Genomic DNA, 121,392 nt, shown 5'->3' on the forward strand with positions numbered 1-121,392 from the left:
ACATGCAGAAAGTGCTATAAGACCAAGAAGTGAGCCACTTAGTAGCAGTGAGGCAAAGTGGTCTTGCGGATAAGACTGATCGCTTCACAACGCAATGTATGTATGTACTCGGGTTCGACCCCAGCTTCTTCTTTATACCTCATGTTATTTTTTAATTTTTTTTTCTTTACCCCATGATATTGACGTGTCCATCTCCTTTTTTTAAAGGGGACACCCCCCCCCCCCCACCTCCTCAACAAAGGAGAAAATAACATTTGATACTCTTTCTTTAACAAGCGACTCTCTGAATTAGTTAGAATACGTTTTTGCTACATCTACAAAAATAAGTATCAATATGAAAAAATACATGAAGATTACCAGTGTGACACATTAGTCTAGTGGATAGGCAAACGCCTGGCAACTGGAAGGTATCGGGTTCGACTCCCAGCTAGTGCTTTTTTTTAATTTTTTTTATAAATCTTTGAAAAAGAAAAACTGATGTTAGAACCCATTTTCATCTCACTCATAGTTTGGTGTGATAAAATAATTATTGTTGGTGTTGTTGATGTATGGGAAAGGGTTCCAAACCACAATATGTCAATGGATTCCTCAAAAAAAAACTTGAAAAAGGGCCTATGGTGAGGGGGAGCAGCTGAGTGTAGGAAAAAACTGTAATGGAGCCCCTTGGGGGGGGGGGTCTTTTTTTGGGGGGGGGGGGAGTCTTTTTTTTTTTTTGGGGGGGGGGTCTTTTTTTTTTGGGGGGGGGGTTTTGGGGGGGGGTCTTTTTTTAGCTGGCGGTCGTCAGCTAGCTGGCGGTCGTCAGCTAGCTGGCGGTCGTCAGCTAGCTGGCGGTCGTCAGCGTAGCCGGTGGCCGGTAGCGTTAGCCCCAAAGCCATGTCCAATTTTAAAACTACATTCAAGAGTCCCTTATTGCCAGGTTAAACAAGTTTTTTACATTTTCAGTACTACTTACATCCCTTTATTCAATCTGTACACTCCCATGCTATCCTTTTCCAGTCTGTAAACAACTTTACAACATGAATTCAATGATGGGCAAGGTTTTACTCCTCATATGAAAGCGCCCAAACTTCGCGAGGTGAAACAAAGGGTCTTTCAATTCAAGTCTATTCAAGCCCAATATGGGCTAACAACTGGCCTGCATACCCGAGCAGAATCATTTTGTGCTCGACAAAGACACACAGCCTTGGGTAAAGAGGTCCATTATTATTATTTTTTTTAGTTATATTTTTTCATTGACAGTATACTATTAAATATCAGGAATATTGGATGCTCTGTTTCAAATACAGTCCAGATTGCCGAGCAATGAATTATCTCATGCTTCTTGTCCTTAAACCATATCTAACTGGTTTTTAAAACGGTATCATTTTAATTTCCATTTCCCAGCATTATTTTGAACTGTCCCGAAATCGCTTTCCTTTTTTTAATGAGACTACAGCCCCATTCTATCCTTTTTCTATTGGGATATTTAAAGTGCGTGTCCTCCATGCAGACAAGGAGAAAGACTTTCTCAGTACCTTTATGGACAATACATCAACATAATGCGGTCATTGTTGCAATGTCATGAATGCTATTATTACCTCTTATGTAATCCTCGCAATTGACAAAAATATTCCGTCAATGAAGGGAGGGTCGGGTTTTTTCTTCAATTCATTAATTGATGCTGCAGGTGCAAGCTATTGAACACAGAATCGAATAGCCAAGCTTCCCTATTCATTTGTGCCCTGTTACAGAATTCGTAGCATATCCTAAATTGAATAGATCCGTGTTCTGTTCATTATGCTATGTCAGGGCAGTGGCCTATTGTCATATCACTTGAAGTTTAAGTCAGCAGATTGCAAAATAAATGAAAATAACATAAAACCTCACTATTATATCAGAAATATCAGTAACTGAAAGAAAAAATTTACGGGCAATCTTGACAACATCGGACTGCAAAAATATGAATAATTATGCATCCCGAAATCGTTAAATCAGTAAATCAACATATTAAAGTCGTTAACATGCAGAAAGTGCTATAAGACCAAGAAGTGAGCCACTTAGTAGCAGTGAGGCAAAGTGGTCTTGCGGATAAGACTGATCGCTTCACAACGCAATGTATGTATGTACTCGGGTTCGACCCCAGCTTCTTCTTTATACCTCATGTTATTTTTTAATTTTTTTTCTTTACCCCATGATATTGACGTGTCCATCTCCTTTTTTTTAAAGGGGACACCCCCCCCCCACCTCCTCAACAAAGGAGAAAATAACATTTGATACTCTTTCTTTAACAAGCGACTCTCTGAATTAGTTAGAATACGTTTTTTGCTACATCTACAAAAATAAGTATCAATATGAAAAAATACATGAAGATTACCAGTGTGACACATTAGTCTAGTGGATAGGCAAACGCCTGGCAACTGGAAGGTATCGGGTTCGACTCCCAGCTAGTGCTTTTTTTTTATTTTTTTTTATAAATCTTTGAAAAAGAAAAACTGATGTTAGAACCCATTTTCATCTCACTCATAGTTTGGTGTGATAAAATAATTATTGTTGGTGTTGTTGATGTATGGGAAAGGGTTCCAAACCACAATATGTCAATGGATTCCTCAAAAAAAAACTTGAAAAAGGGCCTATGGTGAGGGGGAGCAGCTGAGTGTAGGAAAAAACTGTAATGGAGCCCCTTGGGGGGGGGGGTCTTTTTTTTGGGGGGGGGAGTCTTTTTTTTTTTTGGGGGGGGGGGTCTTTTTTTTTTGGGGGGGGGGTTTGGGGGGGGGTCTTTTTTTAGCTGGCGGTCGTCAGCTAGCTGGCGGTCGTCAGCTAGCTGGCGGTCGTCAGCTAGCTGGCGGTCGTCAGCGTAGCCGGTGGCCGGTAGCGTTAGCCCCAAAGCCATGTCCAATTTTAAAACTACATTCAAGAGTCCCTTATTGCCAGGTTAAACAAGTTTTTTACATTTTCAGTACTACTTACATCCCTTTATTCAATCTGTACACTCCCATGCTATCCTTTTCCAGTCTGTAAACAACTTTACAACATGAATTCAATGATGGGCAAGGTTTTACTCCTCATATGAAAGCGCCCAAACTTCGCGAGGTGAAACAAAGGGTCTTTCAATTCAAGTCTATTCAAGCCCAATATGGGCTAACAACTGGCCTGCATACCCGAGCAGAATCATTTTGTGCTCGACAAAGACACACAGCCTTGGGTAAAGAGGTCCATTATTATTATTTTTTTAGTTATATTTTTTCATTGACAGTATACTATTAAATATCAGGAATATTGGATGCTCTGTTTCAAATACAGTCCAGATTGCCGAGCAATGAATTATCTCATGCTTCTTGTCCTTAAACCATATCTAACTGGTTTTTAAAACGGTATCATTTTAATTTCCATTTCCCAGCATTATTTTGAACTGTCCCGAAATCGCTTTCCTTTTTTTAATGAGACTACAGCCCCATTCTATCCTTTTTCTATTGGGATATTTAAAGTGCGTGTCCTCCATGCAGACAAGGAGAAAGACTTTCTCAGTACCTTTATGGACAATACATCAACATAATGCGGTCATTGTTGCAATGTCATGAATGCTATTATTACCTCTTATGTAATCCTCGCAATTGACAAAAATATTCCGTCAATGAAGGGAGGGTCGGGTTTTTTTCTTCAATTCATTAATTGATGCTGCAGGTGCAAGCTATTGAACACAGAATCGAATAGCCAAGCTTCCCTATTCATTTGTGCCCTGTTACAGAATTCGTAGCATATCCTAAATTGAATAGATCCGTGTTCTGTTCATTATGCTATGTCAGGGCAGTGGCCTATTGTCATATCACTTGAAGTTTAAGTCAGCAGATTGCAAAATAAATGAAAATAACATAAAACCTCACTATTATATCAGAAATATCAGTAACTGAAAGAAAAAATTTACGGGCAATCTTGACAACATCGGACTGCAAAAATATGAATAATTATGCATCCCGAAATCGTTAAATCAGTAAATCAACATATTAAAGTCGTTAACATGCAGAAAGTGCTATAAGACCAAGAAGTGAGCCACTTAGTAGCAGTGAGGCAAAGTGGTCTTGCGGATAAGACTGATCGCTTCACAACGCAATGTATGTATGTACTCGGGTTCGACCCCCAGCTTCTTCTTTATACCTCATGTTATTTTTTAATTTTTTTTCTTTACCCCATGATATTGACGTGTCCATCTCCTTTTTTTAAAGGGGACACCCCCCCCCACCTCCTCAACAAAGGAGAAAATAACATTTGATACTCTTTCTTTAACAAGCGACTCTCTGAATTAGTTAGAATACGTTTTTTGCTACATCTACAAAAATAAGTATCAATATGAAAAAATACATGAAGATTACCAGTGTGACACATTAGTCTAGTGGATAGGCAAACGCCTGGCAACTGGAAGGTATCGGGTTCGACTCCCAGCTAGTGCTTTTTTTTTTATTTTTTTTATAAATCTTTGAAAAAGAAAAACTGATGTTAGAACCCATTTTCATCTCACTCATAGTTTGGTGTGATAAAATAATTATTGTTGGTGTTGTTGATGTATGGGAAAGGGTTCCAAACCACAATATGTCAATGGATTCCTCAAAAAAAAACTTGAAAAAGGGCCTATGGTGAGGGGGAGCAGCTGAGTGTAGGAAAAAAACTGTAATGGAGCCCCTTGGGGGGGGGGTCTTTTTTTGGGGGGGGGAGTCTTTTTTTTTTTGGGGGGGGGGGGTCTTTTTTTTGGGGGGGGGGGTTTTGGGGGGGGGTCTTTTTTTAGCTGGCGGTCGTCAGCTAGCTGGCGGTCGTCAGCTAGCTGGCGGTCGTCAGCGTAGCCGGTGGCCGGTAGCGTTAGCCCCAAAGCCATGTCCAATTTTAAAACTACATTCAAGAGTCCCTTATTGCCAGGTTAAACAAGTTTTTTACATTTTCAGTACTACTTACATCCCTTTATTCAATCTGTACACTCCCATGCTATCCTTTTCCAGTCTGTAAACAACTTTACAACATGAATTCAATGATGGGCAAGGTTTTACTCCTCATATGAAAGCGCCCAAACTTCGCGAGGTGAAACAAAGGGTCTTTCAATTCAAGTCTATTCAAGCCCAATATGGGCTAACAACTGGCCTGCATACCCGAGCAGAATCATTTTGTGCTCGACAAAGACACACAGCCTTGGGTAAAGAGGTCCATTATTATTATTTTTTTTAGTTATATTTTTTCATTGACAGTATACTATTAAATATCAGGAATATTGGATGCTCTGTTTCAAATACAGTCCAGATTGCCGAGCAATGAATTATCTCATGCTTCTTGTCCTTAAACCATATCTAACTGGTTTTTAAAACGGTATCATTTTAATTTCCATTTCCCAGCATTATTTTGAACTGTCCCGAAATCGCTTTCCTTTTTTTAATGAGACTACAGCCCCATTCTATCCTTTTTCTATTGGGATATTTAAAGTGCGTGTCCTCCATGCAGACAAGGAGAAAGACTTTCTCAGTACCTTTATGGACAATACATCAACATAATGCGGTCATTGTTGCAATGTCATGAATGCTATTATTACCTCTTATGTAATCCTCGCAATTGACAAAAATATTCCGTCAATGAAGGGAGGGTCGGGTTTTTTTCTTCAATTCATTAATTGATGCTGCAGGTGCAAGCTATTGAACACAGAATCGAATAGCCAAGCTTCCCTATTCATTTGTGCCCTGTTACAGAATTCGTAGCATATCCTAAATTGAATAGATCCGTGTTCTGTTCATTATGCTATGTCAGGGCAGTGGCCTATTGTCATATCACTTGAAGTTTAAGTCAGCAGATTGCAAAATAAATGAAAATAACATAAAACCTCACTATTATATCAGAAATATCAGTAACTGAAAGAAAAAATTTACGGGCAATCTTGACAACATCGGACTGCAAAAATATGAATAATTATGCATCCCGAAATCGTTAAATCAGTAAATCAACATATTAAAGTCGTTAACATGCAGAAAGTGCTATAAGACCAAGAAGTGAGCCACTTAGTAGCAGTGAGGCAAAGTGGTCTTGCGGATAAGACTGATCGCTTCACAACGCAATGTATGTATGTACTCGGGTTCGACCCCCAGCTTCTTCTTTATACCTCATGTTATTTTTTAATTTTTTTTTCTTTACCCCATGATATTGACGTGTCCATCTCCTTTTTTTAAAGGGGACACCCCCCCCCCCACCTCCTCAACAAAGGAGAAAATAACATTTGATACTCTTTCTTTAACAAGCGACTCTCTGAATTAGTTAGAATACGTTTTTTGCTACATCTACAAAAATAAGTATCAATATGAAAAAATACATGAAGATTACCAGTGTGACACATTAGTCTAGTGGATAGGCAAACGCCTGGCAACTGGAAGGTATCGGGTTCGACTCCCAGCTAGTGCTTTTTTTTTATTTTTTTTTATAAATCTTTGAAAAAGAAAAACTGATGTTAGAACCCATTTTCATCTCACTCATAGTTTGGTGTGATAAAATAATTATTGTTGGTGTTGTTGATGTATGGGAAAGGGTTCCAAACCACAATATGTCAATGGATTCCTCAAAAAAAAACTTGAAAAAGGGCCTATGGTGAGGGGGAGCAGCTGAGTGTAGGAAAAAACTGTAATGGAGCCCCTTGGGGGGGGGGGGTCTTTTTTTTTGGGGGGGGGAGTCTTTTTTTTTTGGGGGGGGGGGGGTTTTTTTTTTTGGGGGGGGGGTTTTGGGGGGGGGTCTTTTTTTAGCTGGCGGTCGTCAGCTAGCTGGCGGTCGTCAGCGTAGCCGGTGGCCGGTTAGCGTTAGCCCCAAAGCCATGTCCAATTTTAAAACTACATTCAAGAGTCCCTTATTGCCAGGTTAAACAAGTTTTTTACATTTTCAGTACTACTTACATCCCTTTATTCAATCTGTACACTCCCATGCTATCCTTTTCCAGTCTGTAAACAACTTTACAACATGAATTCAATGATGGGCAAGGTTTTACTCCTCATATGAAAGCGCCCAAACTTCGCGAGGTGAAACAAAGGGTCTTTCAATTCAAGTCTATTCAAGCCCAATATGGGCTAACAACTGGCCTGCATACCCGAGCAGAATCATTTTGTGCTCGACAAAGACACACAGCCTTGGGTAAAGAGGTCCATTATTATTATTTTTTTTAGTTATATTTTTTCATTGACAGTATACTATTAAATATCAGGAATATTGGATGCTCTGTTTCAAATACAGTCCAGATTGCCGAGCAATGAATTATCTCATGCTTCTTGTCCTTAAACCATATCTAACTGGTTTTTAAAACGGTATCATTTTAATTTCCATTTCCCAGCATTATTTTGAACTGTCCCGAAATCGCTTTCCTTTTTTTTAATGAGACTACAGCCCCATTCTATCCTTTTTCTATTGGGATATTTAAAGTGCGTGTCCTCCATGCAGACAAGGAGAAAGACTTTCTCAGTACCTTTATGGACAATACATCAACATAATGCGGTCATTGTTGCAATGTCATGAATGCTATTATTACCTCTTATGTAATCCTCGCAATTGACAAAAATATTCCGTCAATGAAGGGAGGGTCGGGTTTTTTCTTCAATTCATTAATTGATGCTGCAGGTGCAAGCTATTGAACACAGAATCGAATAGCCAAGCTTCCCTATTCATTTGTGCCCTGTTACAGAATTCGTAGCATATCCTAAATTGAATAGATCCGTGTTCTGTTCATTATGCTATGTCAGGGCAGTGGCCTATTGTCATATCACTTGAAGTTTAAGTCAGCAGATTGCAAAATAAATGAAAATAACATAAAACCTCACTATTATATCAGAAATATCAGTAACTGAAAGAAAAAATTTACGGGCAATCTTGACAACATCGGACTGCAAAAATATGAATAATTATGCATCCCGAAATCGTTAAATCAGTAAATCAACATATTAAAGTCGTTAACATGCAGAAAGTGCTATAAGACCAAGAAGTGAGCCACTTAGTAGCAGTGAGGCAAAGTGGTCTTGCGGATAAGACTGATCGCTTCACAACGCAATGTATGTATGTACTCGGGTTCGACCCCCAGCTTCTTCTTTATACCTCATGTTATTTTTTAATTTTTTTTTCTTTACCCCATGATATTGACGTGTCCATCTCCTTTTTTTTAAAGGGGACACCCCCCCCCCCACCTCCTCAACAAAGGAGAAAATAACATTTGATACTCTTTCTTTAACAAGCGACTCTCTGAATTAGTTAGAATACGTTTTTTGCTACATCTACAAAAATAAGTATCAATATGAAAAAATACATGAAGATTACCAGTGTGACACATTAGTCTAGTGGATAGGCAAACGCCTGGCAACTGGAAGGTATCGGGTTCGACTCCCAGCTAGTGCTTTTTTTTTTTTTTTTTTTTAAATCTTTGAAAAAGAAAAACTGATGTTAGAACCCATTTTCATCTCACTCATAGTTTGGTGTGATAAAATAATTATTGTTGGTGTTGTTGATGTATGGGAAAGGGTTCCAAACCACAATATGTCAATGGATTCCTCAAAAAAAAACTTGAAAAAGGGCCTATGGTGAGGGGGAGCAGCTGAGTGTAGGAAAAAAACTGTAATGGAGCCCCTTGGGGGGGGGGGTCTTTTTTTTGGGGGGGGGAGTCTTTTTTTTTTTTGGGGGGGGGGGTCTTTTTTTTTTGGGGGGGGGGGTTTGGGGGGGGGTCTTTTTTTAGCTGGCGGTCGTCAGCTAGCTGGCGGTCGTCAGCTAGCTGGCGGTCGTCAGCGTAGCCGGTGGCCGGTAGCGTTAGCCCCAAAGCCATGTCCAATTTTAAAACTACATTCAAGAGTCCCTTATTGCCAGGTTAAACAAGTTTTTTACATTTTCAGTACTACTTACATCCCTTTATTCAATCTGTACACTCCCATGCTATCCTTTTCCAGTCTGTAAACAACTTTACAACATGAATTCAATGATGGGCAAGGTTTTACTCCTCATATGAAAGCGCCCAAACTTCGCGAGGTGAAACAAAGGGTCTTTCAATTCAAGTCTATTCAAGCCCAATATGGGCTAACAACTGGCCTGCATACCCGAGCAGAATCATTTTGTGCTCGACAAAGACACACAGCCTTGGGTAAAGAGGTCCATTATTATTATTTTTTTTAGTTATATTTTTTCATTGACAGTATACTATTAAATATCAGGAATATTGGATGCTCTGTTTCAAATACAGTCCAGATTGCCGAGCAATGAATTATCTCATGCTTCTTGTCCTTAAACCATATCTAACTGGTTTTTAAAACGGTATCATTTTAATTTCCATTTCCCAGCATTATTTTGAACTGTCCCGAAATCGCTTTCCTTTTTTTTAATGAGACTACAGCCCCATTCTATCCTTTTTCTATTGGGATATTTAAAGTGCGTGTCCTCCATGCAGACAAGGAGAAAGACTTTCTCAGTACCTTTATGGACAATACATCAACATAATGCGGTCATTGTTGCAATGTCATGAATGCTATTATTACCTCTTATGTAATCCTCGCAATTGACAAAAATATTCCGTCAATGAAGGGAGGGTCGGGTTTTTTTCTTCAATTCATTAATTGATGCTGCAGGTGCAAGCTATTGAACACAGAATCGAATAGCCAAGCTTCCCTATTCATTTGTGCCCTGTTACAGAATTCGTAGCATATCCTAAATTGAATAGATCCGTGTTCTGTTCATTATGCTATGTCAGGGCAGTGGCCTATTGTCATATCACTTGAAGTTTAAGTCAGCAGATTGCAAAATAAATGAAAATAACATAAAACCTCACTATTATATCAGAAATATCAGTAACTGAAAGAAAAAATTTACGGGCAATCTTGACAACATCGGACTGCAAAAATATGAATAATTATGCATCCCGAAATCGTTAAATCAGTAAATCAACATATTAAAGTCGTTAACATGCAGAAAGTGCTATAAGACCAAGAAGTGAGCCACTTAGTAGCAGTGAGGCAAAGTGGTCTTGCGGATAAGACTGATCGCTTCACAACGCAATGTATGTATGTACTCGGGTTCGACCCCCAGCTTCTTCTTTATACCTCATGTTATTTTTTAATTTTTTTTTCTTTACCCCATGATATTGACGTGTCCATCTCCTTTTTTTAAAGGGGACACCCCCCCCCCCCCACCTCCTCAACAAAGGAGAAAATAACATTTGATACTCTTTCTTTAACAAGCGACTCTCTGAATTAGTTAGAATACGTTTTTTGCTACATCTACAAAAATAAGTATCAATATGAAAAAATACATGAAGATTACCAGTGTGACACATTAGTCTAGTGGATAGGCAAACGCCTGGCAACTGGAAGGTATCGGGTTCGACTCCCAGCTAGTGCTTTTTTTTTATTTTTTTTTTATAAATCTTTGAAAAAGAAAAACTGATGTTAGAACCCATTTTCATCTCACTCATAGTTTGGTGTGATAAAATAATTATTGTTGGTGTTGTTGATGTATGGGAAAGGGTTCCAAACCACAATATGTCAATGGATTCCTCAAAAAAAACTTGAAAAAGGGCCTATGGTGAGGGGGAGCAGCTGAGTGTAGGAAAAAACTGTAATGGAGCCCCTTGGGGGGGGGGGTCTTTTTTTTTGGGGGGGGGAGTCTTTTTTTTTTTTGGGGGGGGGGGTCTTTTTTTTTTGGGGGGGGGTTTTGGGGGGGGGTCTTTTTTTAGCTGGCGGTCGTCAGCTAGCTGGCGGTCGTCAGCGTAGCCGGTGGCCGGTAGCGTTAGCCCCAAAGCCATGTCCAATTTTAAAACTACATTCAAGAGTCCCTTATTGCCAGGTTAAACAAGTTTTTTACATTTTCAGTACTACTTACATCCCTTTATTCAATCTGTACACTCCCATGCTATCCTTTTCCAGTCTGTAAACAACTTTACAACATGAATTCAATGATGGGCAAGGTTTTACTCCTCATATGAAAGCGCCCAAACTTCGCGAGGTGAAACAAAGGGTCTTTCAATTCAAGTCTATTCAAGCCCAATATGGGCTAACAACTGGCCTGCATACCCGAGCAGAATCATTTTGTGCTCGACAAAGACACACAGCCTTGGGTAAAGAGGTCCATTATTATTATTTTTTTAGTTATATTTTTTCATTGACAGTATACTATTAAATATCAGGAATATTGGATGCTCTGTTTCAAATACAGTCCAGATTGCCGAGCAATGAATTATCTCATGCTTCTTGTCCTTAAACCATATCTAACTGGTTTTTAAAACGGTATCATTTTAATTTCCATTTCCCAGCATTATTTTGAACCGTCTTGAACTGAAGTTGTTTTCCTTTCTTATATTTCGATACCATTACGTCATCTTTCATACGCCTTCCCGGCATGCACCTCGAGCATTGTATACGTTTCTGTAGATCAATGTAATGTGCATAGATAGCAATGTACCATACTTGGAACACAAGCCACCTTCAATCTCATATAGTGTAGTTGACGCAAATTAGGCTCCGTCTCATTTCATCTCTCTCGGAGCTTCTGATACCGATCATGTCGAATTATGATGTTTGGTTATTTTGGCACATCTGCTCCTACTTCTATAATATCAAGTTTTCGTTATATACAAGGCTTATGTTTAGGAATGTCACTAGACGTGAAAAACTAAATGGAAGAGAGAGAGAGAGAGGGGAGGGGGCGAGTTAGAGCGCGAGAGAATTATCACAATCTTTATTCCTAGATCGTGTAAGGGATTTCCTGACTACTTGCATATTTTGTAATGTTACTAATTTTTACATAAAGTTTTCACAATCTATACTCATATGGAAACGTTGCATCATCCGCTCAATCTGACTTGCGTGCATAGAACAAATAAGCATTTTTCCATTAAAAAGTGAAGTTTTCTAAAATGTGCTTTTCTTTCCAGGATTGGGGCGCCCGGAAGTCACTCGGGTAACATTTCATAAAGTATAATATAAAAAGACCATATGCAAATTTTCTGTACTTTTGTCGGAAAAAAAGTATTTATCCAGCACAATGTCGTCTCTTTTTGCGTTGGAGAAGAGCAAATATCGAGTTTCAATCACACTTTGGCCTCTCTCGCAAGCTCTCACTCGTTTCACTGTGGTCAAGCGACTTTGGGGCAAGCGGTTAATGAAAATACTAATCGTTAGCTTCCTTCTGGTATTAAACTTGTTTTGATTGATTGTATAATTTTGTCGGAATAAAGGAAACAAAAAGGTTTGACAAAAAACTTATCAGCGTCTGAATTGACCTTTTGACCTTGAATTCCCTGATGCAAGCGCACATAAACAGGTTCTAATGACGTCATCTTTGCTAAATCGGTGTCTTTATCGTAAAATGCTACACTTTAACAATGTTTATGCATCTTTTTTAATTATTAGTAATATATAACATATTTTGTCTGATATCACTGAAGTTTTGGTTTTCATGTTATAGGTAATTTTAAAGTTAGAGCCATTTTACTATTTTGATTTACTGGATCGTACCATTAAAGTCGCAGGGTAGAAAGATGCATTTTCCAACCGCGCCAAATTTAATTTACGTTCCGACATTCTGTTAAATGGGTTCGTGTTGTTAGGAATCCACTGCTTTCTGCTCCACCAAACGTCCACATGCGGAGTCGTTTATCACTAAATTATTCAAATTTATGGATGCTTCCTTCCCAGGTGTTTATGTTGTTGAAGCATTTCATTCACCTGCTATCACTCTTTGTACTCCAATTGCCAGAACGCAAATTACATTTTGGTTTTTATAGTTTCATGCGGAGTCGTTTATCAACTATATGTATTAAATTTATGAATGCTTCCTTCCCAGGTGTTTGGTGTTTATGAATTTCATGGCTGTTATTATTCTTTGTACTCCAATTGTTAGACTACAAAATTGCATTTTGGTTTTATAGTATCATTCAATAAGTGAGTCAAATAAAAGAGTATGTTCTGCACAATAAAAACAATTTGCGTCCCTATTGTACAATGTAATGTGTCCCCTCATTTTATAATAGTTAATTTACCCATTCACATAATTGAACTACCTGCCCGATGAAGGCGGTGGTCCCGTGACCCCTGAGCACTCAACACCGTGTGGGAGTCAGTTTATGACAAACTTCTTTTATGAGACAAACCGAAGCAAACGTTTCCATATGTTTACCAATATATCAGATATAATGTATTATAAAGTACCGAAATGTCATGTCATACTGGCCAAGTTATCAAGGTTGCTGGTTCCAAACAATCTTGTTCTAAACAATCGTGTGATGATCACACAAGCCCCATACCTAGTATGTTTCATTTTGAAGAACTTCAGTTAGTGTTCTCGCTCATTAATTATTAACTCCATAATATCTCCTAGCATGATTTCATTTAAAATTGCCTAGCACCCCCTCCATTGAGCCTTAGAGTTATTAGCTCCATCTATCCCCTAGCATGATTTCATTTAAACTTGCACTAACTACATCCAGCCTAGCACCCTCTCCATCTAGCCTAGCACCCCCTCCATTGAGCCTTAGAAATATTAACTCCATTTCCTAGCTAGTTTGCCATTAATGCTAGTTTTCAAAACTAATTTATGTATAATTCTTGATTGGTTGCTCGCACATTCCTTGAAATTAAATTCAGACAAATGTGAATTCCTTATATTTGGTTCCAAAGTACAGCTTAGTAAAGTTAATATCAATTGCATTTCATTTTCTGGCCACATAATTCACTTGTCACAAACGTGTCGCAATCTCGGTGTTATGTTTGACTCAGATATGACAATGTCTAACCAAGTTCTTAATATTTGTAGATCAGTAAGGTACCACTTGCGTAATATCGGTTTTATTCGTAAACATTTGTCCAAGTCTGCCACCGAAAAATTAGTTCATGCTCTGATTTCCTCCCGTCTTGATTTTGCCAATGCCCTCCTAATCAATCTACCCCAGAATCTACTGTCCAAGCTCCAGAAGCTTCAAAACGCTGCAGCTCGTATTGTTTCTCTGACCACCAAGCGTACCCACATTTCCCCAGTTTTGCAGTCGCTACACTGGCTCCCAGTAAAAGATCGCATTGTTTTCAAAATTGTTGCTTACCTTTCATTGCGTTCACGGCTCTGCTCCTCAATACCTTATCTCTCTAATCCAAAACTACACTCCTGCAAGACCTCTACGCTCATCCACTTCCAATTTTCTTGTGACCCCCAAAATTACCAAAACGTGGGGGGAAAGATCATTTGCATACTCTAGTCCTAAATTATGGAATGGACTTCCTGAAGACATCAAAAAATGTTTATCCTCTGATTCTTTCAAAACTCATCTCAAAACATTTCTTTTCAAGTCTTGATCTTTTTTTTTTCCTGTTTACACGCGCCTTGAGCACTCCACAGAGTGGATTTGGCGCGATATAAGTTACATTATTATTATTATTATTATAATACACCTACGTGTTACTTTCAAGTTGCCTTTGATACCAGGTAAGGAAGTAATGTTCGATAATGTCAAAGTCTTCTGCAATATTTTATCGTAAGTATTGAGATAAGACTGAGTATATGCAGTGCGTCCCATAAAAAAAGAAACTGAGAATTATCAATGTTTTATCATAACTTAATCACAATTATAAACAAAGAAAATGCAATAATTTTTCAATAATTCATTGCATTTCACCCCGGTCCCCAACAGGAAAATTCCTCTGTAGGGCTCTGCATTATGGTTCATGGAATGCCCACATAGAGGATACTTTGATGTTGGGGGTCGGGGCAAAATGCAATGAATTATTGATAATTAAATGCCTGAAACCCCTTAGCTTACTGGGAATCTGCCCTTGACCAGTGGCGGATCCAGGGGGAGCCCGGGCAAAAAAATCATAGAATTAATGATAGATATGATTCTATTGATATATTATAGAGGTAGAAAATCTAATGATAAGCTTGCTCTAAATAATAAAATAAATGTTTTTTTCTACAGCGAGAAAGACATGTACAAAGTTCATTGGTGTATAAACCATTGAAAAGACTGGAGCGACAATGTAAAACACACCGTTACATCAATCTCCAGAAATATTGGCATACTGTATAGAATAAAATGTTTTGTTTTTGATAGAATATTAGTTATGCTATATAATAGTCTAATCTTACCACATATATCCTATTGTAATATTTTGTGGGCAACATCCAAGTGTGTGACTAATAATATTCTTTTGCTGCAAAAGAAATCAGTACGCTATTTTGTACCCGAGTTGGTTATCGTGACCATGCTACCCCACCTGAAATGCTTAAAGGTTGATGATATTTACTTCCTCCAAATTTCCATATTCATGTCCCGGGGGTCTCAGTCATGTAGAAATACTGTAAGCATGCATGACCACAGGTCTTCCAGACACCCCGGAAACGAGGCTCTTTAAAGGTATAGACCAGTTTTGGAAACGCCCCCTCTCGAAAAATGAAATGGAAGCTCTTACTACCAATCATGACTGTGAAAGAATATGTTTTTACTAATACGTGGTCATACAAATTTTGCCAAGAAACCGCCTACTAATTGATATATTTGGTAAATTATTTTATCTATTTGGACCTGATAGATATAACACACGTGTCGCGCACGTGTGCGTAGTCCCATTAACATCTTTCTGTGTACAGTGCTTATAACATTACCAAGACTGGGCCAATATTTCATATCATTTGATGATTCCTGAACCTTGGAGGACACACCAATACTTAGCCTATATGCTTGATGATCAACCTTTTCTGATCGATTCCACCACGCCTCTTTCATAATGCAATCGCATGACCATAACTGGCCTTTATCTTTAAGTGATTCGCACGCTTCGCTTACTCACCACCGCCCCCAAAATAAGAATCTAGCTACGTGCCTGCAGTTAAATATATAGCTCAAGCCCGTACAAGCTTTTAAGGAGGGGGGAGTGGTTCTTATAGGGTTGCCACTTTTGAGCCAGAGGTGAGAGTGAATCATTGCGAGGGGTGTAATGAGCACTTAATTTTTTTTTCGTGAGAAAAAGTTTATCCGCGAATTAGCCGGCGAAAAGGCGGGCGGGGGGGGGGGGGTGGTGGGGGAGGTGGTGGTGAGCACTAATTTGTACGGGTGTAGCTACGATGTTGACTAAGTTAACGAAATAAATCTAAATATATTTATGTTGTCGAGGAAAATGACCTTGTGCCCATATCGCAAGTAGGCCTACTATACAGTGCGTCCCAGAAAAAACGAAACCGAGAATTAATCACAATTATAATTAATAAATGACACATATTTGTAAAGCATAGATCCTCCTCTTTCATTTGATGTAACTCATATGATGCATATTTCACGCGCGAGTGATTAAAAACAAATTGAAGAGAGGGTACCAAAAAGTCATTTGGCGGGCGTTATCTGAATTTCAAAGAGAAAATCACATTTCTAAAAAGTTTATTTTCTGCCCTTTCATACGACACCTCAATCAGAAATAACAAAGTTCTGTTTGTTTAAATTAATGCTTGCATTTCCATAATTTGATGAAACGAATTGGTTTTTACTGGTTACCTGCCATAGCAACGAGCAGACTCGACAAAAGACTTAACTACGTTTCGTTGACAATCAGCCATGCACAAAGAGGTCGAAAGAGCCCCCAGAAGCTTAGGGGTTTTGGGCATTAAATTTCCATCAGATTAGCATCCAGTGGACCGCCTTAGGGCCCTAGATAGGGTCCAGGGGTCTTGTTATGCCGACATGTTTTGATCGAGTTATGAAATAAAATTATTTGAATTTAATTGAATTGAATGACAATACCCATTCGAAGACTCGAATCATATCACTTCCCCAAAACGACAGAACATAACTTTAGAGTCGATTTGATATTCGCAGAGAAATTTATTTTTAATTTTTAAAGATAACCAGATAGAATGATTAAAAAAAAAATATATTGGCTGCCATCAAAGCTGAATCACGAGACACACTGAGCTTAAATGTGCTAAATATTACTTTGATATGTATACAAAAATCATACTTTCCGTGCGCGTCTCAAAATTATGTCTGACGGACAATCTGTGCGGAAGAGGTCTCGCACCAATAGTCCGCCTGCCGCACCGAATGTCCGTACTCTAGTCCACACGTATACATATTCAATACAAGTATAATTATACTTAATGAATGAAACGACTGGATAACCCATATTCAGCTTTGCCAGCTAGCTAGGGATGACACTACAGGTCTTCCCGGCGCGGATCCAGGGGGTGGGGGGGGGGGGGCGAGAGGGCCTTGACCCCCAACAGCCAACAAAAAATGAAGAGAGAGAGAGAGAAGGTAAAGCGGAGAGTAAGGGAAAGGAAGAAGAGAAAGAAGAAAAGAAAAGGGGAAAAGAAGGTGATCGGGGGGCGAAAGGCCTTTGCCTCCCAGGCTGTTGCCCCCCCCCCCCCCCCCCCCAGCAAAAAGAAAGAGAGAAGGAAGAGAAGGTAAAGAAAAAAAGGGAAAAGAGGAGATAAAAGGAAGGAAAGAAAAAAGAGGGATATCAGTTGCAGTTTTCCCGCGAACAAGTTGGGGATCGGGGGGGGGGGGGGCGGCAAATGGCTCTTGCCTCCCCCCTTCTACAGCAAACTTCAAGGGGAGAGAAAGGAAAAGAAGGAAAAGGGAAAGAAAAGAGAGGTACGGGAGATCAATTGTGTTTTTTCCCTCCAACGCGGTGTGGATCGGGGGCAAAAGGCCTTCGCCTACCCTCCCCTGGCCCCTCAGCAAACAAAAAGAGAGAGAAAGAGAGAGAGAAGGAGAGAAAAGAAGGGAAAGGGAAAGAAGAGAGAAGAGGAAAGGAAGAAGAAAGGAAAAAGGGGAAAAGAAGGAGATCGGTGGGGGGGGGGGGTCGAAAGGGCCTTGCCGCCCATGCTGTTGCCTCCCCCCGCAAAACAAGAGAGAAGGAAGGAAAGGGAAAGAACCAAAAGAAGAAAAGAAAAGAAGCGATATCAGTTGCAATTTTCATGCACACAAGATGTGGATCGCGGAGAAAGGCCCTTGCCTCTGCCCCCCCCCCCCGACCACCCCCCCCCCCCCTCCCCGCCAAAAAAAAAAAAAAGAGAGAAAGAAGGGAAAGGGAAAGAGGAGAGCTAAAATGGAACACAAAAGAGGAAGAAGTAAAGAAAAGGGTAAAAAGAAGCAGAGATCAGTTGCAATTAATCCCACCAACATCATATGGATCGGGGGAGGGGGCGAAAGGCCCCTGCCTCCCTCATTAAAGTTAAATGAGAGAGAGAGAGAGAGAAGTAAGGGAAGGGAAAGGGGAAAAAAGAGGAACAAGAAAGGTAGGGGAGATCAGTTGCAATTTTTCCCGATGTGTACCCCTCCCCCCCCCCCCCCCCCCCTCAGCAAAGAGAGAGAGAGAAAGAAAGGGAAAGAGGAGAGAAAGGGACAGAAAACAAAGAGGAAGAAAAGAAAAGGGGGAAAAGAATTAGGGAAGATCAGTTGCGATTTTCATTGGTTCTTCTATCATCATTGTACAACTATCGTACAAATCGTATTGTACAAATGTATTTATATATTCATTTATTTATTCCTGTTTGATAACAAAAAATATGAATATAAACTCATAACAGCAACAAAATTAAATGCAGAAGGAAACTATCACAAAAATGATCATGCGAAGGCTAAATTGTTATGCGCAAATGGTCATTTTCGTCGACGACATAAATATACAAATTATTTCGTCAACTTAGTTAGCATCATAGCTATATATTTAAACGCAGGTGCGTAGCTAGGATCTTATTTTAGGGAGGGGCGGTATTGAGCAAGCGAATCACTTGAATAGCGCGCGTGGGGGGAGGGGATGGGTGAAAGGCCTCCCGCGCAAAGCGCGGTAACTTAGACGTTTCATTAAATTATTATGAAAAGAAGACGATTTGTTGTACCGTTCTCGACTCTTAATCCTTGTCTGAATTCAGTTTCCCCATCCCACGCGCAGCGCGGAAGCTTAGACGTTTCATTAAGTTATTATAGAAAGAAGACGATTTGTTGTGTACCGTTCTCTACTCTTAACCCTAATTGTCTGAATTCAGTTTCTCCCCCTCTCGCGCGAAGTGCGGGAGCTTCAACGTTTCATTAAATTATTAGAAAAAGAAGACTATTCATTGTACTGACTCTAAATCATTGTCTGAATTTTCAAAAATGTTTCTTTGTCCGATAAAAAGTCACAGCTCGAAGGGGAAAAACTTGCTGGCCGACCGACATAACAAAAATCCCACCGACTTCAACCCCACACCCCCCCCCCTTTAGCGACGCCCCTGAATGTAGAGTGGCCTGAGCGGGTAGGCACAGGGCTTGGTTCTAAACCTACAGAGACACTTCGATGAAGACATCCTTATTTCATGATTGCGTGTGTTGAACTGCCCTGGACTTTAAAACTTTAAACCTCCAGGGTTTATTTTGCATATATAGGTATTTATCAAAATTAATATCATAGGTAGCAAATAAAGGATGACTAAAAGAGGAATGAAATCAAACAGATAGGAGAGGATGATCGAGCATAATGATGTGCACCAATCTATAATGATAATGATAACCGAGCCCGGCCAAAATATGGGGGGGGGGGGCTCAATGATATCCGAGCCTCTCACAAAATATCGGGGGGCTCCGTGATGTTATCCGAGCCCCACACAAATATCGGGGGGCTCCGTGATGTTATCCGAGCCCCACAAAAAACAATTGGGTGATATCTGAGCCCCACAAACATATGGGAGGGGGGGGGGGGCTCAAAGATATCTGAGCCCCACCAAAATATGGGGGGGGGGGGGGCGCTCAATGATATCAGAGTCCCGCCAAAATATTTGGGGGTTTCAATGATAATTATCTGAGATCCACTAAATATATTTTTGGGGGTCAATGGTATGCGAGATCCGATGTCTGAGCCCCCCCCCCCCTCCTCCCCAAATAAATATTTATAAAATGTTTATATTTGAATGGTAAGCCTGTAGATTATAGGTATACATGAGTTTCATGCCTAGAATATAATGATTGGGGAGGAGGGGGGGGGGGGTTTAATGATATCCGAGCCCCGCAATAAGTATCGGGGGCGGCTCAATGATATCTGAGCACCGCTTAAATATTGGGGGCTCAATGGTATCTTAGCCCCTAAGGACTCAATGATATCTAAGCCCCACCAACAAATTGGGGGGCTTAATGATATCTATAAGCCCCGCAAAATATTTTGCGGGGCTCAATGATATCTGAGCCCCCAAGCCCCCCCCCCCGGTCCCTAAGCCTTTGTACTTGTCAATGAAGTCTACTTTTTGAAACTTAAAGGGATTGGGTAACTTTGTCTCAGGTTCTGAAACAAAATCCTGGAATGATAGTAAGGGCTAGTTCTGACCGGAAAACGACCCAAATATCGGATTATGGCAAGCTGCCCCAGGGCCTTGTCCTATATACGGATCAGGAAAACAATACTTGTCAGGACCTGTGGAACGGCGGGCTTGGGGGCTCAAGCCCCCCCCCCACACTTTTGAAAAAGTATATTAAAGATAATTAAATAGAAAGAAATAGAAAAGAAAGTATGCTCATGTGACCGTAATTAAATGCCCATACCCCTGAGCTTCCGGGGGCTCCACCCCTTGGACCATACGCCAATTATTGACCTGCTAGTGTCATGAATAAGGTATGAAAATATGCTCATCTGACCGTAATTAAATGCCCCTACACCCTGAGCATCCGCCAATTTGTGCTACGCTCTACCTTATCTTAAATACTCTAGCCTAGCTCCCCCACTCACTTTCAACCACATTTTCAATCACTTTTATTTTCCTGGATCACGAGTATATACTAGTAGTGAGTTGGTTGAAGAACGAAGCCACGTACAAAAGTATAATCGATTACAACAGTTTTGGGGCCGATATTCATAGAATAAAGGTTTTAAATAAAATATTCACTTCTACTTTCAAAAGGACTGGCCCATTTGCTTTAAAAAAATTGTAGAGAGTTATTATTATGTATTATATACCTCACTTAAGAAATCCAGCCATCTGATTGGTCGAATTGCATTCATAAACTTCAACTGTTCCTGTAAAATTCCCGGTAACCATGCATAAAACATTTCAATATTTTTAATAACCATGGTTATTAAAAATATAGGTCAGTCTCCATGGTTACCCCATAGGTTTACATGTTAAAAAATGGTTTGAGCGATGGAGGATACCATACGTGTGCGAAAAATTGGTCGGCAATTTCAATACAATTGAATCTCGATCGATCTTACCGACAATTTTATCTTGCATTGTTGACATGAAGACGAAAATTAACTCTCAAAAACAAAAAAACAACATCTGCCGATAGATCTTGATCTAAGTTCGTGCCAATATGCATTGCAAAAGTAAAAGAAGGGTCCGTTTCATGGAGCTTTTGCGAAGCATCCCTCACGCGGAGCCGTTTTTAATCCATTTTAATGTATATATCGGAAAAAACTGCCAATCATGTTAACGCCGCACGATAGCCGAGTGGTCTAAGCGTTGGTTTTCGATACTCCTCTTGTTGTACGCAAGAGTTTGAATCTCGTCTTCGACAAAAAATGCAAATTATTTTTTATTTTTTATTTTTTAGTCTATTTTTTTTCGGCATATAAAAGTATTAATGACTGCTTTAATATTCGAGAAATAGTTGTTTTCATACGCTCTCGGGAAGGTTAAAATTGGGCTATTCCCCTCGGCAAGCCTCGGGGAATAGCACAATTCTAACCTTCCCTTGAGCGTAATAAAACAACTATTTCTCTCAAAGCAGTCATTAATACTATATTATTAACCGTATCAGACATCTGAGCAGGGCAATTTTTAAATGGTATTGCCCTCAAGGTTTTGATGGATAAGTCAACAAAATTACAATAAGTTAGTCCGCGCAGAAAAGTCAATGGGATTTTGTGTGTAATTTGGCGGGCAATATAGGTTATATAGAAAACCAATGCGCAAATATTTTACCCCGCTCAGAAGAGTCAATGGGATTTGTGTGTAATTTGGCGGGCAATATAGGTTATACAGTAAGTCAATGGACAAATATTTTAGCCCGCTCTGAAAAGTCAATGGCAAAATGCGTGTTAAACTAGTGCGCAATAATGTAGTGCCAGTTGTAATTTACATCGCGCATCGTGTATTAGAAAATGCGCACTTTGCGCGAACTCCATTGTGACGTAACAATCACACCCTAGGCAAACTGTTTGCAGTGTATCGAAAATCTGTCAAACACTGGATGAACAGTGCTGGTTTGACAATGTTTTTGCAACTTCTAATGCTAGGAAACCCTGTGTAGCCTACATAATTTAAGAGTATAAGATAGTAAGAGTTTCTTGTTTGCTCTAGATGTCTGATGTGGTTAATAATAGTAATATTGACTGCCTAATTCAGGGCAATATATACGACTTGTCATATATCACCCTCACCTTCGGTTCGGGCGATATATGTCGTATTGCCCAGAAGGCAGTCAATATTACTTAAATATCTAAAATGTCTACCACATGATTTACCGAGTTGCTTCCTTTTATCAAATATACACGTAAAACAAAATGAGGACAGACTGTGCGGATAGCAAACCGCACGGATCGTCCCTCGGACGATCCGTGCGAGTCACGGACGATCGATGCGAGCAGAAAACCCGCATGTTATGTCCGACGGACAAACGAAACTGGTAGGCCTCGCCAGCCTTGTACTAGTCCGGTCCAGATTCAGTCCGTTCGTTCTTTTTATCCCCCACACACAGCGCGGTCTCTCCACTAATCGCGCAATCCCCAAATTTCGTTGAGGGTGTGTTTTTTTATCAGCTGATTGGGTGCGCTAAACGAAAACGGTACAGAGGCTGGACTAGCCTTGTACTAGACCAGCTTATGGTCGTTTTAATCTTTCGCCCTTTCCCAAATGCGCGCGCGTGTATGATATGCGTACTCCCCACGAATTCACCTTCCTAGCTTCAGGTTGTGTGTCCGTACGTGTATAATTATTATGGTGTACTAGTATGTGAGCGAGCACGGATCATGTAGAGAACAGTCGGGTTGTGTGTCCGTACGTGTATAATTATTATGGTGTACTAGTATGTGAGCGAGCACGGATCATGTAGAGAACAGTCCAGGCAGTGGACTAGCCTTGTACCTGTACCTTCGTAGGCTACCGAAATGGACACGCAATTCTTTTAAAGCGCCATCTGCGTTTATTGGAAGTCACGCGAAAAAATACAGAATAAAAGAAAAGAGGGAGATATATACTTATTGTAGATTATAGATAGATGCATGGATAGATAGTTAGATATATAGATAAAGTGAGAGAGAGAGAGAGAGAGAGAGAAAGACAGACAGACAGAGAGCCGTGGAGAGGGAAGAGAAGAAAAGAAAATAGTTTTAAACGCTAATTAATTATCTGTTTTTTTTTATTAAAAAGAACATACCGAGTCTGGGAAAGTACACAGCACTTAATTGCCCGCTCTGGATCATCATCTTTTCAAAGCAATTGGAAAACATACAATACAAAACAATGTACTTGTACTGCTCGCTCAAAAGAAACTGGAAAGTTGCTAATTTGGCGTTAACTTAGATCACCTCACAAAATGTGCCAGTATGCCTATGCTAATAGTTACTTAACATTAATCTTTATCTGAAAACACTTGTAAAAGATGGGAGACAAAGTTTCTGGAAATTTCATTAAGTTATTTTATTTGATCATAAATTACACAGACAAACGAACAATCACAGAACAATGATTAATTGAAATAAAATTTAGCATAATTCAACCATAAAATGATTGTTGACATAATTTGATTCCATCGCTGAAAACTCAACAACTCTCTAGGTAGTTTCAAGAAACATTAATGGGGGGCTTGGCAAAATGTACAGGCACAAAAATATGCTTCTGAAATGCAAAACACACGCAGAATAATTAGTGATGTTTGTCAATAATTTAAGGTTATTTTTTTGACATATCTGAATGAAAGTTTAGTTAACATCGAGGTGGTATATGCATTTACCAGCTCCTTATCCTTTTAATATAATGTGCTTCTATCACTGTTTGATGAAATTATGATTTTCAACGATTATGAAGTTTGCGTTCCGGATGCCTCATTTCATGCCACCTCATTTTGCTAAGCTACATGTACCTTAAGGCAAAGGAAGAAAAGGAAGAACAGAGTTCCTCAATTTTAATGAAAGACTTGTTTTACATCAAAAATTAAACAATATTAGGCCTATAGAGCTACAAAGGTTACAACTTGGCACTGCTTTAAACAAGAAAATGCATTTATAAGAAATTTGCCTAGAAACATAATCAAAATATCTGTAAATAAAAGGCTGTCTAGTCTTTTCTATCAATACTAGAATATCTTTAATACAAAATCACAAGTAAACAGTGCTAAGCACATTATACATGAAGTTGATTTGGTTATAATGGGGTTTGGTTGGAAAGTGTATAAAAATACAATTTATTTATTATTGATATTATCCCCGACTCCCCCCCCCCCCCCCCCCCCCTCCGGGAACGGAGGGATGACCGCAGTCATGTTCCCAAAATGTCCAGTAAAGGGGTACTTTTCACGCAACAAAGTCTAGCACGTAATACACAACAAATCGGCCCGTATTGACTTTACACACCGGACTTAAAGGGGTGCTTTAAAAGGGAGGGAACATGCATGAGTGGGGGGGGGGGGGGCGGGATATTATCAGGAGTCAGTTTCTGCAAATGCAGAGTAAGCTCCACTCAATCCCTATTTATTAAGTATGGCAGTGTAAATAAAGATTAGATCAATTGATCCACATGATCATGTATTGCATAATTTGCATTGTCAAATAAAGGCAATATCTACAACTATAACTCAGAGCCTACATTATATGTAGCCAATATAGATCTAGTTCTAGACACTACTTTTTATTCAGATGACACACTGCAAGATGAAATTCAAGGCTAGAAGTGATTTTTAGTCAGAATTTCAGATGAATTTCAGAATGTTAATAATATACATCTGTATTTATTCCAGCAGCTTTGCTACGTGGGTTCCTTACCACCCCCCCCCCCCCTCAAAACATAAATGAAAGAGAAGGAATATCAAAGATCTGGGGGAGGGCACAACATTCTCTTCAATTTCATACCAATAATAACAACATTTATCTAGCATTTACTACTAATGTTTGTAAGAACTGTAATTTTACATTCAATTTATATGATTGAATTCAGGAATCGGTGTCTAATCATAATAATTTGTTTATTCAGGGAAGCCTCATCAGCACTAATGTTCTTCCCCAAAAGGGCCGTGCAATTATCAGTACCTCTGCAACTGGTAGGGTGGAGAGTGGCAAATGTGGATAAATGTCCTACAAAAAGATGGGAGTGATGGGCTGGGATTTGAACCCTCAACCCTTGAATTAAGAGTCAAGTGAATGAACCACTATACCACAGGGCAATTCCACGGTAACGGAAGGACACTCAGACAAGATTTTTGAACTTCAGGTTCATACTAAAAGAAATGTTTTATTAGTATGTATTAAACTATGGGGAACAAAATGTGTTTCAGTCAAGTGGAAAGCTTCATCAACTTCACAAAGTTTGGATAAACACTAATTAACTGGAAAAACCATGTCCATTTTTATGTCCTTCCGTTACCGAGATAATTAATATGCACATTCTTAAACTACTTAACTATAATGACAATTTTTTTGGGGAGAATTAAAGGCACCTATATAGGTATTATATCTGTACTGTTTCACATCTTATACTAATAAAACAGTTCTTTTAGTATGAACCTGAAGTTCAAAAATCTTGTCTGAGTGTCCTTCCGTTACCGTGGAATTGCCCCACAGCATATCTTGTGAATCAGTCACCTTCTCTCCAATACTAAATTGTACTTGAAGTGGAGTATTCCCAATTATTAGGATTGACTATTCAGTACTGTGTACGACTATGACGACACTCAAATCTACAAAGTGCTATCACATAAACAATGTATCACACATCCAGGGGGGGCATTTCACAAAACTTGTCATCAGTGACAAATGACAGTTTTTGTTATATGCTACTGAAATCCTTGCTTCTGATGGGTTTTCAGCAGATTTGTCACTGATTTTTGTCATTTGTCATTGAAAATAGGCTTTGTGAAATGCCCCCCCCCCCCTGAACTAAGAGTGATATATTATGTTACCCAATACTAGAGTTGTGCCACATCTAACATAGCCACAATGAAAAGTGAAAGCCTGAGAAACGACTACTGCGAAACTGATCCATTTTGTATGGATTTAAATAATTCAGTGTCTTTGAGATAAGAAACAACTTTAAATAACTACTGCAGTGAAAGCAATAATAGATCTTATACTCTCCAGATTCCTGTGTCAAGAAACTAGCCTTGAGATACTCTACTAATAGTTACTCTAAACATATTTTTTTATCAGTCTAATACCTACTCTTTTCATCACAAATAAATTAAACATAGGCTACTACGAATAGTACAACATTTATGTATTTCAGACAAAACACTCGTAACTTCACATCTGCTTGGCATTGGATTCAGGTTTTGGCATGTATGGTATCTTGAAAGGTGGCCTCTGAGGACTACTCTGATAATTGGCGATGCTGGGTAAAGCCTTCATGCGATTGTAGTACGAGTTGAGCTTCGGGAACTGGGCAAGGATGGCCACAGGAGGGCGCCCCATATCGAGCTTGTCGAATTCGATGTTGGTGTCGAGGAGGTCAAAGATGAGGAAGTCAACCCAGGTCAAACGATGAGATACAAAATATCCTCTTTGCTGAAATACAAAAGACAAAAATAGTTATTCACGTTAATTGTAAGCTATGGTGATGAAACTGCTCGTTTCTGTGTAATATTATCTAAAAAACGCCTTTATGAAACGGCAGCTAAATCAACAAGAAAATAAAAGAATGAATGCTACATCAAGGAGGCAGTATTACTACACAAAATGATTTGTCACACAAATAATTTTTGAACTTTATTATATAATCAATTGGTTACTTAAATTAGAAGATTATGAGTAAGTTTTAATCCATATTGACAAGTTTAAACACACATGTACTCACAACACATAGAATTCTAAGATATCCATATTTATGGTAGACTGAATAGTGACTAACCTGCGAAGATATAGAGGGCGCTATTTTCTCAAAATATCCCAGCCAGAGAGGAGCAATCTCTTTCAGGTATTCATCCCTCATGGCAACGGAGAAAGACGGGTCATAGACGAGCTTTGAGAGCTTGCTCCTAGCATCCTCTACAATTACAAAAGAAAAAGAGTATTCAAATGAACATATTGGAAGCTTATGCGATCCTACAATATTCAATGATCGTTGTCGCGGTTAAAATCGAGTCTAAATTGATGAAATTGTAAAGAATAAACTCTTCATGTTCTATAGCTCCCTCTCAAGGTCAAGATATTAATTTAGCTTTTGATAGCTTGCTCCTAGCATCTTCTAAAATTTTAAAAGAAAAAGACTATCAACTTGGTATAAAATCATGATACAACATCTCAAATACAACGACAAGATACAGCTTAAGGTTATTTACACTTTTAAATGCCTCTTTGAAATGTTTGTAATTAAATATGCTTCAATGCTCTGGGGCCTTATCAAGACAGCCAGGGTAAAGCTGGTGTACTGTGGCTCAAGTGCCTTAGATAGTTTTAGACAGATGATGCAATATCAGTGCATTACATGATTACCCTTAATATCAAAATAATATATTTCAAATATAGATTTAAACCTGAACAAGATTTCATATAACAGAAAGGTTTTTTGTCATATATATTAAGTATTTTCCGTAGTTCCAGAACCCCTGGCTATGTATTAACTTACCTGTTTCTGATAATGATGTTTCTATGGATAAAATCCACCAAGTTTTCACCACTTGTAAGCTTTGAGGTGGTTTACAGCAACTTGAAACTTGGAAATATGCATAACTGAAATCTGAATACCTCAGACAACTGTCCTTAATGTTTGTAAGTGAATCTATCCTTTCTCTACAAGCAACCTCTCCAAGAATCAACTCACCAACACCCAGAGCCAGTACCTCACAGCGATGCATATCTTCACAGTCACAATCCATCCCTGTAGCCCTACCAAGGTAATGCAGGATGGCTTGCTGCTGGACCATAGACACACCCGATGATGTCACAATGGCTGGCACTGGGTATGAAAAAATAAAAGGAAATAATATTGTATGGAAGCACACAAGTGATGTATATGGGCCTGTATGATTTACCATAAAGCATAGCAAAAAGTAGTTTGATTCATCTTTGATACAAATGTAACAAAATGAAATTTTCTATAAAAGTGACAGAATTCTTTAACTAGAGAACTTACCCATGTATTAAGACAATGCTGGGTTTCAATGTTAGGCTTAATAGTATAGCAGAACCTCTCACAAATAAGAGTATGGTGTACGATATTATTCCAGCTTTTAGAATGTAATCCACAATCTTTTTCCTTTTAAAGTAACCTTCCAAAATATAAAAAAAATTATAATGTAAGCATTTCCTCTGCATTTGTTCTTTCAAGTACTCTAATTAAATATGATTATGTTAAATGTCAAATGCTTTCCTCCCATTAATACATAAATGCTCCATGGGAGTGGGTCGGTAGGGGAACTTGTAGAAGGGGGAAGGGGGAAGGGGGAGGGGACAAGTATCACCTTGTCCATATGTGTAAAGGCCTTTCTCTACTCCTGCTTTCTTGGCTTCAGGCCAAGTTTCCCGGCTAAAGTCTGTCTGGTTGTAAGGAACGTTGGCTTGCTCCAGCAGAAGTCGGATGGCCTCCGCTCGACCTCGACCAGCAAAGTAGTGGATGGTGACAAAACCCAGGTCCTCTGCTGGCACACATCCTGCCTTGCCTGTGGCAATCTCTTGGAATTTCCTATTGACAAGCAAATAGCAATGAATTTTGAGAACTGAAAAATGATTGTTTATATATCAATGAATGGATCTAGAATTATTACAGAAGTAAAAAGGAGATTAGCCCCCTTTACATTGCTCTCATATATCCTAACAGAATTCCAGGAAATGGTCTTTATTTGGAGAGAATTATCTGTAAGAAAAATTAGTAAAAGAAAGTCTAGCTCTTTGCAAGTCCAATTTGCATACCATTTCAGAAACCCAAAATGCTGCTACTGTGGAATGATTGTGTACTCGCCCCATAAATCAAGTCTTGGTAGCTCTTCATAAGTCTATTTGCCAATATAGGCCGTATCAAGCAAATCAAGGGTATACCAATATTTAATTAAAAAAGAGAAGAAAAAAGAAAACAAAAATAACAACAGCAAAACAAACAACAAAATGAAGGAAAAATGATGTAAATTCTAGATGATGTAGACTATGAACGTTAACAATGCAGTTGGTAGTAGGTTGGCACCAACAAAAATCAACTGATTTATATCACATATATTTCTTTTAGACAACAGATTAAGAAACAACAAAAGACATACAAGTTAAAACAAGACATCCACCCCCCACAAAAAATAGAAATAAATACATATAGGTCTAGGTCCAAGTTAGATCTAGAACATATTCTAGACTCCATAGGATATAGATCTATAATGAAAGTGCACAAAGTAAAAAAGAAGCAAACAAAAGAAAGAATGAATGAAGCTTTTGTCAAAAATTATTTGATTACCATCAAGTCAGATGAAACATTGACAAGATTTGTCTAAGACTCGACTCCATCTCAATCTCTATCATATGAGTACAACCACCCCCCCCCCCAAAAAAAAAAAATAAATAGATCTAGGTCTAGACCTAGGTCTAGGTCTAAATCTCAAACTCAAACTCAAATTTAAGTTCAAAGCATAACCAAATTACAATTTTGTTTGCATCTTTCACATGACTATGCCAAACACGAACAAAACGAAAGCAGAGTTTGGTTCCTCCAATGCAAACCATACTGTGCAAAAGTGTTTAGTTTCTTTGTTTGCATGATCGGAATAGCGAGATGAATCCAAATTCCTGCTGATTGCATTGTCTCAGTTTGTCAGCGGATAGAGACGGGTTAAGTCCCCAGACCCACCGGCCTACCTTCTTCCCAACTTCCACACAATGCCAAGCCGACTGGTATCCCAGACGCAGCCTTATTATTCTGTGTAATTATTAAACTTACCGCATAAAAATACCACTTTTACCCGTTAGGTAAATAGTGCCTAATGCAGCAATGATTACAGCGCCAAATTGGAGCCAATCCATGGTAAAATTAACGATTTAGAAGCCGAAATTGCCTTCTTGACCTCAGCTATACAGATTCCCGTCGTAGCTGGCGCTCTGTGGAAAATTGTGATCAAGTCAAGATGGCTACGTTTCCATCGATTAGTCAGGTAAGGTATCTGATTTAAAAGTTGATTTTCACAAATTTATCTTTTAGTAAATAATGAATATGTTATATAAAATTGATTTTTGATCCTTGAATGTTATGAATATGAATTTATATATCATAAATATGCAGTCATAGTGATGTTATCGTGACTTGAATGTTGGTGCTGTATGTCGTTTATTTGAACCCGAGGCGCTTGACTGGATTACCCGTGCAGCCTCCATGGGCGTGTAGCGGGCGGACACCTCACCGGCAAACCTGCCCTGCCCACTCGCGCTCCACGGGCACACCCCGTGAGTGCAGCTTAGGTTAGCCCTATTCCCTTGCCTGCCAGGCTGGGCGCAGCTTGAGGCCTGATGAGGCCAGGCAGAGGCAAGATCAATCATTGATCATGGCCCCTTCCCACTCCAGCAAAGCTAGTAGTAAATGCTAATGCGTATACACTGTACGTGCTTAAAAAGTAAGAGTAATTATTAGTAAGACTAAGTAAAAGACAGTAAGAGGCATCAATTTTGAACACTGCATGGTTTACAAAACAAATGAAAGAAAATAACAATTAGTTTTTTTTAGACCTATTGTTGAAACATTTACTTTTGAATGCGATGCTCCAAAACCATACTATTACCGTAAATCATAAATGACCGTAATAGTTCACTTTTGTAATTTCCAGCTGATTCAGAGTTAAAAATCTGTAGAAAAACTGAAGAAAATGCCGCTGATTTCCCTCCATGTCTTGTTACGCATTACGACCGAATTTGTGTATACGATTTTATATGGAGATTCAACGATGGGCAAGTTTGACAGTAGACTCACGTTTTGAATTTTCAAAGAATTTTTCTAAGTTGAAAAGATTGTATTTTACTGCTTTTTAGGTGTCATCAATTGTCACTAAAGAAGTACCGATTTTGAGTGAACTTAAGTTGAGTTTTGTACAGTGGTGTTTGAAATGTCAAGAATCGATAGAGGTCGTCCAAACAGTTTTTAATACACAATAAGTATACTTGTGCAGTTATGCTGCTATGTGCGGGCCTCGTCTGCCTTTATAAATATTGTATTATTATTATTATTATTTGATTGAATACTGCAGCTGCAGGTGGAACCATAACTTGCTGCTGGAATTCTATTTATGTTCACCAACCGTTTTTTTAGTGGAACTGAACAGAAAACATTATTTGTAATCACTAATGTTAATAGTAAATCTTAAACTAGTAAAAGTAAAACAATGTTATTTGTCATAATTATTAGGACAAGTTATTGGTTTATGTCTCCCAAAGCTGTCTACAGTTGCATAAAAAGATACATCTGTGCAAGCACCAATATCATAACCAAGGGCTTATTCCACACATTTTCAGTTTGTTTGTTTGTTACTTGTGGCGTTGAGCACTATTTTGCAAATGTTTGAAATGAAAGATAAAATCATTTTCAGCAATCAGAATACCACCCCAAGTTGAAAGTTGAGAGCGGAGAAGATATGGATCCTGCTGAGTATCGTCATACCATGTAGAAGTAGAAGTGATCAAGATCATGATGTTTCTTTAGAATTCTTTATTTGTACATGTACACTGTAAATAAAAATATTTTGAGTTTAATAAAAACTCTACTTGTACTTACGTAATCTAAGATTACCTGTACATGTTTGTTTATTGTTTAACATAAGAATGAGGGTACTAGTTGGTTGTGATATGAGTTTGAATGATTACTGCCAATTCAAGGTTTTGCATTGTATATCATTATATAGATTACTTTATGTAGTGATCCTTTTTCCATGGTGTAGGTCTAGAGGTGGCCTAACTTTACATTGGTACATGTACATGTAAATGTACTGATCACATTCTCTCTCTGTCTGTCTCTCTATCTCTCTTCCTCCTTTCTTTCCCTCTCTTATTTATGAATGATGAATGATCTATGAATTCATGATTCATATTTTATATTGGTTTAGAAAATTAATCATTTAGTATTTAGAATTCCTAGAGAATCAACTTTGCCAGGAATAAAGATTGAATTAAAAAATATTATTTTAAAAAAAAAAAGAAAAAAAAAATATCCCCCAAATCACTTTTTAGATATAACTTATTAATATAGCATGTAGATTCCTTAATTAATACCTAATACAGACAAACCTGTATATAAATACCACTCTAGGGGAAACATGGAAACATAATCTTTATAGGCATGTGGTCCAGCTTCCAGTGAGAAACCATATTCAATGAAATCAAAAAAATCTTTCTATACAGGCAGTCACTAAAGCAGGTTTCACTGTAAAAGTCTGTAATAATATTAATACTGCTACTAGTACTACTACTTTATATTTATTTATTTTCCACCATTGGACATTTCGTTTTCATTAACATTTTAGTGTTTGGCATTTTTTTAATGATTGCCTTTGACAGGGTTAAGTTTCACTTTTCTTCATTCAAAACAAACAAACAAATAATGTCACAATAATGTCACTCTAACAATGTGTCTAAAATCTAAATGGATTGATTGATTTCTGCTCTTCAAAAATTGATTTGACAGATAACATCTATAGTTTTCAGAATGCAACCCAAGATCTAACTTAATGTACTCAAACATTCCTCTTTTCAAAGAACAAACAATTTCTGTAGAAATAGAATATTATGTCAACTTATTTACAACTTTTTTAATCATCTAACCTTTTTTCTTCCAAAAGAACTTTGATATTGTGATTGCAGAATGCAGACGATTAAAATTTAAAAAAAAGTATGTGCATGTAGTACAGATGCAAAGAAATATTCAGAAAAAAACCCCTCTACCTAAATGTACTTTCATATGAAGAAGGAATTTGTGCTAATTAATCCTGTATGGAATACATACAGTATATGCCGGTAGTCCTTTGCTGTATGCCCTGTATTGTACATGCTTTATGTTTAGACTTTATTGCATCTTACTCTTTGCTTTAAGGGTAAAGACCAGTATTGGAAACGCCCCAATTTCAAAAAATGAAATGGAAGCTCTTATTACCAATCATATGAAAGAATATGTTTTGACTAATACATGATGATAACAAATTTCCCGGGAAACCGCCTACTAATTGATATATTTGGTAAATTAGTTTATCTATTGGTATGTGAGAAATAAACGCACGTGTCGCGCACATGTGCGTAGTCCGATATACATCTTTCTGTGTACAGTGCTTGTAACTTTACTTATCATTTTGATGAATCCAGAACCTTGCAGTACACACCAATTCTTATATGCTAGATGATCAACCTTTTTGATCGATTCCACAACGTTTCTTTCACTATGCAATCGCATGACCATAACTGGTCTTTATCTTTAATACTTCACCAGGCTTTACAGCAGAAGTAGTATGAGACAAGATCTTGCTGTAATCTAGTAGCACACCCATGCAATATTTACATGAGAAAATAGGCCTGTCTTCATCAGCTCCAGTTTTCCAAGTAAACCACTATTTTAACTATCTCGATCGCCGGCAATTGTAATTAGCGGGATATTTGGTCGAGAGAATATCCCAAGAAATCTTGGTTTTGTTTCCAAAATATCCCGCTATTTGGGAAAAGGCGGATTAATTTGTGCCTGTCCGAGCTAGTTTGTAACGAGCGTATCGGTCTGGTGAAGTCGCAATTTAGAGCTTTGGGATATCGCGAGTCTGAAAATAGCGGGTTATTTGGCAAACTCAAGCTGATGAAGACAGGCCTTGTGAGTTAGAATCCCTGATTAGGGGGTTATGGATACGGGTGATGATGATGAGAGGATCTGGTTTATTAATAGGACCGAGGAGAGACTTCTAATGGATACTCCATATTCCTGTGACTCATGCCTGAAACTTCACACAAACGTTACACTTCCTGACTCACAACAGACAAAGCTATCCTAGTGTGTGGTGATGGGTCATATATGTGGGTGTAGGTAAAATTTGTAGAGCAAGCTACCTGTGTACTTCCCCTCTGTTTAATGTACATGTGTAACACCAAAATGATATATTGAGAAACACTATTTGTATACAAACATGTACATGTAAGCATGGTTTGAACTTACGTACTACATGTACTAGACTACTAATTAGAGTACTACTTTCATTTTCTGTAACGAACAACAACACATCTTTAAAAACGATAGACTTTGTGAACCTGTGTGAAAATAAAAGAAAAAGAGGAATAAAGATAGACTGAGAGAAACAGAGACAGAGAGAGAGAGAGAGAGAGAGAGAGAGAGAGGGGGGGGGGGGGGAGACTGATTAAAGAGATTTTTAAAAAAATGCTTTTGTTTTAAACTTTTTCTGTTTTTTTATGAAAGTTACAAAATCAGATTGCATATTGTGAATAGTAATTTTGTTGTCATGGGGCAGTGAAGTAATAGTTAATTTTTTCTTTTCTTGTGTTTCGTATGTGCGTTTTTTCAATCAAAGAAATGAAGGTGGCATTTTTTGGAGTTTACAAAGCTACAGTGCACATGTATGTTTTAGTTTTTCAATGATGTGGACCTGTTATTAAACTTATAAATGTACATACATGTATATTTCAACAATATTGGCAGATTTTTTGTAAAAAGAATGACTGTTTCTTACTTCTTTGCTTTTCATACAGGTTGCTGGGTCCAATATCACAGCATATGAATCTCTCTTCAGACAAGTAAGAATATTTAATTTATCATTTGTCGGTTAAATTGTAATTTTAGTATCTTTATACATAATGTGAATATATATATGTACAACAATTTAGCCAATGCGTATTATCAAAAAATGAATCGAATGAGAGAAAGAGAGAGAGAGAGAGAGATAGAGGGGGAGAGAGAATGATTAGATGTTACATTATAAAGCATGGGGTTCTTTTTTTCTGAATATTGTAGGGTCAGTTTTTTTCCCCAAAAAACAGGTGATCCTTGGTCATACTCTAGGTAATCCCCAAGGCTTAAAATGCATGATCTTAAAATCAAGTAGCTGTAGTGTGAAGCCGTATAGTCATGGCCTACACCTTAAGGATTACAGTGTCAAGGTAAAGTATTTATTTAAAAAAAAAGATAGGTTCATTTTCTTGAACATTACAGTCCCTTTTCCTACAACTTACAAGCCTTAGAAGTCTTACTGTTTGGTTCAGTGATGTCAAAATACATGTATCTGGACTTATAATGTTATGTGTTAATACAGGCAAGATCCAAAATGGTTGACCATGAATTTGAATAATGGCCTTTTAATCTGTCTTTGATTTGAAAGCATTAGATTACGTATCTATGCGATTTAATTCTTAAGTGAAGTGCACTTTCCTTGAAGTAACAAAGGACTATGTCAGATTTGTGATTGAATTGAAAGCTGTCGATTCATGGAGCATTTATTACTTTTACTTTCATTTTAATTAAATTTACCACAGATCAATTTATTTTGTGTTGTTGCTAATGTTAGGATGTGCTAGACTGGAGAAAGATGGTTGTAATTCAACCATCTGTTCACAAAGCATATTTGATCATCATATTTAAATAACATTATGATGTGAGCTCCGAGGTAGCTTTACAGTTTTCATTTTGCAAGCCTCTGCTTTAATATGCAGCTGTAGCATAATTAGTTTTCTGAACAATATGAAACGTATCAAAGACAATATAATGTCTATAAGTTGAGCTGGGGCACAAAATACAAGTACTTCTTTTTCCTAATGAATAAGTAAACATTGACAGTTTCTTCTTAAGACAGGGTTATTACATGTACAATGTATACATTATGTTTCTTTAAATGAGAAATTACATAACTTGGTTTAGTTGTAGGGTATGAATAATTTAGTTTTTACTTTTTAACTGTATCTGTTATTTGAAGAAAATTTGAAGTAAGAGTGTCAGCTATATTTCGCCAGACAGTAAAGCAACTTCTCATGGGTCAAGCACTACCTGTGGATTTCCTGTAGTCCCACCCATTAATTCACTCTTTTGTGTTGTATTAAAAGCAATGGACTACTTCATATAGATCATAGAGGTGACCAGTGCTTTCCTTGAGGGGAAATGTCACCCAGAAACATTTTGTCATAGATTACAGTGAATAGTAGAAGAAAAGTCTGATCCTAGAGTATCATTATAAACTGCCAGACAGTAAAAATTCACATACATGTAGGTCAAGTATTACCTATTGGATTTCCTGTAGTCCCACCCCATTCACTCTTTTGTGAACTTGTAAAGTAATGGATTACTTCATAGAGGTGGTCGGTGCTTTCCTTGAGGGGAAATGTCACCCGGAAACATTTCATCATAGATCACAGTGAATCTCAGGAAGGAGGCGTTGGGCAAGTTTGTATTATTACAGCATAGAATAAGCACACTACATGTACAGTATATCAGGGGTAAATGAATTGCAATGGAACTTACATACATGTACATGTAGATACATTTTGTAGGCAAACATTTACATGGTCTGCTCGCTATTTATAAAAGACCGCTATTCATTTGGTCACGCGTTATGGATAGCCGTCCTTATGAATGATGGTCCTGATGAAAAGCGGTCCTTATGGATAGCGAGCTTGAACCACATTTACAAGTATGCCGTTCATAGAAGGATCAATTTAAAAAGTATGCATAAACTTTAATAGTAAATCAGTCCCTTTTATCAGCAATTTGTTGTACATCAGGACTCTCCAGTGTTATTATTTTGCCATTTTCCTGTATAAAGCCGTCCATTCATGTATACACTTTTAAACTCCAAGCTCCCAATACCTTGAGATATTGAATTTGAAGCAAAATCTGCAATGATATTTTTACAAAGTACTTCAATTCAATTGTTTAATTTTTCCAAATCATTATAAAATTTACTTCAAATACAATTACAAATACAATCCATGTACAGTTACCAAATAGATGAGGAAAAAAAGGGGAACCAAAAAAAAAAAAAAAAAAAGCTTGTGGGTTGGAAAGTCCCTCAGTACATTATCATAATCAAACTGTGTACTTAAATGAAAAGTATGAAAATATTCCAAGGTTACACTTACCGGTACACTTCCTAGAAATTCAAATTGTATTGTGTAGAAAAGTTGCGTTAAAGATTATAGTACACAATGTCTGGTTGTGCACTAAAACAGTTACACATGTAGTAAAATCTGAAATTTATTGTCCTTACAGGTATTCTTGTTCAATTCTATTCTTGTGTACTACTAGTTATGGTCAAGAATATGCTTTGATAACAAAAGTGGTTATGTCTTGTGTTGTAAATTATAGAAGGGTGTAATGTGTATGTACAGTACATGTAGCATTATTGTGTACCCTGCTATATCCACATCAGTGCTTGTTTGGTATTGGAAAACCGATTGTACATCCAATTTATTGGGACTAATTTCATCAACAACTTAATTAGTCTAATAAGGGTATTGCTTTTAAGTTGCATGTTATTAAAAAAAAAAACTTGTTCCATATTTGTGATACCAGGCAACTTTTACATTCAGATTAAGAACATTTGCAAAATAATGTTATGATTTTTTAATGACTTTTTATTGATATTGTTGTTGCTATGGACAAGTGCCAAGTGAGCTACTGTGATCATGCATGACATAGATCATTTAGACTGATTGCATTGTACATGCATGGTTGCCCAACAAATTATAACCTCTTTTCATAGAAAGGATTGTGGCAATATGATTTATTCTGGATGGATAAAATTAATGTCTTCTCAGAACTTCATTGATCAATCTAAAGACTTGTGAAGAGATTGATCAATAAAGTTCTGAGAACATATACAGGTAAACTTTATCTACAATATATCAGAAAGAAACCATATTTATTATCACAATCATTTCATGAATTTCCATGGATGACAGTGTACAATTTAGGATGGAACGGGCTATCTTTATTGGAAGAAGTAAAATCTACAGAGGTTTCAAGTACATGTTGCTGTTTGCAGTATCTAGAACTCCTATTATAATACCCTAATAATATCCCAGAGTTAATACATTCTAAACAGTAGAGGGTAATTTATCAATGCATATTACCAATTAATATGATGTATATTGCATGTTAAAACTATACTTACATGTATAGTACTTTGATGTGTACATCTAGATGCCCATGTACATTTAACATCAAGATTAGAAGTGATTTGGCACCAGAAATTTGTGTTTGTGGTTGGATAATTTGGGTTTATACATAATGTGGGTTTATATTGAGCTACTGTATCACATCATGTTAGTTACCAACATGTACATGTACATGTAGATACAGGTACATGTATTATGTCTTTTAATATCCTGGAGTTAATACATGTGGGCCTGTACATGTTATGTCTGGTGCCATGTCCACAAAAAAGCCTCTAGGACAAAATGAAACAAATTTTACAGTTTGCACCATGTAACATGTATAAAGTGAAAATTCAATTTATACAGTAGTTAGAAGAATGTTGCAGGAAGAAACTGTTCTGCTTTGAGTAAAGTAGGGAACCTTTAAATGTAGATCAACAAATTAATGCTTTACATGTACATGTACATGTACATTGGTCTGCAGATTTATCCAGCATCTAGTTTTCATGAAATTTGAGCAGATACCCTAGATTTTTATTTTCACTTTCATTTTCATCAGAGGTATAAATTAATGTTGTATTTTTTTAGTCAAAACTGGGATCAATCATGGGAAGTATGGCCATTATAGAGGATTAAAGTGATTAAATTATACAATTAAAAAGAAATGACAGTTAAGCGCTAGACTACATGTATGATTTTTATTTCGTTTTCTATGGTTATTGTTATTTTTTTTTAATGCCTGGTTAGCTTCTTGTTCTTAAACTAAACCCCTTTTTTAAAGCTAAATGTATGATGAAGATATCATAAGTCTGTTATATCCTCTCCTCTTTGATGCTGTTAACAATTCAGGGTATATTTCAAGTATACCTTGTTTGTTTCTTGTATGCATGTACATCTACCTACTTTTTAAATTGTTTTAAAGATATGATTACCTTGGTGGTAATTTTACATGTGTAGTCCTATTTCATTTCGCCCCTTATTCCCCTAAGCTCTTCATACATGTTGGTTTTCAAAGCTGAAACACCCTTTGTTTTATTCTTCCTTACATGTACATGTAAATATTTCCCCTTCCCTTAATGCCTTGGGAAAGTGATTTTAGCGTAGAATTTGTGTGTCCATTCATGTAGAATTCAACCAGTATTTGTTGTTTTATATTTACAGGTGGATAAGAGTGGCACAGGGAAGATAGGCGCCGTAGATGCAGCGGCATTCCTCAAGAAGTCTGGACTAAGAGAAACCATCCTCCATAAGATATGGGAGCTTTCTGACCCCCAGGGAAGGGGGTATCTGGACAAACAGGTAGGGGTCAAAGGTCAACTTCATTATGCGTTTAAAACATTGTACCGGTATATGTTCGAGAGACATAATGTTTCTCTAACCTAACCTCTTGTTACCAGCCATTTAATTCACCTGCTATGAGTAATGCCATCTCTATGGATGAAATCCCCTTTATTGTTGCAATGGCAGGCAAGGCTTTGGCAAACTGATAAAGTTGTCAAGAGAAACTTTTGTTGAAAATATGTGCATGAAATTATTTTCTTTACACCAACTATATTGCCAAATGTAATGATGGACCAAATACTATATCTCTTTAAAGAAATCCTCAACCAAAATAATTCCCTTTCCAACCATAACCCTAATCATATATTCTGATGATATGTATGCCCAGGACATTTGTTGTTGGAGCAAATGTTGTGTTATCGGCTTGTAAAAATGTTAAGTTTTGGCAAAAAAGTTAACAACTACATATATTTTCTAAAGGGTTATCTTAGGAATACCCCAGCAAAATGCCACCCAACTTTTTAATCCATGCAAGAAGACTGCGTTTTTCACCCTCAGGAAAATACAGCTATTTTCGAGCTAGAAAATGAATACCAATTGCCCCTTGTCACAGTTGCATTATCATCCGAGTAATAAAGGGAATGATTGAGTTTGAATGCATATTACTCTCTGCTATTCTGCATTTAGTGTGCAGTTAGCGGTCATTAGCGTCTGTGGTTTATAGTGTTTGACAGTGCTAATTGTCTCCTGTGAGTGAGGTCTTTGTATAATTATATCCACACTGAATTCATTAGCTTATGTGGTTAATACATTTTATGCACTGTATCTGTAGTACATCTAATGCAATAAACTATACAGTACATTATTTTCCACTTTACATGTACATTGTAGTTCAATGTACATTGCATCCTGTAAATTGTTTGTTAATGCCATGCATTTTGAGCACTCTGGATGGATAACATCTGGTATTTATATTTACATACACAATATACCACTTCTTTAGTTTCCTAATGACAATTTTTCCCGTTCCTTCCTTTTTACACAATATACTTCCTCACAGATGAATTGGCCTACATTATACATATATACATGTACATGTTTGTACCTTTTTTCATCTTCCATGCAAAACATTTGGTTCCTCCTTTTTTTTAGTTTATTTTATAACAAAGATCAAAGAGACACATTATATTGTTCTGTGTCCATTTTCTATTCAGGATCTCTCTTTAAAAAAAAAATGTATGTATTTCTCTCCTCTCTTTTTCTCTGTCTGTCACTGTCTCTGTCTCACCCTCCTCCCCCCTCTCTCTCTCTCTCTCTCTCTCCTACCCTTTCTCTCTCCCTTTATCTCCCTTTTCTATCCCTTTCTCTTCCTTCTCCCTTTCTCTTCCTTCTCCCTATGCTCTATACACTGTATATCTCTTTCTGGGCAGGTCCAAGCTATTGTCCCCTCTGGGGGTCAAATTTCATCTTTATATATATTTAACAAACTATACCTCATTTTAAAGTTGAAACTATGAATTTTATGAATCTGATAAAAAAAAATTAAAATTATCAAAATACGAAAAGTGCCAAGGTCACGAACTTCGATTTGTATTAATTAGCGTGACGTACGGGACATTACATTTTTATTTTTGTATCTCATTTGAATTATTTGTTTAAAATCAAATATCTCAGGACATGAAGACCATCATGCTAGAAAATAGGAAAAAAATATAAAAACTTTCAAAATTAATTAATTATGCAAATGAGGTAGGTTCCAAAGTGTGATGTCCCGTACGTCACAATTTGATCATAATTTGTTTAATTTTAATTATGAAAATATTTTTTTTTTTTAAAGATATTCTAGGAAGTTCTAATTTAGATGAATACCTAACAAAAAATAGGTTTAACAAAAATTTCAAAAGTTCTGTGTTGATTACATAATCAAATTAAGAAATGTGATGTAAGGGACAAGTGTGTGACGTACGGGACAACCCCATATAAAACCAATGCGAGATGTGAAAAAGGAAATGACCAAAAGGAGAAAATATATATACTGTGTTAGGAAACTTGTTGTATACAGGGATATATGAACATTTCAACTGGGTCCCTTCTAGGAATTTACTTGTTTGTACTTTTGTTGTTGTTTTATGTAATTGTTGTTGATGTAATTAGACTTCAAGCCAAACCCCTGGTATTATCAACTTTGGTATTTTGCCAGTTGATGTCCCCAGCATTGGCAGGATGCTAAATATGTAAATCATAATAGTGTACTAGTTCCTGGAATGAGTCTAATGAAATTATATGGTAGTGGATGCACCAGAAGCTGGCTTTTACAACTCATAGATGCTGCAGGTAAGAATAGTACATGTATGCTATCAAGCTCTCCATGTGAGGTTTTTTGATATTCTATTTAAATGTCATATATGATAGTAAAGGATTACAGCATACACTGTACATGTTATAGAGCCAGCTCGGGAATTCTGATCTCCTAAAAACTAAATCATAACTTTCAAAGAAGGATAGCCTTTTTGAGTATTTCACACTCTCACCCACTTAAGATTTTTATCACTTTTACACCCATACATTTTTGTTGATTTTGCTTTAAATTAATCTTTTGAATTGTGGAAAAGGTCACACAAACCTTAATTTTAATTTCCCATATCCGGTGGTGTTAATAAGATGTTTTAATCAATACGAAATACATTCAAGATTTATATTTTTGTATCCATCTTTCACAAACATGTACAGTAGGCTACATTAATGTACATCAAAATTCTTGAATATATGACAGCAACATATATGTTCTAATCTGTGATAAAAGGATATAAAAAAGACAATATGTCCAGCATTATCTTTGAATTCCTTCAAAATTCTATGATATTACTATCAAGTAATTCAAACAAGCTATGAAGAAAAGACTTCATATTTTTAATGTATCTTTGTTCACAAACACTTTTAGAGCATAAGAAATTTTCTTTGACAAAATATGATGTGCAGAGTGTGCCCTAGCTGTGTTTCAAACAAGTTTAAATAAAAGTTTCCAAGTTGAATTTCATCTTCTTCATTAATTATTATTTAAAAACATTTTGCAATGTTGAATGGAATGGATAAAAGAAATGAGAAAAGAAGCATGACTGCACATGATAGATGGGTAAATGGAATAAAAATGGTAATATAGTGTGTATGAATATTAATTCAATTTGTTTTCTTTGTTAAAGTAATATTTGTATTGATTTACCTCATAAATTAACACAGATTATATTAAGTGATGGTCAGAGGATCTAATTGGGTTCTAAAATACTCTAATTGTCACTGATTTAAGTTAAAATTGTTCACATTTAACAAATTTTGACGAAAATTTTTCATTTCAATGCATTTTCCCATAGGGAAAAGTTGTCCCGTACGTCACGTGTCCCGTACGTCACATGCACACATTTATGTTTTGGTATATTACATAATAACGAAAGGTCAGAAAAATATGGTAATAGTTGTGATTAATGCTTGATTCCATAATGAATCAAGATATCATTACCATAAATCTCATAACTTAATAAATTTAGAGAACTTTTATGATGAACTTATTTTTGAAAAAGTCAGAAATTCTCTGGTCCCGTACGTCACGCAGCACATTAATTACATTAAAAATTAGTTTATGAATTGGTCAGAACTAAAACTTTCCACAAATGAACTAGCCCATAATAGCCACAGACTCATACCAAAAGATAGTCATATAAATAATGTCATCCATTGTTATTTCTTGTTTAAAGTCTCTGAATGTCCCGTACGTCACAAAGCAAATAGCTTGGACCTGCCCTTCTCTGTCTGCCTGTTTTTTACCCTTAACACTATCTTTTTCCTTCTCCGTCTCTCCTCTCTCTACCTCCCCATCTTTCTCTCCCTCTCTCAAAGTATCCATCTCCCCCCTCCCCCCTCCCCCCTCCCCCTCCCCCCACCTCACCCTCTCTCCATTTCTGCATCTTTCTCTAATCATTGTCTCCATCTGATTGGCCCTTTTTTTTTTTTTACAGGCATTTACTGTAGCCCTGAAGTTGATAGCCCTTGCACAGAGTGGCAAGGAAGTTGCCCTGACGGGATTGACCTTCCCAGCCCCTCTTCCCAGTCTGGTGAGTATGTAGCCTATTTGACTTGTGATGGCATATATTTAATTGAAGACTAGGGGTTGGGGCAATAACCCCCCCCCCCCCCCCACTGATCTTTTTTAAATTATGAAACAGTCAAATTTAAGATAATAACCTAAAATGTTCATAGACTGTATGAGGACTCACTCTCAAACCCTTCTTCTTAATGTTATGTTATAAAAATGTATGTACATGTACATGTATCTTGATGGCAGAGAAGAAACAAAATATGGGATGGACAGTAACATTTCGTGGGCATTATGTTATCAAAGAAATAGGGAAGGTTAGGCATGTAAATGGGTTTTCGATTGGGTTTAGTATTGGGGTCAGGTAAAATAAAGTCAGCAATTTTGTTACTGTAGGAATTGACTGTGATGTAATTGTTGCTGGAGCATTTGTTGTAGAACCCACTACACCCCCCCCCCCCCATGTAAAACAAGAGCCACCTGAAAAAAGGATTCTATTGTGCCATGTTAATGATTTGCAAACATGAACGGTGAGAGTTCACTATACAATGTCACATTTTTCTAATGAAAAATCAACACTAGCTTCAAAAATATCCTTAAACAGACATATGTTCTATTTTATCAGAGGAAAACCCTAACCTCAAACATAATTGTGCGAACGTATTTGTTTACCATCCTGTGCTAGCATCATCCATTGTTTGATGGTCTTCTAAAAAAAAAAACTGTAAAAAAAACACACACACGTTTTGTTGTTCACTAAAAGTATACCGGTACTAGAAAATGGATTCAGTGCCCTACATGTATGTGCCCTCAGAATATTTTCAGTGTCAAAATCATTTATGGATTTCCTTCCCTGAGTTGAGTCAAGACCTGGTTTGATTATGATAGTAAGACATTATACCTGTGTGGTGATAGACTTGGAAAGGTTACATAAACATTTATGGTTAGACAGTAGACAGTAATTGGATTTATACCTTCATTGCTCAACCCAGTGCCCTTGATAATGCATGCATGCACAAGGAAGTTTCTACTAGTGATCGATAGCAACAGTCTGTATAATGCAGGTGGGAGTAAGGGACTGCCTTGCATGTTATTGTTTTTATTGATTGGTTGTAAGAGTCAATGGTTGACTGATTAATGTCACAGTTAGCTCAAAACAGTTACAGATACATGTACATATTGTACATGTAGATGTTTGCACATGTATATTATACATGTACATGATTGAAGAAAGGATTACCTGATAATAATTGTACTATAATGTAGTTTATTAAATACAGATATAAAAAAAGTAGAACAATAAACTGTACATGTTACAGTTTGATTCAATACGGAAATGGGTGTTTATTACATTTGGGTCTACCGTATTTGCCGGCGTAAAGGCCGCACCCCCGCATAGGCCGCACCCCCGATTTTGACATTTAAAAAAAAAAAAAAAAGTATTTTTGGTTTTGTTGTTGTTGTTTTGCTGCCGAAAACCCACGCGTGGAAGGACCTTCATTTAACATCGAGGTTCAGTTAAAGGCGCTGATTTGTGCTTGTAAACTTGTCACAAATAATAGTAACAATGTCGTTTTTAGAAGAATGTGTAAGATCATTAATGTGAATTAAAAACAATAAAGTACCTATGGTACCAGTGGTGTACCTTGTGGTACACCATTTGTTATAGAAAAAAATTTGAGGAACTATTATTATAAACTACATATTGAGATCTATTAGAAAGATTACTTTCAAACCAAGATGACAGTCAAATTTTAGTGTTGTTGTAGTTTCCGAGTGGTGAGTCAACACACTGATTACTGAGCTGGGAGACATTGCCAGGTATAGCGCCATAAATCGAAACTAAAAAAAAAAAAAAAAAAAAAAAAAAAAAAAATTTTTTTACTCTTTCGGCGCATAGGCCGCACCCCGACTTTTTGATATTTTCTCTTCCAAAAATACTGCGGCCTATACGCCGGCAAATACGGTATGCCATATTAGTAATGCAACACATGTAATGATGATAATGGTATATCAAACTTGGTTTATGTTTTCAAATATATGATTACTCCTTGTAATTTATCTACTTCATTTATATATGTCCTCTTCATCTAGTTTTGAAAACCACATTTTCACCGAAACTGTGCAGCTGATAAATATAAATGAGGATATTGAATGAGGGTATTGTTTTCAAATACCTGATAACGATGATGATGATGATGATGATGATGATGATGATATATTCATTTGTTTTTAGGCTGGTACTCCTCCAGTGCACGGTAGATCAGGAAGCCCTGCTATGGGAGATATCCCATGGGCAGTATCGGTAAGTCATGATTGATGATGTCATCAGGATTGTTTTGAGAGGCATCCTGGAATAGTCTCCTCGGTGCAAGAGTATCGTTTTGATAAGACACAGAGGCAGAGTTAGACCGTTTTTTTTTTTTAATAGGGAGGGGTTGGTTGGATCGTATCTAATGACTTGTTTAGGGAAACAAATACCTCTAGTAGAAGCATAGAAAGGGAAATATGAGAGATATAATGTATAAGGATGGGGATGAGAGAGAGAGAGACACACACAGAGTGACAGAGAGAGAAAGAGAGAAAGAAGGGGGAGGGACATAGATGGAGAGGGGAAGGAGAGAGAGCAAGGAAAGAGAAAGCAAAGGGAAAGCAAAGGGAAAGAGAGAAAAGGGGGGGGGGACTAGAGAGAAGAAAGAAAAAAGGTGGAGGGAGAGAAAAAGGAACTAGAGACAAAGGAAGATAAAGAAAGAGATGGAGGGAGAGATAAGGGAACTAGAGTCAAAGGAAGAGAAAGAAAGAGGTGGAGGAAGAGAGAGAGAGAGAGAGAGAGAGAGAGAGGAAGGGGGGGGGGGGAGAGCAAGAAAAAAGGAAATAAAGACAAAGGAAGATTTTTAAAAAGAGGTGGAGGGAGAGATAAAGACAGAGAAAAAGAGATGGAGGGAGAGATAAAGACAGAGAGAAAAAGAGATGGAAGCAGGTTTTCTATGAGTGCAATTTAATGACAAGACCCTAGAAACGCCTCATTTGTCTTGAGGATATTATGCTGCAGTACTCCCCTGATAAAAGACAGAATTAAAAATCTGTCAGAAGAGATAAATCTCTTTGTTGCACTCAATCCAGTAAGGAAGTACCATATGGCAATTATGATATGATTAGTTTGGTATTAAGAGAGTTGAATGTATGAATCAATGTTTGCATATATAACCCATCGTCTAATATTGCAGTATCAAGTTATGAATTAAATGTCAACACAAGAAGATTGTTATCAATCTCATGTTTATTTAGTTGAAGATAATGCCGGGTTCAAATTGTATGATTCTAATGGCATTCTTATGTTTGAGAAATCATGTTTATTTTTAGCACCAACTACACAGCCATCAAAATCAATTTTCTATGCAGAGTAGTAATTTTATTCATTTAGATGTACATGTAAGTTTACTTTTTGTATACTTTATTTTTCAACCAAATATTGATATCTATTTTGTTTACCCAGGCTGAAGACAAAGCTAAGTATGATGGGATCTTTGACGGTCTCTCTCCCATGGACAACAAACTATCGGGTGACAAGGTCAAAGGTGTCTTTATGAACTCTAAACTACCTGTAGATGTACTCAGCAGGGTGAGACCATTCTCTTTCAATAAACAAATCTGTGATTTGTTTAATTAATTGGTATTATTTTTCCTTTTAATGCTAACCCGCTTTGTTAAGCTGGGTAAAACTACACACTTTCTTTTTAGTTATTCATGTACAGGTAAAGTGTGATGTTATACATGTATATGTAATTTGTAAGTTTTCAGACTTACTGTCAATAAAGTGGAATTGAATTGAACAAAAATAAATATTTTTTTTTCTTTTTCCGAGCGGTTTAAGGCAGTTATTTTAGTCACATCAACATTTGTACGCAAGAGATCAAATCCCGATTTCGACACTTTTTTTTTTAAATGTCAAAATCGGGGGTGCAGCCTATACGGCGCTGCGGCCTTATCGCCGGCAAATACGGTAATATGGTAAATGTGAACACAATAAATGTTAACATGTATTTCTGCATCACAAGTAACATGTCTGAAAACTGAAATGTTTAGTAGAGGATTATTAAGACAAATTATATAGATGTGTATTGTTCTGTAGCAGATTGTGGATAGAACCGCAACTGACAGGGTAGAACACTTCATTGTTAGACATTTCTGCAATGTTTGACAGGTGGTCAAACATGTACAGTATGTTAGTTTTACTCCATGTTTTACAAAACTTACGATCGATGGTAACTTTGCCATCAATGGTAACTACCATGGAAACCTTGATTTTGATTGGCTGTTGAGCCCTGTTACCATGGTAGTTGCCATTGATGGCAAGGTTACCATCAATGGTAAGTTTTATGCAACAGGCCGAGATATCTTCAAAATTGGAAATAACCTTTTGTCCACTAATATATGAATTGATATACAAAACATGCTGGTACATTGTGGTTATGAATTCTTAAGTTGCTGAGCAAAACCCAGCGTTACAAAACTAAGTCATTGAACTTTTGAGCTGCATGTGACTACATTCATCACCATGCGGCTTCTATTTCTGACTAATTTGTTACAGAGATCAGCGAAATATCAACTGGAATGGTTTTCTGGACTTGAATACCAAACATGCTGGTACATTGTACTTGTAGGAACATTACCCAATCATTATCATAGTGGTTATATTGACTCAAATTACCCAACCACTCTCATTTCTGACTAATTTGATACAGATATGGGATCTGAGTGACATCGACAAGGATGGTTTATTAGACAGAGTTGAGTTTTCAGTGGTAAGTTGACTATCAGAAAGTATTTAGGTTGTAAATCAAAAGCTGACAGCAGTGTAGCTACAGAAGCACTTTGTGGCCAGCCTTTTGCATGAAAATATGTAATTGCTTGCAAAATTCAAACTAACTTGGTTTTCAGGCAATCAGACTTGCATATTTCGAATATGCATTTGATGTTTATTTTGTTATTTTTTTCCAAGAGGCCCCAATTTTTCTTTCTTTCCAAAATCAAGTAAAAATCTTTTTTATTTATGCAGTCAACCCTGTCTTAGTGGCCACCTACATGTATCTACATGTACATTGGCCAGTTTTTGTGTTTCCATTGGATGACCGTAATATACAAGTTTGATGTACATACAATATGTGTACAGTATTGTGTAATGTAACTTTTCTGTTAACAAACTCTGCAGGAAATGAAGTGTTGTATTTTTAGATTTAGCCTTTTTAAAAGTACTTGAGAATGCTACATGATAAGTACCAGTAGTGAGTAATGTGCAGCTCATATAACAATTCAAGCATTGTTATTTTTAGTTTCAGGATTAAATAGCATTGCATGTTTATGACTGGTCCATATAAGAATTCAATCTATTTTCTTTCATGCACCAACTGTACGCTATTTTCCTGACACTTAACACATTTGTCAGGAGCTGTACCATTTATTAGCTCTTAAGATAGTAAGCTATTAAAGAGGGATGGGAAAACTGATTTGAATAGACAATCAATATATTCAATTCAAATGAACATTTATTTTCTTCCATTCAATTGACAACATATGTGACATCTGTTCAAACAATACAATTTATACGTAGGAACATAAATATACATGGAAGTAAAGAACTTGTATTACAGGGAATAAGGCGTGAGTCCCGATAAGCAAAGCTTGTAATGGGTACCCCCGAAAACACAAACACATAATATACATTATAAATAGAAGAAAGGAAGAAAGGGAGAGGCAAGGAGGAGAGGAGGATAGAGAGCTTGGAGAAAGAGAAAAGGAAAAGGAGTGCAACATAGTGACAATGGAGTGTATGGCATGTATAAACAACATAATGGCAAGATATAGGTGAAGGCACTGAAGGGTTTAATGTGGGAATATTTGACTGTATTTTTATAGGATAATACTGGATTTATCACCCCTACTTCTGTATGGGTATCGATATAACAGTAGTAAAAGACATGCTTATTGAAGAGTAATATTTTAATAGTTTTAAAGGATAAAGATATATTTTGAGATGTTTTAACAAGTGTTAGGCCATATGCTTTATGAATTGGTGATGTTTGGTAGAATGATTTGAATGTACATTAAATGGAAAATTAATTACCTCTAATATTGATGGAGAAAAAAAATTGTTGCACCATAAATCATCCATCCTGACTGTTTGATCGTACAGATCTCTTGAACTGCATTCACATGTCCTTATCTTGACATCACAGTGACCTTTCTCCTTCCCTCCTTGCCAGGCAATGTACCTTGTATACCGAGCCCTAGAGAAGGACCCTGTCCCTGCTGCTCTCCCAAACAAACTCATCCCACCCTCCAAGAGGAAAAAGCCTGCCCTTCCCGGCTCGGTCTCGGTCCTTCCTGGGCTGCCGTCTGCTGGTGCTCTCAGGAGAGTGACTCCACCCCCTACAAGCCCAGCCCTGCGTAGCGGTTCCCCATCAGTAATGGCTTTCCCACAGCAACCAAGCACGGTCAGTATTCAGTGTTCTTTGTTATGCCTCCGCCACCGAAGGTGGTGCCGGAGGCATCATGTTTTCGGGTTGTCCGTCCGTACGTCCGTCCCGTTTGACCGTTATCACAATATCTCAAGAACCATTTAAGATTTAAACTTAAGACTCGGGAATAGTATTTATCACCATAGGAAGACGATCTGATTAGATTTTGGAGTACGTAGGTCAAAGGTCACAGGTCACAGAGGTCAACTTATGAAATTCCTTGTATTGAGTTTGTTAGCGCGATATCTCAAGAACCATTTGAGATTTAAACTCCAAACTTAAGGATAGTATGTATCACCATAGGAAGACGATCTGATTAGATTTTGGAGCACGTATGTCAAAGGTCAAGGGTCACAGAGGTCAACTTATGAAATTCCATACATTGAGATTGTTATCATGATATCTCAAGAACCACTGGAGATTTAAACTTCAAACTTAGTGATAGTGTGTATCACTATAGGAAAACAATCTGATTACATTTTGGAGCACGTAGGTCAAAGGTCAAGGGTCATAGAGGTCAACTTATGAAATTCCATACATTGAGATTGTTATCATAATATCTCAAGAACCACTGGAGATTTAAACTTCAAACTTAATGATAGTGTGTATCACCATAGGAAGACAATCTGATTAGATTTTGGAGCACGTAGGTCAAAGGTCAAGGGTCACAGAGATCAACTTATGAAATTCCATACATTGAGATTGTTATCATAATATCTCAAGAACCACTGGAGATTTAAACTTCAAACTTAATGATAGTGTGTATCACCATAGGAAGACAATCTGATTAGATTTTGGAGCACGTAGGTCAAAGGTCAAGGGTCACAGAGGTCAACTTATGAAATTCCATACATTGAGATCGTTATCGCGATATCTCAAGAACCACTGGAGAATTTTCACTTCAAACTTAATGATAGTATGTATCACCATATCATAATATCTCAAGAACCACTGGAGATTTAAACTTCAAACTTAATGATAGTGTGTATCACCATAGGAAGACAATCTGATTAGATTTTGGAGCACGTAGGTCAAAGGTCAAGGGTCACAGAGGTCAACTTATGAAATTCCATACATTGAGATTGTTATCATGATATCTCAAGAACCACTGGAGATTTAAACTCCAAACTTGTTTAATTCATTCAATCTTGATCAGTGTCACTATCATCCTCTTCACTTTTCACCTACATCTTGTATTCTTTCCCCTGTCCCTTATTGTTCTTTCTTTATTGATGAGATGATTTGTTAATGTTTTGTTTTTGTTTATTAAAGCCCGTCTGTACTAGTTTGGCCAGGGGGATTAGACCTCCCTGCAAGGTCACTGACAGGTGGTTATCAATCTCAATTAACATTAGAAAAAGCAGATCATGTGGGACCAACAGGCACCGATTAGGCATCGAGGGTGCAAGTAGCTATAAGTAGTGCAGTGGGGCTTTAAGTTATTCATTTTACTCTATCTCCCTATATTAAGAATTAACATTAAAAATTTGGGAACATTTTTTAAAGATTTTTTACTTTTTCATTCAGTCAGTTTTTGTTTAAGATTTGATATTCTTTCCTGGATTCTTTTGATAATTATTTCCTGAATTAATAACAAATTAAAAAATTCCACAGTTTAGGCATTTGCCTGCCAACTTCATTTCAGAATTGGTTGGATTCTGTTCAATAGCCGCCTTTTACAGTGGGATTCTTTTATCCCTCAATGCCTCTTGTAATTTTTCTTTCCAGTTTTCATAAAATTACTACACTTATCCTTACCATCCATCTTGGTTACAAAGTCTTGTTTATTATTCCAATTCGCTTCCTCTTGGTTTATCCTCAGCTAAGTGTTCAATACCTAAAGTGTAGGGACTTAAGAATGCCTTTTTAATGGAATGCTGTGTGCTGTCACAACTTCCTTAAACTGATCGCTTCCTCTTTGGAAGTGTAGAGTTGAGATAAACCAAACAATGAAGCAATCCAAGCAATGAATCACTAAAACAAAAAACAGTTTGAAGTAGACAAAAACTAAGGCTTCTTGCTTTTGTAAGGTTCGAAGGGACACATTTATATTTCACACAGGATATTAGAAAACAGGGCATTGTTATGAGCTGTCGGTCGTTATTTAATTTGATTTATTTTCATACATTGTATAATATTGTTTAAAAAAGGGAAGTTATGCCCAACTCACGTGATCGTAGTTTTGTTTATAGAATAATGCATTTTCAAACTGCCGTTGTACTTCAGGCTGTATTAGGATTAGTTTGGGAGAGCCTATATTGTCAATTTTGCTTCATTCGTGCTCCCTCTACATTTGCTTTATTTGTTATCTTATTCAAGGTTTTTAATACGATGGATAAAGAATGTCACGAGTGCCATGATTCTTTGTACATGGATATCAAGTTGTTAGATTGCTTCTCGGTAAAGTTGGTATCGAGGGACTAATGAATATTATGTCATGTGAAGGAGAGGCTGCCAATGATTATAACTAGAGCATGGACCTTCTGATTCAGTGTACATGGTTAATATGCCGCATTTAGAGCACTGTTGCATGAAGTTTTAAATCTGTGGAATTACTGTGTGGTAACCTGTATATTTGAACTTCAACACAGACCCAAGGATGATATCCCAAGGGGTGTTGTATCAAGCAGAAAAGGCACTTAATAAATTGCAACTATTCTTATCGAACAATCAGCACTCAACTTTGAAAAACTGAATGATGAATCTGTGATTCTGATTGGCTTATGATATCAAACTGCTGAATTTGACTACTAATGTTATGAAATGGAATTAACTTTAACGTAATGATGTTTGAAATCCCTTTTAGGTTGGGGCTGGTAGCACTGCTCCTTGGGTAGTTACATCAGAGGATAGCGCCAACTGCTACATCTTGTTTAAGCAGCTTGACACAGAGATGAAAGGTTACCTAAACGGTGACCAGGTCAAACCATCACTTCTAGAAACCGGTCTACCACACCAGACACTTGCTCATATTTGGTAGGTGTTTCTTATTCTTCTAATATCCTAGAATATTACATTCAAGTTTCAAGTTTCAAGTTTATTTATTTACACTTTATATCGAAAGTAACATAATTGAACACAATATACATAATGATAATCATAACTAATCATACAATAAAGGAACTTAATATACATGGTAATAGTTATAACAAAAGATAAATCATAAGTATGATAAGTACATTGAAAAAGCTAAATAAAGTGGGGGATCTACTGAAAAGCAAAGCTTGTATTATGTAGGTCCCAATCAATGCAGTTATGTATATAAATTAGGATATTCAAATAAACATTAGGTATAAACATAAGATATTCTTAAATTTTGAAACCAATCTTAGAATTACATTTCATATTTTAGTCTGGAATCATCACTTCTAAACCTAATATGATAGTAAATATGATGTTTTATAACATGGTTTTACTAATGACCGGTGACCGGTCATTAGAATTGGATAATGACCGGTCATGATCCAAGTTATGCTTTAGGCAAAATAAATGCCTGGTCACGTGTAGGCTTTCAACCAATCATATGATTAGGATCCAGGTCATCATCTTATAATACATAATGATGCCCGATACATATTATTTATAGAACCCATGATTTATTTTTATTTTTACAGGAATCTATGCGACATCAAGCGGACCGGTCAGTTAAACCCTGATCAGTTTGCCCTGTCAATGTACCTAGTAAATCAAGCCAAGGCAGGCGTCATGCCGCCACATCAACTCACCCTTGAGATGATACCACCAACATTCAGACCTAAACCAGGGGGGACAGAACCAGGACTAGCGGTAAGTACACAGACAGGTCTAGACCCTCACTACCCCATCAGTAACTTGAATTGAATAGAATTGAGTTCAGAGTTTTCCAAAACTCCAAACTATTTGGGTTTTCCTGCTCAAATTGGTTCTGATTATTTTTATTTTGCACTGTTTCATAGTTTAAAAAGATATAAATATAAATGAAATGAAGCAGTGCGAAGAAACATACATAAAATCAACAAGAAACAGTCAAACCTGCTTTAGTGACCACTTGCCTGAATGGAAGAAAATAAATGTTGATTTGAATTGAAATGAATTACCCTATTGATCTGACTGTTTGTGATGCAGGAATTGGGATCGATCCCCGGAGGAGCCCCTGGAGACTTCTCAGCTATCAAGGAGCTTGACGCTATCAGTAAGGAGATCGATATCCTTGGCAAGGAGAAGGGCCAGCTCCAGACGGATATACAGAAGAAAGAGGAGCTCATTAAGATGAAGAACATGGAAGTTCAGGTTGGTTGATGAATTGGACCCCTTTCTTAAAGCCCCACTGTCCTACTTGTAGCTACTTGCGCCCTCTATATACAAACAGTGCCTTAACTGTGCCCGTTGGTCCCCCATGATCCTCTTTTTCTAATGTTAATTGAGATTGATAACCACCTGTCAGTGACCGTGCAGGGAGGTTTAATCCCTCATGGCCAAACTAGTACAGACAGGCTTTAACTTGCCTCACAAATAACCTCCCTGGGCCATGTCGTATTTATCATGGGATAGATATACCAAATGCTTCAAGATTATTTGACCATTTCCAGTGCAAAATTAATCTGTACTGGTTTTAAAAGGGTTGTCATGGAGCTAATCAAGACCGGAAATAATGATAATAATAATACTCAGTTTTTATATAGCGCTTATTACAATCACTAAGCTTCCAAACTTGGAGATTATTACCCCGGCTTTAGCTGTGCTGCCATCACAGCGATCTTCTAAAATTGTCTTTTACTATTATTAGATTATTCCATTTTTTTCTTCTTCTCTCAACCCTTTTATAAACCTCTTCCTTTCTATTTTATAAACCTCTTCCTTTCTATCTGTACTTCTTTATTTCTCTGTTATCTTATACATATTTGTTGAAAGTTTTGAATAAAATATAAGTATATTATATTTCTGATTTTGATACCAGGGTCTCCAGACAGAGCTGGACAAATCCTCGGCCCAGGTCAAGCAGCTAGAAAACCAGAAATCAGAGGCCCAGAGAAGACTAGATGATCTGGACCAGCAGAAGACCAAATTAGAGGGTCTACTCACAGAGGTCCAATCCCAGTGTCAAGAGGTCCAGAAGAGCGTAGACTCATTGCGAGGACAGATCAGTTCACAACAGAGCAACGTCAAGGTGGGCCACAGACTTTATTGTCTAATAATAATAGTAGTAGTAAACATTCGTAATGCCCATTGTCTGTCAAAATTGACACTCTTGGTGCAGTTGTGAGAAATTGGTATAATTGTGGGCATACATATTTATATTCGAGAGAAGAAAGCAAAAGACACATAAATTGAATATACTTCAGGACATAATTTTGCAATATAGAATTAAAAGATCATTATCAACATAAAGCAAAGTTACATCCGCTTAATGTACACGTTTGAATTGAACTGTATATAAGAGATACTTTTAATAGTCAATAGAAAGTAAATTACAATGATACAATGACAATGAATGTAATGACTTTGTATTCTATTGTTTTTTTTAAACAGGCCTTAGTCATTTGTGTACCTAAGTTGGTTCCGTGTTCTCAGCTCTTAAAGTCCTTGAAAAAAAAATTTGAAGCTTGCACAACCACTGTATTCACCCAATCATTGTTTTATCATGAATGTACATGTATTTTTATTTGTTGTTGCCAAGTGAATGGCAGAAAATGAAAGGTGGAAATTAAACAATAGTTTTAGGTTGACTTTGGGTACTTTTGCAGTGTTTTTGGTGTAATATATATTTTGCGAGTTTATGTAAGTGAACTTTGCGAGGTCATTATATTGTCACCAGTTCGATTGGCATGCCAATTTAACTGGTATTTCACAATGGTATTGAAGAACAATATAATTTAATACAAGTGATGGATGTGAGGCATATGTCCAGTTTGTTACAAGTAAGGAGATCATTTATAACAGTTTGTACCAAACTAATCATTTTTTGTATTGAAAGGAAATAGTTAATTGTTATTAATACTAGCGTTTAATGCTTTCATAAACCTTTCATTCTAATAAGTTCTTGTCCCAATCCTATACTCACATGATGCGCTAGATCACTAAATCTCTTTGTAGAAAATTTACGAAAATAGACTTTTAACCTTGTTTAACATGAACCTTGCATCAGAGTGCAGTATCAAACACAGTAACATTCAAAACCGTGCCCCAAACTTCATTTCATTCTTATACACATAGTCCCTTTGGGTCAATTCCAAGTGTTACAGAATGACATTTCCAGGGAAATTTTCAATTTTGAAAAAAAAAACACAAATTATAAACATTTTAATAAAAATGTACCAATTGATAATGTAAAATATAAACTAATATGAGGTACTTTCAACATCAGTTGAGCTTCCTGTCAACCATTCATCATATTTATAAATTATTGAAATTTAAAAAGCTTAGTTTAATAATGTATGGCCAAAATATAACCTTCCGTAATGCTTGTAATTGACCTTTGACCGTTGTAGATCCCTCTATCATAATCACAATGAATTCATATTCCAAAATCCCCCTATCCTTCCCCAATCATAGATCCTCTCCTTCTTACTAATTTTCTACTTTTTAGAAGAAAAAGCTCAAGGGTGAAGAAGCGAAGAAAGCTATAGTCAAGGTAACAGGCATGATGCGATCCTTCGTGATCAAGAGAGATCATAGGGCAGCATGTATGAATGACTAGTATGCATGCAAGGCATGGTTCAGAGATGCTCACGTTACAGATGCTCATCATTTGCAATCGTATAGACACACATTGTATGTCTCGAGTCCGTATTCAACTAATTCAATGTAACTTGACACTGAGTCTTGAGTCTTGTTTAACAGAGGGAAAATGCAGACCCTGGTCAAACTTTATTTGTTCTTTATCACACTCACTGCCAAACCGACTCTACTTGGACTCCAAACGAAACTGATTCTTTCAAAATAACAAAACAATTTGTGTTGTCTGTTGGAATTCTGATGTCTGGAAGTCATTGGTGTGACTGATGTGTTAAGTTTACTTTAGACCCAGTTTAAACCCAGTTTCAAGTTTCAATATTAGTAGAACACAGGACAGGCTTTAGACTTTCAATGTGTTTACGTAAGGAGAGGCTTTTGTTATAAAGAAAGAAATTTGATTGGAACAAGTGGTAGCTACCGTATATAACGGTGTATAAACCGCACTTTTTTGCCGCCGAAAAATTTTCAAAGTCGGGGGTGCGGTTTATACACGGTACACCAAAAGTTTTAAAGTTTCAATTTATGCCCCTCCACCTGGCGCTATGCCTGGCAATGTCTCCCAGCTCGGTAATCGGTGTGTTGACTCACCACTCGGAAACTAGAACAACATTCAAATTTGTCTGTCATCTTGGTTTGAAAGTAATCTTTCTGATAGATCTCAATATGTAGTTTATAATAATAATTCCTCCAATTTTTCTTCTATTACATGGTGTACCACAAGGTTCTATCCTAGGTCCCTACTGTTTTTTAATTTACAGTACCGTAATGATCTTACACACACAAAAAAAAAAATCTCGGCAAAAAAAAAAAAAAAAAAAAAAAAAAGTTTTTTTTTTTTTTTTTTTTTTTTTTTTTAAGGGCGAAAAAGAGGGGTGCGGTTAATACACGAGGGCGGTTTATACAACGTTATTTACGGTACTGTCAAAATCTACACCAGAAAAAATCTAAAATCCAACATATTATAAATGTATTCTATGAGAGAGCAAATTGTTGTTTGGACTTATTGATTAAGTAGTTATAACAAAGGATTTGATTGATCTGGTTCTTTTTTCAACCATCAAACTTCAACAAAACTCTATTTTAGAGTGCATGAGATAATACAAAATCACGATATCAATTGCAAAGGTATGATGCATGGATATCTGTGCTACAGTGATTATGGGATGAAAGTGAAACCCTCATCAAATCATTTATAAAATCATAAAACGAAAGCCTCTTCTTACCAAACAATTGCAATTGATGTGCATCATTAGTAGATCTACAGAGAGAAACTCACATGATCATATTGTATGCTAATTATCTTTCTTTTTTTTATTCCCTTTTCTTTGTATGATGATATGTACCGTATATGATCATGCGTGTGTGATCACTTGTGTGTATGTTCTGTGTGATTGTGTGTATGTTCTTTGTGATTGTGGTTGTGTGTGTGTGTCTATGATGTGTCACGTAATGGTGATTCGCTGCTCCCAGGCCCAGGAAGAAGAACTGAAGACGGCACAGACAGAGCTGATCACCCTGAGGAAGGAGGAGCAGCAGCTTGAGCAGCAGGTGGAAACGGGGAAGTCCCAGCTGACCACAGTGGAGCAAAGCCTCAACCAAACAAACCAACAAATCACAGAGGTATAAAAAAATAACTTACATGGAAAGAAAAAAAATGTAATGTTCTCTGGTTATCATCCAATTCATTCTTACACTCACTTCATCTCACTTTTCCTTTTTTTTTTGTATACCCCCCCCCCCCCCCTCCTCTCTCTTTCTCTCTCCATCTATCTATGTTGGCACAATTCTGTCTCCCCTTAGACTCTTTTTCTCCATATCTCTCTTCTTCAACCCTCTCTCTCTGCCCATTCCTGTCTTCCCATGTCTGCATCTTTTTCATTCTCTGTCTTAATCTTTCTCTCTCTCATACTCTCTTGCTCGATTGCTTCCTATCTATCTTTCTCTTCATTTTTATTCTCTTATTTTCTTGCAAGATATATAAGAATTAAGAGTATTCTATTCACATCTTCATTCTTCAAAAATTAGAATATAATAACACTTTTATAATTTGAAAGAAGTTTTCTATTATCATCAGATTAATTTCTGTACAGTATTAAATCAAATATTTCAATCTTCACAAAGGGAAATCATTTTAAACTATGTGCTTCCAAGATGATATCTTTTTTAATATTACTTTAACATTATATTTCTGTGATTTTTCAGCTCCACACGAAGCTATCCTCGCTGCGTGATACCAAGACCAAGTTAAATGGAACCATGTCTCAGATCAGTCAGGCTATGGACACAGCTAACTCCACGGGTACCATGCCACAAATCGATGAGTTTGGATCGTTCAACGACTCCAAGTTTGGTCTCTCTCATGATGATATCTTCAGTAGCAGGGCAACAGTAAGTCCTTGGTCTCAGTTATACGCACTTTCTTAAAGCGGGACTGCACTACTCGTATCTACTTGCGCCCTTTATTTAGCCAACAATGCCTCAGCGGTATCTGTTGATCCCCCATGATCCCCTTTTTCTTTTGTTAATTGAGAGCTGATTTGATGAGATAACCACCTACCAGTGACCACTGCAGCAAGGAGGTCTAATCCATCCTGGCCAAACTAGTGCAGATAGGCTTTAAAAGACGAAAATTCACACATTTCTACTTGGGGGGGGGGGGGGGGGGGGGTAACAGACAATTACTTCATGTATTGGAGATTATTAGAGATGATTATTATGTGTAGTGTCAGGAGTATATTACCGGTAGTCAAATAGACTAGTATTGAAATCATTGTAATTGTGATAATAATTGTAGAAACCATAATGCTACTGATTGTAGTGGTATATGGTTATGAAGATTGAAGCATTGATGATAATTGCATTAATGCTCAAGAGGAGGCCATGCATGAAGTTCGTCATGAAAATTGGGTTGTAAGATTATAGTAGGGATGAATAGATGGTTCTTCATGCTTTTGAACAATGTTGTGCAGATGGCGATGATGGTCATAGAGAGTGGTTATTCAGGGATCACTGATGAAGAGTATGATTATGGGGTTATACAAATAACAATATTGTAATGTAGAAGATTATCAAGTATTATAAGATGATGAAGCGGATCCTAACAAAATGATTGGTTGAAAGCGTACAATTGACCAGGCATTTATTTTGCCTATTAAACACGTAATTTTACTAATGACCAGTCATTAGTAAATACTTATGACCGATCATTAGTAAAATAATGTTATAAAACAAATAATACACATTTCTTTCGGGCATTAGTAAATTTACCCACACTCGGTATCTTCGAAACAGTCCAAACACCCTCGGCTATCACCTCTGGCGTGTAAGACGGTTCCAAAGGTACCTTGTGTGGGTAATTCTTACTAATGCCCTCACTGCTGTGTATTATTTGTGTATGGTTTTTATCATTATGAAGCTCATTGTGACAATCAAACTGACTGCATATTTTTTTATATGATTTAAAATATATGATGATGAAAATATTAGACACATTTGTCTCTCTTCTCATGATGTAGGCCGGTAGCAGTAGTCCTGTGAGTAGCTTGAGTGGATTCAGCATCGGGTCAGAGGTTAACAGCAAGACAGGAGATACCGCTGATGATAAGGTAACAGTTTCTCTCTCATTCATAATAATAATAATATTCAGTGTTTATATAGCGCTCAATACACCTGTACATCGATCCAACGATGTGCCTACACGCTTTACAGATATATATTATTATATTACCCTGGTCATCGGATTCAGGCTCACCCGCACACAATGTATGCACGTTTTCCACTCCCTGGGGAGCATTCCACGTACAGTGTATACTGTAAACGCTGTTACTTTCGCGTGATTAATTTTTCACGCTGAGCGACCCCAAAACATATTCGCTGGTTCTTAAATTCGCATTGCACGCAATTCAGATCGTTCAATACTCGCATAAGAAGTCATACTTATATTTTTCACGAGTTCTGAAATTCATGCTTGCCGATCTTAGCGCGAAATTCGCGAAAAATTAATGAACCGCAAATATTTTTACTCTTTACAGTATCTCAGAGGTAGTGTCAATTACTTTATGATATGTGGGTGTATAATCATGATTTTGCCAAAGTATTAAAGAGAGAGGGTCATCGGTTTCCAAGCGCAGAAGGGCATAATTCGCTGACACCAGACTTGGTGGAAATACCATTAATGGGTGAACAAGTCTAGAGACAGCAAACCCATAGGCCAATCAAGAAATACCCCCTTGTCTCTCGGAGAGTTTTAGGGTGATGCAAATGTCAGATAATGACTTTACTGTATATATGGGAAATAGGTGGATCATTACATGAAGCCTGTTAGTCATAAAACTGAAGGCTAATCTTCAACCTATACATCTATACTTTGGGGGAAATCCCATAAAAATTAAATGTTCTTGTGAAAAATGAAATGTGGTTTTAATTAAAAGGTGACAGTGTGATGATTGAATATTATAAAAGATTATAACAAATCTTCTTAGGAGAAGAACAGGTCCTTGACGTTATATAATTACATTCTTGGGAGCTTATTAGAACTCACAAGAACACACTTGATGCAAAATCTCATCATCCAGTGATAACATTTACATTCTATTTTGATTTAATGTACAGGATGATCCGTTCAAGTCTAAGGACCCATTTGCTGGCATGGGAGACGTAACATCCTCAGATCCCTTCCAAGCTGAAGACCCTTTCAAAGACTGTAAGTACCCTTCATTATATAAAGAGATCTGGGGAGTGTTTCACAAAGACTAAGATCAACTTTAAGTTGGACTTCACTATGGCAGGCCATTCGTGCCTTAGTTCCTCTAACCATTCCTGGCATTGGTTTCTCAAGGGACATATATTGTGGTCACAAATCTACAGAATTTGTTACTGATAGTTCATTATTGAAGGAAAATTGAAATATCATCTAAAGATCATAATTGAGAGCCCAATAGTGAGAGCGACCAGTGGCATGAACGGCCTGCCATAGTTAAGTCCAACTTAAAGTCGAATTAGTCTTTGTGAAACACTCCCCTGTAACTGTAAGTCTCCAGTTCTATTATTTTTCTACACCAAATTCATTTTCCAGTATGGAACATATCTTTCAATACATGGCATGACATAATGTAATTTTAATTGACAGGCTTGTGTGCCAGGTCAGTCTTCAACATCACACACGTTGTGATATAGTGAGGAATACAGTTAATATCAAAATGCTAAGGTGTATAGGTTTAACTTGAAGTACTTGTGGTTCAGTAGATTTGTGTACCAAATACAACTACTGGCTGGCATACTGGGTCGTTAATGTTTAAAAGAACATTTTTTCTTCATGAACATCTTGCATTAGATTTTTCACAGCATGCTATTGATATTCATTGTTTTTTTCTCAACAGCTGATCCTTTCAAATCCGAAGGAGGAGATCCCTTCAAGAGCGAGGCCTTCCAGGCCAACCCATTTGGCGGAGACCCTTTCAAGAGTGATCCCTTTGGCACAGGAGCCACCACCACAAACTCTGAGGACCCCTTCAGCGGCGGATCCGCAAACAATTCCAACGACCCTTTCTCTTCGTCATCCCCAGGGTCCACCGACCCGTTTGGAGGATCGACGGCAGCGAAGGATCCGTTTGTAGGCGGCGATCTATTCGCATCAAAATCTGGTGACCCCTTCGGGTCAAGCTCATCAGACAATAAGAATGATCCTTTTGCTCCGAAAGGCTCAACAACAGACAGTGATCCCTTTGCAGCTAAAAGTTCAATGACCGGGGATGACCCTTTTGCGTCTAAATCGCCAGCAACGAGCGGTGACCCGTTTGCGTCAAAGGCGACGAAGAGCGATGACCCGTTTGCGGGTAGCACGAATGCAAGTGACCCATTTGCAGGGTCAACGAACACTGATGACCCATTCAAAGGAAGTGATCCCTTTGCTTCTGAATCGATAGGAGGATTAACAAATGGCAGTGCAGAGAGTAAGTTTTGGATATCTTGGGCTGCAGATATTTACCTGTAGAGCGTTTATAGGAGAGTGTTAATTGCTTCTTAATCATTTGTGGTCTTTGACTTATATGTGGTATATGATGTGATACAAAATTTTAATTACCATAGTTTTTTGTTCTTACAAAGAGTTGGAAAGAGATGGAATTATGTAACTAGATAATAAATGTGATTGAATTTTAACCCTAAGATAATCAGAGCTAATTCAATGAGGAAGTTGAATCATTGTTTCATTCTTTCAATGTTCATATATATACATACATGTAGAATTAACAACTAAATTATTCATACCCCTTTTAAATTTGATGCTTTTTGTGTTTTTCGTAACTGAAGAATGAAAGGTAGCTTGTTGAATTAGGGCCTTTATTAAATACTTGTAGATGTAAGCTTTAATTTGTCACATTCTCAAGAATCATAAGTCGGAACAAATCAATTTTTCACATACTTTTAAAATTACAAGACTTGGTAAAGGTATGAATATTCTAGTTGTTAACTATAAATACACATGTTTTGCTTGATTGACTTTTGATTGATTTTAGGTCAAAGTCAAGCTTGCCAGCACTGCTAATCATACTTCAAATATCATTTTTAATGATTATTTTTTTTCTTCTCCATAGCTAAAACAAGTGATCCCTTTGGGTCAATAGATCCATTTGGAGGTAGTGCTTTCAAGGAAGACTCATTCAGCAAAGTAAGTGGAATTAATTTAGTAGATATTGTCATTCATAGAGTTTGTTAAAGCTGATGATATAGTTAAAGGGGGTTTAAACTGACGAATACAGGGGAAAAGTTTTCCTCATGCTTCGGTTTCACGTATGTTGCACGACGTGATTGCTGCGGTTGCGTCCGTAGTCGTATTATACCTGATTGGCTCCGAGTCAGGCCACGGGAAAGACACGTAGTCTCGTCAGTTTACAATCCCTTTAAATTTGATACCTGTTTAATCTTCCACATCAGAGCCTTGACACATCATTCATTAGTAATAATTGCCGCTCTTGGATAATGTTGACATTTGCTTAAACATACTTCCAGTGTTAAAGGATCATGACTGTTACATGCCCCTGTTACCATGATAGTTATGTTGGAGGTCAGGACAAGTTCGCCGACATCCCATTGAAACATGTGTATTAAAACTAACACGCCTTTCAATGGGATGTCACTGAACTTGTATTTTGACGATTTGTAACGATGCCCAGGGCCCCGTCTTACAAAGAGTTGTGATTGATCCAAATCAATCACAAGTTTGCAGTCTCATATCTCTTATGTACATAGTTGCGATTGATATCAACTCTTTGTAATACGATGCCCTGGAGTGCATTTTTTTTATTAATAAATGTAGATTAATATCTTGCCAATGGACATTGGTGGTGTGGCGGGACTCGAACCATGGACCCCGTGATTCACAGTCCAACGACGTATCCACTAGACCACAACACCTCTAGTGACCTTTGCTTATGCTCTCTTCCTTTTCAGAGCTCCAGTACTGATACGTTCAGCAGTGATCCTTTCAGTCGTCAGGAGGACACCCCGGCGCTACCCCCAAAGAAAAGCAGAGGGCCCAGCACCTCTACCACCGCCAAGCCTGCCTCCAGCTCACCAAGTACTACGTCCACTGCTAGCGACCCCTTCCAGGCTTTCACCACCAACTCCACCCCCCACAGCGACCCCTTTGCCAAAGCCGACTCCTCCGCCAGCACCAATGACCCCTTCGCATCAACAGGGTCCGCGGGGGGCAAGGTCAACAGCTCCAATGACCCCTTTGCCCCCTCGGGGGCTGGGAAGGATCCCTTTGGTGGTAGTGGAGGAGGGAGTGATCCGTTTTCAGGGGGAGGAGATCCGTTTGGTGGCAGTGCTGGAGGCAAAGCTGATAGTGGCTCAGATCCATTTGCAAACTTTGCTGATTTTGGCAGTGCCAAGGTGAGTGTTCACCCCCTCTGAACATGAAATGATTTTCCTTCTAAAAATTTAACAACATGTGAGATTAGAGGTCCATCTAAATTGGAATCCGTAGACAATCTTCTATATTTCATACATCTACCAATTGTTTAGAATTAGGACTTTTTAACCAAGAACTTTGAACTAGTAGCATGTACATGTATGTACAGTAGCATGTTGAACCTGATAGCGATGCATTGTCAACTGAGTGAACTAGTATAGCATGTGTGTTTATAAGTGAAATCTAAGAACATTAGTACCATGTATCTTCAGGTAGCCGTTCCCACCGTTTAAAATGATACAATATCAATTCATTACTAGAAATACTAAACAAATATAATTTACCTTCATATTATTGTATTCGTCCATTACAATTATGCCTGAAATGGGTTATTGCTCTCGTTAATGTATTGGAGATCAGTAAACTGACAAAAAATGCAGGTCTAAGCTTTATAATAATGAATGGCTTGGTGGAAGCTGGAACTAACATTGAAATACACTGAAGCCGGCTATGTTACTGTTTAAAACACTCCATCCCTTGGATAGAATGTCGAATGAGGTCTCATGTAGAGGAGAGTCTAAACCTTCGCACGTTAAGAACCCACTGCACTATTTGTTTGAGAGTAGCGGGAAACCCGGGTGCAGGGATCCACCTGCACTTCTCCAACCATTTATATAAGGAGGAGAGAAGGAGGGTCAAATAATGATAATTATAACATCTTGTAGAGTGAATACAATGCTAGGTTCTGACTTTATTCTAACAATATTTTTCCTGCACCTTTCTGCAATGTTTTGTACAGCAGGAGCAGTGAGACCATTATTAACCACAACCAAGGCAAGAGATTCATCTATAACTTATAATCCATCCCCCCTCGTGTGCTACATAGAGTACCCCCCAAAACCACCTGTTCATCTATCTAATCTATCTTATTAACCTCCATGCTGAATGCTCCAGTAATGCATCATATTTAGAATTATTTCCTAATTACATATGTACATATACATTTTCATGTACTGGTATACTCTTCCTTCTGTTGTCGGTTGAGAAAAATAGGCAGAAGAATGTTGCTGCACAGACCATTCTCTCTACTGTATGCTACATGTGGTTTTTGTATAGAAATTGTATGCCAGACGTGTGCTCCAGTCCTGGGACCCGTTTCACAAAGCCTAGTCAATGTCAAGTGACAAAAATCAGTGACAAATCTGCTGATAACCAATCACAAGCAAGGATTTCACTAGCTTATAACAAAAACTGTCATCTGTCACTGATGACAAGTTTTGTGAAATGGGGGCCCTGGGGTATTGTCTCACAGTCCATTTCTAACACCACATGTAGTTAAACTCCTAACTTTAAACGTGGCCCATAACATAACACTACTATCCCTACTCCAAACCTTAACCCTACCGTTAACACCTAACTTATTCCTACCCCTTGTAAATTTGATGTTTTTTGTGTTTTTCATAACTCAAGAGTGAAAAGTGGACTGGTTGAATTAGGGCCTTTTTAAAAAAATGACAAAACTTGGTAAGGGTATCTTAATTGTTAACTGATCCTATACAGCTTGGAGCATAATGTAAAATCCCCATTTTTCCTACATTCATTAGCAGACGTTCTTCTACGTATTGTTTACATGTACGTTATGTATCATTCTCCTTTTCAAAGATGAAGTTATGAAACAGTTATGAATAAACTGAAAAGTCTCTTCATAGCCATTCTGTACTATACATCCCATTTAAAGACCATCTACATAACTGTGGAACTATGTTTCATTGTATTACTGCTTTGTGTCTACTTGAATGAAATAAATGTTAATTTCAACCAGCATGAAATGCAAATACGTGCAAGAAAGCTCTGTCATTAAAAGTGCATGGCAACGGTAAAGTTACCTCCATAAAATGATTCAACATAATCATAAGTCTTGCTAAAAAAAATGGAATAAAAGAAAGAGGAATAGCTGATAAAGTTATTGAATATGTTCACATAGACAGTTTACGTGTTGCGTAGAAAGGTATCCCCTGGAAATATTTACATTCGGGCAGTTTTGTAGAGAAAGACAAGAAGGATAAAAGAAGCAAAACCCTGTTTAACTAAAAATTTGTTGCCATGATCCCGTCTAAATATCGTGCCTTTTCTCAAGAAAAGAATAGGTTAACTTTTTTGCAAGTTGCATTGATTGTCAGAATGAAGTTTCATTCATTTCCCTGACTCATTCCAAAAACTGCACATTGCCTTTTGATGATGTTGGAACATATATAGATTTAGTCTTCATAATTGATTTGATAATACAAGGCATGTGTGCTGCCTCAAATTAAAATGGTACAGAGTTTCTGCCTAGACTAGAACAAATATTTTGCCAGGGTTTGTGTCAGATTTTGGAAGCCAATATGCATGTGCACTGATATGGTGCTTGTGGATAGTAAACTAGATCAGAAAGTGTACCATAATTTTGCATCAAATCAAAATTGCCCAAATTTAATCTAGAGACTAAAATTTGCTAGATATAGATAAATATTTAATAGAACTTAAAAGCACGGCTGCATGCACATGCATGGAAGTGTGTATCACATGTACTACAGTAGTATTGAGAATAAAATACCGGTATCTAGAATTTACATGAATATTGTATGCATGTTTAAATGCATCTTGTGTATTCAATTATGGGTAGAAACGTTTAAACAGCACCATATGTAGTCCCATATGTAGTCCCATACCAAACCAACCTTATCCACATAGAAAGTAACCATCCCTCCATTATTTGTACAGTTGTATGCAATAACAAACAATCTCATGCATCATTGAAATCGTAACAAGATCTCTTCGGTTAACTAACTAACTTCATTAAAATTTTGGGTTATTATTGTGTAATATAATACTGTACAAGTACATTGCATACCTACATTTTATGTTGATCATTTGTCCTTCAAAAAGCTATTGTTTTGATTGTCAAGCTCAGAGATTGTCAAAATAACCTAGCCCCTTTAGGGGTCAACATATCTTATTCTTGTGCATGCAACTTGTTTCCTGCCAATCACATGATTTACAGATTATATATCAGTCCTTCATTTACCTCCTTAAAACTAGGCATTTTGGCAGTGATAGTAAAATGGATGAAATAGATGAATTGCATTAGTATTGGCATGAAACCATGAAGCTTACATTAAACATGTAGAAGGAAAAAAGTAGAAGAAAGTGCATATTGAATTAGTTTAGAGCCTTGCTCACTAGATATAGCATGAAATTTGGTACTGAACACATTCAAGTTGTGAGTTTAATATTAATAGTTAAATGGATGAAGAAAAATGCTCTAAATTAGATCATTTGCATGAATTCAAGCCTGCATTCTTAAAACAAATTTATGCAATGCTAATTTGAAGAGGAGTAATGTATGAAAGTAAGTATACATGTAAATACACATACATGTACTAGCCCGAAACGTCATATTGATAGGAAAAGCAGCTATTATTTGAATTGTTTCCTCGCTGAAGCGAGTACATGTAGTTACCATTGCAAGTTCTGTGATAATCTGATGATTTTTCTGGCATTTATGCAAATACCTGCTTGTTGATGATTTTTAAATCAATGCATGTATTCAAATTTTTCAAATTTCAAATGTGAGAGTATTCATGTCTAAAGGAAGGTCTAATTGGTTATTGTTTCTTGTTTTGTTTCAGTTTGAAGGAAAACCATTAAGTGAGGACGACCAACTGGTGTGGGCCGTCAAAGAAGCACAAAAGGAAGAAGAAAGACAAAAACAACTTGCCATTCAGGAGGAGAATGACCTTAAGAGGGCGCTACAGTTAAGTCAGGATGAAGTGGGTTCATCAGAGGCATAGCATGATGCTCTGGGTTCCTCAGGATCCTGACCTGACCGTAAAACTTTGAGAACACCACCATGTTCACATGCAGACTGTTTAGCATTGGCGAATTAATGAACATTTTCACATGCTAGTATTGTTGTGCTCTGTTTATTTGTGTACCTTCTCGAGAAAAAGAAATCTAGACATGAACATTTTGTCTGTTTTGTGACACTTCATCAAGATAATGGTTTAAATAGTAAACATAAAGGAATGGGGAACAAGGTCATGGACTCTTACGGAGATCTGCACCCCAAGATTTTGCCTTCTGCTTATGGGCTGCTACTAAACAAAGAAGAACGGAAAGCAAGCTCATTCACGATAATGATTAGATTTACATATCAAGATTTAGCATGTTTGTTACACATCAAGATTTTCATCGTACGAAACTTAGAGGAATGAAAAGAAAGTGAAAACGTTGGCAGGTTTCCTGCAAGGTGAAGATAAAGGAAACTCGTCATGCTGCATGGAAGGTTGACGTTCATGCTGATGATTTTGTAGTTGTCGCTTCCATGGAAGGGATTCTCTTCTGAAAGGACGATGATTTGCAGGAGCTGGGTTTAATATAAGGAGTAGCATGCTGCAGCCTCGTGCAATGTCATCAGAATGTCATCCATCCCATCATAGTTTCCACCTTTGTGACCTACACACGTATCATTAACCTTATGAGTGAGTGACAGCATGACATAGATGTGTTATAAAACAATGTTGACCAGTTTGTATGGTTTGGAGTCATATGACACCCTACCAGTCATGTGACATCCTACCAGTCATGTGACATCCTACCAGTCATTCTTCGCCAGTTTGTATGGTTTTGAGTCATGTGACAACCCACTGAAGTCATGTGACACCCTACCAGTCATGTGACACCCTAACAGTCATGTGACATCCTACCAGTCATGTGACATGACCGTCAATGATCACTTATCTGACAATGATGCTTTCATCGCTGACATGTCCAATTTCATCCCCCATTTAATTTTGTGTTCACTCTCCATGGATCAATTAAGATGCTATCTAAATGATGTATTAAAGGCCACTTATAGATCATTATATTCCCTCTTACCAAAGGGGGCTGTTTAACTCTTTTCTGTAGTCTTGTTGATATTTATCTGTAGAGATTGTGCTTTCTTCCCTATTAAAAGGCTCGTTCAGATATGAGGAGCAAAACCGCTGCTTTTTTAAAAAATGATGATGTAAAGTGTTATACACTTCACCTTTCTTTATCTTATAACACAGAGCTCAATAATATGAGCAGGACCTTTGTTACGGGCAGTTGCCCTTCGTTTAGGCGTGAAAAACCAGCGGTACGTTTTTTGAGGTGGTTTACCTTACCGTATATCTGAACAAGCCTTAACCATCCTATCTGGTGTGAGGTTTGTTTAAATTACTTCTCATCTTAGATTAGAGTTTTCTTGATAACATGATGTAGATATTGTTGATGTTATCCTATATAGCGAGTTGGGACTGCGTGGTGTATCTTGATAATCCATCTTTGTGCTGTACATTTTCTTCTCTCTTCCAGTGATTAATTCACAGAACTATTTATGAAATAAAATTTGTCGATCGTTGACCAAACTCTTTAGTGATCACGAAACGATGTAGTACAGTCACTGTGGTTATTTGATTTATTGCTAATAGTTAATATATACATGTACATATTTGATACATGTTTATTCCTGTCTTTGCCTTCTCCATGCTTTCACATGTACATAATATGTTATTTGACTTAATCACTTTCAAATACAGAATGGTCTTTGTTAATCATGGATGTGTTTTATTGATGTGGTACCTGTGAGTCTGGGTTTAGGTTAACAAGTGTTTATTTATTGAATGAAGGTTGACCTTGTAAAGCTGTTGACATTCGTTGGTAGAGCAGAGGTCTCCGGGTAACGGGGAGGTCCTGGTTCAACACCAATTTGATAGGCTAGTACCCTTTGGTAAGGCATCAATTCTCAACACCAAGTCTCTCAGATGACCTAAAGCCGTCTGTCCCCTGGTTGCTTGCTTACAAGCATACATATGCTTTCTTAGCAGTCAGGTAAAACAAAACCAGCCAACCAACATCATGATCAAAACAGATTGGTTTTACCTTACTTGTGTCAGCGGTTTCTTAATCTGAAGGTGATGCCCCCTAGGGGTGTTATGGGGGTAATTATGGGAGAAATTGTATGTACAGTTGCATTACAGGTGGTAACACAAAATGCAAGTAAAGGAGCAAGGCACTGACAAGCAATCCAACATAAGGGCTGTGGGGCCAAAAGTTTAAGAACCACTGAAAACATACATGTAACGTGCATCCTTTCAAAGTATGCAGAGCATTAGGAAAGGCAGACAAATATTCATATATGAATATTGACTTAAAAAGTCACTGGAAATACATGTAGCTATGAGTTAGTCATGGAAAGGGTATCATAAAAGGAATTGCTATATCGTAACAAGTTTCTACATGTAGATAATGAGATCATTTTCTGTCTGTCCACTTTTTTCTAACTGTGATGAACAATAGTACCGGATTGTTTTATTTTAGCTAATGATTTCATGATGGTCTGTGCTGCTAAGCATTTTGACAGTTTATGCTAGAAATATGTTTTACATGAATTTAACATGAATGAAAATACCAATGTCATGCACACATCATTAAAGATGAAGTTGAGTTCTGGTCATGCGATTGCATTGTGAAAGAAATGGTGTGGAATCGACCAGAAAAGGTTGATCATCTAGCATATAAGAATTTGTGTGTATTGCAAGGTTCTGGAATCATCAAAATGATAAGGAATTGGCCAAGTCTTGTTAAAGTTATACAAACACTGTACACAGAAAGATGTATATGGGACTACACGAACATGTGGCGCAAAAAACCTACCCCCCCCCCCCCCCCGAGTTTTACGATGTACATGACATATTTAGAATATGAAGGCATTTGAAGAGCCATGCTTTTCAGGGAACATGTCTTATCTGATGTTCTTCCATACTTGCATAATAAGAATGATAACGCTCACAAATTATTTTTCACCTCTTCCCAGAACTCAACCTTCTCTTTAAACAAGGAGTGGAGTAGTACTGAAACACATTGGCAACAGTTTTGGTAGTGTACTTGAAAACTATGCAGTGATGATGTACAGTGCAATACATGCTTCAATGCATACACTATAAATACACTGTGATAACTTACCCTTACAAATACAAAATCTATTTTGAATGTTTAAATGTGAAATTTTCTGTATTTAAACAGTTCTTTTCCTGTATTTAAAGTTTCTCTTGAATAACGTTGCCATTACAAACTTCACAGTCCTCTCTCTGCATCATACGATGAACTACAGGTGGATTTCAACAAAACAGAAGTACAGATATATACAATGTAAAACACAAAATTTATATTCCATGTTCTTTCCACTTAACTATTTTGTGAATCTTAGAAATGACCAAGTTTATTTTCCTTACTGAAGTGTATTCTTCCCTAAATAGGCTTCCTAAGGCATTGATTAGAATGCCATTTCCAAAAAAGAGCAGCTTCCTTATTGTCCAACTGTACTCATTTCAACCTGTAATGTTCTTGTAGCACTCAATATATGTATAAAGTACAGGTATATTCTAAATATTTCTTTGGAAATTCCTAATTGATATTTCCCTTGGCTTCCATATATTAGCATGCCTTTGTTATATGAGGAGGTCAAGTCAACAAATATAAAGAAGGGGGGTGGGGGGGGGGGGGGGGGGGGGGGGGGAGAGAGAAAATCTGTATGTTGCAATTGTCTCTGTCTTCTTTGACTAGACATTGCCTGAAATGTTTAAGAGATGAGGACAGAATTTTTTTCTGAACATCAAGACATTGAGACATGAGTGTGCATGTGAATGAATTTTGTTATCTTCACTCAGAAGCAAAGAACAAATTCTGTTCACCTTTTTCCTAAGTAGTGTCTGATTTAATCAATCTGCCTTCTCTTACTTTGTGCATGAAAACACTTTTAGGTTAGTGATAATTTATTACTTTATGATCATAGCTTCAGATAGGAAAGACCACATAACTTCATTGTAATTGGTTCCTATTTAATTATTATTCATCATTAATTGTGTTCTCATTTTCATCACAGATCAGTATCATAAATATGTAACAAGATATTTTAGAAAAGGATGCTTAGATATAACATTTATCTGCTGGCAGAAGAAATGAAGATGATCCAATGGATCAAAGGGGAATGTGTAAATGTTTCACGATCGACAGCTGTTGAATTGAAAGCCTTATAAGAGCACTGTATTATACAAATGACTTTCACTGTATGTTCTTAAGAAAGTATTGGGGATTTGAAAGTTTTAGCAGGTAATTCATTTTGTAGTCGTCTGTTGATATTAGTATTTCACGTGGAAAACTTTTGCTCAGATACCGTAATATTGCAAGGTATATAGTAGAAGCAAGACTTTACAAAACTCGTACACAATCGCTTGTTCTTTATTTATCATAACTTAAGGTTTGTTGATTTAGAACTCTTTGAAAACATCAGTACCATCATAGAACTATGTGTACATCTAAGGCATGAATGGGATATTCTTTCATGGCAAAGATAGAAATCTTTCTGTGTACTGTAGATTGTAGTTGTTAAACTGTAAAAGGAGGAGACATGGTATGTCTAAACAAAAGAGACATCCTGTGAGTTATACTATGTGTGTCTCCTTGCCTAGTCTTATAATCAGTTACAATTGATTCAAATCATTCACAACTTGATATCAATCGCAACTCTATTCTGAAAAGGTAAGAGTTTGCACGATTCGACTTGCTAGTAATCAGGATCAATCGCAACTTTTGTAAGACAGGGCCCTAATATGTTCATGCAATTTCGTTTTCTGGCAATGTTTTTTTTCTTTGCTGTGTTCTCGACAATGAAGAAGCATTAAGAGGAAGTTGTGCTCTTTATTTGTGCAATCATTCTTTGAAGTCTACATACATACCTGTTTCAAGTTGCAACATCACTTTTATCTGAACTGTTCTGAGCATGTACTTTCATTTCAAAGCATTAATTGTGAATAGAAGTAATGGAATATATGTCATGGGTGTGTATTCTTTATACTGTATCATACTTTCTTGCGTTGTTCAATTATGATATCTCTGTGTCATCACGCATCAACAGTAGGTATTTATGTTTTCTAGAGCAGTTACTTGGTGCTATTATAGGTACAGTAGTCTACTAAAAATAGGTGTAGTAAGTTTAAAGTCATACGTTGGATAATATCCATAATGAGTTACCCATTTCAAAGGTAAATAGCAGTGTTTCTATTGTGCGCACCCAACAGTATGAAAGAATGCAATTAACACTTTGTTTGCTCTCTATGCCTCTTCGCACAGTCGCTTGTTTGCCATATGTTCTATTTTGCGCAAAGCGATACGCACTGATTGACAGTATGATTGCTTTGTGCAACACAGTGGCTTTGAAAAATAACCCATTTACAGTCTTGATTACCTCCATGACAACCCTCTTAACACTGGTATAGATTGATCTTGCGCTGAAAACCAAAATATCAAAGCCTTTGGTATATCTGTCACTTGATCGGTACAATGTGACACACAGATATTATTTATGTGGCAGAAAAAGTTATCATTGAAATTCCCTCTATCTGATCATCTGTAGATTGCCTTACATCCCCTCCCCTTTTCTCTCATTTCATTTGATTTCCTTTTTTTCTTTGAGCTCTGGTTCTTTCACCTTGCATATCAGAGTCATGCATGCATTATCATGAATTTATCTTGCCATACGTGCGATTTCAGGTTTGAGCTTTTATTACATTTAAGGCCCAGTTCACTTTTTAGTGGTCTGTATATGAAAAAAAGAAATTCCCACCTTTATACATATGTGAAGAGCTTCAAAAAACTTCTTTTTTACCCTTGTGCTATGCACTGTAAAGATATTACACAAAATCTAACTCACTAATATATTTAGCATCAAATATATATGTGTGTTAAATTCCCAAAAGACATTTGGGAAATTTTCAGAACAATTTGAGGAAAATTGGAAAATGAAAATATTCATTATCCAACAAAACTCTTTGTGTGCTGTTTTCTATTTTGAAAATTAGGTAATTATGTCCTTAAAGGGAAAGTCCACCCCCAAAATAAGTTTGTTTCGATAGAGGCAGAATAACAAGAAAATCAGGTGAGTGAAAGTTTGAGCAAATTCTGAATGAAATAAGAAAGTTATGAATTATTGAAGTTGTGATCAATCAAATACAAATTGGCAACTCTGTGACTTATCATACGAGCTCTCCTTCATTTGCTTTGTGCATAATATTCCATAAAATCATGTTTTCTTCGTTATTGATGACGGAATATATATTCGTTCCTTGCAGGGGGAGTATAGAAACATATTTGCAATTATTATATTTAGGGTGCATGTATGGTTGAAATTTTTCTTGAGGGAAAATGAAAATTTTAGATTTTTTTAGTACTGAGCAAATGGAAGTTGAGCTCGCATGATACGTCATAGAGTTGCCAATTTGTGTTTGATTGATCACAACTTCAAAAATCCTAACTTCCTTATTTTTAATCGGAATTTGCTAAAACTTTCACTGACTTGTTTCTCTCATTTTTCTACTCCTATTAAAACTAACTTAATTTCAGGGTGGACTTCCCCTTTAAAATAGGGTATAAAGTAGGGTATACTTTTGGACGCTGTTATAAAATGAGGGCTGTATATAATGCATCATTTTATACTGCTGTTTATTAGAAGAATACGAACATGCTCATATTATATGTCCATGTTCTGTATTGATTGAGTACCTTTGATGCAAGATAGCAAACAAAGTTCATAAGACTATTAACTGCACTAACGAGATAGTAAGGTGTTGATAACTAAACTAAACCCACACAGCTTTGGTGCAAACCTACCAGAAATGTATAAGACAAGGTTAATATTCACTTACGTATAAACATAACTTAGCCATTTTATTTAAACTTGTACAAAATGTGTATTGTTAATTGTTATCATATAAATGTATTTATTTTTTATTTGTCTGAACTGTGTCTTAAGGAATTAGTTAATCTATTAAAAAAATTGAACAATGGTTTGTATGAATGACAAAAAAAAAATATTATAAAATCATACGTTCACATTTATGATTACTATATTTCTTTGCCATGCTTACTTTGTATTGGTTAATATACGTATGGAACAATATCGTGTAAAGCTTAAGTGGAATATATTGTATGTATAGTTATGATTTGAAAATACGTAGCAATCCACATGTATCTAAATAAATACATATCATTTGCAAGCAACAATGTTGTCTTTCTTGTAGTTGCATTCTACGTTTTATTTATTTATTTTTTGCAACGTTCTTTTAATGTGAAGAAAGACGAGAGCAAAAATCTGTACAAGATTTACGATGTCAAAGAGAAGCCCATGTGTGCAGAATATTTTGGCCAATGACTGGGGTAATGGTATATCTGTAAAGTGCTTATAGACATCATAGATTTAGGATAAAGCGCTATATAAAAATGGAATTATTATTAGTATTAATAACAAAACTAGCCTAACACTCCAGGGGGGTGTTTCACAAAGATTCTAAGTCGAACTTGACTCTAAGTTGGACTTAAAAAGTATGGAGAGCCATTTGTAGCCTTATAATGAAATATATTCAAAAGCAACAATTTTAGTATTTTAGACTTTTCATAAATTTCACATCAAGAACATGAAATCCCCCATGATTAAAGAAAATATGAATAATTTGAATCAACATTTTATGCCTTTTAAAAAATAACTTTCACAAACTATTTTCAAGAATGCTAATGGCTTCCCATAATTGTTAAGTCCAATTTACAGATAAGTTCAACATAGGATCTTTGTGAAACATGGCATCTGGTACTTTTGCCATGAAGCATATGACAAACATAAAAATAGACAATATCAATGAAAATGATCAATTTTGCAAATGTGATTTCACCATTTCTATGATAATTTCAAATGGCAATTGATATCAAGTCAGATATCCCCCTCCCCCCATTTGTTCCTACACACAAAGTGACTGAAATACTATTGTTTTAGTTTTTTTGCTTACCAGGATGTTTTTTTCTGGGGAGAATGCCTATTAAACTTGACATGTACAATATGTCCTAAGTGGCCAACAAAATTTCAAACTTAATATTAACATACACTTACATTTATAAATATAATGTTCTAACATTTGTAAATATCCTATTTTTCAAAATAACTTTTCCTAACCTTAACATGATTGTGCAGAGGTTGGATTTGGATTTCTCTTTCAATAAAAAATAAAAAATGTAGAATAAAAAGGTTTAAGCAAATCCTAAACACAAAGACAAATTTTAATCCGTAGGGTTATTTCAAGTTGGTTATTTATAAGGTAACCAAAATTTCAATTTACAATGAATAATAATCGTTAAAACAAATATCAATTTACATACATGTACATTTCATTATGAATGAAATGCACAAAAGTAGGAAAAAGTCTCACAAAATATTACTTCTAACAGAGCAACTTACTTTGCATGTTAGACTAGTACATGAATACATGTCACTTCCTCCTAGTATCCACTTTACATGCTGCTGGCAAAGGAAGCAGCATGTGTTCTTCAAAGACAGAACAGTGGTACTGAACCAAAGCCTCCAAATACCCAAAAGTGGCATTTACATTGCACTACATCTTGAATCAAAGTTCGGTGATGCATTTTAACATGACATTCAATCACCAATCTCGATCACCCCTTTAATGGTTTCATGATGTCTGGTAAGATGTGCTCAACAGATAGACAATGTGTGGTCTCGCATCACAACATCTCCCAACATGTAGTGTTTTTCAACTACTAGTAATATCACAATATACCTACTGCATTTTAGATATTGCCAATTAAATGCCAAACATATTGTACCCCTCAATCTTAACCTCATATGGTTAAGAATCTAAATACTGTGGTTAGTCATGACTGATACGACTGTATTTTCATTTGAGATTAGTAAAGGCCCAGCTTTGAGAGGCAAATGTACTGCATGACCATCATAATCATTTCAGATACTTCTCTAAAATAAAACAATAATCAACAATAAATAACCATGCATGGTCAACATTTCATAGAAAATTGTCCGAGTTCATTTTCCAAAAATCTTCAGCTAGCTTCAGGAAGACGGTATAACGTAGCTGACTCTTACTGCTGGGATCGTGTCACCATTAAAATGGCTGATCACTTCAAAGATACAATTTAATTTGGCCTGATCATCGATTGCTGAGAGTCCACTCAATATGACATGCTCCAGCACAATTTAATAATAAAACAAGTCCATCACAAAAGGCACAGCATTGGACTATCTTGATGCAGACTTCTTAGCACTAGCAATCAGCTCCCTTTCTTCAGTCTCTAAATGTTTCAGCTTCTCCTCATATTTTATCCGCATTCTTTGCCGAAGGCTCTCTAACTCTTGCCTCTGTGGAGTCAATAATAAACAACACACAAATAATGAGAAATAAATATATTTAAAGTGCTTTTACTTAACATGTTGAAGATGGTTTTATTTTCCGGTAATATGTATTTCTAATCTACTTATGTTATTTCGGGCTTCTTATCCAACAGGTTGAAAAAAAAATCATTTTGTGATAATGAAATGTGTTAATGCAGAATGAACATTATAATTTCCACACAAAAAAATAGTTTTTAAAAGAACGATTTGTTTGATTCATAAACCAGGGGAAAAGTATATTTCTAAAGAAAATAAAGAATTTAAATATATGAAACAGAAAGAAGACAATGAATTCATCAAGTGCCAACAAATTATGAAAATTAAAAATGTAAGCAGTAGTTTTCTGTCACTGAATTCTGTCTGCACAAGTATTTGACCCACTTGAAATAAGCATGACCTCTTAGAAGTCATACTTGGGATTTACATTTACAAGTAAAGTATGTATTGATATGCTTTTTGATGTAAATCATGTTTATTCAGGGCCTCATCGAAGACCACTACTTATTGGTGAATGGGCTACCCTGACAAAAGATTAGAAATAAATAAAATATGGAAAACGTAGCCCCATACACCACAAACACATGAAACAGAATTTCAATTATAGGTATAAGATTAAGAGCAAAGATCACTCCCATCCCCATTTTGGGGGGGGGGGGGGGGGGTCTTTCTCTCTTTCTTTCTTTTTTTCCTTCCATCCTTCCATACCCCCCCCCCCCCCCTCTCTCTCTCTCTCTCTCTCTCTCTTCTATTCAGAGATATGCATTGCCCATTGTCTATTGTCAAAGGATGTAAAATTGCTCCAGATGTCGACTCTACGCCATTTTGTAAAACTATTTATGTTTGGCTTACATGCATCTTGCTCTCGGGAGGGTACATCTCTTTCTGTAAACATGAAATATAAAAAAGCATTTACAGTATGATTTAAAAAACTTTGTCAAATATTATGCACATGTACGTTATATTGCAATACATGTACATCACATATCTTTTTTTTTTCTGTGCATAAATGTTGGAAATATATTATGCCATCAGCTCTCTGATTCAAGATGGATGTGACATACCGGTACAATGATAATTAAAAGTTTTGAACCAAAATGTACAGTCTCTTTACAAAGCGTTAATTATCATTTAGGATCTATTTAAAAAATAAAAAAAACATCAAACAAACAAAAGAGAATGATAATTTATTCTACAAGTTACGAAAAATTCATTGACTTTTAGCTAACTGATTTCCTGTATGCCATTACTATTCAGACTTTCATAAATTATCTTACTGTACAATCAATATTTTACAGATGCATGACAAATTTATGTTTGTCACTATTCATGGATACTCACAACTTTTTTTGAGACATAGGTTTCAAAGAGATCTGTCTGATTGAAGTAATAAAACATGGTCACAGGGAACATCACATAGATAGACATCTGAAAAAGAAGAAAAAATATTTAGTATATGTTTATATCCATACTGGAAATAAGTTAGTTTCACTTATAAAACAAATGGGCAAAAAATGAGATAAAAAATAAGAAAGATTAAGAAAGTTAATGCTTTGTTAAGTTGTTATAACTTATATACCTACTGGTAATGCTATTAGCAAGGTTCTCTATGATTATGTACAGACAATTAAATACATTTCCATCTTCATAGTTGTCGGGGAGGAAAAATATGTTATTCATAACATCAAACTTGATTCCAAAGAGGCCAGACACACAGGCCCGAATTCACAAAGGAGGTTTGTCGACTAACCTAGGTTTATGTGCGTCATATGATGCGTTTTGATGCGTTTCAGACCAAGGTTTGTCTGAACCTTGGTCTGAAACGCATCGAAACGCCTCATATGACGCACTTAAACCTAGAATTGTCGACAAACCTCCTTTGAAACGCATCGAAACGTGTCATATGACGCACATAAACCTTGGTTTGTCGACAAACCTCCTTTGTAAATTTGGGCCATCAAAGACAAAATATCTCAATTTTCTTTCACTGTTACACTAAAAGAACAGGGAAAATTTATTTCACATAGACTATTTCATGCAAGAATGCTGGTAGTAAGTTTCTCCTTCTGGACATTTCTTTTACGGGTCGTAGCTCTATTAAAGTATAAAGATGAACGTAATCAAACATTTTATAAATCCATTTTCATATTCATCACGTTCATCTACAAAAACATGGTCAAGAAACTTTGATTAGGGTCTAGGCCTATTTGAAGTTGAAGTGTAAACTAAAGTCATTAGTCACTGCCAATAAAAGTTAATTGATTGCATGCATCACTATCAAAATAAAGAGAGATTATTATATTTTTCTTCCAAAGCGCTAAAAATTACTACTCATGACTAAATTAATAAGCTGTGATACATGATACACGCTCAAAAGTTTGCAAAGAAATATAATTATGGTGATATAACGTGAATATTAGCACGTGGGACCACAATAACAAATTGGGGCATTTTATACTTCTAAATAGTTAATTACGGGGTAATCTATTAACGGAAAATAACAATATAGCACTGACATACCTTAACCACTTCCAGCTTCCACGTACCCATCTTGTACAATGTACTGAAATATCACATCAGCCAGAAAACGTCAGAAAAAATTGGAAAAGGAAGCGAAGACGGAAAGTGCAGTGTTGATTGCGAAACTTGTCATGTTCACACACCGCGCGTTCAATGATGTAATTCTCATGAACGGTAGGTCTGCACTAATTATATTTAAAAGTCTTTGGTCTGCACTCGCACGTGGGCTGTGCAGCGTTGTGTGAACGCGCAAGGCACGCATCCTCCTCCTCGGCCTCCGGCCTCTCCTCCCAGGGGCGGATCCACGTAGCGATTATTCCGGCCCTGCCCACCCCCCCCCCCCTAGCCCCCAAAACGATAAAAAAAATAGGATAATAACGTAAAGTTAACCTTTATAAAACAAAAAACAAAACTCCCCCCCCCCCCGCTTATTCGCCGGCCGGCTGAGTCGGCACTAAATTTTGTATTAAGATTTGGCTACCCCCCCCCCCCCTTGACGCCGTCTGGATCCTCTGCAGGCGCGGATCCACGGGGGGGGGGGGGGGGCTGACGGGTCAACAAAAAAAAGAATTAAAATTTTTTTTTTTTCCACGAATTAGGTGAAAAAAACAAAAATAGTGGTCTCACCTCACCTCCCCCCCCCCCCCCCCTCGCTCATTCACCGGCTGACTGAGTCGGCGCAAAATATTTCCTGAAAAATTGGACCCCCCAAAAAGTGCCTCCTACTGCCCCCCCCCCCCCCACCCCCCTCGCTTATTCACCGGTGGCTGAGTCGCAACTAATATTTTCTCACGGATTGGGCCCCCCCTCTTCCCGCCGGCTGGATCCACCACTGCCTCCTCCTCCTCCTCTTCATCATCATCATCATCATCATCATCATCATCATCATCCATTCTTTCATTCCTTCATTTATTCATTCATTCGTGTTTTGAGGGGTGTTTTTTTTTTAATTTTTAAATTCATTCTTTTTCCTTCGTTCGTAAGTTCAATCGTTTGCATCATTATTCATTCAGGCTTAATTGCTTCACCGATAAAGTTGGAATAAATTTTCTGACCACTTTTCATGACTTGATTGTGGCAATATGACTTATTCTTGATGAATATAGTTCATACCTTCTTGATCAATCTAAAGAATGAGAGGTTGATCTATTCATTTTCAGAAGATAAACGGTATATGGGCATATTTTTCGAGACTGTAAGTAATTGCACTTTGCCACAAACACTTCATGAACAAGGAAAAGAAACATTAATCCTCCTCCTCCTCCTCCTCATCATCATCAGCATCATCATCCTTATCATCCTCGTCATCAAACAGGTATTATACAGTGCGTCCCAGAAAAACGAAACCGAGAATTATCGATGTTTTATCATAACTTAATAACAATTATATTTAGATCATCCTCTTTCATTTGATGCAACTCATAATTATGATGCATATTTCACGCATGCGTGATTCAAAACAATTTGAAGAAAGGGTACAAAAAGTTATTTGGCGGACGGTATCTGAATTTAAAAGAAAAAATTCTTCCCTTTCATGAGACACCTCAATCAGGAAGAATGAGCTAGGAATAACAAAGTTCTGTTTGGTTAAATTAATGCTTGCATTTCCATAATTTTATCAAACGAATACGTTTTCACTGGCTGCCTGCCGTAGAAACAAACAACAAACTCTGATTCGTCAGTCATGCAGGAAGTCTTTTGTCTTCTTTGTTGTTACGGTAGACAGCCAGTAAAAACGAATTCGTTTAATAAAATTATGGAAATGCAAGCATTACTTTAACCAAACAGAAGTTTGTTATTTCTGGCTTATTTTTCCTGATTGAGATGTCAATATGAAAGGGCAGAAAATGAACCTTGTGGATATAGTGACTACCTTACTTTGAAAAGACAGGTAAAGTAGCTGTTGCAATTACGAGGACCTGGGTTCATATCTGTGTCGGACACCCCCCCCCCCCCCCCCCCCCCCAGTTTGAATGACGAAGGGCAACTCTTTAGTTCGACTGCAAGATGCATTGTGTGAATTCTCAAAAAAGTTTGACATTTTTAAAGGTTTTAGATAACCATCTTTCCGGGCACTGACTGTCTGAAGCAGAACGCCAATCTTACATGGTATTATACAAAAGCTACCGAATACTGAGAGGGTGGGGTCCTGCGATCTTTTTACTCGTCCTGTTATAGCTTTCCCTTTCTCACACTGTCCCACGCTCCCCGTAACTATACACCCTTCAAGAAGAGAAAGATGATTAAAACTTTAACTTTGACAACGAACTTTAACTTGAGAGTTTTAAGTTCGAAAAGGCAACAAGAACATTTCCTCAGCAGAGCAAGTGTTTTTAATGACTGACTGAAAATAGTTTGAAGATGAAAGGGTATATTATATAAAGAGAGAGAGAGAGAGAGAGAGAGAGAGACAGAGAAGGGGAGGGTGGGGGGGGGGGGGCATGTGAATGTGGTAAGGTGCGATGACAAATCGACTAAGGGACCACTGGACGAAATTATCATTTTCCAAACATTGAGTTAAAGGAACCGTATATAGCATTGTTAGGACTCCGTGGAGAGGCAAAGTGTAATTTTGATGTAGATCTCCAGGCCACCAGGCTGGCCAGCACTTTATGTCGTGGACACTGGCATACTGATGGCCCCCTGCGTACGCGCCTGCAGCCAAATACTCATAGTTTGGAGCAAATTTTACAGCTTCTGAAAAGAGTCCCAGAGTACTGATACTTTTTCTAATCAGTTTTGTGAGCCAGTCATTCATTCACTTACATTGTCGGTCTAAAACAACTGTTTATGAATCTACATTTTGATTTGCACAGGATACTGGTTAGAGCAATTATATCTCTGTGACTATAGATTATGTTTAATGCATTTGTACTAGTGATTAGAATGTTTTTATGCGGTTTTTTTTTATGGTCATTGGCCAAATTGCAAATGCACTTTCCATTTATTTATAAGTTACAATTTGAATATGTTACGGAAGAATTGAATAGCACAAGGGCTTGTTTGTTAGTTAACATAGGTGCTAAATGCCTAAATTACTCATTTTCATTCTCTGAAGAGCCTGTACTACACGAGACTCAAACCGATTCCACCCCGCTCTGTTTTTTGACATTTGAGGAAACGGTGACTTATTAGTGCGGTCTAGTGTCGGTCTATAATTATTATATAGTGTTGCTCTCGTCAGTGCGACTGAGATATTACATATATGTTATGAGTAATGTAAAGTATCTAGTATGAGTAGAGTTTCTTTTAAAATTTATTTCTTATTAATTCATTTTTTTTTTTAATTATTGGGTTTTTTTTAAATACAAAATTCAAATAATGCAGTATTTATTTTCATTCAAAGCCATAAACAGATGTACTGTAACAACCGGGAAATTAGTATGATCATTATTTTTGTTTCATCAAATAATCTTGAATGTAGTTGATTAAACTGTCCATGTATATCTACAGTTAAACCCGAGTTCTATATATTTTTCTTCATGTGTAGCATATTGATTTCGAAAGAGGGTGGGTATTCCAGAGCGTGAGAGAGAGAGAGAGAGAGAGAGAGGGGAAGAGAAGAGTAGTCAATGGTCGAGACGATGAGTGAGAATTCATAAGAAAGAGAAAGGGAAAGAGCATGTAAGAGAGGGAAAAGTAACAAACAGAATTAATATTATTTTGAGAACGAATAGAAAAAGATAGAGAGAGAGATATCAACATTCCCCGAGTTTAAGTTATGCGCGAGCAAAATTTTTGACAATTTCATCAAGGGGGGGGGGGGGGGGGGCTAAATCCACTTGCTAAAATATTAATTTTCTGGGTTCACAATTTCGCGAGCGACCGAAACAAGCGACCGAAAAATTGAGCATATGCATGTTGTGAAAGTTTCATTTATCCCCAAAATACGCGAGATAAGACATAAAAAATGCATATTCGGTCAGCTCGTAATTTGTAAAATTGCGGGGAAAGAGAGGCTGTACCCCGCACTAATTGCAAGAAATGAAATTTGAATCCCTGTGGAGTAAAACAAGAACCAGCTCTAGTTACAGCCATGATTACAATAAGAGACTGTCAAAATATATTTAACACTTTCTTTATATCTTTACATATTTTATATTCATGAATTACTTTATCACTCTCGTTCGCTTATAAAATACCGTTGTGCTGAGTTGTTCGCTACAACCATTATTGCAATGTGAACTTCCATTTATTTGGAAATCCAGAACAATTAAAGTTAAAGACCAGTATTGGAAACGCCCAAATTTCAAAAAATGAAATGGAAGCTCTCATTACCAATCATGTGAAAGAATATGTTTTGACTAATACATGATGATAAAAAATTTGCCGGGAAACCGCCTACTAATTCATATATTTGGTAAATTTGTTTCTCTCATGGACTGTGAGAGATATAGGGTAGTCCCATAAACATCTTTCTGTGTATAGTGCTTGTAACTTTACAAAGAATGGGCCAAATTTCTTATCATTTTGATGATTCCAGAACCTTGTAGTTGCTAGATGCTAGATAATCAACCTTTTCTGATCGATTCCACAACGTTTCTTTCACAATGCAATCGCATGACCATTACTGGTCTTTACCTTTAACTTGTGGTGCTCTATATGTGTTTCATGACTGTCATAATATATTAAACACTTTCTTTATATCTTGACATATTTATATTACTTTATCACTCTCGTTCGCTTACAAATACCAACGTGCTCATATTACTCCGTATTCATATGAATACAATATAAATATTTTTAACAAATCCGCATCACCACCACTGTTACATGCAGGACCCGCAGAACGTTTTTCAAAGTACAATCAGGTAGAGCGTAGCGAGCGAAGCGAGTGAAGCGTAGATTGGCGTGGGGTCCAGGGGGAAAACCCCAGCGGGGGGGGGGGGGGGGGGGGGGGGGTCAAGGGCGGACCCCTTGGAAGCTCAGGAGTTTTAGGAATTTAATTACGGTCAGATGAGCATATTTTGATACCTTATTTGTCACACAAGTAGGTCACTAATTAGCGTGGACTAAGCCCCATGATGCTCAGGGGTTTTAGGCATTTAATAATGGTAAGATGAGCATCCAGGGACCGACTTAGGGCCTCTGATGGGGTTGAGAGGGTGGAACCCCCGCAAGCTCAGGGGTTTTAGCTATTTAATTGCGGTCAGATGGGCATATTTTGATACCTCATTAATTTTGTGGCACTGGCAGGTCACAATTTTTCTTTCTTACTTTCTTTCTATTTTAATATCTTAAACATACTTTTTTTTAGTGAGTGGTGGCTCGAGCCCCCCAACCCCGCCGTTCCTCTGGTCCTGACTCCTGACATGTAGGCTACTAAATTAGAAAATTTTCCAGCAAACAGATAAAAAAGTATAATTTACAAAACAGTAACAAAATATCCCGGAAAATCATGTCATTTCAGCAAAATTCGAAAATCATTGGTATCGAATTACAAATAAACCACGTTTGAATTTTATTTGGGGGTACGCCCCAAAGCCCCCCCCCCCCCCAACCAAACCCATCAGTACGCCAGTGAGGCCCTCCCTTGTCATGTTCTATAGACACAGGCCAGGTCATGGTGGAAAAGTCTTCATCCCTGGAATAGGATGCCAATGGAGGCCTAATGTGTAGAAGAGTTCACAACCTATAAACGTTATAATGAAAACTTATGGTAAACAAGAACCCCACTGTACTCTTCATGAGAGATTAGGGGTGGGATCAGGGATGGTGGTGGTTGAAACCTTCGATACAGGGCTTGCACATTACATCTCGATCACTCCGTGACGAAAACCCGAAGGTTATACAAATTGAATTCTTCCCATCCGTCACAGACAACTCCCAATGAAAATATTAATAACAATGAAGTATGGCAAACGCGAGGGACTATTTAAAAAAAAAAAAATAGCCTTCGCCCTGGGTTGCGCTCATTCTAGGCTCACTCCCCATGTACCCACACCACGCATGAAGGGATGATATGGGGACTTTGTCTTTTCATCCATTCCTCAGCCTTTGTGGGACCCAATCCCTTTCTGTCTTCGTGAGACTAAAATCTAGAACATGTCAAATAATGCCTCAAAACATATCTATTTCGGCAAGTGTGAAAATACTCTCTTCAATGGAGGGGTCTGTGCCTTTGAACGTTCTTTAATCAGAAATATGTCGCCATATAAAGGGTGTAAATTATCATTATCGTAACTACCATCACCATTATCATCATCCTCATCATCATCAACATCATCAGATCTCCCCTCCCCCCTTTTAAAATTTTCTTTTTTTTCTCTCTTCTTTTCCCCCAAGCTGATACCATACCACAAAATTGAATAACGAACATAACCGTATATCATAAAACTGATATTTTAAAAAAACCTGCGAGAATTCGACCTTATTACATTTGTAAAAACTAAAATGTTACCGATTGAGCTAACTTGACTAACAATCTATATCACGTTATTTCTTATCTTATATATCTTATCAATCATACTACATCATATCATCATATCATAATATATCCATATCATATATTCTCATAGTAATAACATATTGTTTTTATCATAATCATACCTTGTCACATCAATACTATATCACATCGTATCTTTTCATGATATAATATCATAATAATTATTATATCATATTCATATCATATCTTTTCATAAAAACATTATATTCTTGCGTCACATGATATCGTATCTTATAATAAATATTTTTTTATCATTTCGTGCAATGTTAAGTCAGGTGATATCACATGAATGCAATAACATAAAGATATCATATTTAGATCATGATCATATTATGTGATATCAATCATGTCGATCATTATCTCCTTTTTATCATGATATTCATACGATTGTGCCGGTAAAGTGTTAATTTGATTTCTTCATTCGTTAAGAGTTCATTTTACTGTACAAGTGTTGCCGTAATTATATCTCGGATTAATAATTTTGAAATATGAATGTAAATGTATTTATTCCTGTTATTCTGGCCCGTTTCCTTGGTCCAGTGGTCAAGACATTGGCGTTCTAATAGCCAGTGACCCTTGTTCGATTCCCGGCGGAGTCATTTTTTTTTCCATATTCGCAATCAATTCCGAAAAGGGATGACAGCAACTAAAAGTATTTAGGAAATCAATGTATTTCCTTGGCGTTGGATTTCTTTTTTGTCTTCGATTTTCTTACTTACTTTCAAAATAATCTTTCAACCTTAAATTCCTGCAAAATTCAGAACCATCTTATTTTATGAAACCGCGGACGTAGTAAAAAAGTTAATATCAAGGATTTGTATTTTAATTGTTTTATTCAGCATTAATACACTCTCTTAGAGTAGGTTGGATAGAAACTTTATAATGGAAAAATATGCATCAGTATAAACAAACTTGACACTTCTGTGGCGTGGGAAAGTGGTGTACCCTATTGTTCAGGGGAAAAACAAATCCTGATCAATGAATTTCCTCGTCAAATTATTGACGTTGGCATGTGTCTCTTGCGAGTAGAAGCCTTTTCATTGTGCTATCGTAAACAGACAGTAAGGTGGCAATTTAATTCTACTGAAAATTCAATAACCAACAGATGGAGCGTTCTCTTTTATTATTGTTGTATTAACAAAAAAATCCACACTGTAGCCCTAGGCATACATACATGTACATCACACGCAATAGATCCAAGATTACGCAAGATACGCAACTTTGATTTTGCCATATTTGCACTATGGTGTGCTAGCTTGGGGCAACTCATTCAAATCTCAAATGGATAAATTACTACTGGTACAGAAAAGAGTAATACGAATTGTTTGTAATACTCACTATCTTGCGCATACAGATGTTCTTTTTTTAATAGTGGTGTTTTGAAAGTTGAAGATATTTATCATGTACAACTAGGAGCTCTAATGTATGAATTGAATGCAGGTCTACTGCCAGTAGCCTTGGCTGGAATATTTAAGAAAAATAACCAAGTTCATAGTTATTCCACACGACAGGCGCAAGCATATCACTTACCTCTTGTTAGAACGCAATTTGCCCTTACTACTTTGGGGTCCACTGGACCTAGGTTTTGGAATTCCCTTGAACCAAGAATAGCGCAATCGGTCAGTATTTATGTATTTAAGCGCAAACTGAAGTTACTGTATTTGAGTCGATATCGTCTAGATTTATAGTTGTGATCAATATTTAAGAAAACTATTTGCTATATAGGTCAGCAATATTCTACTCCCGTTTCTCACATCTATTCATCTGTCTGTCTTGTTTAGTTTTTGTCTGTGTTTCAGTCCTGTTGCTCGTAGTATATTCCTGTTCCTGTTGTTTATAGCCATCATTTAGTAGTCAGTAGATTTTATTGTACTTATTTATGTTTAATATTTTCTCAGTTGTTTAGTTAGTTTAGTTTTGTAAGCATTTAAATGTACGCAATTTTGTTGTTGTTGTTGTTGACGAGTTTGTTCTTTTAGGACATACTCTTAAACTACTCATGAGGGACCTTAAATCCACAAGCCTTGCTTTCAACCAAGGTCACCTCATCTTTCTATTGTAACGCCATATTCTGTTCACTCCTTTATATTCATGTCATTTTTATAATGTGTGTTACGAAAGAAAGATAAATAAACTTGAAACTTGAAACTTGATTACCAGCGAGAGCCCCCCCCAACCTTAGGAATCGTGTAGGGCCGCTGCTATTATCTCTCAGGAAAGTACCCTATATAGTACATGTACGTTCCTTTACTGTGTGCGTAGGCCATTTAAGGGTTTTCGAGGGTAGATTTTCAAAATACGAACTTGTTTATGATGCTTAAAATTTGTTTTTAATGTATTGAGATAATTATAGCACAGGAAACCATTTATCCAGGCGCGTATTAAGGCTTTTCCAATAGGGGGATGGGGGGGGGGGGGGGGCACTCCATTTAGAGATTTCTTTCATCACCTCAATAACGACTAAACAAATATAATCAGTAGTTTTGTTATACTCAGAAAATCTGCTATTCTTGTGACTATAATTTTTTGATATATAGGCTTACAGTAATAACATGATACTTATTTTACAGATGTCAATATCACATATTAAAGACAAGTAAACTATAATCTAGAACTTCCACAAATATACCAGTATATGTAAACAATACTGTGTCAGTATACAAAGAAAAATAAACATGCTAATGTAATATATAGGCTACATTTACAGCGTATACATACTTATAATTATTTTCTAAGTTATGAAAAAAGTGAACAAAGAGAAAAATTCAAAATACGGTAAAGGACAATCCAAGAATGGTGAAAGTTTTTTTTTTTTAATCGAATGTTTTAAATGTGAGATCACTTAGTCTATATATCTCAAAGTGACAGATTGGTTAGTGAATTATTGTGGCGTAGTGCCTGACAAATCTCCTGTCTGTCGTGTAAAAAGAATATCATTATATTTCTGTTTTTTGTCTGAGCGCCTTCTCCCTTGGGGCACTACTCAAATATATATCATGGATGGCATATTCTAATAGGTCCTCTGAAGAGAATATACCGTCCTGAGTCAAGATCAATTGAAGAAGAAAAAGAAATTTTAGTCAAATTGTGTGTTGGAACAAACCGGAAAGTTGTCCGCCACTACATCACAGGGACATTACCGATTCAGCCAATTTGAAAAGCCCATATAGAGAGATTACAACTTTCAAAATTCCCAGGTTTTTCATTTTTGTACGATTTCATTTAAACTTTACCCAGTCTACTTTTCTGATTGTTATCCTATTCTCTAGAGTTTTTTTAATATAAAGATTGGATTTCCTTTTAAAGGTACTTAACTAAACGTTGTACAGAACAGTACTGGGGCCAGAAGTCTGTCCCGAAATAGTCGTCCCATTTTCCCATAAGAATTGGCTGAACAAAGTTACTAAGACCATCCATGCCATCTAAGAAAAAAAATTCAACCTGAACATTGTCCTCAGGTTTGGGCCCCGTAAAGGAAAATCAATTCGATCACATTGGGTCACCCATGCACCAAACTCTATCAAGAAGATGTTGTAGGTACATTATCTAGAGTTCAGACACAACCACAACTGAAGAAAAAAGGAATCTAAGGTCGGGATTGGTTCTATATAGATGGTGACTTATTCAGGCTTTCAGTAGTATTATGTTGGAGATCCTCTTTATTAGCATCCTGAATAATAGAGCGAGACATTTTATTTGCTTTCGTTACTACGGTATATTTGGAAGAGTAAAAGACGGCAACTACACTACAACTACATCCCCCTCTTTCTCCACTGAATCCAATGACCGGGTAATAGTATATTTATAAAGCGCTTAGAGACATTTGTATTAAGCGCTATATCAAAATTTAATATTATTATTATTATTATTATTATTATTATTCCTATCTCCGTCCATTTCTCTCTTTCCGCTTTGTCTTTTTCTATCAAACATCAAAGGACTCGTTCAGTGTCAATCAACAATACCGTTTGCATACAACAAAATATTTACATGAAATATTCAAAGTGAAATCACTAACTATAACAGAATTGCATTAAACGTTTACAATGATGTCATAATATTTTTACATTCCTTATATTAGGACGTTTGGTCAAGAAATAGAACTTCCGACTGGTAAACTAGGTCTATTTTTTTTATACGTGAACATTGCTCTTCTCTACACCAAAGAAACTAATCTGTCATAGTTACTATCAGTTCCCAGAGCACTAGTCACACCATGGTCCAATAACAAAAAAAGATTTGATGTATTAGGCAAGTTCAATGTAACATCCATGCGAAGATTAAAATGATATTGTAAAATGAAAACAAAATAATAATACCAATAACTTGACATGCTGACCCGTGAAAGCTGAAAAGCCTATTTACAATAATCGCAATAAAAGTCAGGAAATACATGTATAAGCACATACATTAACAAAAAATACTTTGAGAAAAACCACAAAACGGAAATAGAACTAATATGAAGTTAATTAATAGCTTACCAATTTTAAATAATACATTATATTATATCACCCCTTTTTGGTAAATATCTAAGAGAAACGATTACACAAAGCATGAAGTAGATGCATATTACGTACAGTATTTACATACTATTTTGATAGAGGGGCGTTATTATTATATTGGATAATGTCAACTGTATACCGGCAATTAAAATCTATCAAGAGAATGGGCATCTTCTCATTCGATTTGAATAGTTATCACATAATAAACAATAGAATATGAAATATAGGCCCGTATTAAGGAAGAGCTGGAGCAGAGAGGTATATATACACACTACAAATAATAGTAATATAGAGTGTGAGATGGATTACAGTGATACTTTGATAAAATGCAATATCTTGTCACCAGCAAACGCGAGCACGTCTGGTGAGAGGGCAACCAAGTAACACCATTTATAACCAGTCGACAGATTAAGTGTCTTGAACTCAACTCTCTCCTTGAGGTTCAGACCATCAAGGTCGTAGAGCCTGATCACCGCGTCATAATTAGTCCCATCATAAAAGGCACTCGCTACATACACTCTGTCCTGCTCATCCACGGTAGCATACAGGTCGACATGTCTTGGAGCTTGTAGAGACTTACCAGCATTCCCATCCCTGTCATAGACCGTCACCACGCTCGGGTTAATATTGAAGTAATTACATGAACTCGTGACGATCAAACCCGACCTGGTGCCAGATACCTGGCTTGTCTTGTGTTTTGTTGGAACAGTGTGTTTGAGAGTGGATCCCGTCGGGTCTAAGATATAGACTTGGTTTCCACCGTTAGCGATGAGGATTTCATCTGATGGACTTCTGTTTAGTTTGAGATTAAGTTCGTTGCCTTTTACGTGTATGCTTGATTTCCTGGATCCATTAGGAGCATATATGTGTGCTTTGTTGTTACCAGTCGATATGAATACCGACCCGTCTTGTTGAAATACAAGATCAACGCATTTCATGTTACTTGTTATGCTTGCATACAGCTCCTGATAACCAGTTGAATCGATGATATCTATACCACATGCATCCTTATATCCGATAGCTACACTGTCCTTAGAGTACGGGGTCATACCAGACATCCGTCCCCGAAGATTTACAGACTCCATTAATTGCAACTTGGGATCTGATTCTGAGATACTCCCGAGTTCAAGACAAGTAACATCTGCAGGCTTGAACCTCTTCTCTTGTGCTGTCTTCCTAATGGCTGAAGCAGAAGTGTTGTCAGTAGCTGATTCTGAGTTGCCCCCGAGTTCGATACGATTATTATCTGCAGGCTTGATCTTCTTCTCCTGTGCTTTCTTGCTAATGGCTGCAGTAGAAGTGTGATCAGTAGCTGATTCTGAGATGCGTCCGAGTTCAAGACAAGTAACATCTGCAGGCTTAAACCTCTTCTCCTGTGCTTTCTTCGTAATGGCTGCCGCAGAAGTGCGATCAGTAGCCTTCTTCAGTATGGCATCCAGCTCCTCACAGAGCAAGGAATGAGCAGACACACTGTCTGTCTCAAAACGACCCAGTCTGTCATTAGCTACCAGTGTTATTGAACTGCAAATACTCTTGATCCTTTGTCGATCGTTGGATTTCAAGACGTTGAGATCGTCCTCGAAACTCCGCTTCACTGCATTGATCTGCTCGATGAGATTTCGAAGATTTTTTTCAAGCTCTTTCGCTTTGATGCTGTAGGCTTGATTGACATCGTCCAGTAGTTTCTGCACGGTAGCGTATACTTCATTTCGTTGTTCCTCCACATTCTGAATGTTCTTCTCCAGTTCTGATTTCTTATTTGCACAACGCTGGACAAGGTCATTCACCTAAACCAAAATTAATAATAGAAAAGTGAGAAGAACATTTTTTTTTTAGAATGAGATGTATGCCAATCACACGGAGCTTGTTTGAAAATCAAACACCGGCATTTGCGCGCGTCTGGTGTTTCACAAAAGTAAGAACCACGACCCCACCTCGCCACACACACACACACACATAATTATATGAGGACCGCGGAATTGAAAACATTGTATTGTCCGTTTCCTTAAAAGGGAATACAACTCTTGTTATAAGTTCATTTCTATGAAATAAGCAGAATGGAGATAGGCCAAATAATAATAGTATAATGATAATCATAATGATAATATTCATGATGAAAATATTGATTAAAATATTGGTTTTAACAATAAAAAGTAATATAATGATACTAAGAAGAATATACTGTATGATACTACAGTCAAACCTGTCTATATCGACCGCCCAAGGGAAACACAACCAGTGGTCTTTGTAGACAGGTGGTCACTAAAGCCGGTTTGACTGTATTACTTTTCAGACCAATTATTGTCAAACGCGAGTTTTTTTTTTTTAAATGTCAAATGAAACCACACTTACCTTTAGCCGTAACTCTTGCTCGAAGTCAGCCTGATTCTTGATGTTGTGATTTTTATGACTGACTATCACGCACTTGTGACAGACGTGGACCTTACAATCCTCACAAAACATATCTTTGTTCTCTTGTTTGTGAACGTAGCACTTCTCATATAGGTGACCAATGCTGACCTTCCCCTTGATGATATCCTCCATGGATACAATCTCATGTCCTTCAAAGACGACTTTAAGATGTTGATGGCAATCCAAACACTTATCACACATGTAATTATTACATGTTCTGCAGAATGAGACAGCATCTTGATGGAACGTGCAAGCAGTGCATTTTGGACGCACCTCCAGGGCAACATTCAATCCTCCACACGTGGCGTGGTAATTTTCTACGAGTCCGTTGACAGTCACATTGGTGCGGAAATCATCGACACGGTTCGCAGACAACTTGGTGACCTCCCTGCAGAGAGGACATATCATGTGATCAAGTTCCTGATGGGACAGGTCATAGTTCTTGAGACATTTCCGACAGAAGGTGTGTCCGCATGAAGTCAGGATGGTTGCCTCGTCGAAGATACCAAGACATAGTGGACACGTCAGGTTATGTGAGTGTGAAGAGCTTGGAGCTTTCTCTTCCTCCATCTTCGCAGCCATTTAATTGGTACAAATGTCGTATTTTTGGCTAATTACAAACACGAGCTCGTTCTATCGTTTATCCAATAATTAATGTCCGATTAAACTTTAAAATATGATCAGCTAATGTGTACTAGAAGTTATTAGCCTACAGTGAGTTCATGCAAGCTCAAACTATAAGCTGTGACGTAGTAGATCTACCAACATCCTGAGTCTATACGTCCAAACTGCATGCAGATCTGTAGCAATTTTTTCTCACGTTGATTAAAAATATTTGTCGAAAGAGGTGCACCTAACTTTGATCAAAAGTATTAATCCTCTGTTGAAATGTGTACCTGAATACAAATAAGGTTATAATAGTGAATCACACTTGAGTAGATCTTCTGTGAATACAATGCAGTTTGTGCATCCTATAAATAGAAGTGGGTTTTTCCACAGAGAGCGCGCGCAGCGTATATAAGCACCTTTGAACTTTAAAATTGGCAGTATTCATCATTTTTTATCTATAGAGGGCGACTTAAAATTTATGATCTGCACGTAGGCTGCAGCGTTGTGTGAACGGGCAAGTCATCATCATCATCATAATCATCATCATCATCATCATCATCTCATCATCATCATCATAATATCCATGCATTCATTTCTTCATTCCTTCGTCCACTCAATAATTGTGTTCATCATTCGTTCATTTCGTGCGTTCGTTCATTCGTTTGTTCGTTTAATTATTCATTCATATCATATCACCGTCGTTGTGAATATTTTGTTTTCATCATCATCACCGATAAAGTTGGAATAAAATGTCTAACTTCTTTTCATGCCATGATTGTTACTATATAATTTATTTTTGAATCTTGATTAATATAGTTCATATCTTCTTGATCAAGTTAAAGAATCATAGAGATTGATCTATACATTAAAACAAAAAGATGTATAACCTGATATAATTATAGGTTTATCTATATTAAAACTAAGTAATTGTCAGTTGTCATAAACATTTCACGAAAGAGGAAAACAAAATTATTCCAACTATATGCGGGCAGCGCCGTGGACATTCATCAGCATGATAATCATCATGATGATCTTCATAATCCTAGTCAGCATCATCATTAACATCATCATCCTCCTCCTCGTCACCAAACGGGCATTCGCACAGTACGGGGGAGGAGGGGGAGCCGGGAGGAGTGCTGGTCGAATGATTTCAAAAGACTTCCTCAACAACTGGGTTTAACTTTGATGAGCCAATCATCAACACATTTTTCTTCAAGCGCCATTATTGTGATACAACTTCCAGGAATTGGAGACCTAAGATTTCAGAAAGCAACTTTGACTAATCCCATTTACCTCAATCGGATATTTATATATTTTGTTTAATCTCCAGGATTGGGGACCGCGGCCCAGCAAGAAATATAAGTCTCATCATCTTTGCAAATCACAATTTTTTTAAACCATAATTTGCGAAAATATTTACTCATACCTTAAATGAGGACAGGTAGAGTAGCTGTCACAACCATAGGGGCCTGAAGTGTGTGTGTGTGGGGGTGGGGGGCAGGGGGTTCGGTCGCCCCCAAACGGAAAAGTCGGTGTTTGTTTGCCCCTTACGCCACTGGTTATGAAGGTGTCGTGGTGTAGATGGTTCATTCACTTGGCTTTCAATCCAAGGGTTGAGGGTTCGAAACTTCGTCCTGCACTAATCTCCTTTGGCAGGACATAATCTATCCACATTCGCCACTCTCCACTCAGGTGTGAAAATGACTACCCGACATAGAAGCCACCCTCATTAGTATTATTGGTGCAGAGCGGTGTCAAGAAGCACAACGAGCACAAATTTTGCTCAATGCACAATTAAATTCCTTTTGGTAGAAGGGAGGGGGCAACGGTGGACGCATTTTTCCTCATAACCCTCCTCTAATTCCCTTCCCCGTTAGTTTCTCTTTTATTTTCTACTCGTCGTATACTTTCAACCTAGATATTAAAGTTCCAAAGCGCTTTTATTCAAGGAGACTAATGCGTAGTAAATAAATAAAGAGACCTACCACTATCGTATTCTAATGAGAGCGGAAATAGACATCACAGGCATAAACACTCTGTGCCCATTTCTAGCCAAATTTCTCTTTTTTTGTTAACGTTTCAATAATTTCGAGATTGCCAAAGAGAAAAAATGACGTGAGCATGACAGCCATTATGCAAATTATGCAAATGTTGGAAATTTTGAAAAAACGAACCCATTTTTAATGGTATTTTTGTTAAAAGTGGGACCCATGTTTAGGGATTTTTTTTGGTGAAACGGATACCCATTAGAGCGGCACATCCCTGTATGTCTTAATATGTGGGTTCCCCCCCCCCCCCACCTCCGGGGGTTATATAGTACGAGATCATATTACCTTCGTAACTGTTTTTTTCTTTCTTATCAGTTTTGTGAGCCGGTCATTCATTCATTTCCAGTTCAAGTCGGTCTAAAACAAATGTTTGTGAATCTATATGTGATATATGCATCAGGTCATACGTCTATGGCTGATCTTCAACAAAACGGAGTTAAGTCTTTTGTAAATTCCGTTTGTTGATACGGCAGGCAGCCAGTGAAAACGAATTCGTTCAATGCAATTATGGAAGTGCAAGCATTACTTTAAACAAACAACATTAATTTATTCCTAGCTCATTTTTCCTTATTGAGGTGTCATATGGAAGGGCAGAAACTGCACTTCCTATAGAAATGTGATCTTCTCTTTAAAATTCAGATACCGTCCGCCAAATGACTTTTTGGTAACCCTTTTTCAAATTGTTTTGAATCACTCATGTGTGAAATATGCATCATATCAGTTAAATCAAATGAAAGAGGAGGACCTAAGCTTTACAAATATGTGTCATTTATTAATTATAATTGTGATTAAGTTATGATAAAACATCGATAATTCTCGGTTTCGTTTTTCCGGGGCGCACTGTAGTGTTGCTCTCGTTCGTGCGACTGATGTATTACGTATGAGTAATGGAGTATTTAGTATGAGTAATGTATCTTTTTAAATTTATTTCTTATTTATTCAATTAATTTTTTTTTTTAATTTGAGTTTTATTTCTTCTTAAAATACAGATAAAGCAGTATTTATTTTCATTCAAAACCATAAACAGGTGAACTGCAAAACCGGGAAATTAGTATGATCATTATTTTGTTTCATAAATGCTTGAATGTTAGTTGACTAAACTGTCCTTATATAATTATATCTACAGTTAAACCCAAGTTCTATATTTTTCTTCATGTGTAGCATATTAATTTCTAAAGAGGGTGGGTATTCGAGAGAGAGAGAGAGAGAGAGAGAGAGAAAGGAAAGAGTAGTCAATGGTCGAGACGACGAGTGATAATTCATAAGAAAGAGAAAGGGAACGAGCATGTATGAGGGGGAAAAGTTACAGACAGAATAAATCTTATTCTGAGAACGAATAGAGAAAGATAGAGAGAGGAGGAAGAGATAATCTAAAAAACCAGCAGTGGCGAAAGAAAACGTGTAAAAACACGTTAATGTTACCTTTTAATGGAGATGCCCCCCCCCCCCCCCTGGCGCTCAAGGGGGAGGGGGTGCGATTTTTCAAATTTTCGAAAAAAAATAATTAGTGTTCACTAAACGTGCTAAGAAACATGGCAAGAGATCTTACAGAATAATTATGGTCACCTAACTGAGATGACATCGTGCTGTCCATACAGTGTGAGATAACATGGCATACTGAGAAACATGGTGACAGATCTTACAGCACATGGACACCTAACTGAGATGACATTATGCTGTCCATACATTGTGAGATAACAAGGCATACTAAGAAACATGATGAAAGATCTCACATCGTATGGACAGCAAAATGTGATCAGAGTGTAACCTAGTTAGGATCAATATTACCAAATTCTTCGTCAGCTTACACTCCATTTAGAGATTTCTTTCATCACCTTAATAACGACTAAACAAATATAATCAGTAGTTTTGTTATGCTCAGAAAATGTGCTATTCTTGTGATTTTAATTTGGATATATAGGCTTACATGCAGTAATAACAACATGATACTGATTTTACAGATGGCAATATCACATAAGACAAGTAAACTATAATCTAGATCTTCCACATATATATCCAGTATAAGTCAACAATACTGTGTCAGTATACAAATAAAAATAAAAATGTTAATGTAATATATAGGCTACATTTACAGCGTATAGATACTTATAATTATTTTCTAAGTTATGAAAAAAGAGAACAAAAAGAAAAATTCAAAATACGGTAAAGGACAATCCAAGAATGGTTTTTGTTTTTTGTAATCGAATGTTCTAAATGTGAGATCACTTAGTCTATATATCTCAAAGTGACAGATTGGTTAGTGAATTATTGTGACGTAGTGCCTGACAAATCTCCTGTTTGTCGTGTAAAAAGAATATCATTATATTTCTGTTTTTTTGTCTGAATGCCTTCTCCCTTGAGGCACTACTCAAAATATATTATGGGTGTCACATTGTATAGGTCCTCAGTCATGATCTTTTGAAGAAGAAAAAAAGAAGACATTTTAGTCAACTTGTGTGCTGGAACAAACCGGAAGGTTGTCCGACACAACATCACAGAGACATTACCGATTCAGCCAAATTGAAGAACCCATATCTATATAGAGATTACAACTTTCAAAATTCATAGGTTTTTTCATTTTTGTACGATTTCATTCAAACTTTCCCCAGTCCACTTTTCTGATTTGTATTCTTTTCTCTATAGTATTTTGATATAAAGATTGGATTTCTCTTTAAATGTACTTAACTAAACGTTGTACAGAACAGAACTGGGGCCAGTAGTCTGTCCCGAAATAGTCGTCCCATTTTCCAATAAGAATTGACTGAACAAAGTAACTTAGACCGTCAATGCCATCTACGTGTTTTTTTTTCATCCTGAACATTGTCCTATTGGTTTGGGCCCTGTAAAGAGAATGCAAGTCGATCACATTGGGTCACCGCATGGACCGAACTCTGTCGAGAAGAAGTTGTAGGTACATTATCTAGAGTTCTAGACACAACCACAACTAAAGAAAAAATAATCTAAGGCTTTGTCAGTGCAAGGAAAAGGCGCTAATGTCTTTTGGATTGGATTGGATTGGATTGGATTGGTTCTATATAGATGGCGACTTATTCAGGCTTTCAGTAGTATTATGTTGGAGATCCACTTTATTAGCATCCTGGAAAATAGAGCGAGACATTTTATTTGCTTTCATTACTACGGTATATTTGGAAGAGTAAAAGACGGCAACTACACTACACTTACATCCCCCTCTTTCTCCACTGAATCCAATGACCGGGGTAATAGTATATTTATAAAGCGCTTAGAGACATTTGTATTAAGCGCTATATACAAATTAAACATTATTATTATTATTATTCCTATCTCCTTCCATTTCTCTCTTTCCACTTTGTCTTTTTCTATCAAACATCAAAGGACTCATCCAGTGTCAATCAACAATACCGATTGCATACAACATAATATTTACATGAAATATTCAAAGTGAAATCACTAACTATAACAGAATTGCATTAAACGTTTACAAAGATATCATAATATTCGTACATTCCTTATATTAGGACGATTGGTCAAGAAATAGAACTTCCGACTAGTAAACTAGACCTAATTTTTGTTTATACATGAACATTGCTCTTCTCTACACCATAGCAAACTAATCTGTCATAGTTACTATCAGTTCCCAGTTCTTAGAGCACTCATTTGCATGGCTTTTCAGAGAAGAGTGCAAGTTGAATACGAAGGAATTTTTAATGGAATGTCACACCATGGTCCACTAAGGATTTATTTTAAAAAATTGATTTGATGTATTAAGCAAGTTCAATGTAACATCCATGCGAAGAGTAAAATAATATTATAAAATGAAAACAGGATAATAATACCAATAACTTGACTGGTTGACCCGTGGAAGCTGAATTGCTAATATGTAAAATGTGGTCCTTCATTTAAAAGTACTAAATGATCACAATACAAGTCAAGAAATATAAGCACAAACATTAACAAAACATATTTTGAGAATAACTACATAAATCTAATATGAAATTAATTAATATCTTACCAATTTCAAGTTATACATTATGATATCATAATCACCCCTTTTTTCTTCTTTTTTTTCCTTCTTTTTTTCATAGGTTTTTAATAATTTCTCTGATAAAGAAAATTGTACATAATTTATAACATTGCATACAAAATAACAAAATAATCTTCACATAGGTCTAAATAAATATGCAAGTGAACTTTTACATGCCCATACAAGGTTACAAATAACGTTACACATTTACAGATGAAAAATATAACAAAATTATATTTTCACATTTTAAACAAATCGTAAATAAAGTTTGTACTATTTCCTCGACCAGTTTGCGCATAAATTTCAAAGTATTTTATTTCTTTTCCACAATATTTTGTTTTCCTCTTAAATTTCCTTCAGAGAAAAAAAAAGAGAAGGGTTATGATTAAAAAAAAACGATTTCAGAAAATCTCTAAGAGAAACGATTACACAAAGCATGAAATAGATATTACGTACAGTATTTACATTATTTCGATATAGGGGCGTTATTATTATATTGGATAATGCCAACTGTCTACCGGCAATTAAAATTTATCGAGAGAATGGGCATCTTGTCATTCGGTTAGTTATCACCAAATAAACAATCGAATATGAAACATATAGGCCTGGAGCAGAGAGGTATACACACTACAAATAATGGTAATATAGAGTGTGAGATGGATTACAGCGATACTTTGATAAAATACAACTTCTTGTCAATCGCAAACGCGAGCACGTCTGGTGAGAGGGAAACCAAGTAACACCAACTATAACCAGTCGACAGCTTAAGTCCCTGGCATTTGAACACAACTCTCTCCTTGAGGTTCAGCCCATCAAGGTCGTAGAGCCTGATCGCCACGTAATAACCGGTAGACTCATTAACACTCACTACATACACCCTGTCCTGCTCATCCACGGCAGCATATAGGAATAGATGACTATATTCAGCTTGTAGAGACTTACCAGCATTCCCATCCCTGTCATAGACCGTCACCACGCTTGGTTTGGTGGAGCATGAACTCGTGACGATCAAACCCGACCTGGTACCAGATACCTGGCTTGTATTGTGTTTTGTTGGAACAGTGTGTTTGAGAGTGGATCCCGTCGGGTCTAAGATATAGACTTTCTTCTCACTGTTCGCGATGAGGATTTCATCTGCTGGACTTCTGTTTAGTTTGAGATTCAGTTCGTTGCCTTTCACGTGTATGCTTGATTTCCTGGATCCATTAGGGGCATATATGTTTGCTTTGTTATCACCAGTCGATGCGAATACCGACCCGTCTTGTTGAAACACAAGATCAACGCGCTTCACGTTACTTGTTATGTTTGCATAATGCTCCTGATAACCAGTTGAATCGATGATATCTATACCATGTGCATCCATATATCCGATAGCTACACTGTCCTTAGAGAACGGGCTCATACAACGCATCCGTCCCCGTAGATTTACAGACTCCATTAATTGCAACTTGGGATCCGAGTTTGAGATGCTCCCGAGTTCAAGACAAGAAACATCTGCCGGCTTGAACCTCTTCTCTTGTGCTGTCATCCCAATGGCTGCAGCAGAAGTGTGGTCAGTAGCTGATTCTGAGATGCTTCCGAGTTCAATACGAGTATCACCTTCATGCTTGAACGTCTTCTCTTGTGCTGTCTTGCTAATGGCTGCAGCAGGAGTGTGATCAAGAGCTGATTCTGAGATGCTCCTAAGTTCAAGAGAAGTAACATCTGCAGAATTGAACCTCTTCTCCTGTGCTTTCTTGTTAATGGCTGCAGCAGGACTGTGATCAAGAGCTAATTCTGAGATGCTCCCAAGTTCAAGAGAAGTAACATCTGCAGAATTGAACCTCTTCTCCTGTGCTCTCTTCGCAATGGCTGCCGCAGAAGTGTGATCAGTAGCCTCCTTCAGCATGGCATCCAGCTCCTCACAGAGCAAGGTATGAGCAGACACACTGTCTGTCTCAAGACGACCCAGTCTGTCATTAGCTACCAGTGTTATTGAACTGCAAATACTCTTGATCCTTTGTCGATCGTTGGATTTCAAGACGTTGAGATCATCATCGAAACTCCGCTTTACTGCATTGATCTGCTCGATGAGATTTCGAAGATTTTCTTCAAGCTCTTCGGCCTTGATGCTGTAGGCTTGATTGACATCGTCCAGTAGTTTCTGCACGGCAGTGTATACTTCATTTCGTTGTACTTCCACATTCTGAATGTTCTTCTCCAGTTCTGATTTCTTACTTGCGCAACGCTGGACAAGATCGTTCACCTAAACCAAAACGAATAATAGAAAAGCGAAAAGAACATATTTGAATTAGAATGAGATGTATGCCAATTACATGGAGCTTGTTTAAAAATCAAACACCGGAATTTGCGCGCGCCTGGTGTTTCACAAAAGTAAGAAACACGACCCCCCGCCCCCCGGCACCCCCGTACACATAATCATAAGGACCGCGTAATTGAATACATTGTTTTTTTCTTCCTGTTTTCTTAGAAGGGAATACAACCCTTTTGATAAAATCATAAGTTCTATGAAGTCAAAGCAGAAATATAAGATAAACAGAATGGAGATAGACCAAATAGTAATAGTATAATGATAATCATAATAATAATAATCATGATGAAAATAATGATTAAAATATTAGTGACAATAAAAAGTGATATAATAATAATAAGAAGAAGAAGAAGAAAAAGAATACATGATACTCCTACTTTTAAGACCAATTATTGTCAGGTCTTATTAGCCAAACGCGAGTTTTTTTAAAAATAAATGTCCGAAAGCCCAGGCGCGGATCCAGGATTTCTTAGGGGAGGGGGCCCAACTTTTTTTTTTTTTGCTCCCGAAAATTTGAAAATCGCGCCGGCCGAAAAGTCGCTCAGTGGGGGGGGGGGGGGGGGGGGGGGGGGGGGGGGGGGGGGGGGTACAGAGCACAATTTTTTTTTTTTTTTTTTGCTCCCGAAAATTTGAAAAACGCGCCGGCCAAAAATTCGCTCAGTGGGGGGGGGGGGGGTGGGGGGGGGGGGGGGGGGGGGGGGTAGTGAGCACATTTTTTTTTTTTTGATCCTCAAAAAAATTTCAATTTGCACCCCCCCCTTGAGCGCCAGGGGGGGGGGCCCAACCCCCCAAAATCGTAAAAATCACGTGATTTTACATGATTTTTTTCTCAAGGGGGGGGGGCCCGGGCCCCCCGGGCCCCCCCCTGGATCCGCCACTGCGAAAGCCACATACATGATAATACTACTTTTAAGACCAATTATGGTCAGGCCTAATTAGCCAAACGCGAGCTTTAAAAAAAAAATGTCCGAAAGCCACACTTACCTTTAGCCGTAACTCTTGCTCGAAGTCAGCCTGATTCTTAATGTTGTGATTTTGATGACTGACTATCACGCACTTGTGACAGACGTGGACTTTACAATCCTCACAAAACATATCTTTGTTCTCTTGTTTGTGGATGCAGCACTTCTCATATAGGTGACCAATGCTGGCCTTCCCGTCGAGGATATCCTGTATGGATACAATCTCATGTCCTTTAAAAACGACTTTAAGATGTTGATGACAATCCAGACACTTATCACACATGTATCTATTACATGTTCTGCAGAATGAGACAGCATCTTGATGGGACGTGCAAGCAGTGCATTTTGGACGCACCTCCAGGGCAGCATTCACCCCTCCACACTTGGCCTTGTAATCGTCTACGAGTCCGTTGACAGTCACATTGGTGAGGAAATCATCGACACGGTTCGCAGACAACTTGGTGACCTCCCTGCAGAGAGGACATGTCATGTGATCGAGATCCTGATGGGACAGGTCATAGTTCTTGAGACATTTCCGACAGAAGGTGTGTCCGCATGAAGTCAGGATGGTTGCCTCATCGAAGATACCAAGACATAGTGGACATGTTAGGTTATGTGAAGCGCTTGGAGCTTTCTCTTCCTCAATCTTCTCAGCCATTGGTACAAATAACGGATTTCTGGCTAATTACAAACACGCGTTCGTTCTACCCCTATTTCCAATAATTTATGTCCAATAAAACTTTAAAATGTGATCAGCTAATGTGTACTAGAAGTTATTAGCCTACAGTAAGTTCATGCAAGCTCAAACTATACGCTGTCGTGATCTACCAATATCCTAAGTCCGTATAACAAGTGCGTCCTATTTGTATGCACTGGCAGTTCTGTACCAATTTCTCACGTTGATTAAAAATGTCTATTGAAATGTGTACCGGAATACCAATAAGTTTATAATAGCAAAATCACACTTGGGTAGATCTTCTGTGAATATAATGCCGTGTGTGCATCCTATTTATAGAATTGGGTTTTTCCACAGAGAGCGCGCGCAGCGTATAAGCACCTTTGACCTTATTGGCAGTATTCATCATTCTTATCTATATAGAGGGCGACTTATAATTAATGATCTGCACGTAGGCTGCAGCGTTGTGTGTACACGTAAGGCATCATCATCATCATCATCATCATCATCATCGTCGTCGTCGTCATCATCATCATCATCATATCATCATCATCATCATCATCGTCGTCGTCGTCGTCGTCATCATCATCATCATCTCATCATCGTCATCATCATCATCATCATCATAATAATAATATCCATGCATTCATTTCGTCATTCCTTCGTTCACTCATTAATTTGGTTCATCATTCATTCATTTATTCATTTATTCGTGCGTTCGTTCATTCGTTTGTTCGTTTAATTATTCATTCATATCATATCACCGTCGTTGTGAATATTTTTTTTTTCATCATCATCACCGATAAAGTTGGAATAAAATTTATTACCTCTTTTCATGCCATGATTGTTACTATATAATTTATTTTTGAATCTTGATTAATATAGTTCATATCTTCTTGATCAAGTTAAAGAATCATAGAGATTGATCTATACATTAAAACAAAAAGATGTATAACCTGATATAATTATAGGTTTATCTATATTAAACTAAGTAATTGTCAGTTGTCATAAACATTTCACGAAAGAGGAAAAAAAAATTATTCCAACTATATGCGGGCAGCGCTGTGGACATTCATCAGGATGATAATCATCATGATGATCCTCATAATCCTAGTCAGCATCATCATTAACATCATCATTCTCCTCCTCGTCACCAAACGGGCATTCGCACAGTACGGGGAGGAGGGGGGGGGGGGTACTGATCGAATGATTTCAAAAGACTTCCACAATAACTGTGCAAGAAAAGGTGTGGTATGAATCAGAAAAAGTTGATCATGTAGCATTTAAGTATTGGTGTGTACTGCAAGGTTCTGGAGTCATCAAAATCAAAAAAAGAAGACAGTTTAGTAAAATTGTGTGTTGGAACAAACCGGAAAGTTGTACGCCACTACATCACAGAGACATTACCGATTCAGCCAATTTGAAGAGCCCGTATACAGAGCAATTACAACTTTCCAAATTAATAGGTTTCTCATTTTGTGTACGATTTCATTCAAACAATCCCCGTCTATTTTTCTGATTTTTCTCCTTTTCTCTAGAGTGTTTTGATATAAAGATTGGATTTCCCTTTAAAGGTACTTAACTAAACGTTGTACAGAACAGTGCAGGGCCAGTACTATGTCTCGAAATAGTAGTCCCATTTTCCCACAAGAATTGACTGAACAAAGTTACTTAACCATCAATGCCATCTACGATTTTGTTTTTCATCCTGAACATTGTCCTATGGGATTGGGCCCCGTAAAGGGAACGCAAGTCGATCACATTGGGTTACCCATGCACCAAACTCTGTCGAGAAGAAGTTGTAGGTGCATTATCTAGACTTCAGACACAACCACAACTGAATACAAAAGAATCTAAGGTCGGGATTGGTTCTATATAGATGGCGACTTATTCAGGCTTTCAGTAGTATTATGTTGGGGATCCACTTTATTAGCATCCTGGATAATAGAGCGAGACATTTTATTTGCTTTCATTACTGCGGTATATTTGGAAGAGTAAAAGACGGCAAGTACACTACAACTACATCCCCCTCTTTCTCCACTGAATCCAATGACCGGGGTAATATTTTATAAAGCGCTTAGAGACATTTTGTATTAGGCGCTATATCAAAGTTTAATATTATTATTATTATTATTATTATTCCTATCTCCGTCCATTTCTCTCTTTCCGCTTTGTCTTTTTCTATCAAACATCAAAGGACTCACCCAGTGTCAATCAACAATACTGTTTACATACAACAAAATATGTACATGAAATATTCAAAGTGAAATCATTAACTATAACAGAATTGCATTAAACGTTTACATAGATATCGTAATATTTTTTAGATTCCTTAGAACGTTTGGTATGGAAACAGAATTTCCGACTGGTAAACTAGACCAATTTCAAGTTATACATTATGGTATCATATCACCCCTTTTCAGTAATATCTAAGAGAAACGATTACACAAAACATGAAGTAGATACATATTACGTACAGTATTGACATACTATTTCGATTGAGGGGCGTTATTATTATATTGGATAACATGCATGTCAACTGTATACCGGCAATTAAAATCTATCGAGAGATCAGAATGGGCAATTTCTCATTCGGTTTAAATAGTTATCACATAATACACAATGATGAAATATAGGCCCGTATTAAGGAAGAGCTGGAGCAGAGAGGACTGGTATACACACTACAAATAATAGTAATATAGAGTGAGAGATGGATTACAGTGATACTTTGATCAAATACAACTTCTTGTCAATAGCAAATGCGAGCACGTCTGGTGAGAGGGAAACCAAGTAACACCAACTAGCTGATGTATAATCAATCTTCAGATTACGTTTAGGGAACTCAACTCTCTCCTTGAGGTTCAGACCATCAAGGTCGTAGAGCATAATTTGCAAGTAGGACGTTTGCTGGTACATCTGACTTTCACTAATTACATGCGCTACATACACCCTGTCCTGCTCATCCACGGCAGCATACATGGCAGAGCCACCATTTTTTAGGGATTCACCAGCATTCCCATCCCTGTCATAGACCGTCACCACGCTTGGATTGGTTAAATCACATGAACTCGTGACGAGCAAACCCGACCTGGTGCCAGATACCTGGCTGGTCTCGTTGTGTTTTGTTGGAACAGTGTGTTTGAGAGTGGATCCCGTCGGGTCTAAGATATAGACTTTCTTCTCACTGTTCGCGATGAGGATTTCATCTGATGGACTTCTGTTTAGTTTGAGATTTAGTTCGTTGCCTTTCACGTGTATGGTTGATTTCCTGGATCCATTAGGAGCATATATATGTGCTTTGTTGTTACCAGTCGATATGAATACCAACCCGTCTTGTTGAAACACAAGATCAACGCACTTCATGTTACTTGTTATGTTCAATGCTAACTGATCCTGATAACCAGTAGAATCGATGATATCTATACCACGTACATCAATATATCCGATAGCTACACTGTCCTTAGAGTACGGGGTGATACCAAACATCCGTCCCCGAAGATTTACAGACTCCATGACTTGCAACTGGGGATATGATTCTGAGTTGCTCCCGAGTTCAAGACAATTAGTATCATCTACAGACTTGAACCTCTTCTCTTGTGCTGTCTTCCTGGCTGCAGCAGAAGTGTGGTCAGTAGCTGATTCTGAGATGCTTCCGAGTTCAATACGAGTATCATCTTCATGCTTGAATCTCTTTTCCTGTGCTTTCTTGCTAATGGCTGCAGCAGAAGTGTGATCAGTAGCTGATTCTGAGATGCTTCCGAGTTCAAGGCAAGTAACATCTGCAGACTTGAACCTCTTCTCCTGTGCTTTCTTCGTAATGGCTGCCGCAGAAGTGTGATCAGTAGCCTCCTTCAGCATGGCATCCAGCTTATCACATAGCAAGGTATGAGCAGACACACTGTCTGGCTCAAGATAACCCAGTCTGTCATTAGCTACCAGTGTTATTGAACTGCAAATACTCTTGATCCTTTGACGATCGTTGGATTTCGAGACGTTGAGATCGTCATCAAAACTCTGCTTTAATGCATTGATCTGCTCGATGAGATTTCGAAGATTTTCTTCAAGCTCTTTGGCCTTGATGCTGTAGGTTTGATTAACATCGTCCAGTAGTTTCTGCACGGCAATGTATACTTCATTTCGTTGTACCTCCACATTCTGAATGTTCTTCTCCAGTTCTGATTTTTTACTTGCACAACGCTGGACAAGGTCGTTCACCTAAACCAAAACGAATAATAGAAAAGTGACAATAACATATTTTTAGAATTAGATGTATGCCAATTACATGGAGCTTGTTTAAAAATCAAACACCGGCATTTGCGCGCGTCGAGTGTTTCACAAAAGTAAGAAACACGACCCCCACCCCCTCCCCGGCACCCCCGTACACATAATCATAAGGACCGCGGACTTTAACACATTGGTTTTTTTCTGTTTTCTTAGAAGGGAATACAACCCTTTTGATAAATTCATTTCTATGAAAGCAGAAATATAAGCAAATCAGAATGGACATAAAGGCCAAATAGTAATAGTATATTGATAATCTTAATAATGATACAAACACGAGCTCGTTCTATCGTTTATCCAATAATTGATGTCCGATAAAACTTTAAAATGTGATCAGCTAATGACACTAGAAGTTATTAGCCTATACAGTGAGTTTATGCAAGCTCAAACTATAAGCTGTGACGTAGTAGATCTACCAACATCCTGAGTCTATAACAAGTGCGTCCAAACTGCATGCAGATCTGTAGCAATTATTTCTCAGGTTGATTAAAAATATTTGTCGAAAGAGGTGAAACTAACTTTGATCAAAAGTATTAATCCTCTGTTGAAATGTGTACCTGAATACAAATAAGGTTATAATAGTGAATCACACTTGAGTTGATCTTCTGTGAATACAATGCAGTTTGTGCATCCTATAAAAAGAAGTGGGTGTTTCCACAGAGAGCGCGCGCAGCGTATATAAGCACCTTTGAACTTTTAAAATTGGCAGTATTCATCATTTTTTTATCTATAGAGGGCGACTTAAAATGTATGATCTGCACGTAGGCTGCAGCGTTGTGTGAACGGGCAAGTCATCATCATCATCATCATCTCATCATCATCATCATCATAATATCCATGCATTCATTTCTTTATTCCTTCGTTCACTCAATAATTGTGTTCATCATTCTTTCATTTATTCATTTATTCGTGCGTTCGTTCATTCGTTTGTTCGTTTAATTATTCATTCATATCATATTACCGTCGTTGTGAATATTTTGTTTTCATCATCATCACCGATAAAGTTGGAATAAAATGTTTAACTTCTTTTCATGCCATGATTGTTACTTTATGATTTATTTTTGAATCTTGATTAATATAGTTCATATCTTCTTGATCAAGTTAAAGAATTATAGATATTGATCTATACTTTAAAACAAAGATGTATAACCTGTATATAATATATAGGTTTATCTATATTAAAACTAAGTAATTGTCAGTTATCACAAACATTTCACGAAAGAGGAAAACAAAATATTCCAACTATATGCGGGCAGCGCCGTGGACATTCATCAGGATGATAATCATCATGATGATCCTCATAATCCTAGTCAGCATCATCATTAACCTCATCATTCTCCTCCTCGTCACCAAACGGGCATTCGCACAGTACGGGGAGGAGGGGGGGGGGGGGGGGGTACTGATCGAATGATTTCAAAAGACTTCCACAATAACTGTGCAAGAAAAGGTGTGGTATGGATCAGAAAAAGTTGATCATGTAGCATTTAAGTATTGTTGTGTACTGCAAGGTTCTGGAGTCATCAAAATCATAATAAATTTGGCCCAGTCTTTGTAAAGTAACAAGCACTGTACACAGAAATATGTATATGTGACTACACAAAAGGGTGTCGGGGCCTGACACCTTGATTTCCTTATCTTTCTATGCTCATTACTCAGCCATTATACATTTTCTTCCAAAATTGTTTGGCAAATGACATTTATTTGTAATCTTGAATATTCAGTGTAAGTTTCGTTTGATTCTGTGAGAATTTATTTTCTTACCAGAACTCAAGTTTATCTTTAACTTTGATGAGCCAACCATCAACACATTTTCTTCAAACGCCATTATTGTGATACAACTTCCAGGAATTGGAGACCTAAGATTTCAGAAAGCAACTTTGACTAATCCCATTTACCTCAATCGGATATTTATATATTTTGTTTAATCTCCAGGATTGGGGACCGCGGCCCTGTAAGCAATATAAGTCTTATCATCTTTGAAAATCACAATTTTCTTAACCATAATTTACGAAAATATTTACTCATACCTTAATTGAAGACAGGTAGAGTAGCTGTCACAACCATAGGGGCCTGAAGTGTGTGTGTGGGGGGTGGGGGGCAGGGGGTTCGGTCGCCCCCAAACGGAAAAGTCGGTGTTTTTTGCCCCTTACGCCACTGGTTATGAAGGTGTCGTGGTGTAGATGGTTCATTCACTTGGCTTCCAATCCAAGGGTTGAGGGTTCGAAACTTCGTCCTGCACTAATCTCCTTTGGCAGGACATAATCTATCCACATTCGCCACTCTCCACTCAGGTGTAAAATGACTACCCGACATAGAAGCCACCCTCATTAGTATTATTCTAAAGCCAGCCTCAAAGGTCCGTAACCTCGGTGTGATATTTGACAATAATATGTCATTTATTGAACATGTATCTCGCATATCAAAGTCTGTGAGATATCAACTGCGGAACCTTGGGTTCATACGAAAATCTCTGACTCAAAAAGCATGTGAACAATTAATCCATGCATTAATCTCATCCCGCTTAGATTTTTGTAATTCTATTCTATTTGGACTCACAAAACAGCAGCAAGACAGACTGCAATCCCTCCAAAATTCCAGTGCAAGACTCCTTATTTTCAAACCAAGAATGTCCTCTATTACGCCTATATTACGCTCTCTTCACTGGCTACCTGTCGAGAAGAGGGTCCACTTCAAAATTATGTTACTTCTTTATCGGGCTCTCCGTGGAATCTCGCCACAATACATTAAAGACTCACTACACTCCTACAACCCAACTCGTACTTTAAGATCTGGAAGTGATAATTTGCTGCAAATTCCCCGTACCCGTCATTCATGGGGAGACCATGCTTTTTCGCATGCAGCAGCCAAATTATGGAATAAGCTTCCCTCATCACTTCGCTGTATTGCAACATACTCTGTCTTTAAAACTCGTCTTAAGACCTACCTATTCCTTCTGTAACCTAGTATATCCTTAAGTTGTATAAGTTTTTTTTACTAAATCCATAATTGATATGTTATTTGTATATACATTTGAAATTAATTAGTTTTCACCCTTTAGTCTTATTGGCTGCCTGTGTGGGGCCTGTTGGCCTCAGATGCTAGAGCTTCTGTGAATAATGTGCTGACTGGGCTAGTCCCTTAAATTGTCAGTGAACGGAGCAGCTGGAGGGCACCGGGCCCCATCAGGCAGAGCTGAGGATTGGAATGGGTTATAACAAAATATTGCAAAAAATATTGCAAAATTATTTACTTTACTTGTATCAAAGAGAACTGTTGCTGAGCTAGCGCCATGAGCGTCCCTGGACGGTATGTGCGCTCTATAAGTTTACACTATTATTATTATCTTTTATTGGTGCAGAGCGGTGTCAAGAAGCACAACGACCACAAATTTTGCTCAATGCACAATTAAATTCCTTTTGGTGGAAGGGAGGGGGCAACGGTGGACGCATTTTTCCTCATAACCCTCCTCTAATTCCCTTCCCGTTAGTTTCTCTTTTATTTTCTACTCGTCTTATACTTTCAACCAAAAAGATTGTACTTGTTTCAACCTAGATATTGAAGTTCCAAAGCGCTTTTATTCAAGGAGACTAATGGGTAGAAAATAAGTAACGAGACCTACCACTATCGAATTTTAATGAGAGCGGAAATAGACATCACAGGCATAAACACTCATTTGTACCCATTTGTAGCCAGATTTCTCTTTTTTTTTAACGTCTCAATAATTTCGAGATTGCCGAAGAGAAAAAATGACGTGAGCATGGCAGCCATTATGCAAATTATGCAAATGTTGGAAATTTTGAAAAAACGGACCCATTTTTAATGGTATTTTTGTTAAAAGTGGGACCCATGTTTAGGGATTTTTTGTGAAAAGGTTACCCATTAGAGCGGCACATCCTGTATGTCTTAATATGTGGGTCCCCCCCCCACCCCCGGGGGTTATATATTACGAGATCATATTACCTTCGCAACTGTTTTTTCCTTTCTTATCAGTTTTGTGAGCCGGTCATTCATTCATTTCCAGTTCAAGTCGGTCTAAAACAAATGTTTGTGAATCTGTATGTGATATATGCATCAGGTCTTACGTCTATGGCTGATCTTCAACGAAACGGAGTTAAGTCTTTTGTCAATTCCGTTTGTTGCTACGGCAGGCAGCCAGTGAAAACGAATTCGTTTAATGCAATTATGGAAATGCAAGCATTACTTTAAACAAACAACATTAATTTATTCCTAGCTCATTTTTCCTTTTTGAGGTGTCGTATGGAAGGGCAAAAACTAAACTTCCTAGAAATGTGATTTTCTCTTTAAAATTCAGATACCGTCCGCCAAATGACTTTTTGGTACCCTTTTTTCAAATTGTTTTGAATCACTCATGTGTGAAATATGCATCATATCAGATGAAAGAGGAGGACCTAAGCTTTACAAATAATGTGTCATTTATTAATTATAATTGTGATTAAGTTATGATAAAACATCGAAAATTCTCGGTTTCGTTTTTCTGGGGCGCACTGTAGTGTTGCTCTCGTTCGTGCGACTGATGTATTACGTATGAGTAATGGAGTATTTAGCATGAGTAATGTATCATTAAATTTATTTCTTATTTATTCAATTAATCATTTTTAAATTTGAGTTGTATTTCTTTTTAAAATACAGATAAAGCAGTGGTTATTTTCATTCAAAACCATAAACAGGTGAACTGCAAAACCGGGAAATTAGTATGATCGTTATTTGTTTCATCAATGCTTGAATGTTAGTTGACTAAACTGTCCTTATATAATTATATCTACAGTTAAACCCAAGTTCTATATTTTTCGTCATGTGTAGCATATTAATTTCTAAAGAGGGTGGGTATTCGAGAGAGAGAGAAAGAGAGAGAGAAAGGAAAGAGTAGTCAATGGTCGAGACGACGAGTGATAATTCATAAGAAAGAGAAAGGGAAAGAGCATGTATGAGGGGGAAAAGTTACAGACAGAATAAATCTTATTCTGAGAACGAATAGAGAAAGATAGAGAGAGGAGGAAGAGATAATCTAAAAAACCAGCAGTGGCGGATCAAGGCCCCCCCCCCCCCTGGGAAAGAAAACGTGTAAAAACACGTTAATGATACCTTTTAATGGAGATGCCCCCCCCCCCTCCCTGGCGCTCAAGGGGTAGGGTTCGATTTTTCAAATTTTCGAGAAAAAAAATTAGTGCTCACTAAACGTGCTAAGAAACATGGCAAGAGATCTTACAGCATAATTATGGTCACCTTACTGAGATGACATCGTGCTGTTCATACAGTGTGAGATAACATGGCACACTTAGAAACATGGTGAAAGATCTTATAGCGTAACTATGTACACCTAACTGAGATGACATTATGCTGTCCATACAGTGTGAGATAACATGAGCTGCTAAGAAACATGACAAGAGATCTTACAGCGTATGGACAGCAAAATGTGATCAAAGTGTAACCTAGTTAGGATCAATATTAACGAATTCTTCGCCAGCTTGCACTCCATTTAGAGATTTCTTTCATCACCTCAATAACGGTTAAACAAATATAATCAGTAGTTTTGTTATGCTCAGAAAATGTGCTATTCTTGTGACTTAATTTGGATAGGCCAGTAATAACAAAAGGATACCTCATTTTACAGATTTCAATATTACATAAGACATGTATGATCTAGATCTTGCACAAATATATCCAGTAGGCTATAATGTCAACAATACCGTGTATATACGTAGAGAAAAATGAACATGCATGTAATGTAATATATATATAATGTGATATATAGGCTACATTTACAGCGTATAAACATACTTTCTATAACTATTTTCTAAGTTACGAAAAAAAAAAGAGAAAAATTAAAAATACGTTAAAGGGCAATCCAACACTTGCAATAAGTTTCTTTGTATTAAAACATGTTTTCAATTTGAGATCACGTAATGTGTATCTCAAATTGACAGATTGGTCAGTGAATTATTGTGACGTAGTGATCAACTAACAACTTACTCTCCTGTCTGTCGTGTAAAAAGAATATCATTATATTTCGCCTTCTCCCTTGAGGCACTACTCAAAATATATTATGGGTGTCACATTGTATAGGTCCCGAGTCATGATCTTTTGAAGAAAAAAAGAAGACATTTTAGTCAGTTTGTGTGTTGGAACAATGGAAAAATTGTCCGCCACTACATCACAGAGACATTACCGATTCAGCCAATTTGAAGGGCCAATATAGAGAGATTACAACTTTCAAAATTCATAGGTTTCTCATTTTTTTTACGATTTCATTCAAACTTTCCCCAGTCTACGTTTCAGATTGTTCTCCTTTTCTCTAGAGTGTTTTGATATCAAGGTTGGATTTCCCTTTAAAGGCACACTGTCCTACTTGTAGCTACTTGCTCCCTCTATATAGAAAACTTCCCCAATCGGTGCCTGTTGGTCCCCCATGATCCTCTTTTTCTTATGTTAAATGAGAGCCGAGTTAATGAGAAAGCCACCTGTCACAGTGACCTCGCTGGCTCGCTGGGTGGTCTTATCCCTTCTGGCTGAAGTAGTAAAGCCTGCCTTTAAAGGTACTTAACTAAACGTTGTACAAAACAGTGCAGGGCCAGTAGTCTGTCCCGAAATAGTCGTCCCATTTTCCCATAAGAATTGACCGAACAAAGTTACTTAGACCATCAATGCCATCTACGTTTTTTCCTTCATCCTGAACATATTGTCCTATGGGTTTGGGCCCCGTAAAGAGAATGCAAGTCGATCACATTGGGTCACACATGCACCAAACTCTGTCGAGAAGAAGTTGTAGGTACATTATCTAGAGTTCTAGACACAACCAAAACTTCACAGCTGAAGAAAAAATGAATCTAAGGTCGGGATTGGTTTTATATAGATGGCGACTTATTCAGGCTTTCAGTATTATTATGTTGGAGATTCACTTTATTAGCATCTTGGATAATAGAGCGAGACATTTTATTTGCTTTCATTTCTATGGTATATTTGGAAGAGTAAAAGACGGCAACTACAAATTAATTAATTAATTCCTTAATTGAAATGCTAGTGCGCCGCAGTGGCTGCCTTGCTAAAGCCAGGGTAATAATCGGGGCAGCGCCAGGAGCGTCACAACGTGACGGACATGTGCGCTATATAAGAAGCCACCATTATTATTATTATTATTATTACACTACAACTACATCCCCCTCTTTCTCCACTGAATCCAATGACCGAGGTAATAGTATAAAGCGCTTAGAGACATTTGTATTAAGCGCTATATAAAAATTAAATATTATTATTATTATTATTATTATTATTCCTATCTCCGTCCATTTCTCTCTTTCCACTTTGTCTTTTTCTATCAAACATCAAAGAACTCATCCAGTGTCAATCAACAATACCGTTTGCATACAACAAAATATTTACATGAAATATTGTGTGTATATATATATAAGTGAAATCACTAACTATAACAGAATTGCATTAAACGTTTACAAAGATATCATCATATTTTTACATTCCTTATATTAGGACGTTTTGTCTGGAAACAGAACTCGCGACTGGTAAACTAGGCCTAATTTGTGGTAATACATGTACATTGCTCTTCTCTACACCATAGCAAACTAATCTGTCGTACTATCAGTTCCCAGAGCACTCATTTTAATGGCTTTTAAGACAGAGTGCAAGTTGAATACGTAGGAATTTTTAATGGAATGTCACACCATAGTCCACTAAGGATTTATTAAAAAAAATTGATTTGATGTATTAAGCAAGTTTAATGTAACATCCATGCGAAGAGTAAAATGATATTGTAAAATGAAAACAAGATAATAATACCAATAACTTCACAGGATAAACCGTGAGAGCTGAAAAGCTCATTTACAATGTGGTCCTTCATTTTAAAAAAATACAAAATAATCGATATAAAAGTTAGGAAATATAAGCACATACATTAACAAAACACACTTTGAGAATAACAACATCATGGAAATAACACTAATGAGTTAATTAATATCTTACCAATTTCAAGTTATACATTATGGTATAATATCACCCCTTTTCAGTAAATATCTAAGAGAAACGATTACATAAATCATGAAGTAGATGCATACTATTTCGATAGAGGGCGTTATTATTATACTGGATAATGTCAACTGTATACCGGTAATTAAAATCTATCGAGAGAATGGGCACCTTCTCATTCGGTTTAAATAGTTATCACATAATAAACAATATAATATGAAATATAGGCCCGTATTAAAGAAGAACTGGAGCAGAGAGGCATACACTACAAACAATGGTAATATAGAGTGTGAGATGGATTACAGTGATACTTTGATAAAATACAACTTCTTGTCACAAGCAAACGCGAGCACGTCTGGTGAGAGAGAAACCAAATAACACCAACTATAACCAGTCGACAGATTAAGTCCTTGCATTTGAACACAACTCTCTCCTTGAGGTTCAGACCATCAAGGTCATAGAGCCTAATCACCGTCGCCCTAATCTCACGATCATAACTTGCTACATACACCCTGTCCTGCTCATCCACGGCAGCACAGGCATGGTGGTGAGCCTTTAGGGACTTACCAGCATTCCCATCCCTGTCATAGACCGTCACCACGCTTGGATTGGTTAAATCACATGAACTCGTGACGAGCAAACCCGACCTGGTGCCAGATACCTGGCTGGTCTCGTTGTGTTTTGTTGGAACAGTGTGTTTGAGAGTGGATCCCGTCGGGTCTAAGATATAGACTTTCTTCTCACTGTTCGCGATGAGGATTTCATCTGCTGAACTTCTGTTTAGTTTGAGATTAAGTTCGTTGCCTTTTACGTGTATGGTTGATTTCCTGGATCTATCAGGAGCATATATGTGTGCTTTATTGTTACCATTCGATATGAATACCGACCCGTCCTGTTGGAACACAAGATCAACGCACTTCATGTTACGTGTTATGTTTTCATACTGCTCCTGATAACCAGTTGAATCGATGATATCTATACCACGTGCATCCATATTATACCCGATAGCTACACTGTCCTTAGAGTACGGGGTCATACCAGACATCCGTCCCCGAAGATTTACAGACTCCATTAATTGCAACTTGGGATCTGATTCTGAGATGCTCCCGATTTCAAGACAAGTAACATCTGCAGGCTTTAACCTCTTCTCTTGTGCTGTCTTCCTAATGGGTGCAGCAGAAGTGTTGTCAGTAGCTGATTCGGAGATGCACCCAAGTTCAATACGAGTATCACCTTCAAGCTTGAACGTCTTCTCCTGTGCTGTCTTGCTAATGGCTGCAGCAGGAGTGTGATCAGGATCTGATTCTGAGATGCTTCCGAGTTCAAGACAAGTAACATCTGCAGGCTTGAACCTCTTCTCCTGTGCTTTCTTCGTAATGGCTGCCGCAGAAGTGTGATCAGTAGCCTCCTTCAGCATGGCATCCAGTTCCTCACAGAGCAAGGTATGAGCAGACACACTGTCTGGCTCGAGACGACCCAGTCTGTCAGTAGCTACCAGTGTTATTGAACTGCAAATACTCTTGATCCTTTGTCGATCGTTGGATTTCAAGACGTTGAGATCATCATCGAAACTCCGCTCACTGCATTGATCTGCTCGATGAGATTTCGAAGATTTTCTTCAAGCTCTTTGGCCTTGATGCTGTAGGTTTGATTGACATCATCCAGTAGTTTCTGCACGGCAATGTATACTTCATTTCGTTGTACCTCCACATTCTGAATGTTCTTCTCCAGTTCTGATTTTTTACTTGCACAACGCTGGACAAGGTCGTTCACCTAAACCAAAACGAATAATAGAAAAGTGACAAGAACATATTTTTAGAATTAGATGTATGCCAATTACATGGAGCTTGTTTAAAAATCAAACACCGGCATTTGCGCGCGTCGAGTGTTTCACAAAAGTAAGAAACACGACCCCCACCCCCTCCCCGGCACCCCCGTACACATAATCATAAGGACCGCGAACTTTAATACATTGGCTTTTTTTGTTTTCTTAGAAGGGAATACAACCCTTTTGATAAATTCATTTCTATGAAAGCAGAAATATAAGAAAATCAGAATGGACATATAGGCCAAATAGTAATAGTATATTGATAATATCTTAATAACGATATTCGTTATGAAAATAATGATTAGAATATTAGTTCAAACAATAAAAAGTATAATAATAATAAGAATAATGATACTACTACTTTTAAAACCAATTATTGTCAGGCTTAATTAGCCAAACGCGAGTTTTTTTGCTAAATGTCAAATGAAACCACATTTACCTTTAGCCGTAACTCTAATTGCTCGAATTCACAGCAGAAATATAAAATAAACAGAATGGAGATAGACCAAATAGAAATAGTTATCATTATGATAATCATAAAAATAATATTCATGATGAAAATAATGATTAAAATATTAGTTTTAACAATAAAAAGTAATATAATAATAACAAGAAGAATAATACATGATGATGATACTACTACTTTTAAGACCAATTATTGTCAGGCCTTATTAGCCAAACGCGAGTTTAAAAAAAAAAAAAAAATCCGAAAGCCACACTTACCTTTAGCCGTAACTCTTGCTCGAAGTCAGCCTGATTCTTGATGTTGTGATTTTGATGACCGACTATCACGTACTTGTGACTGACGTGGACCTTAGAATCCTCACAAAACATATTTTTGTTCTCTTGTTTGTGGATGCAGCACTTCTCATAAAGATGACCAATGCTGACCTTCCTCTTGATGATATCCTCCATGGATACAATCTCATGACCTTCAAAGACGACTTTGAGATGTTGATGACAATCCAGACACTTATCACACATATAATTATTACATGTTCTGCAGAATGAGACAGCATCTTGATGGAACTTGCAAGCAGTGCATTTTGGACGCACCTCCAGGGCAGCATTCACCCCTCCACACTTGGCGTGGTAATTGTCTACGAGTCCGTTGACAGTCACATTGGTGAGAAAATTATCGACACGGTTCGCAGACAACTTGGTGACCTCCCTGCAGAGAGGACATATCATGTGATCAAGTTCCTGATGGGACAGGTCATAGTTCTTGAGACATTTCCGACAGAATGTGTGTCCGCATGAAGTCAGGATGGTTGCCTCGTCGAAGATACCAAGACATAGTGGACAGGTTAGGTTATGTGAAAAGCTTGGAGCTTTCTTTTCCTCAATTTTTTCAGCCATTGGTACAAATATCGAATTTCTGGCTAGTTACAAACACGAGCTCGTTCTACCCCTATATCCAATAATTGATGTCCGATAAAACTTTAAAATGTGATCAGCCAATGTGTACTAGAAGTTATTAGCCTACAGTGAGTTCATGCAAGCTCAAACTATAAGCTGTGACGTAGTAGATATATACCAATATCCTGAGTCTATATGTCCAAACTGCATGCAGATCTGTAGCAATATTTCTCACGTTGATTACAAATATGTGTCGAAAGAGGTGCACCTAACTTTGATCAAAAGTCTTAATCCTCTCTTGAAATGTGTACCTGAATACAAATAAGGTTACAGTAAAATCACATGACTTGAGTAGATCTTCTATATATGAATATAATGCAGTTTGTGCATCCTATAGTATAATTAGAAGTGGGTGTTTCCACAGAGAGCGCGCGCAGCGTATAAGCACCACTGACCTCTACACCTAAGCACCTTTGAACTTATTGGCAGTATTCATCATTTTTATCTATTGAGGGCGACTTATAATTTATGATCTGCACGTAGGCTGCAGCGTTGTGTGAACGCGCAAGTCATTATCATCATCACGATCCTCATCGTATCCATGCATTCATTCCTTCATTCCTTCGTTCACTCATTTTGTTCATCATTCATTTATTTATTCATTCATTCGTGCGTTCGTTCCTTCGTTTGTTGATCGTTGAATTATTCATTCATTATACAGTTATTGACTGGCAGGGGGTGTAATATAACATTATTTGGACCGCTGAAGGGAGTTATATTTCCCAAGTGGTTATATTTTCCCGAAGCGCGCAGCGCTGAGGGAAATGGTCACGAGGGAAAATATAACTCCCTTCAGGTCCAAAGAATGTTATATACCCCCTGCCAGTCAATAACTGTTATATTAGATAGCCTTGGTTTTTTTTTGGGGGGGGGGGGTCCATATTTTTTTCAATAATTTGTCGAGATTACCTTAAAAAAAAAAAAAAAAAAAAAAAAAAAAAAAATTTGGGGTAAAAAAAAATAATAATAAAATAAATTCTTACCCAAAAAAAAAGCATTTTTCGGGAAACCTAATTGTCTGAATTCATTCCCCCCCCGAGCGGAAGCTTTGACGTTTTATTGAATAAGAAGACAATTCGTTGTTCCGTTTTCGCATCCTAATCCTTGTCTGAATTCAGTCCCCCCCCCCTTCCCGCGCGAAAGCGTTTCATTAAATTATCAGAGAAAGAAGACGATTCGTTGTACCGTTCTCGTCTCTTAATCCTTGTCTGAATTCAGTTCCCCCCCCCCCCCCCCCCTTGCGCGAGCAAGAATACCGACACAGCTGACCCGACACAGCAACATATCTATGTGTATCTTTCTTGCTCCCTCGACGAGACGACTCCACCCAACAACCCCCACTCTCTTTTACTCCCACCCCTCTCC

At 37.2% G+C, this 121,392-nt stretch overlaps 5 protein-coding genes across 8 annotated transcripts; 1 reads left to right on the forward strand and 4 right to left on the reverse strand.

Moving 5' to 3' along the window:
- Positions 1-25,733: 25,733 nt before the first annotated feature.
- On the reverse strand, positions 25,734-30,139 carry LOC580662 (glutathione S-transferase P). The gene is made up of 5 exons (XM_780707.4): positions 30,025-30,139; positions 28,568-28,788; positions 27,928-28,062; positions 27,016-27,152; positions 25,734-26,672 (listed from the first exon to the last, which is right to left on the reverse strand). The coding sequence occupies exons 1-5, from the start codon at positions 30,105-30,107 to the stop codon at positions 26,412-26,414; spliced, it is 837 nt and encodes a 278-aa protein (XP_785800.2). The 5' UTR covers positions 30,108-30,139; the 3' UTR covers positions 25,734-26,411.
- A 1-nt stretch (position 30,140) lies between these two features.
- On the forward strand, positions 30,141-69,740 carry LOC583813 (epidermal growth factor receptor substrate 15-like 1). Of its 4 annotated transcripts, XM_030996808.1 has the most exons (22): positions 30,141-30,235; positions 34,800-34,844; positions 39,354-39,491; positions 43,484-43,579; positions 45,797-45,865; positions 47,057-47,182; positions 48,306-48,365; positions 49,824-50,054; positions 52,885-53,054; positions 53,693-53,864; positions 54,183-54,347; positions 55,015-55,224; positions 56,644-56,688; positions 58,263-58,412; positions 58,995-59,180; positions 60,308-60,397; positions 61,404-61,494; positions 62,171-62,743; positions 63,386-63,459; positions 64,242-64,685; positions 65,504-65,538; positions 68,376-68,484. In XM_030996808.1, the coding sequence occupies exons 1-21, from the start codon at positions 30,209-30,211 to the stop codon at positions 65,513-65,515; spliced, it is 3,174 nt and encodes a 1,057-aa protein (XP_030852668.1). In that variant the 5' UTR covers positions 30,141-30,208; the 3' UTR covers positions 65,516-65,538; positions 68,376-68,484. The 4 variants fall into 4 exon arrangements, with proteins under 4 accessions (XP_030852668.1, XP_030852664.1, XP_030852667.1 ...); XM_030996804.1 differs by lacking the exon at positions 65,504-65,538 and having other exon boundaries at positions 68,376-69,740; XM_030996807.1 differs by lacking the exons at positions 60,308-60,397; positions 65,504-65,538 and having other exon boundaries at positions 68,376-69,740.
- Positions 69,741-76,880: 7,140 nt separating this feature from the next.
- Positions 76,881-80,651, reverse strand: LOC100889189 (protein PET100 homolog, mitochondrial-like). Its single transcript, XM_003730390.3, has 4 exons — positions 80,537-80,651; positions 79,358-79,444; positions 78,869-78,901; positions 76,881-77,986 (listed from the first exon to the last, which is right to left on the reverse strand). Exons 1-4 carry the CDS (start codon positions 80,564-80,566, stop codon positions 77,867-77,869), a joined length of 270 nt encoding a protein of 89 aa, XP_003730438.1. The 5' UTR covers positions 80,567-80,651; the 3' UTR covers positions 76,881-77,866.
- A 19,866-nt stretch (positions 80,652-100,517) lies between these two features.
- Positions 100,518-104,516, reverse strand: LOC115928899 (E3 ubiquitin-protein ligase TRIM33-like). The gene is made up of 2 exons (XM_030996969.1): positions 103,851-104,516; positions 100,518-102,800 (listed from the first exon to the last, which is right to left on the reverse strand). The coding sequence occupies exons 1-2, from the start codon at positions 104,484-104,486 to the stop codon at positions 101,217-101,219; spliced, it is 2,220 nt and encodes a 739-aa protein (XP_030852829.1). The 5' UTR covers positions 104,487-104,516; the 3' UTR covers positions 100,518-101,216.
- A 13,809-nt stretch (positions 104,517-118,325) lies between these two features.
- Positions 118,326-120,308, reverse strand: LOC115928503 (E3 ubiquitin-protein ligase Midline-1-like). Its single transcript, XM_030995758.1, has 2 exons — positions 119,332-120,308; positions 118,326-118,553 (listed from the first exon to the last, which is right to left on the reverse strand). Exons 1-2 carry the CDS (start codon positions 119,965-119,967, stop codon positions 118,326-118,328), a joined length of 864 nt encoding a protein of 287 aa, XP_030851618.1. The 5' UTR covers positions 119,968-120,308.
- Between the last annotated feature and the right edge of the window lie 1,084 nt (positions 120,309-121,392).

The sequence above is a fragment of the Strongylocentrotus purpuratus genome, unplaced genomic scaffold, assembly GCF_000002235.5.
Source record: "Strongylocentrotus purpuratus isolate Spur 01 unplaced genomic scaffold, Spur_5.0 spur5_scaffold_3, whole genome shotgun sequence".
Lineage (NCBI taxonomy): Eukaryota > Metazoa > Echinodermata > Echinoidea > Camarodonta > Strongylocentrotidae > Strongylocentrotus > Strongylocentrotus purpuratus.

What these genes read in the sequence shown, in the direction of transcription:
- LOC100889189 (XM_003730390.3), bottom strand. Translation starts at nt 80,566, where the DNA reads ATGGGTACGTGGAAGCTGGAAGTGGTTAAG. An exon ending in CCTATGTCTCAAAAAAAGTT is followed by an intron (nt 78,902 to 79,357) that starts GTGAGTATCCAT and finishes TCATGTTTACAG; the next exon opens with AAAGAGATGTACCCTCCCGA. An exon ending in CTCCCGAGAGCAAGATGCAT is followed by an intron (nt 77,987 to 78,868) that starts GTAAGCCAAACA and finishes TTGACTCCACAG; the next exon opens with AGGCAAGAGTTAGAGAGCCT.
- LOC583813 (XM_030996804.1), top strand. Translation starts at nt 30,209, where the DNA reads ATGGCTACGTTTCCATCGATTAGTCAG. An exon ending in GGGGGTATCTGGACAAACAG is followed by an intron (nt 39,492 to 43,483) that starts GTAGGGGTCAAA and finishes TTTTTTTTACAG; the next exon opens with GCATTTACTGTAGCCCTGAA. An exon ending in CAGCCCCTCTTCCCAGTCTG is followed by an intron (nt 43,580 to 45,796) that starts GTGAGTATGTAG and finishes ATTTGTTTTTAG; the next exon opens with GCTGGTACTCCTCCAGTGCA.
- LOC115928503 (XM_030995758.1), bottom strand. Translation starts at nt 119,967, where the DNA reads ATGGCTGAAAAAATTGAGGAAAAGAAAGCTCCAAGCTTTTCACATAAC. An exon ending in AGCAAGAGTTACGGCTAAAG is followed by an intron (nt 118,554 to 119,331) that starts GTAAGTGTGGCT and finishes GTTTTGGTTTAG; the next exon opens with GTGAACGACCTTGTCCAGCG.
- LOC580662 (XM_780707.4), bottom strand. Translation starts at nt 30,107, where the DNA reads ATGGATTGGCTCCAATTTGGCGCTGTAATCATTGCTGCATTAGGCACT. An exon ending in AAAAGTGGTATTTTTATGCG is followed by an intron (nt 28,789 to 30,024) that starts GTAAGTTTAATA and finishes GCTTGTCAATAG; the next exon opens with GAAATTCCAAGAGATTGCCA. An exon ending in CCTTTACACATATGGACAAG is followed by an intron (nt 28,063 to 28,567) that starts GTGATACTTGTC and finishes TTTCATACCCAG; the next exon opens with TGCCAGCCATTGTGACATCA.
- LOC115928899 (XM_030996969.1), bottom strand. Translation starts at nt 104,486, where the DNA reads ATGGCTGAGAAGATTGAGGAAGAGAAAGCTCCAAGCGCTTCACATAAC. An exon ending in AGCAAGAGTTACGGCTAAAG is followed by an intron (nt 102,801 to 103,850) that starts GTAAGTGTGGCT and finishes GTTTTGGTTTAG; the next exon opens with GTGAACGATCTTGTCCAGCG.